We start from the raw sequence: 101007 nt of genomic DNA on the forward strand, positions 1-101007 counted from the left end.
GAGACACCTTTTTAAAGGCCATCAGTTGAGACTGAATCAGCTGATAATTTGCACTGACAAGGGGCAGGATTGCTTTCTAATTACTAGAGATGCACTAATACCATTTTTTTTTTAACACAGAGTATGAGTACTGATACTTTTTTTTTTTAAGTACTCGCCAATGGGGTGGTGGGGGATAGCAGATAAGTGAGGGCAGGGTAGGGAGGAGGGGTGGGGGGGAGTAGTGGGGTCAGTGAGGACAGGATGGGGGGCAGGGTGGGGGACACCGCACACATGTCTCCACAGATCCTTCACCTGACTACACACAGACATTGCACCCACACTTTTTACTATTTGTCACAAGAACCTCATCTTGCCCTCCCTGAAGATGGACATTTTCCCTGGTCCCTCTGCAGATAGTACAGGAGGACAACATGTCACAGCTGAGTGTACACTAGCCACTTACCCAGCACTGCTCAGGGTACACAGCAGCAGGTGGAGGAGCATTTTGAAAACAGCACGCGGGAAGCCTGAAAGAAGTGCACAGCCTGCCAGCCGTAGCAACGGTCCTCCGTCTGCCCCTTCCAGCAAATTGGGTACACCCCCCAATGTCAAACTCCAATTGTGACAGTGGCTGGAGGAAGGGCACCGCTCTGCCCACCTCCTGTGAATTCTAGGTATGGGGGTAGCAGTCGTTGGTCAAAAAAATTGTACTTGATACATACTAATTTTCAATGTGTGGTGCCGAGTGAGTGGAGCGGTACCCGTCAGTACACCCAGCGCTCCAGAGGATGCGTGGCCTCGGCCAGTCCTGGGGACAGTTGGCGGGAGGGAAGGAGCCGCCTTGGAGGGAAATCTGACATGTAAAGGATGCGGCGGCCTTACTCCTTAACCAATAATTGCCAACATTCCATTCTTTACATTTCAGCTGTTAGCGGGCAAATCCCACTGACAGCTGAAAAAAAACGAGCCAGAAGGTATCGGTTTTGGGTATCGGTGCATTTTCACGAGTACCGATACCGTAAAAAAGGAATGATACCGGCATCGGTGCAACTCTACTAAATACTGATAGATTTAAGCTGGTGTCTTGGCTTTCCATGCCTTTTTGCACCTCCCTTTCTTCATGTGTGAACTACTTTTTCCCTTTGTCATTTTATTACACATAACTTCATTTCTGAACTTATTTGTTTTGGTTTCTTTGTATGCATGGATTGCATGGGTTGTTACCAATATGTGATGACAATTTCATGTCAATAACACCTTTAGAAATATATTTACCTAGAAAAATGGTGATGTGTTCAATACTTATTATACCCGCTGTGCGTACACTATGGAGCTTCACCCCGCTCTCCTCTCATAGAGAAGTTGTCAGGAGGCGCAGGTCGCCTCCGTCCGCCGGGCTTCAGGGCGCATGCGCAGTGGACTCGCGCTACGCCGTACACTCGTTCATGGCCCGATGGTGCGGCGGTCCCCGTGTGCGCGCCGTGGCCCGTGCGGGTGCCCGGTAGCGCGTCACGCTGACGCGCTCGCCGGAGGGCTACATCTGACGGCTCCAGCACCCAGTCGGGTTGCTGGTTTGTCATCAGCTGTGTCCTGTCCCCTGTACCTCTGCAATTTCTGTAAAATCATGTTAACCCTGTGCTGAACCTCTGCCTGTACCACAGATTACTCTGCCTGCCTGATACCCCTGACCTCTGCTTGATTAACGGACTCTGCTCTGCCTGATACCCCGATTCTGACCTCTGCTCGATTAAACGGACTCTGCCCTGCCTGATACCCCGGTTCTGACCTAACTTCTTGTCTTTTTCAGTTCTTCAGTACCAAACGGCAATCCGGACTTCCATCAGGCCTTCCAGGAATCCTGCTACTACCGGAAGCCCGTGCCTCCGTGTGCCCCCAACTCCCTGTATCACTTCCAGGGGTTCGAGTGCGCGTTGTCGTAAGAGCGAGCCGCTCTCAGCATCTTGGCCTCGGTGAGTATAGTCGTGACAGAAGTACACTATGGAGCTTTATCCTACTCTATGTAGTATGAGCTCGTGGATGAGCGTTGTGGACTCTTCTCCAGGGGACAAATGATCTATGGTCGACGTTGGGGATCTCTATGGGGGCGTCCGTATGCTGGTACCCCCCCCCCCCTCCTTTTTTCCTACGCCCTCTATGCCAGTAACCTCTGGCTTCTATTTTTACTTATTTATACACAATTATCTTTTTACCTTGCAGAGTTTATCTGCTGCTTTCAGTTTTTGGCTGGGCAAACATCCCAGGAGGCTGTATCAGGCTGTGATCGGATGCTTTATTCCTCTTGTAAGTCCCTAAAATTTCTAATTACACCACATGACAAGGCCAGTCATCTGTCTGCACGACCGTCATCTGTCATCTGTCTGCACGACCGTCCAACTCATCAGGATTACCCCCCTTCTTTCCCCTGGAGTTCTGGAATATTCCTATCCCTGGTATTGTTGTTTTTTAGGCGAGTTACTCTGCTCCCTGGTATACCCCATATCCATTTTTGCATCTCAGTCCCTCGGCTCCTCCTATTTCTCTTCCCCCCCTCTCCACCTTTTCCTTCCCTTTCAAACCCCCCCCCATCCTTCCTTTTATCCCCCCTCTCCCTCCCCCCTTTTCTTGTTTTCTTCGCCTTTTTCTCCCCTCTCCCTTTTTTCCCCACCCTTCTTCAACCCCTGCCTTTCCCTTTCTCTTAACCCCCCCTTATTGGTTGTTCTTTTTCTATTTATTTTGTTTCCACCTTCTTCTGTCCCCCCCCTCCTTTTTTCCCCTCCCTTCCTCCTTACCTTTTTCTCCCCCTTTTGTCCTTCACTCTACTCCTTTCCTTTCCTTTTTTCCCCACTGATTGTGGAGTGACTATGTATGAGATGCCCTTTTACTATCATTATTCCTTCCTATTTAGAACCTTTCTCGCACACATCCCCCTTGTCCACTGCGGGGGGGGGGCTCTGTCCATTCAGAGACAACGACACTGCGCCTGGCTGCCCCCTCCCCTCCATTCAGAGACAACGACACTGCGCCTGGCTGCCCCCTCCCCTCCATTCAGAGACAACGACACTGCGCCTGGCTGCCCCCTCCCCTCCATTCAGAGACAAAGACACTGCGCCTGGCTGCCCCCTCCCCTCCATTCAGAGACAAAGACACTGCGCCTGGCTGCCCCCTCCCCTCCATTCAGAGACAAAGACACTGCGCCTGGCTGCCCCCTCCCCTCCATTCAGAGACAACGACACTGCGCCTGGCTGCCCCCTCCCCTCCATTCAGAGACAACAACACTGCGCCTGGCTGCCCCCTCCCCTCCATTCAGAGACAACGACACTGCGCCTGGCTGCCCCCTCCCCTCCATTCAGAGACAAAGACACTGCGCCTGGCTGCCCCCTCCCCTCCATTCAGAGACAAAGACACTGCGCCTGGCTGCCCCCTCCCCTCCATTCAGAGACAACGACACTGCGCCTGGCTGCCCCCTCCCCTCCATTCAGAGACAACAACACTGCGCCTGGCTGCCCCCTCCCCTCCATTCAGAGACAACAACACTGCGCCTGGCTGCCCCCTCCCCTCCATTCAGAGACAACGACACTGCGCCTGGCTGCCCCCTCCCCTCCATTCAGAGACAACGACACTGCGCCTGGCTGCCCCCTCCCCTCCATTCAGAGACAACGACACTGCGCCTGGCTGCCCCCTCCCCTCCATTCAGAGACAAAGACACTGCGCCTGGCTGCCCCCTCCCCTCCATTCAGAGACAAAGACACTGCGCCTGGCTGCCCCCTCCCCTCCATTCAGAGACAACGACACTGCGCCTGGCTGCCCCCTCCCCTCCATTCAGAGACAACAACACTGCGCCTGGCTGCCCCCTCCCCTCCATTCAGAGACAACAACACTGCGCCTGGCTGCCCCCTCCCCTCCATTCAGAGACAACAACACTGCGCCTGGCTGCCCCCTCCCCTCCATTCAGAGACAACAACACTGCGCCTGGCTGCCCCCTCCCCTCCATTCAGAGACAAAGACACTGCGCCTGGCTGCCCCCTCCCCTCCATTCAGAGACGACACTGCGCCTGGCTGCCCCCTCCCCTCCATTCAGAGACAATGACACTGCGCCTGGCTGCCCCCTCCCCTCCATTCAGAGACAACAACACTGCGCCTGGCTGCCCCCTCCCCTCCATTCAGAGACAACGACACTGCGCCTGGCTGCCCCCTCCCCTCCATTCAGAGACGACACTGCGCCTGGCTGCCCCCTCCCCTCCATTCAGTGACAATGACACTGCACCTGGCTGCCCCCTCCCCTCCATTCAGAGACGACACTGCGCCTGGCTGCTCCCTCCCCTCCATTCAGTGACAATGACACTGCACCTGGCTGCCCCCTCCCCTCCATTCAGAGACGACACTGCGCCTGGCTGCTCCCTCCCCTCCATTCAGTGACAATGACACTGCACCTGGCTGCCCCCTCCCCTCCATTCAGTGACAATGACACTGCACCTGGCTGCCCCCTCCCCTCAGTGACAACGACACTGCGCCTGGCTGCCCCCTCCCCTCCATTCAGTGACAATGACACTGCGCCTGGCTGCCCCCTCCCCTCCATTCAGTGACAATGACACTGCACCTGGCTGCCCCCTCCCCTCAGTGACAACGACACTGCGCCTGGCTGCCCCCTCCCCTCCATTCAGAGACAATGACACTGCACCTGGCTGCCCCCTCCCCTCAGTGACAATGACACTGCACCTGGCTGCCCCCTCCCCTCAGTGACAACGACACTGCGCCTGGCTGCCCCCTCCCCTCAGTGACAATGACACTGCACCTGGCTGCCCCCTCCCCTCAGTGACAATGACACTGCACCTGGCTGCCCCCAGTAGGCTCCCTAGTTACCTTGACAGGACTGACAGGTCCAGCCCACACAGGGCCCCCTCACCCCCCGAGCTCTCACCTTTCCACTGGCCGTGCCCCCGCTCACCCCGATCAGGAAGGGCCGCGGGTGTCCGCGCTCCGGAGGATCCAGGTTTCCCGCAGAAGCCATGGCTAGGACAACCTGCAGCAGACCGGACTACATTTCCCAGAAACCTCACGGCGGCCCCATGCCCCACTTCGTATAGTGTATTGCCCCGAAGAATTCTGGGAGGTGTAGTCTTTTGTGAATCTACAGGGAGCATGCGCAGCCTAAGAGTGCATGTGACCTGCGAAGGACAGAGCGCCGGAGGAGGGGGCGGTGCCGGGCAGTTCAGTACATCGCCTGGGGGGTGTTCTGTCTGTTTGTGATAAAAGACGGCGTGCGGACATCCCTTGCATGCCTGTGTGCTCGCTCCTGTGCGCATTCCCGCTCTTCTCAGTAGACACTAAGCGCGTCCTACGCTGGTACCTGAGCAGCAGTCCAGTTAGAAATAAGTTCTTGGGGAGGGGAAGTACTGAAAGGAGGGGCTTAATTCTAAAGGCGGGGCTTCCAGTACCCGCCATAGAGAGTGACAGCACTCCGCAGTCCCTGTTGGGCAGTGATCGGGTCATAGTAGCAACATCTGGAAATGATCAGAAGGGACGTTACAAAGGGAGCGAGAAGAAAATGTGGCGTTAAGTGTGTTATATGGCATGTAGTGTGGCATCCTTGTGTGAGGGGGGTCCTTATCCACCGAGCGGAACTTTCTCAGCAGAACACCGGCCTCTAATGAGGCCATTCCTCCCCCAACGCATTTCGCTACAGCTTCAGAATCTAGTAATGGGTCCCCATAATTAAGCTTTAGGGGTGGAGCAAAATTTGTTTTTCTATGAGAATACAGGACTTGTAGAGATGTGCGGCGCACAGGACATATTCTTCCCCACATACTTATTTCTGGAGCCAGAACAAGGTTCATCCTAGCCGGCACTCACAGCAGTTGCCGGTGGGTGTAGTAATAACCCCTAGCATTGGTGTCTATGGATGTAGTAATAACCCCCAGCATTGGTGTCTATGGATGTAGTAATAACCCCCAGCATTGGTGTCTATGGATGTAGTAATAACCCCCAGCGTTGGATGCAATAATAACCTCTAGCTTTGGGGTCGATGATCGCAATATTAACCCCCAGCATTGGTGTCGATGGAGGCAATATTAAACCCCAGCATTGGCGTCAGTGAACGCAATATTAACCCCTAGCATTGGTGTCGATGGACGCAATAATAACCCCCAGCATTGGTGTCAATGGACATAGTAATAGCCCCCAGCATTAGCATCTAGCTTTGGGGTCGATGGATGCAATATTAACCCCCAGGATTGGTGTCAATGGATGTACTAATAACCCCCAGCGTTGGATGCAATAACCACCTCTAGCTTTGGTGTAGATGGACGCAATATTAACCCCCAGCATTGGTGTCTATAGACGCAATATAAACTCCCAGCATTGTTGTCGATGGACGCAATAATAACCCCCAGCATTGGTGTCGATGGACATAGTAATAGCCCCCAGCATTAGATAAAATAACCTCTAGCTTTGGGGTCGATGGACGCAATATTTACCCCCAACATTGGTGTCAATGGATGTAGTAATAACCCCCAGCATTGGATGCAATAATAACTTCTAGCTTTGGGGTTGATAGATGCAATATTAATCCCCAGCATTGGTGTCAGTGGACGCAATATTAAACCCCAGCATTGGTGTCTGTGGATGTAGTATTAACACCCAGCATTGGACACAATAACCTCTAGCATTGGTGTCGGTGGATGCAGCTACCTGCGCTAGAAACAGAAAATAAACAGCAGCTGTGCACTATAACCCAGACACCAGGCACAATAACAATATAAAAATAAAGTGCAATCTGTGCATTACACAGTGTATGTGGTTAATGAAAAATTATGCAACTGAAAATCACAAATACTAATTAGATTGCAATAAGTGCCATCAATTGTGTATACCAGAAAGGGTATATAGGCTGAAGATGAGTCTCAAGCATATACAATGGTGTATAAAATAAAAAGTGCAGTTCCCTGCAAAAATTCATATAAAATTAAAGTCTATGTGCAAAGTCCATAGAGATAAGTGTGTTGAAATGATGATCAAACACCCAACGGTGCGACACCCATCACCAAAGGGCTGAAATGGAGGCTTACTAGAAAGCCGGCCACCCCCCTTAGTCAGGAAGGTCATACAACGCTGGACTGGATCTATGATAAACTTAAGGGAAGCCCGGATGTTCTCTCCTCTCTTCTGTACTGGAAGGCTCTCAACAGACCATCAATAGACCACAATGCTGGAGTACAGTATATATGGAACAAAACACTGCACATAGCATGATACTAGGGCTGAAACAACTAATCGATTAATCGACAACTAATCGATTATGAAATTAATCGATTACTATTTTCATAATCGATTAATCGGCCAGTGACATAATGGGGTTAAAAAAGCTAAAATTAGCCCTATATAGTACAAAAAGAGCAAATAATCTCTACTGTAAATATTACTTTCTCTGTTGCACAGTAAAAAAACACATTTATTTTATTTTTATTTTTTTTAACTCCATTATGTTACTAAATGTCTCAGGCCTGGTTCCCACCCATGTGTTTTTTGGTGCTTTTTGCAGAAATGCACTACAGTTCAATTAACGTTCACATCTATGCTTTTTTCAGCTGCTGTGTATTTGGAAAGGGTCAAGGACCTTTTTCAATGCAAAACAGTGCTTTTTTGGTTCAATATACTTCAATGGAGAAGCTGCAGAAAAGCATGTAATATTACAGTTCTGTTTGAAAATCTGCAAAACAGTCTAGAATTTTTTTTCTTTAAATAAAAAAAAATTGATCTGAGTCCAGATTCAACCTCTAATAGTATATAGAGTATATCTCTTCTGTCTGTTCTGAGAGTGGATTAAAGATTTTACTCCCTAACCATATAGTTGGTTATTTATATTTACCCCTGCGTATTGATATTTAGGAATAAATTGCCTTTTTTTTAAACTTTACATATTAACTAAATTATACACCACACTTTTTATAAAGGTTATTAACCGATTAACCGATTAATCGATTAATCGAAACAATAATCGGCCAACTAATCGATTATGAAAATAATCGTTAGTTGCAGCCCTACATGATACTGTATCAACTTCCCAATTAATAAAATGTAATGCACTTACATCAAATTAGAAGAAGTCAGGCATGTGAGTAAGCAGAATCCAAACGGATCAGTTGCCTTGTTAAAAATGGGTAAACAGCGATCGCGCATGCGCAGTAGCGTGTGTACATGACTGTCCAGACGATTGTTTCATCATAAATGACATCATCAGGGGTACGTCAACCCCCAGCACTGGTGTCAGTGGATGCAGCGATAACCCCCAGCATTGGTGTCGGTGGACGCATTGATTACCCCCCAGCATTGGTGTCGGTGGACGCAGCGATAACCCCCAGCATTGGTATTGGTGGATGCAGCGATAACCCTCAGCATTGGTGTCAGTGGCTGTAGAGAGTGGGAGTGTTGCTAGTCTAGGGGTGATTAAGATGGGGGGTGGGGTTTGGGGAGTGATGTGGTATGAGCAGGGGTGATAAGGCTGAGGAGTGTGATGGGGCACTATGAGCTGAGGTGAGGGGATCATGGAGGAGTGTGTCTGTGTGCAGAGTGGGCACAGGAAGGATTGAAGAGAACTGACATGAAGGAATGACAGAAAGCTGTCTGCTTAAAGGTTCCTAACTCTCAGGAGGTGGAGCATTGGGTGAACATGTAGGGTTCGAGGTATGTGTCATGGAGTAAGGGTTGCCTGAAGGTACAGTAACAGAGGGGGTGAGTAAGCGGGAGTTTTGGTGATAGAGCATTTGTAGGAGGGTGAAGGAGCAGAGGAGAGTAAAGAACAGCATTGACTCCTTTGACGGTTTGGCTGGTTCTGCAGGCACTCTCCCTGTATATGTCAGAGGGGTGAGAGGTATCAGACAGAGCTAAGATGGGTGGTGAAGCTGGAGCAGGTTAAGGTGTGGGGGCGGGAGCTGTCAGAGGGGTAGCGGAGTCGAGGGAGTATTGTGCTGAAGCAGGGAATGAGTGTAGGACCATATTACACATTACGCCTTAAATATAGGTGTAAAGCCGCGTACACACGAGCAGAATGTCCGACAGAAAAAGTCAGACGGAAGCTTTTCATCTTCTATTCCGATCGTGTGTATGCCTCATCGGACTTTTCTTTTCGAAAATTCTGATGGACCTAGAAATAGAACATGTTCTAAATATTTTCGACGGAACCAATTCCTATTGGGAAAACCTTTCTTCTGTAGGCTTTTCCGACGGACCAAAAACGACACTTGCACTGAAGCAAGTACGAGACGGAAGCTATTGGCTACTGGCTATTGGACTTCGTTTTTTTTGGTCCCGTCGTACGTGCTGTACGCCACCGCGTTCTGGACGGTCGGACTTTGGTTGAACTTTGGGTTGACCGTGTGTAGGCAAGACCGATTGAATGGAATTCCATTGGAGTTCCGTCGGAGAAACCTTCGGAGTTTATTCCGGCGGCAAAACCGGTTGGTGTACGTGGCATTAAGTCTTAAAAGGTGGATTTAGCCATGCACTGGGAACAGAAGGGTAATTACACATGTGCCAAGGACTGGCTACTAAGGGTTGCTGGTGTTTGGCCTACTTCCTGGACAGACTTTAGGTCATAACACAGGAAGGCGTTGGCCATCTGAGGGTGGATGATGCAGGGTGTGTGCTAATGAGACCAGCTGGTCAACTCCTTCCTGTGTCATGACCTAAAGTCTGACCAGGAAGTAAGGCAGAAGTAACAGAGGAGTGTTTTTAAACAGCCATGAAGAGAGTGAGGTAAGTGTGTGTAGAATAAACGGAAAGCTTTATTTTTGCAAAAGTAGTAGATTAATGCTATAGTGGTAAATAGGGGAGCTGGAATAAATAAAAAAAAAGTGAACTTAGCCTTTAAAGCACATACATTTGGGTACCTGTGTGCTGAAGGGTTAACCCAGATGAGCTGTGTAATGATCTACATGCATTCCCCCAGTCAGCTCCTGTCATGTTTTATATCCTCTCAGCAATAAAACCATAAACTTCAATCTTGGCTCACTGGAAACCTTGAGCTACGAGCATTGTCCTAGGAGGCATTAGCTTCATGGGGATGGGGGACAGTGATACAAGCAGGGACCTAAGCAGGGAGCAGATAATAATCATTTGATATTCTGTCTGTAGAAGCAGGTTTCTCCATCAGGATAAAGAAGTGATGTACATATCTGAGAGAGGCCTGGAGGCTGCCATTGCTCACCTCCTTCCCAAAATGCTCACCTCCTGAAAACGCCCAACTCCAGTCTGATTGTTATAATGATCTCCCCCGCTGGTTTTAAAACAAAAGGGGTGGTACTTGCTGCAATACTCATCTTCAAATTGGAGCTGTCCCCTTAGTACTTCTTTTCCACTGCAAGATGTCCTCAGTATTCCAGGTTTGATGATGGAGTCTGGGGTGGAGGGCAGTGTTAAATGTATTGGCAGATTTTGATACACTAACCAATGAAAGTCAAACTCCAGCTTTTTCATAAGTAAATAAAAGCCAATGATTTTAATCACCCCTGTCAGTATTAAGTGGTTTGTCTCATCCATGTAAACTGAAATTCTGCTGGAGAGCTTGTGCTTTTGAAAAACAGATTTGCTGGCTGGATCGCCAAGTGAAAATAGAAGAAAGCAAGCCTAAAAAGGGAAACTAATACAGCCATAACTTCTAAGAACCGGTAAATTGCAATAGAATAAATGTTTGCTTTTGGGTTTAATACTGCTCTAAATTTAATAATAAAAAAATGTCCCTGAGCTCCAGTTCAGCAACTGGAGGCTAAGATAATACCATCAGTCTGCTGCAGGCAGGAGGAAGCATTTCTTAATTTTCCTCTCCCCCAGTGATCAGATTGCAACATTGTAACTTTATGCCATCAAATGCTGCCACTGTGCCATCAAACGCAGCCACTGTGCCATCAAACGCTGCCACTGCGCCATCAAACGCTGCCACTGCGCCATCAAACGCTGCCACTGCGCCATCAAACGCTGCTACTGTGCCATCAAATGCTGCCACTGCCAAATGCTGTCATCAAACACAGCCAATGTGCCCACCAAACATAGCCACTGGCGTCGAGCCCTCAAAGCACAGGCGTAGGTACATAGGTCCTACTTACAAGGGCCAGAAACAGCAACTCAACCAGCTTCCCGCAGAACTCTTTAATGAAAAGGGTCATTCTCCAGCCCAGCTTCGATAGATGGTGTCCTCCAAAAAATTCTCCTTAATCCAGGTTCCTTCAGGCCCTCAGCCAAGCACATGCTGAGGACTAACAGCAACAGCTCTTCGGTAACACAGGCTGCCTCCCAGGGGTAGAGGCCCCAGGAGAAGAACAACTCTGAACGGGCCCTCACAAACATTTATTTTCTCCCCAACCACACCTTTGTTAGGGCCCACTCCCAGGGATTGGCTGAGGTCAAATAAATATTCATAACCCAGTGGCTAACCCTTCTACTCTATTTTTGGAAGCAGAGTACAGCAGAGCCAAAAACAAAATGTATTGAATCTAGGGCAGGGGACTACATTTGTATTGTTATTACAATGCTGATGTTATAAAATTAAAGTGTATAATGTGACCATGGATCTCCTTTAAAGCGGAGTTCCACCAAAATTTTTTTTTTTTTTTTAAAGTGGAGTTCCACCCTCTTTTACAACTCTTCAGCATCCCTCACTAAACTGTGCACTGTAAACAAATTGGATATTTTTAAATTTTTTTTCTCAGTACCTACTGTATATCTGCTGTATTCATTTTTCACTTCCTCCTCCCTGGCCGCGGCCCATCGCATCATTTCCTGTTTGCAATGCCTTCTGGGAAGGGGCGGCAACTTCCTCTGAAACTGCAGTTGCTATGGAAACCTGACCTAAAACCTATTACACTGCTTGTGCTGCACTGAGCATGTGCGAGATCTGCAAGGATGAGATCCAGGAAGAAATACAGTCTGGCTTCAGATGCCCACACTTAAGATGGCCACGGCCTGCTGTAATTTTATAAAATAACAAACTACTGCTATAAACTAACAAAACAGACCTTAGTTTACAGACAAACTTCACTAGAATACATTAAGCTTGTGTATTATAGGGGTATTTTTATTTAAAAAGTATAATTTCGGCTGGAACACCACTTTAAGTCAGCAGCTGCAAATATTGCAGCTGCTGATTTTTTAATATTAGGACACTTACCACTGTCACACTGTCCAGGGCGCCCACAATGTCCTCACCCGAAACCGATCTGTACCTTGGCTCCCGGGTGGAGGCGCCGGCATCTTTAGTAAGGGAATAAGGAAGTGAAGCCTTGCTGCGAATCCTCACTGGTCCCTGCTGTCTTCTGGGACCTGTGTGTCTCCCAGAAGACAGCGAGGGGGGGACGAAGGAGGGGCCGGACATGGTGTAGATCGCCACAGAATCTGCGGCGATCTTCCTTGGAAGTGGGAGCAAATACCTGTATTAGACATGTATCTGCTCCCCCCCCCCCCCCCCGAAAGGTGCCAAATGTGACACCGGAGGGGGGGAGGAACCAGAAAAGCGGAAGTTCCATTTTTGGGTGGCTTTGAATCAACAAGTACTGCACATTTACACGTGGAACACCTGATTGGCCCCAAGTAGTTCCTCTCCCTTGCCCAGCCTGGGTGCTGCTATAGAGGCCATTACTAGAGGCTCAAATGATGTTAAATTCATGCAATCATACTGGTTGAATTTAATATACATTCAATATTTTTTCTAAATGCATGACTTGGTATTTCTATATCTTTCTAAAGCTCGGCACGGGAGGTTATCACTGCTGATCTCCTAGTTGCTTGGCTATTGTGGTGATCCTCTGGCTTCAAAGCTTTAGGATTCACTGACATGTACCAAACATTCAGTAAATTTAGGTCCTCGTCTGAATGCTTGTTGCAAAGTATGGAAGACACTGGATTAACATGACAGAGCAGTCACAAAGGCTCCCCTTTAAGTCATTCTCAATCTTATCAGTACATTCTGTACTAGTCAGAGCTGTGACCTCGGAAGGCACTTTGAGTCCTCTGCTTGGGGTCCGTGGGAAACTGCTCATAGCTGGTATGGAAGGTCAGAGCCACTGTTTCTACAATGCACATTGTCTTGTTTGTGGACAATGCAGGTATTAGCAAACAGGTGTGACATCGACAGCAAGGGGAAATTGTATGTCAAAGCAAAATAAAGAACTGGTGTGTGATACAACATAGATAAGAGAGCCCTGTATGTTGTCCTAAAACAAAGTACTTGTGTGCCGTAGCCTCCCTGGCGGTATGATTATGTCAGATTTTTGCGGCTCAAAGTGGTACAATTATTTTGCATAGAAATTTGGCGTTTTATATTGTAGGTCTGTAATTCTTAGCAATAACACACTTAGAGCTGTCCACCAAGAGTCTAGTAGATATCCCAGGTATGATGAAGTTTGAAACACAAAATCATAAATTATAATATAATAAATATAAATAATTATAAAAAATAATAATATAATAATAATACAATTAATTTCCCCACTATTCACTATCGCTCAATTCTGCAAGTGTTCTAATTTACTATCGCTGTTTTCTAGCTGGTCTAAAACCACTTTTGACGTAAAGGGACACTTTTTGGTTGCTATGGACAATCTCAAGTGTCCAAGCAGAAAGAACAGTGTATATAATATAAAACTGCATGCAGGGCATTGGACAAAGCACTGGGGACAAAGGGATGTGAAATAATTTCATACAGTAATGTAATCTGTAAGATTACAGTGTACTGTATGTGTTATGATTTTTCACTTTTTTGAATTTGCCGCCGGGCTCCGCCCCCATGCGTCGCGACACTCGCAGGGAACAGAGCCTGGCACAGGGAGGCCTTCGGGCGGAGGACAGAGCCCGCGGACACAGCGGGGGGGACATCCAGGATCCTGGGGACAAGGTAAGTACACCGCACCAGGATCCTGCAATGCAATCCCGACTGTGGCTCGGGGTTACCGCTAATGGTGCTGAAATTTAACCCCGAGCCACACTTGGGAACACCGTCAGGGAGGTTAAATAGACCTGTTACCAAACAACACAAACAGGCACCTCCGAACAACTGTTGTATACCCTAAGGTCTAAGGTTTGGGGTCAGCACAACTATGACCATTGAAGGAGAGCAGACTGAGTTCACGGCACAGCTAGAGAACTAACCATGCTGTGCTCTCCTGCTTAGTCTGGTCAGTTTTAAGTAGGAAAGCAGAAAGACTGATAGGAACACCAGGGATTTCACACAAAGGAAGCAATACAATTACCTGCTTTCCTTTCTCCCCTTATTATTTTTCTTCTATTTTTTATATTTTTACTTTTTTTGCTATTAATTTAATTCAAACATGTTCATTTTTGTTGCATTAAAAAAAAAAAACTACACAATGTTTAATTACCAATTATTTTTAAGCAACTTTTGTACCTGAAGTATTCTTTTACTGGCATTATAAATGGGACATAAACTAGAATAAAGTGTAAAGCGGTTGAAAAGGCAGAAGGGTTTTTTACCTTAACCATTTGCCGACTGCCCCATAGCACATTTACTGCTACATATATACGTGATCCTGCACTTCCAGGGATCAGGCGCGAAGGCACGCCGCCAGCGGCTCGCTCCCGCTGTGATTTTACACTGTGGGAGCTGATCAGCGTGACCCGATGTCCTCCGGCACCGGCTGATCGTTCAGTGCACAGGCAGAACGGCAGTCTGCTTACGTAAACAAGGCAGATTGCTGTTCTGTCAGTACATAAGACATGAATCCTGTATTCCTGTAAAGCAGAAACACCGATCCATACCTTCCACTAATAAAAGCACCTCCCCCCACTACACTGAAACACCAGCTAGGCACACATTTAACCCTGGATGTTGACCCCTTCCCTGCCAGTGTTCTTTTTTGTATAATCTTTATTTTATATTTTCAAATTTGCAAAATAACATACATAGAGAAAGACAAGACAAAAACAATAAGTGCCTAGTGGGCACAGAGAGGAACAAGGGGATGCATTGGGTTACAAAAGCAAAGGAACCTTTGATACCGGTATCTAGCTTCATATGACTTCATCAAGTTGTACCCCAACAACAGAGGGGCTCGTGTGCGTTTTAACCAATGTAACAAAACAGAATTGTATTCTCACACATAGAATACAACCCCACGAGCGCTGTATCCATTCTAACCCAAAGGGGGGGGGGGGCGGGCAGAGATTGGCATACCTAAAAACAATGAACAGAACAATCAAGCAGCACAACAGCAATGGGTGTAAATCCGCAACCTTTATAAAGAGCCTAGGAGTCCGTGGCACGCAGATCTCCTGTGCTCTCTGCTTGGGCTGCACTGAAATCCCCAAGCTGTGTTATCAGCTCTGCCCAGTTATATTCTGTAGACTACAGAACACTTCCCATTATGTTATGGTAATAAGAAGAGGGGGATGTGTTCTGTAGTCCTAGCACACTTCCCATCCCGGTAGGACAACACTTCTCCATAGATAAAGTACAGTGTGTGTTGTCACCCTAGGACAGGAAATGTGTTACTGTTAGCATTATCAGATTAAACTAAATGAAAAAAGAAAGCTAATGCAGCCACACATCTAAGGCCTGGTAAGTTACAACAAATATATAATTTTTGTTTTTGGTTTAGATACACTTTAGGCACACTTTAGGTTGCCTTAAGCACTAAATTTAAGCTTGACAACTTTGGGCCAATGCATTTATATAGAGAATGCTCTCTGCTGCAATTTACCTGCACATTTATGTCTATTTGATCAAGTGGACCTATGTGCTGCTGAAACGGATTGTTCTTTGGCACGTTATGCTCATATAAGATTCCTTGATAAATGAGACATGGGTGTCTCTGAAATTTTGATTTTTAATTAGCAACTTATGCTCCTTATTGAGACTAAACAAATGGATTGTAATTTGGCCCCCTGTTTCACCTGAAATACCTGGCTGATCCTGCCTGGTTCTAACCTCACCCTGTAAACTGACCACAGTTTATCGTGGCTGCTGAGCCCTGACACCATGGTCAGTTTACGTGCCTCCATCATCAACAGCCCTGCTCTGTCTTTCTCTGTCCTCCTCTCCCCCCTCCCCCCTCCCCTCCTGCTGTGAAAGAACATTTATTGTTTTACAGTGCCTTGCAAAAGTATTCACCCCCCTTGGCTTTTTACCCATTTTGTTACATTACAGCCTTTAGTTCAATGTTTTTTTTAATTTGAATTATATGTGATGGATCAGAACACGATAGTTTAAGTTGGTGAAGTAAAATTAGAAAAATATATACATAAAACTATTTTTCAGAAATAAAAAAAATGATAATAATTGGCATGTGCGTATGTATTCATCCCCTTTGTTATGAAGCCCATAAAAAGCTCTGGTGCAACCAATTACCTTCAGAAGTCACATAATTAGTGAAATGATGTCCACCTGTGTGCAATCCAAGTGTCACATGATCTGTCATTACATATACACACCTTTCTGAAAGGCCCCAGAGGCTGCAACACCTAAGCAAGAGGCACCACTAACCAAACACTGCCATGAAGACCAAGGAACTCTCCAAACAAGTAAGGGACAATGTTGTTGAGAAGTACAAGTCAGGGTTAGGGTATAAAAAAAAATCAAAATCTTAGATGATCCCTAGGAGCACCATCAAATCTATCATAACCAAATGGAAAGAACATGGCACAACAACAAGCGGCACACCAAAACTCACGGACCGGGCAAGGAGGGCATTAATCAGAAAGGCAGCACAGAGACCTAAGGTAACCCTGGAGGAGCTGCAGAGTTCCACAGCAGAGACTGGAGTATCTGTACATAGGACGACAATAAGCCGTACGCTCCATAGAGTTGGGCTTTATGGCAGAGTGGCCAGAAGAAAGCCATTATTTTCAGCAAAAAACAAAATGGCATGTTTTGAGTTTGCGAAAAGGCATGTGGGAGACTCCCAAAATGTATGGAAGAAGGTGCTCTGGTCTGATGAGACTAAAATTGAACTTTTTGGCCATCAAAGAAAACGCTATGTCTGGCGCAAACCGAACACATCACATCACCCAAAGAACACCATCCCCACAGTGAAACATGGTGGTGGCAGCATCATGCTCTGATAATGTTTTTCAGCAGTCGGGACTGGGAAACTGGTCAGAGTTGAGGGAAAGATGGATGGTGCTAAATACAGGGATATTCTTCCCTTTTTGAGTGATCACATTCCCTCTGTTTTAGAGCTGGGGGGAGGAGAAGCAGCAGCACACTGATCTTCCCAGTGAATGGCTGTGCAGCGGGGGCGTGTCAGGGCAAGTTTGATCAGTAGAGGAGAGCATACTGAGTTCCCAGCACAGCTAGAGAACTGACCGCGAAGAGCACCCCTGCTTAGTGTGGTCAGTTTTTAATAAAAAAGCATGGGGAGTAGCAGGAACACCAGAGAATTCACACAAAGGAAGCAATACAAAGAGAACAGGATACTTTTTCATACAAGTACATGGTACAGCAGGCACATATCAGGAATTTAAATTGTTGGGGTAAACAAACAAACGCTTTAAAGACTAAACCTTTTTCTGACTATTGTTACTTACAAGTTAAAAAGCAACTGCAGTCTGCTCACAGAATTTGTAATAAAAACATCTTTGCCATTCTGAAGCTTCCCTCCAACCACTTTGCATATTATTTCATATATACTGTGATTCTGTACTTGCCAAATATGCTGCAGAAATCTCCCTCCATTAGGTCTGGCTGCAGCCATTTTAACTGTGGGCAGCTAAGGCTGCTGCCTGTTCACTTCCTGGATTTACACAGACACACAGAGTCACACCTCCAGCCCTGCAGCTTTCATTGGCCTTCTTATGGCTCATCCCCCCTCCCTTCCTGGCAAACTCTCACGAGAGTGAGAGAGAGAGAGAGCTGTGCATGATGTCATAAGCCTAGACTAATGACCATACAAGAAACAGGAAGTGGGCTGTATAAGGTATTTACTAGCAGAAAAAAAATGTTTTACTATCCAAAGTTAAAATAACAAGGGCAGATAATTTAATAGATGGAAAGATGAGCCATTTTAAAATCAATATTTTTTGGTAGAAAATTACTTCGAACCCCCAAACATTATATATATTTTTATTATTAATTATTATTTTATATAATAAAATGGCAGTTGTTGCAGTATTTTATGTCACACTGTATTTGCGCAGCGGTCTTTCAAAACGCAATTTTTTTGGGAAAAAATACACTTTAATGAATAAAAAAAAAAAACGAAACAGTAAAGTTAGTCCAATTTTGTTGTATAATGTGAAAGATGAGGTTACGCCGCGAGAATCGTGATTTTTATTCTAAGTAAAAGAAATCGTGATTCTCATTTTAGCCAGAATTGTGCAGCTCTAGAATACACTGATCAAGGTTGCAGTGCTGATCGAAACAACAATTTCCAACAAGTCCATTTGAGAGCAGTTGGTCATTAGATTGACTGCTCTTAAATGGAAATGGCCATAGGTGGATCGAAATTCAGACGGTTCCTGCTGGGTCGGCCAGTCCATCTATGGCCAGCTTGACACAGGCAATGTCACACAATAGCACAATAGACAAAATACTAATGAACTCTAATGAAGAAGAACCTAACTGTGAGTCTCAGTCTCTGGCATTGGGGCCCTTTTTGCTCTACGTAGAGTGCTTAAGACCCCACTATCACAAGCACATGGTAGCAAAGGCAAACTGCCAGCACACAGCAGAGGCCCGTTCCTGGATAGTCACCTCGCGTTCTGAATGGTGGCAGGCTGAAAACAGGCCTTAGATTCTGAGTGAGGTCAAGGATAAGGCAGCCATTCAGGCTTAGGAGCCTAGCCTGCACATCCTTAGAGAGCCTCTTTTTCGTAACACTACCTCCTATTGCTTATCACCAATGTTCTGCTGAGCGGCTTAAAGTGGCTGCCAGCCAGAGCTACATAACAAATAACATTATTTGAAAAACAATGTAAGGACTTGGAAATGTTAGGTTCAACCAGAAAATTCTAATTAAAGTGCATGTATAGGCAATGTTTTTAGTTCTAGATAAGGCAGGCAAGGGTTAAAGTGGTTGTAGGCAGAAGGTCTTTTATCTTAAAGTGGATGTAAACCCAATGTCATCCTTTCTAAACTCCTGCCATAGGGGTTATCTATAAGGATATACTCGCCTCCTACATGTATCTTTACCTGTCAAATGTCTCCCCTCTGTCTGTTATTAGACCCGAAAAACTGCAGATTCTGTGGGCGGGTCTGTTGTCTGGAGCTCGGTGGGTGGAGTCGTGATGTCAGTAGACTCCCCGCCCACCTCTACACTCCCCTTGTCAATATGCATTTTCTCCTGTGTATTTCTTACACTGAACTTCTGCTATGATCTCTAACATCCAGTGAAAAGACAGGAAAGTAACCACATGACTTCATGCTGAGGTGTGGAACAGCCAATCCTTGCAGAGCTGCTGAAGAAAGGAGTGGGAGGGAATTAAAAAATAATGCATGTCTCTTAGGCTAGTGCACAAGATATGTAAATCACCTGTCACTCACAGCAAGGGGGAGTTTTTCTCTGTTTGTCAAGATTTATCTCACTGAACAATAAAAGAGGATTGCTCAGAGCTGTATTAACTCTTTGTGGCAAGACTGGGCTCAAATGATAGGAAATCTTATACTCTACATTATGACATAAAATAAAAAAATTTGGGGGTTTACATCCACTTTAATGAATTCTATGCATTAAGATAAAAAGCTGTGTGCTGCAGCCCCCACAATACTTACCTGAGCCCCATCTCTATCCAGGGATGTCCACGAGTGCTTTGGCTGTCCGAGACTCTCCCTCCTGATTGGCTGAGACACAGCTGTGGCTCCATTGGATCCCACTGCTGTCAAAGTCAGTCAGCCAATCAGGAAAGAGAGGGGGTGGGCCGAACCACGGCTCAGTGTCGGAATGGATACACAAAGCTGCAGCTCAGCTCGGGTGCCCCCCCATAGCAAGCTGCTTGTTGTGGGGGCACTCAACAGGAGGGAGGGCCAGGAGCTCCAGCCAGGGACCCGAGAAGTGGAGGATCTGGGCTGCTCTGTGCAAAACCACTGCACAAAGCAGGTAAGTAGAACATTATTTAAACCAATGTGCCGTGCTCTGCAAACAAAATAATCCTATACAATGTATTTTAGCCAGTGCCTAATATAGATCAAAAAGTGGATAATGCATAATAATAATAATAATAATAATAATAATAATAATAATAATAATAATAATAGTAAAGTGACGCTTTAACAATGCAAATAAAAAAAACCAAAAAAACTTATATATATAGTATGCCCTCCCTCAAGTGTGCTTAAAGTGGATTTAAACACTCACAAACCACTTTTCACTACAGGTAAGTCTAAAATAAGGCTTACCTGTAGCTACCGTGGATATCTCCTAAACCTGCACGGTTTAGGAGATATCCCCTGTATCAGCATGTGCAGACGTCATCGGCACATGCGCACTGAAGCAACGGCTCGTTCGTGCTGTTCCTTCAGCTGACGTGCCGTTACCAGCAGCTCCCGCACGCATACGCGGAGTGACATCATCGCAGCTCTAGCCAATCACAGCGCCAGAGACCGCGATACCCGGACAAAAATCCGGGAAACATGTCGCTTAGCAGAGCAGTGTGCCGGGACCGCTGCGGGGGGTTCGATCTAAGGTGAGTACTTCATAACGAGCTAGTATGATATGCATACTAGCTCATTATGCCTTTGTCTTGCAGGTTTTTTATTCAGTTTATTTTTTTTTTGTGGGTTTACAACCACTTTAAGTGTTCAATAATATAAGTCCATCAATAAATGTACTTAAAGTAATTTCAATTAGGTTGAATCCTTGTGATGGTGCTCCAAACTTATCCAATGTGTCAGCAATCTCGTGCTCCCCCCCTTTGTGATTATCCTCACCTCAGGGCATGTGACAGCACAGTTAAGTTTGGTCTAACAACGCTGTTGAACCACCCCTGGGCTCTGTGATGTATGGGCTCTACAGGAGCTGTTTAGTGGAATTATCCTCGGTGCATATATGAAAGATAAGCTTTATCGTTTAAAAACCAAAAATGTATTCAAAGTAATTTATCCAGGGTACTCACACATTTAAGGTGCTTTTAGCGCACCACTCTGTATCAGGCAGAACTTAATAAAATATAAATTAGGCCGTATGTCCGTATATTCGTCTGCAGCTGCTTGCTGTATGATTAAGCTGCTTCCTACACCGTCCTGTCCCCTCCCCAACGCGTGTCGACACAGGGATGACGTGTCTTCCTCAGGGGGGATTGTGATTGGACGGTTGATTAGATCAGATTAAATAGTGTGTCGTGGCCATTTTTTTTTGTAGTCGAAACTCGCGTGATTTACTTGTAGTCATATATGAAGCTGTATGCTGTAAGTATAACATGTTTGTTATTTTAATAGGAAAAAAAAAAAACAAGACTTTACAATCACTTTAAAACCCCTGCCAGGGGCACAGATGTTTATGTTTACCATATATTAGACTTCAGCGAGTGGTATGAGTCTGACTGAATAGCAACATTCACTCACATGCAACTGTTATGTTTTGGCTGTTATACTTGATGCGTTCATTACAGTCTAAATGCAATGCAAAGTTATCTTTATGTTTGTATCTGTGTCATATCTTTAAATAAAAAATTTAAAGAAAAAATAAAACCCTGCCAGGTTGATTTCTTGCTGTCTGCGTGCCTATGGGAACATTTTCCATCACTTCCTGTCCCAAAGGCACAACAGGAAGTTACACGAAATCTCCCAAAGACAGGGAGATTCCCCTTTTACACAGTTGTCCCCAAAATGGCGGTCACTAATGCAAAATTTCCCCTTACCTCTTGCTCCAGTGAGGACTCTAAAATCTGCATCCAATTTACATCAGTGTGAACCCAGCCTAAAAAAAGGGTTCACTTGGCTTCCACTTCTTTTGTCGGGCCTCTGTAATGTGACAAATGCCCTTTTTGAACCATATTTAAATGTCCCTATACTGATAGATATCATACTAGTGCTCATCATATAGATAGAGTCAAGAAGCTGAATGGCAGCAGAGGGTCATAAAACACCCATTCTGGGTCACATCCAAAGCTATTAAATAAGTCTTAATATTTGCACCGCAAACAAAGGTACAGTGTCAACAAAGTCCTAGAGTGTATAGTAATCCTCAAGGTTTCTACAAAGCATCATTGTATAGATACAAACCTTCACGGTTTAACTAATGCCTTCTTCTAAACAAAACCTCTTTTTTAGTTTTGAATAGACTGTGGAGAAGATAGGACTTCTGATTTTTATTGCTGTTTGTGGTGACATTGGGGAAATTTGCCCTCACGTAGTTTTCCACCGACACTCCTGTGACACAAGGACTAAAAAGTAAATGGCTGGGGTTCACAGCAACAGAGAAAGGCAAAGGCAATGATTATATTCTTTTGCCGTTGTACTACAAAATCTTCTTCCATTGCGCTCTCTGTCCCCTTTGCAATAGATTTTCCATCATTTCTGGTCTCTCTCCCCCTCGGTCACTTGCAGAGGAAGTGGGGGGGGAATTTCCACAATGGTGAAACAGTAAGCAATCAAAATAGATAGGAGGATTAAATTCCTACCCACTCTATAAAAACAAAACAAAAAAAACACAAAAAATGTAAAAAGGTTTTGCCATTTACTCCTATGTGTAACCATATTCATGGAAGTCTCCAGGGGTCCTGAAGAGTATGGCTCTCTGCATAGAAATAAACAGGGCCTGAAACAAGTATAAGAGAGCAGAGTTAAGACTTAAAGAAAACTTTAAATATTTTTCTTTTACTAGCAAAATCATGCCCATTTGTTAAACAAACATAGTGAGAACATGAGAAATCAGAGCACCCTGGATGATAAAAGTTTGTGATATAGTAAAGTGTAACAAGTCAAAAGTGTTAAGTGTTAAGTCAACAAAAGATAATCTTCGCTCAGCAGTCAATAATAAATAATTATATTGCTGCCACCCCCCCTCACCCCACATTGAAAAGTTATAGGAGATCTAAGGTCACACTTTCATTTTATAACATCAGCATTGTAATAATATAAACAATACTTATTTTTTTTTAACATCCCAAAAAGGCTTACTTGAAAAATCTCCTTTCATGTTGTGAGTGCTGCCTGTCTGCTGGCCAGCTCATTCCACAACTTCCTGGATTCCCTGCATGCTTTGCAGCTGTTCCTCAATGTCTAAGGACTACATATCCCATGGTACCACCCTGCTTGCAAGTTGTCAAGCCTAATGACAACACCTCCTGAAACCCCTCCTCTCAGCACTTCTGTCGTTTAGAAGGCAGACTATGTGAAACATGAGACATAACAGTGCCTACTCACAGGGCATGTGTCACGGAATTCAAGGACAAAAATCATTGTAAATGCTAGATTTTCTTTAAAATCAAAATAACAGACAGCCTAATTCTCCTCCTCTCGGGTCCCTTGCCGGCGCTCCTGGCTCCTCCCTCACACCAAGTGCCCCCATAGCAAGTCTATTGCTATAAGGGCACTTGTGCATGCTCGCTCTCTGTGTGTCCATAGGACATTAAGCGTGGCTTGGCCCTGCCCTCCGCTCCCTCCTCACGGGCTGTTATTGACAGCAGCGGGAGTCAATGTCTCCTGCTGCTGTGCCTGAGTCAATAAAGAGGGAGAGTGCTGAGAGAGCCTCTGCTCTCATGCACATCCCTGGATCGAGATCAGGTCAAGGTAAGTATAAGAGGTTTGATGGGGGGGGGGGGGTTGAGCTGCATGCAAAAGTTTTTTTACCTTCAGTGCAGAGAATGCATTAAGGTAAAAAAAAGTTCTGCCTTCACAAAGTATTAGAGCTGCACGATTAATCGTTAAAAATCAAGATCACGATTCTTTCCCCTCGTGATCTTAACAAAGCATTTTCCCGATTCAATGCAGAGTTCTCTACTCAAGCCGACAGCTGTAAAAAAAAAAAAAAAAAAAACAGGCAGTCTGCCAAGTTTCACAACATTCCTCAGCCGCTGAGCTAACTGTAAACATTGTAACGTTTTGTTCTTTAGATCAGTGGTCATCAACCCTGTCCTCAGGGCCCACTAACAGGCCAGGTTTTATGTATTACCTTGGGGAGATGCAGGCTAGAATACTGCAATCACTAAGCAGCAAATTATATCACCAGTGATGTATTTAAGTTATCTTCCAAACCTGGCCTGTTAGTGGGCCCTGAGGACAGGGTTGATGACCACTGCTTTAGGATGAAAGGAATGAACTTTGGTCTAGAAATGAGGGCAGTTTAACCACTTAAAGACTAAACCTTTTTCTGACACTTGTTGGTTTCAAGTTAAAATCATCACTTTTTGCTAGAAAATTACTGAGAACCCCCAAACATTTTATATATATATATATATATATATATATATATATATATATATAAATTTTTAGCAGAGACCCTAGAGAATACAATGGCGGTTGTTGCAATATTTTATGTCACACTGTATTTGTGCAGCGGTCCTTCAAATGCAATTTTTTTTAGGAAAAAATACACTTTAAGGCTACTTTCACACTGAGGCGCTTTACAGGCACTACAGAGCTAAAAATAGCGCCTGTATAACACCTCTCCTGTGTCTCCAGTGTGAAAGCCCTCAGGCTTTCACACTGGAGCAGTGAGCTTGCAGGACGGTCAAAAAAGTCCTGCAAGCCGCATCTTTGCAGCGCTATATTGAAAACATTGAAAACAGCGACGCTTTGCGGGCGGTTTTAACCCTTTTTAGGGCGCTAGCGGGGGTTAAAACCGCCCCACTAGAGGCCGAATAAAACAACAGTAAAACAGCGCTAAATATATCGCCGCTTTACCACTCACGCCCGCCCGGCCCAGTCTGAAAGTAGCCCAATGAATTAAAAAAAAAAACTAAACAGTAAAGTTAGCCCAATTTTTTTTGTATAATGTGAAAAATAAATGTTACGCCACGAGAATCGTGATCTTTATTCTAAGCAAAAACATTGCGATTCTCATTTTTCCCAGAATCAGGCAGCTCTACAAAGTATATTTACAAACTTCAAGATCATTCAGATTAAATAGCAGTAGGCTGGAAATAATTGAAATACAATGTAAGATCATATATTCATTTTTACAATTTGGCCATAGATACACTTTAACGGCTTGTTTTGTTTAGAGGTGAAGGTATGAAAAGAAAAAAATATCTTAGCTCCTGATACAGTGGAGAAATAATTATTTGATCCCCTGCAGATTTTGTAAGTTTGTCCACTTACAAAGAAATGAAGGGTCTATAAGTTTTATCATAGGTGTATTTTAAATGATAGAGACAGAATATCAACCAAAAGTTATAGGAGAAGTCCTTTTAGTTCTCCCATAAAGAGGAGTGTATTTCTCCCATGGTTGAGAAGTGGGCTCTTTCATTCTATGCATAGTGTAGGACCCGTCGATAATGGGGTACTTTGACGCAGTAGTGGGCTTAAGCACTATATAGCCATATGGTGTGACCAAATCCCCATATTTTTGCTTATTTGCTTACTATATGCTCAAGTGCTTTAATCCTTGCAGGATTTAAATGTCATTTTTGAATGTGTGCGCTATCATCTTTTGTTCTGTTTGTATGGTCTTATAGCAGCACCATCTTTAATGTAATGCATCGTTAGGGTATTTCTCCCAAGTATTTGTTTGTCGTTTACCAGGTTTGCACACATCTCAGAAGGGATTTTGGTCCACTCTTCTTTATAGATCTTCTTTAAAGTGATTGTAAAGTCTCGTTTTTTTTTCAATAAAAATAACAAACATGTTATACTTACTGGCTCTGTTGCAGTGGATTTGCACAAAGCAGCCCGGATCCTCCTCTAGGCTCCTGGCCCCTCCCTCCTGTTGAGTGCCCCCACAGCAAGCAGCTTGCTATGGAGGCACCCAAGCCGAACTGCAGCTTTGCGTGTCCATTCAGACACGGAGCTGCAATTCGGCCCCGTCCCCTCTCTCTCTCCTGATTGGCTAACTGACAGCAGCGGGAGCCAATGGCGCCCCTGCTGTGTCTCAGCCAATCAGGCGAGAGATTCCCAGATGGCCAAAACACTCGTGGACATCGCTGGACAGAGATGGGGCTCCAATAAGTATTAGGGGGGCTGCGGAACACAGAAGGCTTTTTATCTTAATGTATAGAGTTAATGCCAAAGAGCCCAATTTTGGTTTCATCTGCTCACAGTACTGTCTCCCAATCCTTCTCTGAATCATCTAGATGTTTACTGGAAAGGTTCAGACGGCCTGTACTTGTGCCTTTTCAGGAAGGGAACCTTGCGGACGGCGTATTGTGTTACCAATAGTTTTTTTGGTGACTGTAGTCCCAACTGCCTTGAGATCATTCCAAGCTCCTCCCCTGTAGTTCTGGGCTGATCCCTCACTTTTCTTATGATCATCCTTACCCCATGAGGCGAAACCTTGCATGGAGCTTCAGACCGAGGAAGATTGATAGTTATTTTGTATTTCTTCCATTTGCGAATAATCACTCCAACAGTTGTCTCCTTCTCACCAAGCTTCTTGCTGATGGTCTTGTAGCCCATTCCATGCGCGTGCAGGTCTACTATCTTGTCCCTGACATTCTTTGACAGCTCTTTGGTCTTGCCCATGATGGTGAGGTTTAAATGGAAGAAAGATTCTGGTGACAGGTGTCTTTTATATACACATAATGAGTTGTCATGAGGAGCACCTTCCTAAATTAACAGGACTAATCTGTGTACCACACGAGCACATACTGTAGCCAGTCTGTGGGAGCCAGAATTATTGTTGGTTGGTAGGGGATCAAATAATTATTTTACTCACTGAACTGCAACTCAATTTATACCATTGGTATCATGTGTTTTTTCTGGACTTTTGATTGATATTCTGGCTCTATCATTTAAAATACACCTACTGTATGATAAAAAAAATTATAGATCCTTCATTTCTTTGTAAATGGGCAAACTTACAAAACCTGCAGGGATTAAATAATTTTCTCCACTGTAAACTCCACCTACGAGGAAACCTTTTCATGTATCACCACCTCCACACAAGATGTATCACTAATGTTCTCTCATCCTCAACAGAACCCCCCCCCCCCACACACCCACACACCCACACACACACACACACACACACACACACACACCTTCCTTTCACCACATTTAACAGGGCATTTGTGGTGCACCCCCAGCTATCATCATAATGTGTATCACTGATTATGCTATGATACATATGTCTATTCTGAGTTCAAAAGTTTCATTTAATTCTGCCTCTTTTTAAATGTGTCATAAACATAAACCATAACCTAGACACACACACCGTGTATATATAAACACACAAAAAAAACACATTCACAGAATGTAAAAAATTAGAACAGTCTAAAAGAAAAAAAACAAAGAAACAAATTTTAAAAAGTGTCTTTCATATAATAGAAGTCTAATTAAGTGATTGTGTCACTCAGAACCCACACGCCAGTGAGCATCAAATATTTTTCTCCTTCTTGGTGTAGCAATTACGTCCAATCCAGTGACCACCATTCCAATATCACACCCTTGCTTCACCACTAGTGTGCAAACGGTGCCCTCCCTATCCGGATATAACCCACATCATATAGGTCTTAAGTGCCTGAGAGCATTTCCAGTGGTACCAGATAACCCTGGTCTCGATTTCTCGCCACAAATGCATGTGTGCATAAATTTAAAAGGTGGGGGTCCCACTAAGTGAACTCCAAACCTCAAATTGGGATGGGTAAAACAACCCAATAGTGTAGCAATCAATGTATTCAATAACATTTATTAAGAATGCACTCACATACAGTGCCTTGAAAAAGTATTCATACCCCTTGAAATTTTCCATATTTTGTCATGTTACAACCAAAAAGGTAAATTTATTTTATTGGGATTTTATGTGATAGACCAACACAAAGTGGCACATAATTGTGAAGTGGAAGGAAAATGATAAATGATTTTCAAAATTTTTTACAAATAAATATGTGAAAAGTGTGAGGTGTATTTGTATTCAGCCCCCCTGAGTCAATACTGTGTAGAACCACCTTTCACTGCAATTACAGCTGCAATTCTTTTTGGGGATGTCTCTACCAGCTTTGCACATCCAGAGTGTGACATTTTTTGCCCATTCTTTTTTACAAAATAGCCCAAGCTCTGTCAATTTGGATGGAGAGCGTCTGTGAATAGCAATTTAAGTCTTGCCACAGATTCTCAATTGGATTTAGGTCCATTCTAACACATGAATATGATTTGATCTAAACTATTCCATTGTAGCTCTGGCTGTATGTTTATGGCCGTTGTCCTGCTGGAAGGTGAATTTCGATTGACTATGTGTAATAGGTTAAGGACTCTGGTAGTATTATCTCTGGCCTCTCTAGTTGGGATAAAACCCACTTGATCCTAGTGGATCAGGGATGGAAGAAATTGTTGGAGCCTATTGGCCAGAATTTTCGTAAAAATTTTTAGATCTATGTTAAGGAGAGAGATTGGCCTGTAGCTCCCGCAGGCAGTGGCATCCTTCCCCTCCTTGTGTATCACTGCAATGTGAGCCGATAAAGTATACCAGGGGATGTTCCCTCCCGAACCCAGAGAGTTGAAAAATTTGTAGAGGTGTACACCGACGTATGGCAACATGGTCTTGTAGTATTGGGCTGTGTAGCCGTCTGGACCCGGTGCCTTCCCTAATTTAATAGCGCTAATCACTGAAGTTATTTCTTCTACGGATATGGGTTCTTCTAGCAAGGTACTGGCTTCATCAGGTAATTTGGGTAGTCCTGACTTACACAGGTATGTCTCTATTTGGGAACGTGAGGTGGCTGGCTTTTGTAGGTTGTAAAGGGAGGCATAGAAATCTTTAAATTCCCTAGCTATTTTTCGGGGGAGTGTGGTTTTCTGACCTGAATGCGACATAATGTGCGGAATGTAGCTTGCTAGTTTCTGTTCTTTCAGGGAGTTGGCTAGAAGTCTGCCACACTTATTCCCTGATTCATAGGACATTCGCCTGCAAATCTGTATCGCCGCTTTAGCTCGGAACTGCAGTATATCATTAATTTTGGCACGTAAGAGCAGTAGTTCTGCTTCTCCCTCAGGGGTCTGGGCGTGTTTATGTCTTGCTTCTGCTTTCTGTAAATCATCAAGAAGCATTGACAGTTGAATCGAACGCTGTCTTTTAATACATGCTCCATGTTTGATTAGTACCCCACGTATCACCGCCTTGTGGGCTTCCCATACCATCCCGGGGTTACTGTCAGGAATGTCATTTGTCCTAAAGTAATTCTCCATCTCTTTTACTACATCTTTAAGAGTCACTTCGTCTTGTAAGAGGCTTTCGTTTAGTCTCCAAGTCCGTTCCCTGGCACCGAGGCAGTCAGTAAGGCCATAAGCGAGAAGGATCGGAGCGTGGTCAGACCACGTAATAGAACCGATCGAGGCACTTCGTACAGCATGTAGTTGGGCATGGGGAATTAAAAAGAAATCAATTCTAGAATACTGTCTGTGTGGGATCGAGTAAAAAGTATAGTCACGTTCCGTAGGATGTAGGAGCCTCCATACGTCAGTCAGTTGTGAGTTATGTAGTGAGCGAGCTATTCGTTTCCTAACTGTCGGTGTAATTGAGGAAGTTCCAGATGAGGTGTCTTCTGAAGGGATCAGTGAAACATTAAAGTCTCCTCCAATAATCAGCTGACTCTTGGTGAAGCTACTCAGAATGTCTAATGTCTTGGCTATAAATTGCTCTTGTTGGGAGCATATAAGTTTGCTAGTGTCACCTCTACCCCTCCAATGTCTCCTCTGAGGAACAGATATCGTCCCTCTGTATCAGTTTTTGGAAGGTGAATTTCAACCCCAGTCTCAAGTCTTTTGCAGACTCTAACAGGTGTTCTTCTAAGATTGCCCTGTATATGGCTTCATCCATCTTCCCATCAACTCTGACCAGCTTCTCTGTCCCTGATGAGGAAAAGCATACCCACAACATGATGCTGCCACCACCATGTTTCACGGTGGGGATGGTGTGTTCAGGGTGATGTGCAGTTCAGCACCTTCTTCCACATGTTTGTGTCCCCCCACATGGCTTCTCGCAAACTGCAAACAGGACTTCTTATGGTTTTCTTTCAACAATAGCTTTCCTCCTGCCACTCTTCCATAAAGGCCAGATTTGTGGAGTGCACGACTAATAGTTGTCCTGTGGACAGATTCTCCCACCTGAGCTGTTGATCTCTGCAACTCCTCCAGAGTTACCATGGGCCTCTTGGCTGCTTCTCTGATTAATGCTCTCCTTGCCCAGCCTGTCAGTTTAGGTGGACATGGCCATGGTCTTGGTAGGTTTGCAGTTGTGCCATACTCTTTCTATTTTCGGATGATGGATTGAACAGTGACCCGTGAGATGTTCAAAGCTTGGGATATTTTTTTATAACCTAACCCTGCTTTAAACTTCTCCACAACTTTATCCCTGACCTGCCTGGTGTGTTCCTTGGCCTTCATGATGTGGTTTGTTCACTAAGGTTCTCCAACAAACCTTTGAGGGCTTCACAGAACAGCTGTATTTATACTGAGATTAAATTACACACAGGTGGACTCTATTTACTAATTAGGTGACATCTGAAGGCAATTGGTTCCACTAAATCTTAGTTAGGGGTATCAGGGTAAAGGGGGCTGAATACAAATGCACGCCTTTTCAGATATTTGTAAACAATTTTGAAAAACATTTATCATTTTCCTTCCACTTCACAATTATGTACCACTTTGTGCTGGTCTATCACATAAAATCCCAATAAAATACAGTTATGATTTTGGTTGTAACATGACAAAATGTGGAAAATGTAAAGAGGTATGAATACTTTTTCAAGGCACTGTACATAAAAACAAAATTGCTTTTCTCACAATCAAGGATCAGGCTAAAGCAAAATGGCGGCATCCCGACTTCTGGTCAGGGTGCGGGATGACCTCACCAGGCTCCACCTTACAACCCTGTGACTTGTTCAAGGGATCTGAAGCTAATTGGCAGGAACCCATGCTGGTTCTCCTGCACATAATCCCTAATGGCCCCATTCACAAGCGTGGGGCCTTAGGGCAGAGTGACAGATTAACTTAATAGCATCCCCTCCACTGCCCCACCACTCTACCTAACTGATGGAGCCTTGTGTAAGCTACTATTCAGTTTGACTAGAAATTACTTTGGTCAAAGTATTGCCTCCATGGGGCTGTTCAGGCATCCAGCACTGCATCGCAGGAGCAAGGCAAAAATGCACCTGCTCCTCTAACTACACGCAGAATCAGGCCCCCAATCATTACAACCATGGCACATTGATGACACTAGAAATTTCAGGAGACATAGATGTGCTCTTCAGTGACTATGGCGTAAAACCAAATCACCCCCAGGACTTTACCTAATTCAAATCTGCCCTCTTAAAATACAATTCCTGCCTTCATGGTTCCAAGCAAATCTACTTTGTCACTTACCTTTTCATTCAGTCCTTATCAGCTTTTCTCTACATTTAACTCTCTGCTTTGTCCCCCACTCCCTCTACCCACGGGATTGCCAATCACTACAAAAACAAAATTTATGCAATACTGAGGATACCTCCACTGTACAGATATCTTCCCCACTTAACATACCCTGTCTAAAAAAAAAAAAAAAAAAAAAAAAAAAAAAAAAAAAAAAGTCAACATTTTCCTCTTATGAACCGGACACTTTTTCTTAGATTCCCCCTAACCAATTGTTTCCAGGAACCTGTTCCTTCGCAACTACTACAGTCACCCTCTTATCTATCCTATGCGCTCTCACTCGCATCTTCAATCTCCCCCTATCTACTGGCACCTTCCCCTCCCCTATAAAGCATGCGCAGATCATCCCCAAACTTCAAAAAACCCTCACTGGACCCCACCAACCTGAACAACTTAAGACCTATCTCCTTGCTCCCATTAACCTCTAAACTGTTAGAATGCTTAGTCTACAACCATCTGAACTCCTACGTCACTGAAAACAACCTTCTTAACCCTTTAAAGTCTGGCTTTCGCTTGCAGCACTCCACAGAAACTGCCCTACTAAAACTCACAAAAGATTCACTAACTGCTAAAACCAATGGCCAGTACTCCATACTCTTACTGCTAGACCTCTCTGCTGCCTTTGATACTGTTGACCACCTGCTCCTTTCCCTTGGCCTCCAAGATTTTGCTCTTTCCTGGTTCTCCTCCGATCAGAGCGCTCCATCATTGTTACCTACAATATAACTCTGTCTCCTCCTCGACACTTCCTCTTTCTGTAGGGGTCCCCCAAGGCTCTGTTCTCTGTTGACCACTTCTCTTCTCTATCTACACCTCCTCTCTTGATCACTTGATAACTCCCCATGGCTTCCCGTACCATTTCTATGCCGATGACACACCCAATTTCTCTACTCCTCAACTCACTCCTCAGTCTTCTCTAGCATTACTTAGTTACTCTCTCTAAAACTGAGCTGATAATATCCCCCCCCCCGTGCCCTCCTCCATGGCTTTTCCATCAAGATCAATAATACAACCATCAGTCCATCCCCTCACGCCAGGGTACTAGGTGTAATCCTAAACTCTAATCTGTCCTTTCGGTCCCAAATCCAATCGCTGTCAAAAGCTTTTAGACTTCACCTCTGTAACATCTCTAAAGTTCACCTTTTTTAACTAATGAAACCATTAACCTACTCATTTGCTCTCTTGTTATCTCTCGCTCTGACTATTGCAACTCCTTTCCCACAGGTCTAAGTCTCCATAGGCTATCCCCTCTTCAGTCTAACATGAATGCAACTGCCAGACTCAGCAACCTTACCAATCGCTCATTATCTGCCACCCCTCTCTGTCAATCCCTCCACTGGCTGCCAATTGCCCAGTGAATTAAATTAAAAAAACTAACAGAAACATACAAAGCCATTCACAACTCTGAATCGAGCTACATCACCAATCTTGTCTCCACATCACCCAAACAATCCTCCTTGCTCCTCACAAGACCTCCTGCTCTCAAGCTTTCATCTCCTCCTCCCATGCTCATCTCCAGGACTTCTCCAGAGCTTCTCCCATCCTCTTTATTTACTTCAATATGTCCGGCTATCCCCTACTCTGGCTGCCTTTGGGCAATCCCTGAAAAATAAGCTCTTCAGGGAAGCCTATCACGCCTCCAACTAACTGAACTTTTTACCATTTCCATCAGCTCATCTCCCATAGTTAGAAAATTTTGTACCACTTGCCCCACCTTATTAGATTGTAAGCTCTTATGATCTGGCATTTGGGGAAAGGTACAGTCGGGGGAGTGTGAGCAGTTGAAGAAGGTGGGCCATTAACTTAGCCTGCTAATTTGCCTTGAATGGATCACAGACTCAAGCCTGCCTGTGAATGGACAATGTTGAAGAAGCAGCACTCCCCCCCTCTTTTCACGAGGCTCACTGTACATCCAACAGCAATAATATTTTAATTAATTACACACACACACAGTATCTCAGAAAAGTGACTACACCCCTCACATTTTTGTAAATATTTTATTATATCTATTCATGTGACAACACTGAAGAAATTACACTTTGCTACAATATAAAGTAATGAGTGTACAGCTTGTATTAGGCCCCTTTCACACGTGTGGACCGTACAGATCCACCTGTCAGTTTTTTCAGGCGGATCTGAACAGGCGCTCCATGCACCTCTATGGAGCGTCGGATGTCATCGGTGACATGTCTGCTGACATCCGATCCGATAAATCCAGACGGATGCAAACCCTAATTTCCATACGTTTGGCGGATCGGATCGGAAGAAAACGGACAGGCGGTCCGTAATCATCCAATCCCCCATAGGGGAGAGCGGAGCTCTGACAGGTCAGTCTCTGCACAGAGTGCAGAGGCAGACTTGTCATCCGCCGGCTCAGCGGGGGATCAACGGATTGATTCCCGCTGCGCAAGCGGAGGAATAAAAACGGATCCGCACGTGTGAAAGGGGCCTAACAGTGTAAATTTGCTGTCCCTTCAAAATAACTCAACACACAGCCATTAATGTCTAAACCACTGGAAACAAAAGTGAGTATACCCCTAAGTGAAAATGTCCAAAGTAGGCCCAATTAGTCATTTTCCCTCCCCGGTGTCATGTGACTCGTTAGGGTTACAAGGTCTCAGGTGTGAATGGGGAGCAGGTGTGTTAAATTTGGTGTTATTGCTCTCACTCTCTCATACTGGTCACTGGAAGTTCAACATGGCACCTCATGGCAAAGAACTCTGAGGATCTGAAAAAAAGATGCTCTACATAAAGATGGCCTAGGCTATAAGAAGATTGCCAAAACCCTGAAACTGAGCTGCAGCACGGTGGACAAGACCATACAGTGGTTCAACAGGACAGGTCCGACTCAGAACAGGCCTCGCCATGGTCGACCAAATAAGTTGAGTGCACATGCTCAGTGTCATATCCAGAGGTTGTCTTTGGGAAAAAGACGTATGAGTGCTGCCAGCATTGCTGCAGAGGTTGAAGGGGTGAAGGGTCAGCCTGTCAGTGCTCAGACCATACACCGCACACTGCATCAAATTGGTCTGCATGGCTGTCGTCCCAGAAGGAAGCCTCTTGTAAAGATGATGCACAAGAAAGCCCGCAAACAGTTTACTGAAGACAAGCAGACTAAGGACATGGATTCTTCTCATTAGTTTAGGGACATGGATTCTTACTAGAACCCTGTCCTGTGGTCTGAGACCAAGATAAACTTATGGTGTCAAGCCTATGTGGCGGCAACCAGGTGAAGAGTACAAAGATAAGTGTCTCTTGCCTACAGTCAAGCATGGTGGTGAGAGTATCTGGGGCTGCATAAGTGCTGGGAGCTACAGTTCATTGAGGAAACCATGAATGGCAACATGTACCGTGACATACTGAAGCAGTGCATGATCCCCTCCCTTTGGACACTGGGCTGCAGGGCAGTATTCCAACATGATAACGACCCCAAGGCAACCACTGCCTTGCTAAAGAACCTGAGGGTAAAGGTGATGGAGTGGCCAAGCATATCTCCAGACATAAACCCTACTGAGCATCTGTGAGGCATCCTCAAACAGAAGGTGGAGGAGTGCAAGGTCTCTAACATCCACCAGCTCCGTGATGTTGTCTTGGAGGAGAGGAAGAGGACTCCAGTGAAGCTCTGGTGAACATGTCCAAGAGGGTTAAGGCAGTGCTGGAAAATAATGGTGGCCATACAAAATATTGACCCTTAGGGCCCAATGTGGACTTTCACTTTAGACATTAATGGATGTGTGGTGAGATATTTTGAGGGGACAGCAAATTTACAATGTTATACAGGCTGTACACTCACTACTTTACATTGTAGCAAAGTGTCATCTCTTAAGTGTTGTCACATGAAAAGATATAATAAAGTATTTACAAAAATGTGAGCGGTGTACTCACTTTTGTGAGATACTGTGTGTAATATATATATATATATATATATATATATATATATATATATATATATATATATATATATATATATATATATATATTCTGCTTTTACTCATTTGTCCCAGGTTAGTAGCTTGTAAGGTAATGTGTCTAGAATCAAGGGACCCTAGTACCTGCATTTTAATTTTGTTTTAAAGCCTCCCAGGTCCTGTATTTTTTGCTTATTACAGGTTCACCTTAAACTCAATTGAGGCCACAGATTATGATCAGAAGGGGTGATCCTATCATGGTAACATGCAGTTTTGGGTTAAGCTGCTAAAGTTTTTAATGTCTGGGCACAAAAGAAAAATACTATTGTAACCTCTGAATTCTAAGAGGATTTTATTATAAAATAGCAGTTCTACTTCCCTTCTCCAACTGTCATAACTGCAGGCATGATAAAAATGTTTTTCATGGATCAGCTCAAAGGTGGAATACCCCTTTAAATAACAAACTGAAACTTAGTACTTTCCATTTCCACTCAGCAGCTAAATGAAATGAAGCTTTTGCAGAGTAGTAATGAAAATTGATCGTAAATGGTTGTCGCGGGTTAGTGGACACTGTTAATCTTGCCTCGTTCTATTAAAAAAAAGTTTTTTTTTAAGGAAGCCATACATTTTTTTGACACTGCAAGCCAAAGAATTGGCATTGGTTAGTGATTAATCCAGCCCCTGCACAAATATGGGGAGAGGGTGACTTCACCCCATAGTTCACTGCTATCTCACTTCTCTGCACCCTTTGTACCATCATGGCATTGAGCAAAATGGTACTGCCAGCCTTCCCTGTGAAATCAGCACCGGGAGCTCAGCTCCTATTTGCACAGCCTTCCGCAAACAGTTTTGTCAATTATTAATTAGGCAGCTGAGAGCCAGGAAACTGAGACCAGAGGGAGGGAGAGGGAGAGAGGGGAGGGAAGTAGGAGTCAGGATAAGTAAGGTGTGAGGAGGAGAAGACACAAGGAGAGTACTACCAAGGTGAAGACAGTACAAGTTTAGAGGAGATGATGGAGGGCGACAAGTGACGTTTCTACTGGACTGTAGACATTGATTGATGACCAGCAAAGGGTAAAGGCACAAGAAGACCTGTCTTGTCCTGTGGGGGGTTCCAAGACTGAGAACCTGGACTGACGACATACAGCCGTCATGGCTACAGGTAAGCGTACCTAGAGACTAAGGCTTGAACACTTTAATTGGCAGATAAAATCACCAGAATGCTTCTGTGCCTAAACAATTACTGCCCCCCCCCCCCCTCGCATTCAAATGCAAACACTTGTTCACTGTGTATTAACAGATAAGACAGGAAAGGATGGCTGCTTGACACCACTTGAATATTACAAACCAGGAATGTGGTTAAAGCTTGGACAGCGGAAGAGAGTCCCAGCAACTGACAAACTTACATCTAATATAAAAGGATCCCCACATTCCAGAGGGCCCTTGTGCAGCTGCTTATTCTGCACAGTTTATCCACTTATGCCCACCTTATCTAGTGTACATCAACATCACATATTGAAGACACAGGGCTTGTTGGAGGGTCATCTAAAAATAAAAAAAAGTCCCTAAACCGTGCGCTACAATAACATAAAAGCGTCAACCTTTATGAATTTTCAGAGCCGAGCCAAACACTGTGCAGTGCCTACTGTGTGGATGTCAGATCCCTATGATCTCCGTTCTGTTAGGTCTCTTGAGCAGAAAGTGTACCATTTAGACACAGATAGATGTATCTAGATCCAGCAAGAGAATAATTCATACAACTTTCAATAAAATGAATACACAGTTCAGGCCCCTTTGTTAGACATTACTATCTACTTAGTAAGATGGAGATATAAGATGGAGGTTGGATTGTCCAGGATCCAAACGAAGCCCCTGGCTTCTTATATGCTTTGGATCTTTCAACAGTAAGACTCCCCTGCCTTTATTCCCAACCTAGGTGTCCAAGGAGTTTGGGGGTCCCCCCCTAAGGACTCATTTGTTCAATGTCTATTCAGCTGCTTTGATCTGCGTTGATCAACACGGGCTCAACGCAAGGTCTCATAGAAGGCAACTGTTTTCTATGTGCTTTGTTCTCAAAGTACAGGTCCATTGCATAAAAAATGCAGCATGTCTGCATTTTTACGCAATACACAAAAGTGAGTGTCAACACACATCATTGAGCATGCATTTTGTGTGCTTTATGCATGTTATGAACAAGCCCTCACCGTCTTTACACTGTCCCCAATTTCCTCCTTGGTCCAGCACTGGAGTTCCTCTTCAGGACAGAGTGCCATTCTGACCATTTTCTGTGAGCCCAGCCTGTTATTTACATGCCCCGTTCAGGGGCACAGCATCACGTAGGCTCGGCTCACAGTACTACAGGACTGACTGGCAATCGCACATCATTACATGAGTGACACTCAGTCCTAGAATAATGCACATCCCTACCACTGCCAGAAAAAAAGCAGAAGTCCTAGTGACATCATCATATCATCAAGAAGACTAGGGTAGGAGAACTTCGGATTGGCTACTAAAAACTAAAATATCAATTTTGGGTGGCCTTTTATATACCATTTTCTCTCATTACACAATGGAGTTCAGAGTGTTTTATCTACAAAAAGTTTACAGAAGATGAACAGATAAAAAATGAAATGTGATGCAAAAATGTGGCGGGGGTATAGAAAAGCAAGTGAAAACAATAAAAGCAAAGATGTTATTTTAGGTTGACAGCATTTATTCTTGGTATAGAACAAGATTCTAATAAGTTATGAGTTGAAAAAGATGTAGAAGATTATAAAAGGTTATGAGATTAATAAAATGGACATTTCCAGGGTGATATCTCTAAATGCTATTTTCTGTTATGCTTTAAATAAAAAAAAAAACTAGAAGTCTTTAATTCAGGAAGTATTCAGACATACAGATACAAATAGGCTGCAAAGATGCTAATGTAATGTGTAACTGTATGTATGTATGTATGGTGAGCCACTTGTAGACGCCATCTGAAGCCTGTGTGACCACATAGAAGTGAGAGATAGAGCTGTCACCCCTATAACAGGGAGTGTCTGAAAAAGGGCTTTCATAGCAAGGACCACTGGAAATTTTTAATGAATGCTGCAAATGTAAAAATAATGAAAATGATTTGCGAAATCCCATTAATACACTAAAATTTATATGAGGTCCTACAGTAGTGACAGGATTTACACATGCTTGACTGACTTGCCCACCATTTTCTTACAGCCCTGTTGCCTTTACATGGGAGTCATGCATGCCCTATTAGAGGTTTTTTTTTTTTGTAATTTGTGTTACAGACAACAGAGCAGTAGGAGGAAGGCCTCATGCACATGAGACGCTGTTAAACGCGCATTCAGAGGCAGTTGGACACTTTTTTTCAACTGCCCCTGAACTAATTCAATGTTATCCTATGTGTCCATGTACACAGTCTCATTTTTTGGCGTTTTTAGGCAGTTGTGTTTAACCTTGTTTTTCCAGAAGCAAAAAAATGGTTTCAGACGCAAAAGTTTTCCACGTTTCAGAAGCCAAACGTGGCTAAACGCATCTAAACACTGGTACCGCGTTTAGCTGCGTTTATAAGCGTTTTTAAAAGGAACCCTATTTTTTGCACCAGAAAACACAGACATATGATGGTAAACTACAGCAGAGAATGACATTTTGCGACCCGACTTTGGGGCCCCATATCTTGGGGCAACTTAGTGTTAGGAGCCCCAAATTTGGTATGCAAACACAGTGGAACTGGCACTATAACATATCCATGTGGGGTTCCTAGCATCAAGTGGCCCTGAGATACGGGGCCCCAAAGTTGGGTCGCAAAATGTCATTCTCTGATTTTGGGGTCCCATATCTCAGGGCCACTTAGTGCTAGGAACCCCAAATTTGGTGTTTGGTGTGGAACCAACACTACAACATATCCAAATTTGGGGTTGCTAGCACCAAGTGTCCCCTAGATAGGGGGCCCTAAAGTCGGGTCGCAAAATGTCATTCTCTGCTCTGCAGACGCTTCTAGACACAAACGCGGCTAAACGTGGCATGCAAATGCGGCAAAACGGGCATTTCTAAATGCCGGTTTCAGCTTTTAAAAACTTGTGTTCAGCAGAGTTTGCACCGGCGTCTCGTGTGCATGAAGCCTAATGCCGCGTACACACGGTCGGACTTTTCGTCTACAAAAGTCCGACAGCCTGTCCGACAGACTTCCGGCGGACTTGCAGCAGACTTTCTAACGAACGGACTTGCCTACACACGACCACACAAAAGTCCGACGGATTCGTACGTGATGACGTACACCGGACTAAAATAAGGAAGTTCATAGCCAGTAGCCAATAGCTGCCCTAGCATGGGTTTTTGTCCGTCGGACTAGCACACAGACGAGCGGATTTCGGGGTCCGTCGTAGTTACGACGTAAAGATTTGAAGCATGTTTCAAATCTAAAGTCCGTCGGATTTGAGGCTGAAAAAGTCTGCTGAAAGTCCGGAGAAGCCCACACACGATCGGATTACCAGCCAGCTTTAGTCCGTCGGCGTCCGTTGGACTTTTGTAGACGAAAAGTCCGACCGTGTGTACGCGGCATAAGACTTCCACTGCTATACCAACCAATATGAGACACCATTGCAACAAGGGGCAGACTTGGAAATGGTTGTAGGGAGATCATGTAGCTGAGGTTCCCAAGAGATAGGAAACCAGTGATTCGTTCTACCAGTTACTGGCCATAACAGCTTTGGGTGGAATATTTAGGAATGTTAATTGTCGCACATGACATCCTGACATTTTGTCAATTGTTTATCCAATTGCATGTCAATTATACTATTATGTCACAGTGCATATAATTTATTGGGTGCAAAGTAAAATGTGTAACTGTCACCAAGGATTTACAAGACACCAAGGACTTATTATTTATTATTATTATACAGGATTTATATAGCGCCAGCAGTTTGCGCAGCACTTTACAACATGAGGTCAGACAGTACAGTTACAATACAATTCAATACAGGAGGAATCAGAGGGCCCTGCTCGTTAGAGCTTACAATCTAGAAGACTTACTAGTGGTTTTTGGTGCTCTATATTATGTAATTGTGGCATTTTTCATTTAGCTGTTTTTTTTGGACGGTTCGGATTGTCTCAACATTTGTGTCAGACAAGCAAACACACTATAGTTTAAAATGTGCCTTGAAAGTAATCCAATCAGGGCTATCATTGATAGCAACACATTTAAAAAAGAAATTCTGTCCATGTCTTCTTGTTTCTACAAATTTGGGTAAAGTAATAATCACTTCCAATATCAAAACATCTTCTGAAGGCTTCATTCACATACCTCCCAACTCTGTAGGTAAAGGACCCCTGATGCCCTCAGTTATGTGAACCACAAAGAACTAATTGTAAAATAAAAAAGATTAGTTAAACCAACAAGTTATTTTTAAAAGCGAATGCAGGTGGTGAAAAAAAAAAGAACAATGTTAATATAGAGGTTGGATGAACGTTTTAGTACAGTATAGCATATTTGGTAGTTGAACACTGTAGTACATTTTTCTAAAGAGATCCATATATAAGACCAAAAAAGAACCAATTGAGCAGGAACATTGGTCAGAGGGATTTGGTTCTAAATAGGACAGTTGGAAGCGATGCCATCAGTATTTTGTTTCCCACACCATTGCACAAGATGTGTAGCAGGTTTACTTAACTGGATAGACCAGCCTTTCCCAATCAAGGTTCTGTGGAACCTTAGCATTCTTCTAGACATCGCTAATGAGTCCTTGAACAAGGGGCAGTGGCGACTGATCTGCTTGATGGTATCTGCATTTACAGCACCAATGCCACCCTGCAGAACCAGTGGCATAGGACCAGTGGAGCTTTTCCTCTTGCATATCAGTTAAGTAACCAATGACAACAATCATAATGTCAGCTGTCTGTAAGTGGAACGTCTTCCCACTGACCACTAATGGAAGAAGAATTTTTCCCACTGTCCCCCAAAGTATGGGGGTCCTGTGCTAACCACCACTGTAATAGGCATTATTCTCACTTATTACCAGTGTGACAGGGCAGATTTTCTATTGGCTACAAGAGTAAGGGGGGGGGGGGGTCCTTCTCTCATGGACCATCAATGTGTTGTGGCTAATGTACTGTGACCTGCACATATGATAATTTTTTTCAAGGCTTCCTCCATTGTAAAAAGATTGAGACAGGCTGGTTTAGACCTGTAAAGTGAACCTGTGTTTTGGCAATGCAGCAGGTTCACTTCCCTACCCTCAGTGTTGCTTATACTCACCTTGCACCTTTTCCCTCACCTAAAAAAAAAAAAAAAAAAAAAAAAGGAATTATCTATCACTTTTTTCTATGTGGAAGCATGTGATTTTCTGAAAAAAATGCAATTTAGAAGTTCAGATAGAGGTAATTTCGGAGGACACCCGAGATCATCTCTAGCTTTCAGCAGGTCCAACTGAATCTTACAGAGGGCTTCTAATCTCCAATCACAAGTGGGAGAGTGAAGGGAGGTAGTAGAAACCATGGGAGGACAGCAACTAAGTGACCCTGTTTTTTGCCCTGTATAGGAAAAAGCACAGCTTCAGTTTAAAAAAAAATGTACGCATAACAAGTACAGATAACTAAGCAGTAGTAGTGAAAATTATGTTCATTTTTTTTTTCAAAATTAGGGTTTAGGGGTGTGATGCACTTGCTGGCAGGATTGTGGACATTGTATATGTGTCACTAGGTTTCTCACTTACACATGATGAGGGACTCCAGGAGTTGTGTCTGTTACAGAGAAAACACTTAGATCTTAAGAAGTTCTGTTCTGGGCCCTGGAGCCAGGAGACTTAGTGGAGCTTTGGGGTGAATAATATAGCCTTCTTTCCTAGGTCCGCATCTTAGGTGGTAGCTAGATCTCATTATTAGTCTCACTTGTGTTCAGATGAGCTAACTGATGCACAGGGGAGCCTTTAATGCGGAAGCCTGCTTCTGGGTGAAAAGGCTGATTGTTGACAGGCTACTGTTTGTTTGGGGGACCCATTAGGGAGAATTCTGGTAATCAAGAACTGACTTAAAGTGTAAAGTCATTTTTTCAACTTTCCATCTATGCCCTTGTTGTTTTAACTTTGGACAGTAAAACATTTTTTTTCTGCCAGTAAATACCTTATACAGCCCACTTCCTGTTTCTTGTCTGGTAAAAAGCATAGGCTTATGACATCATGCACAGCTCTCTCTCTGCCCACAGTTAAAAGGTTTCAGCCAGACTCAGTGGAGGGAGATTTCTGCAGCATATTTGGCAAGTACAGAGTCACGGTATATATAAAATAATATGCAAAGTGGTAGGAGTAAAGCTTCAGAATGGCAAAGATGTTTTTATTACAAATTATGTGAGCAGACTGCAGTTCCTCTTTAAGTGGCACAGATGGGCAGATGTCTTGTTTGTTTCATGTTATTGACTCGCAAAGCCCTCACAACTTATTACTGGCTTGCCAAATAAAAGTGCAGAACAAACCAGCTTGGACTGTTCCTTGGTGTCTCTGTCTCATACATGGTTTAAAGTTGCCAATACCAGTGGAGCCTGTCCCCCTTAAAGGGGTTACCTTGAATTGAGGCGATAGAGGGAATCCTCCTTTAGAAACCATGATTAGGGCCCAGGGCCATCTTAAGAGCATTATAGGCCCCTGGGCAATACAGTGCAATGGGGCCCTGTCTACACAATCACGCACGAGAATAAAAATGCAAATTATCAATAAGGCTATATTTATTGGTACTTCCAACAAAATCAGTGTTTAAACATTAACACAACGTTTAGACAATATAACATTAGTTTGATGGGCACAGTGGCAGCGTTTGATGGGCACAGTGGCTACGTTTGACGGGCACAGTGGTTGTGTTTGACGGGAACAGTGGCTGCGTTTGATGGGCACAGTGGCTGCGTTTGATGGGCACAGTGGCTGCGTTTGATGGGCACAGTGGCTGCGTTTGATGGGCACAGTGGCTGCGTTTGACGGGCACAGTGGTTGTGTTTGATGGGAACAGTGGCTGCGTTTGATGGGCACAGTGGCTGCGTTTGATGGGCACAGTGGCTGCGTTTGATGGGCACAGTGGCTGCGTTTGATGGGCACAGTGGCAGCTTCTGAGAGGCACAGTGGCAGCTTCTGAGAGGCACAGTGGCAGCTTCTGAGAGGCACAGTGGCAGCTTCTGAGAGGCACAGTGGCTGTGTTTGATGGCCACAGTGGCAGCTTTTGAGGGGCACTGACAGTGGCTGTGTTTGATGCACAACTTGAACTTACTTAGGTGTTAGACTTACTTGAGGCTGCTGGCCTGGTGCAGTACAGTGTGTCACGCACAGCAGAGCAAGGCAGCGCCAGCTATCAAGGGCCGTCTTTCCGCTCCGCTCCCTCTCCACGCTGTCTGAAGAACAAGGCAGAGGTGGGCGGAGCTTGTTCACTAGCCAATGGGGTGGCCATGGCGCGCTATGAATGCTGGGGAGGCCATGGCGCGCTATGAATGCTGGGGCGGCCGCAGCCTCTGACTGACGTCACTGGTTGCTAGCTAGACGCCGGGCGGCCAGCGATTCCAGCAAGTGAGCAACCAGTGCAGTTAGTCAACTTAAGCAGCAGATTGCAGCGCTGAGGAACGGCCCCGGATGGGGCCCTCCAGGCAAGTGGGGCCCCCGGGCAACTGCCCAGCCTGCCCAGTGGAAAAAACAGCCCTGTTAGGGCCCAAGGGGGGTTAAGGCCCAGTATTGCACCGGTCTTTTCACCTCCTTTGAGCCAAGGGTGTCAAAAGCCCACTCAATGGGCTTCACAGAAAAAATTTGGAAGGCAGGGGTGACCAATGAAGGGGATCATTGGTCACCCCCAAATCTTTTATCCAACCTCTATATAACGGTTGCTGCCTTGACTTCAAAAAGCCTACGTAGCACTGTGTGTAGGGGATGGGCTCTTGGGAAATATAGTTTTGGGGGCTTATGTTGACCTTCCATCAGTTGACCCTGCAAAAGTTTTACAGGCCTGGTGACAATGCCTCAGGGAGTAATAAAAGCTGTTTCTCACTACATTACAGAAAAATGTAAAAGAACAAAAATAATGCAGGACTATGGTGGGGGAGAGTAAGTTTTGGGTTCATTTGGGTAATACCTGGGCATGCACTTTACATAGTACACTTGCACCTGGAGATATGCTAGAAGCTGCCATGGCAGCGCAGGCAAGACACAGGCCTCATAAACCAGATAGGATTCCAGAGATAACCATATCAGCTAATTAGTGATAGTGATTTGCAATAAGAGAGATAAGCTATTGAGGGTGAAAGGGAATGGCCTCCACCAACAGTGGAATTTAGCACATATTCTCCCATCTCTACCCCTAGAGCAGGGGTCTCCAAACTTTCTAAACAAAGGGCTAGTTTACTGTCTTTCAAACTTTGCGGGGGCCGGACTGGGGCCATTAGAAGTAGAAAATGTCCCGGCATCAGTAGGAGTAAACAAATTCCCTGTCTTTGGTCTCAGTGAGAGGAATTGTACCCCATCATTGGTGTAATTGGGTGCAAAGAATCATGCCCCATCATTGGTGTCACTGGAAGGAACTGTGCGCCATCGTTTGTGTCATTGTGTCATTGGGAGGAATTGTTCCCCTTGATTGGTGTCAGTGGAGGGGGGGGGATTATGCCCAATTGTTGGTGTCAGAGAATGCAATATTGCCTCAAGGACCAGATAAAAGCAAGCAAAGGGTCGCATTCAGCCCCCAGGCTGCTGTTTGGAGATCACTGCCCTAGAGGAACCGTCATCTGATAAATTGGCTGAGAGTGCTGATCAGATGCAGATCAGGAGACTTTTCTCAGTCATGCCCTCTTGACAGAAGCCGGAAGGTTCGATTGGCTTCTGGCGGACCGCCTACCGTACACATGGGCCAAATGTCAGCCAGTTTCTATTGAACCCGATATTCGGCCCATGTGTATGGGGCTTTAGTCTTACAGAGACATTATTATTGAATTGTTTGCAAAGTCCATAGCTGATATTTTTATAAAAGCCATCATCACCAAAATCAGGAAAATAATGTAGACACACAACTGTGCACAAGTTTTAGGCAGGTATGAAAAAAATGCTGTAAATTAAGAATGTTTTCAGAAATAGAAGAAGTGTTAATAGTTTATTTTTATCAATTAAAAAAATGCAAAGTGAATGAACAGAAAAGAAATCCAAATTAAATCAATATTTGGTGTGACCACCCTTCAAAACAGCAGCAATTCTTCTAGATACACTTGCACACAGTTTTTGAAGGAACTAAACAGTTAGATTGTTCCAAACATCTTGAAAAACGAACCACAGATGTTTTAGGCTGCCTCAAATTCTTCTGTCTCTACATGTAATCCCAGACAGACTTGATGATGTTGGGATTGGGGCTCTGTGGGGGCCAAAGCATCACTTCCAGATCTCCTTGTTGTTCTTTAATGAGATTGGTTGTATGTTTGGGGTCGTTGTCCTGCTGCAGAATAAATTTGGGGCCAATCACACGCCTCCCTGATGGTATAGTATCTGCCTGTATTTCTCAGCATTGAGGACACTATTGATCTTGACTAAATCTGCAACTCCATTTGCAGAAATGCAGCCCCAAACTTGCAAGGAACCTCCACCATGCTTCACTGTTGCCTGCAGACACTCAATATTGCACCACTCCCCAGCACTACAGCAAACAAACTACCTCCTTCAAATTTTGACTCATCAATCCAGAGCACCTGCTGCCATTTTTTGCACCCCAGTTCTCATGTTTTCATTCATAGTTAAGTCGCTTAGCCTTATTTCCAGATACTCCCACCAAAGACCACTTCTAGCCAAACATCTATGAATAATAGATGGCTGGACCTGGGTCCCCTGCTGGTTTCCAGCAGTTCTGAGGTGATGGCACTGTTGGACATCTTCCAAAGTCGAAGGGAAATAATGCAGCAGATGCAAGACACATCATGCTTAAGTTTCCTTGGTCGACCACTGCGTCTACGGTCCTCAACATTGCCTGTTTCTCTGTGCGTCTTCATAAAAGCTTGAACAGCATATCTTGAAACCCCAGTCCGCTTTGAAATCGTTGCCTGGGAGAGACCTTGCTGATGCAGTATAATTACCTTCTGCCTTGTTGATGTGCTCAGTTTTGCCATAGTGTATGACCTGTGACATGAAACAGTCTTCCACAATGGCCAGCTTCTGTTGGACAGACTGACATACACACGGGCAGAGTGTGGACTGCTTTTTTTTTTTTAACTGGAAAATGTCTCCCAACACTCTGCCCGTGTGTACGTGGCACACACACTTCCCATTTCATGCTGTCAGCAATGGCACCACATGGAAGAGAAATGTCACAAGGCCTGAGCAAGAAAATAATTTCTTTACACAAGAAAGGTGAAGGCTACAAGAAGATCAGCAAAACTTTAATTATCAGTCAGAAGACTGTAGCAAAAGTGATACAAAGATGGAACTGCAACCATCTCACAGAGATGTCCAGGCCGTCCACAGAAGTTAACACCTCGAAAGGTGTCTTTTGATGAGAAGGGTTGAAGAAAATCGCTATGCAAGTTCACTGCAGTTAGCTAAAGAAGTAGAAAGCCAAACTAGGGTGGTTGTTTCCCATGACACAATGCGGCATACACTGCAGAGGAATGGCATGCATGGGTGTCGTCCATGAAGGAAGCCTCTCCTAAAGCCCATGCACAAAAAAGCCCACCTAGAATTTGCCCATGCTGAAAAAGAAGAATACTGGGGTTCTGTACTATGGGGTGATGAGACCAAGATGAATGTTTTTGGAACTGATGGCTTCAAAATCGTATGGCATTGCGAAGGTGAGGAGTACAAAGAATAATGCATGGTGCCCACAGTGAAACATGGTGGTGGCACAGATGTGCTGCTCTATATGGAAAGAGAAGATGCTACCATGCCCTTGGTCGTTGTGCACTTTTCCAACATGACAATGATCCAAAACACACATCTAAGGCTTGGGTTTTATTTGAGGGTATGTACATCCAAATCGGAGGAATGGTTTATGAATTACAGCTCCTAAGAATAGCCAACCCCCCCCTTTTCAAGGGACCAAAAGTAATTGGACAATTGAATCAAAAGCTGTTTCATGGCCAGGTGTGGGCTACTCCTTCATTATTTCTTCATCAATTAAGCAGGTAAAAGGTCTGGAGGTAATTCTAAAGCCTCATACACGCGGTACGAAAATCAGAAGGGAAAAGTCTGAAGACGAGCTGTCTGCGGATTTTCGAATCGTTAGTATGGTGCATTCGACAGACAATTTGACTTTTACATCAGACAAAAGCTTGATGTGCAAGCTATAAAATTTTTGTCTGATGTGAACTCAACGTCTGATTTTTGGATGGTCAGTACAGAAATCCGTCACACAAAAGTCAAAAAGTACAAACACGCATGCTCGGATCTAGGAACGACTGGAAAGAGTTCGGTCTTGTAAACTACCGCTCGTAATCTAGAATTAACATTCGTGACGCGGCAATTGATGAAATGTTAAAATTCTCATCTTCTTTAGTGGGATAATAATGAAGCTGCTTTGGATGTAGTTATGCCAAACGTATTTTAAAAGGCATTTGTTTTATACAATCTGAAAATCGCAAATCAACGCTCACCAAACTTCTACTAACATGAAATTAGCAGAAGGGGCCCAAAGGGTGGTGCTTGATAAATGACCCTCCATGTTTGTGAAATGACAATTTGCAGATAGTACGCTAGACAAAATTCTGCACACGCCCTTTTGACAAAAATCAGACGCTCGGTCGGCCAACAATCAGACCGTGTGTACGAGGCTTAAAGCAGCGTTCCACCCAAAAATGGAACTTCTGCTTTTTCCGGTTTCTCCCCCCCTCCGGTGTCACATTTGGCACCTTTCAGGGGGGAGCAGATAGCTGTCTAATACAGGCATTTTGCTCGCACTTCCGGGCATAGATACCCACCCACTCTGCCCGCCCACCCCCCCCCGGAGACACATGGGTCCCAGAAAACAGCAGGGACCAGTGGGATAGCGCAGTCGCACATGCGCAGTAGGGAACCAGGAAGTGAAGCCGCAAGGCTTCACTTCCTGATTTCCATACCGAGGATGGCGGCGGCAGCACCCGACAGCCGAGGGATAGATCGACTTTGAGTGCTGACATCATCCATATTTTAAAAGTCAGCAGCTGCAGTATTTGTAGCTGCTGACTTTTAAAAAAATAAAAACAGAGGAACTCCGCTTTAAGTGTGGTATTTGCATTTGGAATCTATTGCTGTGAACCTACATCATACGTTTACCGGAGCTGTCCATGCACATGAAATAGGCCATTGTAAGACTTCAAAAACAAAACAAATCCATCAGAGAGATCACAGCAACGTTAGGAGTGGCCAAATCAACAGTTACATTCTGAGGAAAGAAGAATGCACTGGTGAGCTTAGCAACATAAAAAGGCCTGGACGTCCACAGAAGACAACAGTGGTGGATGATCGCAGGATCCTCTCTATGATAAAGAAAAATCCATTCACAACATCCAGACAAGTGAAGGACACTCTCCAGGACGTGGGCATATCATTGTCAAAGTCTACAATCAAGAGAAGACTTTCTGAGAGCAAATACAGAGGGTCCACCACAAAGGTGCAAACCATTCATAAGCCTGAAGAATAGAAAAGTCACATAAGACTTTGCCAAAAAACATCTAAAAAAGCCAGACCAGTTCTGGAAAAGCATTCTTTGGACAGATAAAAATAAGATTAATCTGTACCAGAATGACAGGAAGAAAAAAAGTGTGGCGAAGGCTTGAAACAGCTTATGATCCAAAGCACACACCATCATCTGTAAAACATGGTGGAGGCCGTGTGATGGCATGGGCATGCATGCATGCATTCAGCCAAATGCAGCCAAAGTTGATTGAACGGCGCTTCACAGTACAGATGGACAATGATCCAAAACACACTGCAAAAGCAACCCAGGAGCTTTTGAAGGAAAAGACGTGGAATATTCTGCAATGGCCGAGCCAATCACCTTTTCTCAACCCAATTGAGCATGCATTTCACTTGCTGAAGGCAAAACTAAAGGCAGAAAGACCCACAAACAAAGAACAACTGAAGACCGCTTCAGTTAGAGCCTGGCAAAGCATCAGAAAGGAGGAAACCCAGTTTTCGGTAAGGTCCATGGGTGAGTGTACAGCTTGTATAACAGTGTACATTTTGCTGTCAACACACAGCCATTAATGTCTAAACTGTTGTCAACAAAAGTGAGTACACCCCTAAGTGAAAATGTCCAAATTGGGCTCAAAGTGACAATATTTTGCATGGCCACCATTATTTCCCAGCACTACCTTAACACTCTTCGGCATGGAGTTCACCAGAGCTTCACAGGTTGCCACTGGAGTCCTCTTCCACTTCTCCATGACGACATCACAGAGCTGGTAGATGTTAGAGACTTTGCGCTCCTCTACCTTCCGTTTGAGGATGCCCCACAAATGCTCAATAGGGTTTAGGTCTGGAGACATGCTTGGCCAGTCCATCACCTTCACCCTCAGCTTCTTTAGCAAGACAGTGGTCGTCTTGGAGGTGTGTTTGGGGTCATCATCATGTTGGAATATTGCCCTGTGGCCCAGTCTCCGAAGGGAGGGGATCATGCTCTGCTTCAGTATGTCACAGTACATGTTGGCATTCATGGTTCCCTCATTGAACTGTAGCTCCCCAGTACCGGCAGCACTCATGCAGCCCCAGACCATGACACTCCCACCATCATGCTTGACTGTAGGCAAGATACACTTGTCTTTGTACTCCTCACCTGGTTGCCGAAACACACGCTTGACACCATTTGAACCAAATAAGTTTATCTTGGTTTCATCAGACCACAGGACATGGTTCCATTAATCCACGTTCTTAGTCTGCTTGTCTTCAGCAAACTGCGGGCTTTCTTATGCATTATCTTTAAAAGAGGCTTCCTTCTGTGACGACAGCCATGCAGACCAATTTGATGCAATGTGCGGCGTATGGTCTGAGCACTCACAGGCTGACCCCCACCCTTCAACCTCTGCAGCAACGCTGGCAGCACTCATACGTCTATTTCCCAAAGCCAACCTCTGGATATGATGCTGAGCACGTGCATTCGACCTTTGGTAGACCATGGCGAGGCCTGTTCTGAGTGGAACCTGTCCTGTTAAACTACTGTATGGTCTTGGCCACCATGCTGCAGCTCAGTTTCAGGGTCTTGGCAATCTTCTTATAGCCTAGGCCATCTTTATGTAGAGCAACAATTTTTTCTTTTTAGATCCTCAGAGAGTTCTTTGCCATGAGGTGCCACGTTGAACTTCCAGTGACCAGTATGGCTGCTTTCACACTGGGGTGGCGGGTCCATTAGCAGTAAAGTGCCGCTAGTTTAAGTGCTTTACCGCTGTTTAAGTGGCGCTTTCTGGCCGCTATCAGGGCACTTTTAACCACAGCTAGCGGCCGAAGGAGTTAAAAGTGACCGTGTTTTGTCGCTTCTGAAGCACTTTTCAGGCGCTTCCGAAGCGCTGCATATTCATTCCAATGGGCAGGGGTGGTGTAGGAGTGCTGTATACAGCGCTCCTACACCGCCCCAAAGATGATGCTTGCAGGACTTTTTTTCCTGTCCCGCAAGTGCACCACCCCAGTGTGAAAGCACTCAGGCTTTCACACTGGGGAGGCATGAGAGGTAGTTTTCAGGTGCAATTTTTAGCGCTAAAATGCTTAAAAACTGCCTCAGAATGAAAGGGGTCTATGCGAGAGTGAGAGCAATGACACCAAATTTAACACACCTGCTCCCCATTCACACCTGAGACCTTGTAACACTAACGAGTCACATGACATCGGGGAGGAAAATGGCTAATTGGGCCCATTTTGGACATTTTCATTTAGGGGTGTACTCACTTTTGTTGCCAGCGGTTTACACATTAATGGCTGTGTGTTGAGTTATTTTGATGGGAAAGCAAATTTACACTGTTATACAAGCTGTACACTCACTACTGTACATTGTAGCAAAGTGTCATTTCTTCAGAGCCGGTTCACACTAGAAGCGGCACGACTTGCACACGACTGCCACGGCAACTTGCAAGACGACTTCTGTATAGAAGTCTATGCAAGTCGCCCCCAAAGTAGTACAGGAACCTTTCTTCTAAGTCGGAGCGACGTTCCATTGTACAGAACAGGAGGCGACTTGTCAGGCGGCTAGGTCACCTGACAAGTCGCCCCCGTGTGAACCGGCACTCAGTGTTGTCACATGAAAAGATATAATAAATTATTTACAAAAATGTGAGGGGTGTACTCACTTTTGTGAGATACTGTATATATGCACACATTCTTAACAGCATTTCTTCACACCTGCCCAAAACTTTTGCACAGTACTGTATACTCATAATTCTGGTGACCTTTTTCTGAAGTCTGTTGCTACCACAAACTTGTATGGTATCAAATAAAGGACCACCGCCTGCATTGTACTGCGAATGGGAGGCTCCTAGAGGCACAGCAACCCCCCAATCCCACCCCACCCCCGCCGACTTCCGCTGTGATTTGAGACACAGGAGGGGAATTTGTCAGCAGGTCCCAGCCAATGATTAATGGTTAGTATCGGCTGTGTCCAATCACAGCCCAGAGCCCTGTGTTGACAAAAAACAGGGTGGTACCACCAACAAAAATGATAAGAATTTTGTTTGGGTACAGATACCTAACGGATAAAGTAGCGCAGTGCTGAATAGCAAAAAATGGCCTGGTCATGGAGGGAATAAACCTTCCAGACCTAAAGTGGGTTAAATGAAGATTCCTTTCCCCCATAGTAAAGGAGTTGTGCCAAATAAAAATTGGCATTGAAAAAAAAAAAGTTAGTGTTAGTTTTGGGGTTATAGAGGAGGATTAGTGTTACGGTTATTGATAGGGTATGGTTATGGTTACAGAAAGTTTTAAAGTTGGGGTTACAGGTAAGGTTTTTACAAGGGGTACAAAAAGTATTCGTGGGGGTTCATTTATATCTGACATCACAAACAGTTCCTTGTTGCACTGCACTTTGGCACTGCGGTTCATCCCGTTCATAAAAATCAGGTTGGGATATACATCTGGCCAAGCCCCAAAGAGTTCTCGTTTTTCAGCTAAACCACTGTTTTTTTTAAGAAAGGAGAATGAAGCTGTGCCCCCTGGACATTTACAGGCCCTAGGCTCCTGCCCAGATTGCCCTATAGATGATTCAGCTCTGGGAACAGTATATCTTTATATATTCAATAAAAGCACATACACTCCCTTCTCATTTCAGTAAGACAAATATGATCATCTATTTTCTGTATTTGCTGGGTTGCCCTTTATGAGGAACCAGATTGCTGTTGAGCAAAGTTCAGTCAATTCTGAAGATAACAGTGAAATAAACATAACATGCCGATTTCTTCTCTTTAAGGTGTCAGGGAGAGATTAATCTCTTGGACATCCTGATCGCTTTATGATATACAATATAGATTGTGTTTACAGAAATCCAGCACAATTTTACAGAAGAGTTCCAAAAATTGGGCGTTTTAAAGAAAAACGTTTTATTTCAAGGAAATGTATAGTCTTTTCATTTTTTAACTATACACGTAAAACAGATTGGCTTGATGTAAATCTTACCATTGTGTTATGTTAACTACTTCAATACTGGGCACTTACACACCCTTCCTGCACAAACCAATTTTCAGCGCTGTCGATGTTTAACCACTTGAGCCCCCCGGACCATTATGCTGCCTAAGGACCAGAGGTCTTTTTCCAATTTGGCACTGCGTCGCTTTAACTGCTAATTGCGCGGTCATGCAATGCTGTACCCAAACGAAATTTGCGTCCTTTTCTTCCCACAAATAGAGCTTTCTTTTGATGGTATTTGATCACCTCTGCAGCTTTTATTTTTTGCGCTATAAACGGAAAAAGACTGAAAATTTTGAAAAAAAATGATATTTTCTACTTTTTGTTATAAAAAAAATCCAATATACTAAATTTTAGTCATACATTTAGGCCAAAATGTATTCGGCCACATGTCTTTTGTAAAAAAAATGTCAATAAGCGTATATTTATTGGTTTGCGCAAAAGTTATAGCGTCTACAAACTAGGGTACATTTTCTGTAATTTACACAGCTTTTAGTTTATGACTGCCTATGTCATTTCTTGAGGTGCTAAAATGGCAGGGCAGTACAACCCCCCCCCCCCCCCCCAAATGACCCCATTTTGGAAAGTAGACACCCCAAGGAAATTGCTGAGAGGCATGTTGAACCCATTGAATATTTATTTTTTTTGTCCCAAGTGATTGAATAATGACAAAAAAAAAAAATATTTACAAAAAGTTGTCACTAAATGATATATTGCTCACACAGGCCATGGGCCTATGTGGAATTGCACCCCAAAATACATTTAGCTGCTTCTCCTGAGTATGGGGATACCACATGTGTGGGACTTTTTGGGAGCTTAGCAGCATACGGGGCCCCGAAAACCAATCACTGCCTTCAGGATTTCTAAGGGTGTAAATTTTTGATTTCACTCTTCACTGCCTATCACAGTTTCGGAGGCCATGGAATGCCCAGGTGGCACAACCCCCCCCCAAATGACCCCATTTTGGAAAGTAGACACCCCAAGCTATTTGCTGAGAGGCATGGTGAGTATTTTGCAGCTCTCATTTGTTTTTGAAAATGAAGAAAGGCAAGAAAAAACTTTTTTTTTTTTCTTTTTTCAATTTTCAAAACTTTGTGACAAAAAGTGATGTCTGCAAAATACTCACTATACCTCTCAGCAAATAGCTTTGGGTGTCTACTTTCCAAAATGGGGTCATTTGGGGGGGTTTTGTGCCACCTGGGCTTTCCATGGCCTCCGAAACTGTGATAGGCAGTGAAGAGTGAAATCAAAAATTCACGCCCTTAGAAAGCCTGAAGGCGGTGCTTGGTTTTCGGGGTCCCGTACGCAGCTAGGCTCCCAAAAAGTCTCACACATGTGGTATCCCCTTACTCAGGAGAAGCAACAGAATGTATTTTGGGGTGTAATTTCACATATTCCAATGGCATGTTTGAGCAATATATCATTTAGTGACAACTTTGTGCAAAAAAAAAAAAAAAATTGTCTCTTTCCCGCAACTTGTGTCGCAATATAAAATATTCCATGGACTCGACATGCCTCTCAGCAAATAGCTTGGGGTGTCTACTTTCCAAAATGGGGTCATTTGGGGGGGTTTTGAACTGTCCTGGCATTTTATGCACAACATTTAGAAGCTTATGTCACACATCACCCACTCTTCTAACCACTTGAAGACAAAGCCCTTTCTGACACTCATTGTTTACATGAAAAAGTTATTTTTTTTTGCAAAAAAATTACTTTGAACCCCCAAACATTATATATTTTTTTAAAGCAAATGCCCTACAGATTAAAATGGTGGGTGTTTCATTTTTTTTTTTTCACACAGTATTTGCGCAGCGATTTTTCAAACGCATTTTTTGGGGAAAAAACACACTTTTTTAAATTTTAATGCACTAAAACACACTATATTGCCCAAATGTTTGATGAAATAAAAAAGATGATCTTAGGCCGAGTACATGGATACTAAACATGACATGCTTTAAAATTGCGCACAAACGTGCAGTGGCAACAAAATAAATACATTTTTAAAAGCCTTTAAAAGCCTTTACAGGTTACCACTTTAGATTTACAGAGGAGGTCTACTGCAAAAATTACTGCCCTCGATCTGACCTTCGCGGCGATACCTCACATGCATGGTGAAATTGCTGTTTACGTTTGACGACAGACCGCCGCTTGCATTTGCCTTAGCGCGAGAGCAGGGGGCGACAGGGGTGCTTTTTTTTTTTTTTTTTTTTTTTTCTTTATTATTTTTTTGCTTTTTTATCTTATTTTTAAACTGTTCCTTTCATTTTTTTTTTTTTTAATCATTTTTATTGTTATCTCGGGGAATGTAAATAACCCCTATGATAGCAATAGGTAGTGACAGGTACTCTTTTTTGAAAAAATTGGGGTCTATTAGACCCTAGATCTCTCCTCTGCCCTCAAAGCATCTGACGACACCAAGATCGGTGTGATAAAATGCTTCCCCAATTTCCCAATGGCGCTATTTACATCCGGCGAAATCTAAGTCATAAAATGATCGTAGCTTCCGGTTTCTTAGGCCATAGAGATGTTTGGAGCCACTCTGGTCTCTGATCAGCTCTATGGTCAGCTGGCTGAATCACCGGCTGCATTCTCAGGTACCCTGTTGAGACAGGAGAGCCAGAGAAAAACACGGAAGACGGTGGGGGGGGGGGGGCATTCCTTCCCACGGCTTGTAAAAGCAGTCTAAAGGCTATTTAGCCGCTAGGATTGCTTTTACATGAAAGCCGACCGCTGGCTGAAAAGAATGATACCAAGATGATACCTAAACCTGCAGGCATCATTCTGGTATAACCATTCAAAGTCGTGAATGGCGTACCTGAAGACAAAAAAATGGTTAACAATAAAGCACAGTAAACGGTAAAGTATAAAAAATTGCATACCTGAAAAGCAAACATGATAAAACATAATAACAATAAAACATTGCAGAATAGAATACAGTAAAAAAGAGCAGAACAATAGAGAGAGAATATAGAGAGAGAGAACAATGAAACGACAACTATTTTTTTTATTTTATATATATATATATTTTTTTTTTTTACACTTTTTTTTTGTAACTAACTTTTATAACGGTAACCGGTTCCAGGTTCGGGTCTCTCAAAATGCGATGGCATCTTGGGAGACCCTGTGAAAGTGCGCCTAGTCTGTGCAATGCTGTACCCTACGCTAATACTGAACTAGTGAATGGTAGCGTTCAAAACATTCACCAATGCAAAGACCAGGATTGTCAGGACAGGAGGGACAATAATAGCGGGTGTCACGCCTATATCCGCGCTTGCTGCAGACACAACATCTTTTTTGGGGGTTCGTTGGGTAGGGGTACTCGGGAGGACATAAAGAAAATGCCTCTCATGCAGCCGACTGCACTTGGTTGGGGATGTGAATGGGGGAAGTACGGGCGCTGCAGAAGCGGTGGGTTCCCAATTAGGATTGGCGAATGCAGCAGGAAGGGCATTATGGGCACGACGGGTCTGTGTTTGTCTTTTTGGTGGCAGCGGGACACTACTTGTGCTTGCCACCTCACCAGCTTGAACTGCACTTATGGGACTCGCCACGTCACAAAGTGTTACTGCAGTGCTGGTTTGACTACGACCGGGGTGTACTAGGCCGCTGGCGCTTGCCAGTTCAATAAAAAGCTACCAAAAAAACTGTTAGCGATCGCAGGGATCAGGCCTGACTCTGCGAATGCTGCAGTTATGCGTTAAGTGTTTTGTAAGTGACAGTGATCGATCGATACTGCACTTGGGTGGGCTGGGCCGGGCAGAGGGGCAAAATGCAGGTGCTGGCAGGTATCTGGGCTGATCCCGCTAACACTGCGTTTTTGGGAACCCTAAACTGCTGGGGACGCTAGTATAGATCTGATCGGACCAGATATTGATCCGTTCAGATACTATACCACTAAGGGAGCTGTACGGTGCGTGCGTGGGTGTTAGCGCTACTGGCGCTAACCTGACGCTGCCTGGGGCTGGTGCTTGCCAGTTCACCAAAATGCTACCAAAAAAACTGTTAGCGATCGCAGGGATCAGGCCTGACTCTGCGAACGCTGCAGTTATGCGTTTAGTGTTTTGTAAGTGACAGTGATCGATCGATACTGCACTTGGGTGGGCTGGGCGGAGGGGCAAAACGCAGGTGCTAGCAGGTATCTGGGCTGATCCCGTTAACACTGCATTTTTGGGAACCCTAAACTGCTGGGGACGCTAGTATAGATCTGATCGGATCAGATATTGATCCGATCAGATACTATACCACTAAGGGAGGCGTATGCTGCGTGCGTGGGTGTTAGCGGTACTGGCGCTAATCTGACGCTGCCTGGGGCGACGCATATCACCGCCGGGCGATCAGGGGGCTAAACCTTTATTCGGTAATAAACGGCGGGTGCCCTGACACTATAAAAAATAAACAAACTAACCAGCGTCACCCGTAACAGTTATACGGTGATCAGTGGTGAAAGGGTTAACTAGGGGGCCATCAAGGAGTTAAAACATTTATTAGGTAGTATATGGGGGTCCCTGTCGCTATAAAACGCTGACGGCGAACCTAAATATTTAGGTCCCTAACTAGCGTCACCAGCGACACTAATACAGCGATCAGAAAAATGATCGCTTAGCGACACTGGTGACAGGGGGTGATCAAGGGGTTAAAACTTTATTAGGGGGGGTTAGGGGGGTATCCTAGACCTACAGGGGGCTAATACTAACTGTCCCAACACTGTAACTGTCACAAACTGACACCAATGCAGTAATCAGAAAAAAAAAAAAAAAAAACTGCTGGTGTCAGTTTGTGACGGGGGGGGGGGGGTGATTGGGGGGGGATAGGGGGGCGATCGGGGGGGGGGAGGGGGTCGGGGTGTTTTGTGTGCCTGGCATGTTCTACTGTGTGTGTAGTGTTGTGCACTCACATACCTGTCTTCTCTCCTCGGGCCGGAATGGAAATTACCGAGCCGAGGAGAGATGACATCATTTCCTTTGCTGCTGTTTAGCATACAGCAGCAAAGGAATGATTCCATTGGCCGGCGGCGATCGCGAGGGGGATGGCCTCCCCCTCACCTCGGATTGCCGTGGGACAAAAGACGACCGCCTCGGGCCCCCCACCCGCGGAAGGCAAATCACGTACATGTACGTGATTTTGCCTGTCCGTGCCACCTTGCCGACGTACATCGGCGTGAGGCGGTCGTCAAGTGGTTAAATGACAATTGCGCAGTCATACTACACTGTACCCACACAAAATTTTTATCATTTTCTTCCCACAAATAGAGCTTTCTTTTGGTGGTATTTGATCACCTGCGTTTTTTATTTTTTGCTAAACAAATAAAAAGATACCTAAAATTTTGAAAAAAAAAGAAAGATTTTCTTTTGTTTCTGTTATAAAATTTTGTAAATCAATAAGTTTTCTCCTTCACTGATAAGGCGGCACTGACAGGCACTGATAGGGCAGCACAGATGAGGTGGCACCAATGAGGTGGCACTGATAGGCACCGACGATGGGCACTGATAGGTGGCACTAGTAGGTGGCACTGATATGCAGCATTGATGGGCAGATGGGCATTGATAGGCAGCACTGATGGGCACTCATGGGTGGCACTGTTGGGCACTGATAGGCGACACTGGGTACTTATGGGTGGCACTGCTGGGCTCTGATATGTGGCACTGTTAGGCATCACTGATGGCACTGGCAGGCATTGGGGATGGGCACTGATTGGCAGCTGCCTGGGCACCGATTGGCATTTCTCTGGTGGTCTAGGGTGGCATACCTGGTGGTCCAGTGTGGTGGCCATCCCTGGTGATCTGGCGGCATCCTGGTGGTCCTGGGTGGGCATCCACTATCAGCACGGACCCCCCTGTCAGGAGAGCAACCGATTGGCTCTCCTCTACCTGTCAGGTGCGAGTGAGGAAAAGCCGATCAACGGCTCTTTCTGTTTACATCGTGATCAGCCGTGATTGGACATGGCTGATCACATGGTAAAGAGCCTCCGTCAGAGGCTCTTTACCGAGATCGGTGTAGCGGAGTGTCAGACTAACACAGCGCACCACCGATCGCAGCGATCCGCGCCCCCACAGGCGTGCAAGAGCGGTTGTTCTGGAGGGCTGTCATATGACATCCACCCAGCCATCATTTGGCAGCCGGCGGGCGGGAAGTGGTTAATGTGTTTCTAAACCTATAATGAAAAGCTATAATATACTGCAGTTTAGCAATCCAAAAATGTGGTGGTTGCATTTATTTTCACCTGGTGATCTGGGCAGTAAGTCTGGTATTTTTTAGCTTTAGCAGACCAAGCTGTCTAGCAGAAATAGTAGTACTGACAGGAGTGCCTACAATGGTTAGCTTTTATTAAAGTATGTATAACAGAATACAAAGATGTAACAGAATACATTTTGGCCTAAATTTATGAAGAAATTTGATTTTATTGGATATGTCTTATAACAGAAAGTAGAAAATATAGTTTTTTTCCCCCAAAATGTCAGTATTTTTTCCTTTATATAATTGATAAAAAAAACAAAACAGTGGTGAATACCACCAAATGAAAGCTCTTTTTGTGTGAAAAAGAAATGATATAAATTTCATTTGCGTGCAGTGTTGTGTGACTGAGCAATTACCAGTTCCAACCCACATTGGGAAAAAAAAAAAAAAAAGACCTGCAAGACAAAGGCATAATGAGCTAGCATGCTAGCCCCTTATGTAATACTCACCTGAGATCGAAGCCCCCGCTGCGGTGCCCATACACAGCACCAGCCGGTGACATTGCTCCCGGAGTTACTTCCGGGTATCACGGCTCGCGCTGTCATTGGCCGGAGCCGCGGTGACGTCACTCCCGGTAACGGCACACTCACTGAAGCAAACGGCATGTACGTGCCATTGCTTCAGTGTGCATGTGCCGATGACATTGGCGCATGCAGATACAGGGGATATCTCCTAAACCGTGCAGGTTTAGGAGATATCCGGGGTAGCCTATTAAGCCTATTAAGGCTTACCTGTAGCAAAAAGTGGATTGTTAAGGTTTATAACCACTTTAAAGCAGCACAGTGCTGAATAGCAAAAAATGGCCTGGTCATGAAGGGAGTAAAACCTTTTGGAGGTCAAGTGGTTAAAGTGTTTGTAAACTAATTCCCCTATTAGCTTCCTTTTGGTCTGTTAAACATACCGCTAAAAGTGTTTTGTTAGATCCGCCTACTAACTGCAAAAAAAGAAACCTGTTGAAATCTTGTCTGTTTATAACTTCCTGTTTGAGGAAAGAGAGTGTGAGTACAGATCAGGAAGACAGCATCTGTAATATGAAGCGAAGATCAAGAACACGGGGACATGACCTCAAACTGGAAGGAAAGTCCAAAATTTTATATTGTAAAGCGCTGCGTAAACTGTTGGCACTATATAAATCCTGAATAATAATAATAATAATAATCTTATTTTACTAAAAGAGTAGTTGATGCTTGGAATAGACTCCCAGCAGCTGTAGTAGGCCAGTTAAAAGTAAGTGGATGCAAACATGCTTCAGATAACGTTTTATTGCTGAGTATAGATCTAACACACTAGAGGGTGGAAAGGCCTAGTGCATTACCTGATAACAAAAGTTTATCAAAATCAAGACAACACCAAGACAACACCAAGACAATGCCAAATGCATGCTCACAGAGAGCCATAGGCAGAGAGCGCTAAAAGCAGAACTTAGGTGACAGAGGGGTCAAAATTGGATGGGTATCATTGAGACCTAGACATCTCTTAGAGCAGGGGTCAGCAACCTTTTTACACTTAAGGGTCGGATTCAATGTATGTGAATGCATGGAGGGTCGCATTCACCTCCTAGTGAATGAAAATAATAATCCGGACCCCTTTGCATTACACAGTCCCGCACCTCTGGACCCCTTTACATTACACAGCCCTGCACCTCTGGAGACCTTTGCATTACACAGCCCTGAACCTCTGGACCCCTTTACATTACACAGCCCTGCACCTCTGGAGACCTTTGCATTACACAGCCCCCGCACCTCTGGACCCCTTTACATTACACAGCCCTGCACCTCTGGACCCCTTTACATTACACAGCCCTGCACCTCTGGAGACCTTTGCATTACACAGCCCCCGCACCTCTGGACCCCTTTACATTACACAGCCCCGCACCTCTGGACCCCTTTGCATTACACAGCCCCGCACCTCTGGACCCCTTTGCATTACACAGCCCCCGCACCTCTGGATCCCTTTACATTACACAGCCCCGCACCTCTGGACCCCTTTGCATTACACAGCCCCCGCACCTCTGGACTCTTTTGCATTACACAGCCCCCGCACCTCTGGACCCCTTTACATTACACAGCCCCTTCTGCATAATACACCGTCCCCCCATGTCATGCTTTAAGATTGCACACACTCGTTGAATGGCGACAAACTACGGTACTTAAAAATCTCCATAGGCGACGCTTTAAAAATTTCTACAGGTTACCATTTTAGAGTTACAGAGGAGATCTAGGGCTAGAATTATGGCTCTCGCTCTAACGATTGCGGAGATACCTCACATGTGTGGTTTGAACATGGTTTACATTTGCGGTCACGACCGCATGCATTTGCTTCTGCGCGCGAGCTCGAACAGATGGGGCGCTTTAAAAAAAAAAAAATCTTGTTTTATTTTTTTTTTTTTTTTTTTTTTTACACTGTCCCTTTGAAAAAAAAAAATCTCATCACTTTTATTCAAGTTTGTGGTATACTCCGCGCTCAGGACGGTACCGGGTTGCAGCCCCCCTTTATTCAGTTCCCAAGGGAACTTACAGTGAATGGAAGTAAAGAGATGGGGTGAGTGGCGCTACACTATTAAAACCGAATGAGTATAGGGAGAATGATAGGTAAGTGAACCTACCTTTAAACAAAGAAGGAGGGGTACCTTTCCGATTGGATTAGATGTGTGTGTATGTATCCATCAATATTGGATATAGAAATGTGGTATAGCAAAGAATGTGCTTAATCAAATAATCAATACTTTTGTGACAGAAACACATAAGTGTAAGTGATGATACAAAACTTAACAGACATAATTATGCATATAGTGTGATAAGATGAATGTATGTCAGACCAATAGGCCAGTAATGAAAACCTAAAAACCATACATATATATATTCAACATAGCCATACGGATAATTTAAAAATAACATAAAATAAAAGGAGGGTTTTTCAGTTGCAAAAATAAATCTCAAACAGATGTGTGTGAAAACTATATAAGTGTAGTCCCACACAAAATGTGTGTTAAGATAAAGAATTAAAATTTAAGTCCCAAGAGGTATTGCGTATATAACATGAGAATAATTCCAGAGTAGCCAGATATACAGCTCATTCGGGTGACTTTGGTGCTCAGGAAATCAGGTGACTCATTGTGCTTCCCCTGTTGGGTCCCCACTCACCAAATGTTGTTACCCCTACAGGGGTGATAGGCATGTGTGGGTAACCGTAAATGGACTTCCTCCTGAGCTCTCCCAGTGTCCCGTCTGTTGGTCTATCGGGCTCCTGCAGCTGTCTTCACAAAGTCAGGGGTTATAAACACCGGTCAGGACCTGCCCAAAACTCACTCCATAGCTTCTCAAGGCTAGGTCCTCATAGGAAGGAAAAAAAGGGCTCCCATGGTGTAGTATTTAAAATAAATTTTATTAAAAGTAAATTAAAATCAATGGCTTCCCATGAACAGTGTGGAAAAGCTCAAAAAAATACTACAACATGCTCTTTCTTATGCCTGATTTTTACCTTTTAAATGTGAGTACTACTATTACTATATTAGACATAATAAAGCTCTTTATGCGGTTTTACACTATGGACATTCCTCCTTCCTTTTACATGTAAACGGCACAACATATTAAGTACGGATCGGGGGACATCCAGGGATGCTACACAGTGGCAAATACTGTGACTACCTGCACCCCTGCAGGGGGAAGTTTATCTGGTGAGTGCAAACAGAATAAGAGCACGCCGCAGAGGTGACACTAACCAGCTAACACCTAGACAAGAAGCTTCCCATATCAATTTGTCTCCCACAGAGGGGTCTTCCCTCAGAGCCACTCCAAAAAGAACTCTTTATATAATCAATGGAAATGTTCTTATCCAACAAAACTGGTTTTATGCACACAAGTCACTTTATTGTATAATCTAGCACAAGTCACTTTTAGCACCTTTGATGCACAGAATTGCAAGTTGGTATTTTTGTTTAATTTTCTTATTTATATTTGGTTTATTATTAAGTGAAGACTGAAGTATTATATATAGGTTTTCCTTATATCACATTGTAGTTTGAAATCAAATCACGCACACAAACACGAGAGATCAGTGATCATTCCTTTTAGGTACACAGGGATTTCCATTTCCCGTTAAGATTTTTATTACCCTTTAAGAGTTTCAACACAAATACCACTCAAAATTTGCGGTATATATAAGAGTTATCAATCAAAAGAGAAAACAAAAAATCACCTTATTTTCTGTTTCCTATTTTTTCCGGGTTTTTTTCTTTTTTTCCCGTAAGGGCAGCGCCATACCTACTTCTGCTTTTCACACCAATCTTAATACACTCCACTTAGGTGGATTTGTATATGTAGGGGCAGCAGCTCTAATATCTAGGGAAGATCTAACCATTGCGCGGATTCACCCTTCACACACCAAAGGGTAAAAAGCGTCCACAAAGCGCAGCTGCCAAAAGCGCTTTGCAGGCACTTCCCATTGATTTTCAATGGGAAGGGGCGCTTTAGGAGTGGTGTATTCACCGCTCCTAAAGCGCTGCAAAGAAGCTGCTTTGCAGGACTTTTTTTGACGCCCTGCCAGCACAGCTCCCCAGTGTGAAAGCACTCGGGCTTTCACATTGGGATTGCAGATGAGGCTTCTTTCAGGCGCTTTACAGGTGCTTTTTTAACGCTAAAGTGCCTGAAAAATGCCCAGTGTGAAAGGGGTCTTAGGAGTTTGGGACACAAGAACAGGTTTTTCTTAGATTTAGAGTTCTATATACACACAGACATTTTTCTGGAGGCTGCAAGTGGAGTTCATATTGAAGTATAGAGCTGGTGTTAGCACTTTGATACACTACAGGCACAATTCCAGAAGGTTCAGTGATTTGTGGTAACAATGCGCAGTCAGCACTACAGGAAGTGAAGGGGCAGTGTACATGACTAACCTGCACTGTGTGTTCCAAACAAGCCGAAGTGAGGGGAAAAGGAGAGGTTCTGGAGCTAAAGGAAAGTGTTACCAGAATGTGTAAAAACACAATAACAATTTCATGAAATATACAGAAACAGGGCCATTCGGTGGTTTTTATATCTTTTTTTTTTTTTTTTTCATTTTTGGAGAATAAGGGTACAGTTTAGTGTCACTGGAGGTTGATGGTGGACAACACCCACAATCTCATCAATGCCAGTCTCTATAAAGGATCCCTATGATTTATAAAAGTTGTATTGTGACATCCCATCACATAGACCCGTCATTCACCCTACAGATTGGGATATTGTGTTTTTATCTGCTGAAAGGGAATCACTTTTTTATTTGTTCTTCTCTCCAGGCAGTACAGTCTGAACATAAGCTAGCTTGTTAGAAGTTAATTTATGTTTACAATAATGATTTAGGATATATTCCAAAGGCAGTAAACTGCTGAGCTCTGTAGGCTGAGTTTATCAGAGGTAACTGCTGAATTATCCATCAACATTTAATGGGCTATTAACCCTGTGCAGACACCAGTGATGCCTCCTTCACATGAGTGTATTCATCTGTATACCCATACAAAGGGCAGTCTTTGCCCACATAGGGTGCACTTGGTCCCCTTTGCATCCCTGTGCAGGAAGTCCCATTCATATCTGTTGGGACACAGTAGCTGCATGGACACAGCCCCTGGTCCCCATTTGCTGAGTGCCTGTTCCAGAACACAGACAGCGTTAAAAAAAAATAGAAATTTTTACATTTTTGTTTTTAGTTTTAACTTTTTCATCTGAATATGATACTCTGAGGAAAAAGGTCGGTCCCCCGAAACGCGTCAGCATGTACCTCTAAGACAGGGGTCAGCAACCTATGGCCCGCTGCCACTAAATGTCTGGCCCGTGCACATGATGAATTCACGTGCTCCCGGCCCGCGGACATTTTAACCCCTTCCGGCGGTAGGGTTTCCTGGGATAACAACCGATGCGGCTAAGAAGCCACTCGACTGATATCCTAAGCAGTGGGAGCGGACGTCCCGCCACCTTCCATGGCACGCTTAGGCTCTCCCGTCCCACTGGGAGGCCCGATCGACCAGCCGGCACGAGTGCGCTGGCTGGCCGGAGACCCGAACAAAGCCGGAATCGGCTTGGATCAGGTTTCGGCTCTAGTAACCGGGAAGCAATATCATGACATCACTTCCGGTTTACAGAAAAACTAAAGGTGCCAAATTTTAAAAAAATGTCAGTATTCAAAACAGCCAAACTTGGTGTTTTGAATGCTTTTAAGTTCTAAGGAGGAATTTGGGGTCTTATAGACCCCAGATTCCTCCATAAAGAGTACTTGTCAGAAGGGATGTTTACATTCCTTCTGACAGCAATAAAAGTGATCAGAAGTAAAGAGATGGGGTGAGTGGCGCAACCCTATTAAAACTGAATGAGTATAGGGAGAATGATAGGTAAGTGAACCTACCTTTAAACAAAGAAGGAGGCATACCTTTCCTATTGGACTAGCCCCAGTAGAAGTCTGATGACGAAACGCGTGTAGGGCGGGACATACGGACGTCTTGTAGCACCTTTAGACAAGCTGTCAACACGCTCTTTCTTATGCTTGATTTTTACCTTGTAAATGTGAGTACTACTATTTACTAGACATAATAAAGCTCTTTATGCGGTTTTACACTATGGACATTCCTCCTTCCTTTCACATGTAAACGGCACAACATATTAAGTACGGATCAGGGGACATCCAGGGATGCTACACTGTGGCAAATACTGTGACTGCCTGCACCCCTGCAGGGGGAAGTTTATCTGGTGAGTGCAAACAGAATAAGAGCACGCTGCAGAGGCGACACTAACCAGCTAACACCTAGACAAGAAGCTTCCCATATCAATTTGTCTCCCACAGAGGGGTCTTCCCTCAGAGCCACTCCAAAAAGAACTCTTTATATAATCAATGGAAATGTTCTTATCCAACAAAACTGGTTTTATGCACACAAGTCACTTTATTGTATAGACAAAATAAGAATTGCGCTAATACCTATATATCATACCATAAGAATCTACCATGAAAGAAGATAGTGATGGTAAGTATAAATGAAGTGAATCTAAAAAACATGTGATAATGATCAAAAAAAATCCCATTGAATGAAAAGTCAATACAACATCCTAAGTATAAATGAAGTGAATCTAAAAAACATGTGATAATGATCAAAAAAGTCCCATTGAATGAAAAGTCAATACAACATCCTAGTGGCTGCAAAACAGCAGCGTGAATATAAAACAAGTCCACGTGATAGTAAGTGTTAATCCGTGACAGCAAGGGAGGGTCCACCACCGGGAATGGAAGGGGTTACTCCTTACCAGATGGCCGTGACCCCCCACTACAGAGGATCACAGCAAGCAGATAACTTTGTGAGCCGGAGAGTGGAAACTGTTAGCGGCATCCACTAGAGGTCATCTCATCGTCAGCCATACCAGCGAAACCCAGGCCAAGGAACCGGACTTCAGGCTTTTTGATCTACTATGTTTGTAAGTGTGCACTCTGTGTTTTTTAACTTTAAGCTCCACCACTACTCGGTAGCACCATCTAGTGGATATATCCAAAAGCGCTACAGACACTTGCGTAGCGGACAAAACCATCGAGATGTTTCCATCTAGTGTGAATCAACTTCAATGGATGTCGAAGAGATCGCAAGACATAAAACACCTAAAGTATAAAAGTTACGCAAAAATTGAATAAAATTTAAAGAGTAAAACTTAAAGGGGTTGTAAAGGTAAAAATTTTTTCACCTTAATGCATTCTATGCATTAAGGTGAAAAAACTTTTGACAGTACCGCCGCCCCCAGCCCCCCCGTTTTACTTACCTGACGCCTCGAATCTTCGCTCCTCGTCCTCGTCAGCTTCATTGCAGCTCAGCCTGGTCGCTGATTGGCTGCAGTGGATGGATTGAAAGCAGCGCAGCCATTGGCTCGCGCTGCTGTCAATCACATCCGATGACGCGGCGCGCCGGGGGGCGGGGCCGAGTGATACAGCGAGCGGCTATAGCCGCCGGCTGTATCACGGGAGCGCGCCCGCAAGCACTCACCACCGTGCGAGGGAGCTCGCATGAAGGTGGTAAATGCTTGCGGGGAGGAGCTGAAACAGCCGCCGAGGGACCCCAGAAGACCAGGTTCGGGGCCACTCTGTGCAGAACGAGCTGCACAGTGAAGGTAAGTATGACATGTTTGTTATTTTAAAAAAAAAAAACAAAACATCTTTACAACCCCTTTAAAAATCAATTGCTAAAAATAGGAATTGGGGACAATATGGTATGGAAAATGGGGAAAGAAGAGCCAGTCAGAACCAGTCGTGCCCCTGGAAGACGTGATGTCACGAAATGCGTAGGGCGGAGCCAGACGACGCGCTGACATCACCCCCAAGCTAATCGCATTCCAGTAGGACGGGTTTGTCCGTGCTCCTGTGGCCAAGGAACCGGACTTCAGGCTTTTTGATCTACTATGTTTGTAAGTGTGCACTCTGTGTTTTTTAACTTTGAATAAATTTGTCAGTTTTACACTATGTGAGTTTCCTCCATATATTTTATGGTACCCTTGCCCTGGGTTTCGCTGGTATGGCTGACGATGAGATGACCTCTAGTGGATGCCGCTAACAGTTTCCACTCTCCGGCTCACAAAGTTATCTGCTTGCTGTGATCCTCTGTAGTGGGGGGTCACGGCCATCTGGTAAGGAGTAACCCCTTCCATTCCCGATGGTGGACCCTCCCTTGCTGTCACGGATTAACACTTACTATCACGTGGACTTGTTTTATATTCACGCTGCTGTTTTGCAGCCACTAGGATGTTGTATTGACTTTTCATTCAATGGGATTTTTTTTGATCATTATCACATGTTTTTTAGATTCACTTCATTTATACTTACCATCACTATCTTCTTTCATGGTAGATTCTTATGGTATGCTATATAGGTATTAGCGCAATTCTTATTTTGTCTATGCTTTATTTACAATTAATGTTTATTGTCGGATTTGCAGCTTTTCAAATGATTTAATTATTCACTTGGTTTTTAGCGCAGTTTTTTTCAATTTTTTCACTTTATTGTATAATCTAGCACAAGTCACTTTTAGCACCTTTGATGCACAGAATTGCAAGTTGGTATTTTTGTTTAATTTTCTTATTTATATTTGGTTTATTATTAAGTGAAGACTGAAGTATTATATATAGGTTTTCCTTATATCACATTGTAGTTTGAAATCAAATCACGCACACAAACACGAGAGATCAATGCTCATTCCTTTTAGGTACACAGGGATTTCCATTTCCCGCTAAGATTTTTATTACCCTTTAAGAGTTTCAACACAAATACCACTCAAAATTTGCAGTATATATAAGAGTTATCAACCAAAAGAGCATCATACTTGATTTGTTGTAGCCGTATTAGTGCAATTGTGACAGAGAAAATTGAGTACTGTCCGTGATACTTTTTTTATTTGCACTAACATACAATTTTTCAGGACAAGCTTTCGGGGTATGTCCCCTTCTTCAAGGTCCAAGCAGTACTGATTCACACATTTTTAAGCAGAATGTTAAAGAAAACGACCACTCTGTGATTAGTATTTTCCCCCCCTTGCATTCCCTCCTAGCTCTCCCTCTGTCTTATCTCACTAACTCTGCTGCTATCTTTATTACCATTGATTTGTATGTGTTTTGTTTTCTTTTTTTTTTTTTTTTTTTTTTCCTTTTTTTCTTTAACATTCTGCTTAAAAATGTGTGAATCAGTACTGCTTGGACCTTGAAGAAGGGGACATACCCCGAAAGCTTGTCCTGAAAAATTGTATGTTAGTGCAAATAAAAAAAGTATCACGGACAGTACTCAATTTTCTCAACCAAAAGAGAAAACAAAAAATCCCCTTTACCAGCGTTTTTCGGGCGCTGGCAGTGTGAAAGGGCCATAAGATAAATGTAGCCAGCATGATATACCAGAGATCTTATGAGCACGGGTTCACACTTGTGCAAACACAGATATCGCATGCGATGTCTGTGCAATGCGAGTTCAGCCATACAGTTGTATGGCAGAACTCACATTGGATTCGCAGGAAAATAGTGCGGGGACTTTTTTGCCCCCACACTGGAATGGGATCGCATGGGTGTTCTCACCTATGCGATCTGATTCCTGTGCGAGTTCACAGTTTGCACTGAGATATGTGAACCGATCTGAGGGTGTCATTAACATTGTATTGACACCCGCAGTGGCTCGCAGAGGGCAGTGTGAACTACCTGCGGGAGAGATGCGATGTGAGAACTGGCGCTGGAATTGCACCGGTTCCCACATCACATATGTGTGAACCTGGGCTAAAGTAAAACACAACAGTGTGGCACTACAAAACATCATAAAAGTAAGGCAGTCCATACATGCTTGAATTTTTTTTCTCTTTCAACCAGTGGGTTGAACCAAAAAAAAAAATTGACCTGCTTTCTCCACCCACCCACTCGATGTGGATGGAGGATTCACTCTCATTGAGCTTATGTATTCTGACCCCAGAGAGACTTCCCCTCCGTCAGAATACATTGATCAGTGCTGGCAGTATTGATCGATCGATGAAAACCCAGACAGGCTGGTTGTACTGACGTCAATTGGTAGATTGAACCAGACGAATTCTGATCCATGTATGGCCAGCTTAACCACTTGCCTATTGGGCACTGGTAGGCAGCACTGATAGGTGACACTGATGGGAACTGATTGGCAGCACCGCTGTGCACTGGTGGACACCGATAGACATAACTGGTGGGCACTGTTGGGACTGCACTGATAATCAGATGTCCCTTTTACACAAGCCAGGTATCGGCTCTCCTCTCCTTACCCTGTCAGCATGAGGAAAAGAATGCCGATAATTGTCTTGTGTTTACATTGGACACAGCTGACCACATGGTAAAGAGCCGCTGATTGGCTCTTTACCCTGATCTGTGATCAGCTGTGCCCCCCGAGGACACAGCAATCAGAGCGCGCCGCAGCGGGCACAATCATGGTTGGACATCATATAACACCCTCCCAGAACTAGCCATCATTCCTCTATAGCGTGGTCAGCAAGTGGTTAAAGAGAATACGTGCTTTACCCATGCATGGCAAAGAAAAAGGTTAATTTTAATGTGTCTTTCACATCCCACCTTCCATTCGCAGTTCCATGCTCCAGCACTGGGGGAAGAAAAAGTAACCTGGCATTAGATGTAAGAAAAAGTGTCCTAAATCATGCAGCATATGGCGTGAGTCAGATATAAGGATGAGCTCTGGCGTGTTCGTACAACCCACATGCAGAGCCCGCCAGGAAGTCGGCGCTGAGCTGCGCTAATCACAGGCAATGAGACATTTCCCAATCTCTGCAGCCGTGCATCGGGACAATGTCTCACTGCCTGTGATTAGTGCAGCGCAGTGCCGACTTCCTGGCGGGCTCTGCATGTGGGCTGTACGAACACGCCAGAGCTCATCCTTAGTCAGATACTCTTCTATACCTGCAAATATGAGGCATTTCCTCCCCTTCCAGCCGCTGAATGGGTAGGGGAGTGAAGGTGTAACTCTTCACTTTAATCTCCCACCAAGTATATGATGCTGGGGGTTGGGGGTTTAAAGCAAACCTGTTGCTTTGCCCTGAATAGATACATGTTTGCATTAGGTTGCCAAAAGCATTCAGCAAGCTAGTTAGATATGGAGGTTTCAGTCACCATGAGGTACAGATCTGGTTTACTTTGTGTCTAAACAGAACAGCTCAGCTTAGCATTGCATCATATATTGCTTTGATCACAGACCAGGATATAATTCTTAATTCAAAAATCATCAAATACATCACAGTGCAACCCCCTGGAGGTGGGAAGCAGAAAGTGCAGGGTCTAGAGGAGGACTGCAGTCAGTTGCCAGAGTCTGCTGAATGCTGAGACCAGGGTAGGTGGAGACAAGAGGGTACTGTGGCTGCACAGGGAGGTGCAGGACATATAGGAGGAGTTTTGTCCTCTCTGCAACTGAGATGGGGGGGAGGCAGAGATGAGCCTCTCCATGGCTGTGTGGAGAAGCGCAGGATCTGGCGGAGGAATTCGGTTGTCCTCTGCTGCCGACTATTGAGACAAGTTGGGGGCAGAGACAAGGGGGTGCCGCATCTGCAAGAGAGGTGCAAGGGCCACATGGTATGGTCTGGTGGGCCGGATTTGGCCCGCGGGCATTGTGTTAGACATGTGCTGTAGCGCAGTGGTTCTCAACCCTGTCCTCAAGTACTCCCCAACAGGCCGTGTTTTTGGAATTTCTCTTAGATAAAATAGCTGTCCAAAATACCAAGCCATTGACTCTGATTTAAAGCACCTGTGCAAGATAAAGGAAAACCTGCAAATATGGCCTGTTGGGTACTTGAGGAAAGGGTTGAGAACAACTGCTGTAGAGCATCCCCCCACTTTAGAAAGAGGGACATTTAGAGTGCACCTGTGCCCAGACCAGAGACTTTTCAATTTTAACATATTCATAACCAGCAGTAAAAGTGATTTAAAACAAGCCCATACTGACTTCTCTAGCTGCTTGTACTGTGAAGTAATTCATTATCAAAGATTTAAAAAATGATACTCTAAAGTCAGATTTCTGTAGGTTTTTTTTGCAGCCTACAGCACAGGCAGGACTGCTGCAAGGATTTTTGACACCCTAGGAGAAACCTCATTTTGCCACCCCCCTCGGGTGCTCCACCCCTGACTCCACTCCCTTTGTCCTGCCCATATATGCGCCACCTTTTTAATGAAGCGCCCATCAAATTTAGCCCACCAGCACCCATCAAATGTAGCCTACCAGCACCCACCCAATGCAGCATCACCAATGCCCATCAAATGCAGCCTCACCAGTGCCCAGCACATGCAGCCTCACCAGTGCCCAGCACATGCAGCCTCACCAGTGCCCAGCAAATGCAGCATCACCAGGGCCCAGCAAATGCAGCATCACCAGGGCCCAGCAAATGCAGCATCACCAGGGCCCAGCAAATGCAGCATCACCAGGGCCCAGCAAATGCAGCCTCACCAGGGCCCAGCAATGCAGCCTCACCAGGGCCCAGCAATGCAGCCTCACCAGGGCCCAGCAATGCAGCCTCACCAGGGCCCAGCAATGCAGCCTCACCAGGGCCCAGCAATGCAGCCTCACCAGGGCCCAGCAATGCATCCTCACCAGCGCCCATCAATGCAGTCTCACCAGCGCCCATCAATGCAGCCTCACCAGTGCCCATCAATGCAGCCTCACCAGCGCCCATCAATGCAGCCTCACCAGCGCCCATCAATGCAGCCTACCAGTGCCCATCAATGAATGTTTGCTTGCTTCCATTCATTCAGGAATCGGAACAGACACAGTCCTCCACCGCCGCTGTGCCTCTGACATTAAGTGTGAATGGAGCGGTGGCTGCCTGCTGATGCTGAGACTTAGTTGCTTGACACAGAGAGAAGAGAGTAGTAACACCAGTGGGGGCGCCCTAGGCAGCAGTGCGCCCTAGGTGGCTACCTAGTTTGCCTAGTGGTAGCACCGGCCCTTTTATTAGAAGATTGTTAGACTGCCAATATTTTGCTTCCACAGAAGGTAGGGGAAAAAACTGTGCCTCTGTGGTGAGTTTTAAAGATGAATGTGTCCACAATGCTTAAAGCTACAGAGGTGAATTGAGGCTTGTTTTACAGCACTTTTACTGCTTTAACAGAATATATAAATACCTTATATTTTATAGTCTGGGAACAGGTTCTCAGAGAAGATATGTAGCTACTTTAAGCTGGGGTGAAGAATAATCCATCATTAGTGGTTTTAAGGAGAAAGAATGCCCCTATTGATGAGAGAAAAATTTGCACCAATGCTGGTGGTCAGTGGGAGGAGGAAACCCAACCATTAGTAGTCAGTGGTACTTCAAGTATGGAAATTGCAAGACAGCTTTCCCTGCACAAGGATAGCTTGGCTGGGTTGACAATTGTGCAGAACAGGTCTTGGACTTGCAGGACCCTGGGATTCTGTTTAAACTAGGGTTGCACAGATACCGATACTAGTATCAATAGTACTTGTACTCGTGCAAATGCTCCGATGCTTGACCCGATACTTGGACAGTCAGGGACGATTGGTGCAGCGGTGGGGGGAGTTACAATCACCGATCTCCCTGCATGGCTTTCATTAAAGCATCCGACAGCTGCTTCTCCTCCTCTCCCCCCCACGGGTTTCAGCTGCTTTATTGAAAGCCACACAGGAAAAGCGGTGATTGTAACTCCCCCCATCGTCGCACCGATCATTTCAGACTGTCCACTGTGTCCTCCGGTCCCCCTCTGTATCCTCCGGTTACCCCCCCCCCGTGTGTCCCCCCAGATCTTTCAGGATGGAGAGCGGAGTAAGGAGTCGAGATTTTTATATATATATATATATATATATATATACATATATATACATACACATATACACACACACACACACACAGTTGTGCTCATAAGTTTACATACCCTAGCAGAATTTATGATTTCTTGCCCGTTTTTCAGAGGATATGAACGATAACACAAAAACTTTTCTTCCACTCACGGTTAGTGTTTGGCTGAAGCCATTTTTTATCAATCAACTGTGTTTACTCTTTTTAAATCATAATTACAACAGAAACTACCCAAATGACCCTGATCAAAAGTTTACTTACTCCAGTTCTTAATACCGTGTATTGCCCCCTTTAACATCGATGACAGCATGAAATCTTTTGTAGTAGGGTTGCCACCTCATCCTTTTAAACCCGAACACATATGAATTACACGGGTTCTGAGGCAAATTTAATGCAGATACGGCACCAAGTGAGTTTAATTACCACCTTAATCAGCCACAGAATCTGTGTAATTAATATGTGTTCAGGTTGATGTGCCGGTTCACACAGGGGCGACTTGTCAGGCGACCTAGCCGCCTGACAAGTCGCCTCCCCTTCTGTACAATGGAACCGTTCTAATAGGAGCGACGCGAGTCGCTCCGACTTAGAAAAAGGTTCCTGTACTACTTTGGGGGCGACTTGAGGCGACTTGCATAGACTTCTATACAGAAGTCGTTTGAGGCGACCTGCAAGTCGTGCCGCCCCTGTGTGAACCAGGGCTAAAGGGATGAGGTGGCAACCCTAATTTGTGGAGGAGGCCCTTTATCTTCTCAGATGGTAAAGCTGCCCATTCCTCTTGGCAAAAAGCCTCCAGTTTCTGTAAATTCCTGGGCTGTCTTGCATGAACTGCACGTCTGAGATCTCCCCAGAATGGCTCAATGATATTGAGGTGAGAAGACTGAGATGGCTACTCCAGAACCTTCACTTTATTCTGCTGTAGCCAATGATAGGTCGACTTGTCCTTGTGTTTTGGATCATTGTCATGTTGGAATGTCCAAGTATGTTCCATGCGCAGCTTCCTGGCTGATGAATGCAAATGTTCCTCCAGTATTTTTTGATAACATAATGCATTCATCTTGCCATCAATTTTGAACAAATTTTCTGTCCTTTGTAGCTCACACATCCCCAAAACAGCGATCCACCTCCGTGTTTCACAGTGGGAATGGTGTACCTTTCATCATAGGTCTTGTTGACTCCTCTCCAAATGTAGTGTTTATGGTTGTGGCCAAAAAGCTCAATTTTGGTCTCACCACTCCAAATGACTTTGTGCCAGAAGGTTTGAGGCTTGTCTCTGTGCTGTTTGGCATATTGTAAGCGGGATACTTTGTGGCATTTGCGTAGTAATGGCTTTCTTCTGGCAACTCGACCATGCAGCCCTTCTTTCTTCAAGTGCCTCCTTATTGTGCAGTTTGAAACAGCCACACCACATGTTTTCAGAGAGTCCTGTATTTCACGTGAAGTTATTTGTGGGTTTTTCTTTGCATCCCAAACAATTTTCCTGGCAGTTGTGGTTGAAATTTCAGTTGGTCTACCTGACCGTGGAACCCCACTTCTTGATTAGAGTTTGAACACTGCTGATTGGCATTCTCAACTCCTTGGATATCTTTTTATATCCTTTTCCTGTTTTATACAGTTCAACTACTTTTTCCCGCAGATCCTTTGACAATTCTTTTGCTTTCCCCATGACTCAGAATCCAGAAACGTCAGTTCAGCACTGGATGAAAGATGCAAGGGTCTGTCAGGGGTCCAGAAACTCATTGACCTTTTATACACACACACTAAATTACAAGCAAACAGATCACAGGTAAGGATGGTTACCTTTAATAGCCATGCAAACCCCTTTGTGTCAACCTGTGCATGTTATCAGGCCAAAATCACCAGGGTATGTAAACTTTTGATCAGGGTCATTTGGGTAGTTTCTGTTGTGATTATGATTTAAAAAAGAGTAAATACAGTTGACTGATAATAAATGGCTTCAGCCAAATACCATGAGTAAAAGAAATGTTTTTGTGTTACCATTCATATTCTCTGAAAAATGGCCAAGAAATCATAAATTCTGCCAGGGTATGTAAACTTATGAGCACAACTGTATAGCTATATATAGATATAGATATCTATGTCATTTACTGGCTCCTTCCTTTTCTGAATGGACAGAGTCAGTGATCACTGACTCTGTCCATTCATAACTGAGCATCTCAAACTGTGTTTATGATGCTTTAGTTTATGAATGGAGAGGAGCCTCTGTCTTCTCTCCATTCATCTTCAGTGAAGCTGAGGCTGCAGAGAAAGGGGCTGGGGAATCTGTGTCCTCAGTTCCTATCCGTGTCTCAAAGGGAAGATGTCAGGGGTCCTGTTTATACCCCTGACATCTCACCAAAAGCATCCCCCCCCCCCACAGGGTTGATTAAAAAAAAAAAAAAAAAAAAAAAAAAAAAGGAAACATTGTAATAAATATTTAAAAGTAAAATTGTGAAAACATTTAAAAAAAAAAATACAAAAAATTTATTGTAAAAAATAAAATTGTAAAAATTAAAATTAAAGAAAACTACTGACAGTCCACACCTCATCAGTGCCACATATTAGTGCCACTGTCAAATGACATTAAAAAAAAAAACGTATTGGTATTGGCAAGTAAAAAAAAAATATCGGTACTTGTACTTGGTCTTAAAAAAGTGGTATCGGTGCAACCCTAGTTTATACCCTTGGACAGATCCGCTGGATTTGGGCAGTATGGGGTACCTGGGAAGGCCTGCTAAGAGGATGTGCAGCAAAGCATAACAACCTAACAGAAAGCCTGAAATGCTGTTGGTTAGATTTTTACACTTGTATATCAGTGTGACATTTCCATTTTCTATTGAATAAGCCTGTTGGTGTCACTCATCAAATTGTTGGGAATATGAATTGTCTCAGAGCAAACATTAATCAAAACCTGAACTGAAAAAGGACAGCTGGAGAATGAATGTTTAAATCTAGTTGCCACGTACATACCCAGACACATACTTCCTTAGAGCACATACTTTGATAAATTAGCCTCAAATATATTAGAGGGAGTGGTGTGTACATTAGACTAACAGATTTTATGTTCTTTTGACAGAAATGGAAGTTCGGATCCAACAAGAAGAAGAAAGGAACGAAGCAGCTGTGGAAATGGGCCAAAGAGCTAACACTCCAAGTACAGAACTCGTCCAACCACCGCAGCAGCCCAAACCTACCTCAGAGGAGCCTAAAGGCATAGAGAACACTGCATTTGTTGGGGACCCTCCACCGTATTCTCCCCCGGACCCCAAGATTGCACATCTGCTGTACCCCAATTATCAAAATAACTTCTCTGGCTCGATGGCTGTCATGTACCAGTCTGGCCCGACGTTGCAGAATGTCTACGCACATCAGAACCTGCCGCCAGGGTCATATCCCTATATCATAGTAAGAAAAAAAACTCTCTACATGCCAAACTACTTCATGCGAAAGCTGTGTTTAACTACTTCAGCCCCAGAAGGTTTACCCCACTTCATGACCAGGCCATTTTTTTTTCGATACAGCACTGCGTTACTTTAGCTGACAATTGCGTGGTCGTGCGACGTTGTACCCAAATAAATTTGATGTCCTTTTTCTTCCCACAAATAGAGCTTTCTTTTGGTGGAATTTGATCACCTCTGCAGTTTTTATTTTTTGCGCCATAAACAAAAATAGACCGACAATTAAAAAAAAAAAACTATATTTTTTACTTTATGCTATAAAACATCCAATAAGAAAATGTAAAAAATCTAATTTATTCATCAATTTGGGAGAATATGTATTCTGCTACATATTTTTGGTAACAAAAAATCCCAATAAGCGTATATTGATTGGTTTGCCAAAAGTTATAGAGTTTACAAACTATGGGATAGATTTATGGAATGTGTTTTATTTTTATCTTTTAGTGGTAATGGCGGTGATCAATTTTTAGCGGGACTGCGACATTGTGGCGGACACATCTAACACTAAGTTACACTTTTTGGGGACCAGTGCTAAAAAAAAAAAAAAAAAAAATACACCGTCACTGTTCTAATGACACTGACAGGGAAGGGGTTAACATTGGGGGCGATCAAAGGGTTAAATGTGTTCCTAGGTAGTGTTTTCTAACTGTGGGGGAAGACAGAGATCTGTGTTCCTGCTTAGCAGAAACACAAGATCTTCATCTTCACCTTTAACAGTACGGCGGTCTGCCCTGTTTACACAGGCAGATCGCCCTTCTGCTTCTCCTGAGAACGATCGCAGGGTGCCGGCGAACATCAGGTCCGCCGGACCCGCTGATTGGCTCCTGCTGTGTCCAATCACAGCGGGAGCGGGTCCACCAGCAGTGGCGCTCGCGCGCCCCAGAACCAGTGCACTAAATCACGTACAGGTATGTGATTTTGCTCAGGAGAGCCGCCCTGCCGCAGTATAGCTGCGTAAGGCGGTCCAGAAGAGGTTAAAGTGGACTTGTTAGAAACCAATAGAATCACATTAACACTATTCCTCAGCAGACATCACAAGCTCAAATATATGTACTGTATATATCTGCATGAAATTGCCCTCATATAATTATTTAACACATAATAATAATTTAGAACAGTATATATAGTCCTATAAGTGTCGCCAAACATTTTCATTCTGTTTCACAGAACCTGCAGACTAAAGGCCCATACACACAATATGAAAAATCTCTCCAAAATGACAAAATAGGCATCAGGTTCATCAGAGCTGGTGTCCCCTTTAAAAGATTTTCCCTCTATTTCTGTTCTGGTGGCAACCCAAAATTTAGAATGATCTTTCACTGTTGATGATAATGACAAACAGGACAAATAGAGAGGGTGAATCTCCCTAACGGGGGCACAGACGAAAACCTGACAGGAGTTATTACCCCTCTTCACTCTATCCAAAACTAAAAAAAAAAACTATTAGCTATTCTTTAAAGCATAACTGAAGCTGGGTACACACTATGAGTTTTTTTTTTGTTTAACCAACAGGCTTAACGAGGAAAAAAAAAAAAACTCAAAAGGTTTGATTTACTAAAACTGGAGAGTGCAAAGTCGGGTGCAGCTGTGCATAGAAACCAATTGGCTTCTAACTTCAGCTTGTTCAGTTAAGCTTTGACAAAAAACCTGGAAGCTAATTGGTTTCTATGAAGAGCTGCACCAGATTTTGCACTCTCTAGTTTTAGTAAATCAACCCCACAGATTCCTCCATCTACACAAGTGAGGTGGATGCAGGAATCTCCCCCGCGCTGTGCTATTGTATATCTGACAGCAGGGACTCCTCCCATGGAGGACTCCGTTGCAGCCATTGGCTGCAGTGGCTGATTGAATTTTGGTTTTCCAGCAGAACAGAAGACGGTCAGCGATCGGCTTCTACAGAGAGGGAGGGCTACACACAGATCAAAATTTGTTAGGTTCCTGCTGAACTGTTCGAATTTCGATCTGTGTGTAGCCAGCTTAGGTCACCATACTTGCCTCCTCATTCCTTTAAACCCGAACACATATGAATTATACAGGTTCTGAGACTAATTTAGTGCACATAAGGCACCAAGTGAGTTTAATTACCTTAATCAGCCTCAGAACCTGTGTAATCAATATGTGTTCGGGTTTAAAGGGATGAGGTGGCAACTCTACTCCTCCCCAACAATTCAATGTCTCCCTGGCTTCTCCTGGGTGCCGGTCTTCAGCCCTCCTAATTTATACCTGCACAGGGGAACGTCACCCTGGCACACCGAGACGCGCATGCACAGCTCTTTGTGCATGGCACTTAAGACTGCGAGTAGGTTTATTTTATTACAGAATAAATATTGCCTGTCTCTTCTGCACTTAATAGCCTGACTACTTGTATGTTTAGTTCTGCTTGAATGAAAGCAGTGGCGTCACCCGGTGTGGAAAAAATTGGTGTCACCCCCCTCCACCAACTATAGTCCCCCCTCAGCACAGACCCCCCCCCCCCAGTATAGACACCCCCCTTCAGTGCAGACCCCACCATCAGTATAGACACTCCCCTTCAGTGCAAACCCCCCATCAGTATAGACACCCCCTTCAGTGCAGCCCCCCCATTGAGTATAGACGCCCACCTTCAGTGCAGACCCCCCCATCAGTATAGACACTCCCCTCAGTGCAGACCCCCCATCAGTATAGACACTCCCCTAAGTGCAGACCCCCATCAGTATAGACACCCCCCCAGTGCAGACCCCCCATCAGTATAGACACCCCCATCAGTATAGACACCTCCCCTCAGTTTAGGCCCCCCATCAGTATAGACACTCCCCTCACTGCAGACCCCCCCATCAGTATAGACACCCCCTTCAGTGCAGACCCCCATCAGTATAGACACCCCCCTCAGTGCAGACCCCCCCATTGAGTATAGACGCCCACCTTCAGTGCAGACCCCCCCATCAGTATAGACACTCCCCTCAGTGCAGACCCCCCCCATCAGTATAGACACTCCCCCCAGTGCAGACCCCCATCAGTATAGACACCCCGCAGTGCAGACCCCCCATCAGTATAGACACCTCCCCTCAGTGCAGACCCCCCATCAGTATAGACACCCCCATCAGTGCAGAACCCCCCCCCCCCATCAGTATAGACACCTCCCCTCAGTGCAGACCCCCCCCATCAGTATAGACACTCCCCTCAGTGCAAACCCCCCCATCAGTATCTCCCCTCAGTGCAGACCTCCCCCATCAGTATAGACACCCCCTTCAGTGCAGACCCCCCCATCAGTATAGACACTCCCCTCAGTGCAAACCCCCCATCAGTATAGACACTCCCCTCAGTGCAAACCCCCCATCAGTATAGACACTCCCCTCAGTGCAAACCCCCCATCAGTATAGACACTCCCCTCACTGCAGACCCCCCATCAGTATAGACACCCCCTTCAGTGCAGACCCCTATCAGTATAGACACCCCCCCTCAGTATAGACACCCCCCATCAGTATAGACACCCCCCATCAGTGCAGACCCCCCCATTGAGTATAGACACCCCCTTCAGTGCAGACCCCCCGAGCAGTATAGACACTCCCCTCAGTGCAGACCCCCCCATCAGTATAGACACTCCCCTCAGTGCAGACCCCCCCATCAGTATAGACACTCTCCTCAGTGCAGACCCCCTTCAGTATAGACACTCCCCTCAGTGCAGACCCCCTTCAGTATAGACACCTCCCCTCAGTGCAGACCCCCCCATCAGTATAGACACCCCCCCTCAGTGCAGACCACCCCATCAGTATAGACACCCCCCATCAATATAGACATCCCCCATCAGTGCAGACCCCCCCCCATCAGTATAAACACCCCCTCCTCAGTGCAGATCCCCCATCAGTATAGACACCCCCCATCAGTATAGACACCCCCCTCCTCAGTGCAGACCCCCCATAAGTATAGATACCCCCTCTCCTCAGTGCAGACCCCCCATCAGTATAGACACCCCCCCTGCCAATGTCCATCTACATACTCTATAGTAAAGTGTACAGACCCCAGAACAGTGCGGACGGATATGCTGTACACAGTGGTGTGTGTCCCTCGGGCTCCTGTGTGGATTTAAACAGAGGAGGGGAAGCGGCTTCGGTCCGCTCCGCTGAGGGAGATAGCCGGCGAGACCCGAGAGTGTAGGCAGCCTGCAGTGTTAGCGAGGCTGCTACCCACGGGTGTCACCCCTCTAGTGGGTGTCACCCGGGTGCGGCCCGCACCCCCCTAGAAATGCCACTGAATGAAAGAGAAGTGTAGCAATAATACTACACTGACAATTCAGTGTTTATTCTGCCTGTAGTATTATTGAGACAGTGTTCCATGGTAAGTGTCATGTCCGATTGTAGTCAATTGTAAATGTGCAGCTCAGAAAGATTACCTTTTACCTCTTGTAAACGGAGGAGAAATTGCCCCTTAGTTGTCACCAGAACAGGTGTCTCCATTGAAAAATTTCTTCTCACCTCCTGTTCATGTGACAACGCTAAAATTTCAAATTTCCCATCAACCCTGACAGAGGTTCCAACATTGGTTTGCTCTATCTGAAACATTTTCAATAAACCATAACCACATATTCAAGTGAATGGGCCTGTGCAGTAATCGTATGCCATGCACAGTTGTGTGGCCTTTTAGGGGTTAAAACAGACATTGAGGAGGCGACATAACACTTCCTGACCTGTAAACGCCCTCTGAAACGCGATCCACTGCAGATCGCTCTGGGGCAAAACTACTGTAAACTAGCCCTTAGAGGGCATTTCCATACATTGGAAAGACGTGTTTTCACTTCCTGTGAGGTTTATAGGACAGAAAGTGTCTCCCTGGGACACAGAAGTAAAAAATAAAATTAAAACACTGACAGCGGTTTTACCGCCCCCCCAACACTCTATCCAAAATGAACAATAGGTTTACAGGACGTCTAGGATCTAGAAGCTCCTGCAAATAATTTCCCATTTGTTTGGGGGATGTCCCAGAATTATACCAATCCTGACCAGTCCTGGGAGGCTCAGGACTACTACCCCCTCTAAACCCAACTTTTTATGTTAAATGTGATGGGCAACGGTCCAATATAAGCTCACTTGAAAAATCTCTTTTTTGTTCTAAGTTCTGCCTGTCTGTTGGCCATCTCTTTTCACAATTTCCTGGATTCCCTGCATGCTTTTCAGGTCTCGGCTGATGACTTTCCATTTTTAAGGACTACATGGTACCTTGCTACCTGCAAGCAGTGATTCCTGTACTGACTCCGCCTCCTGAAGCTCCTCCTCTTATCACCTCTGTAGATCAGAAGGCAGGCTCTGTGATATGTGTGACACGGCAGTGCTACTCACAGGGTGACTACGTGTCACACAATTCAAGACAGTAAATCTGTGGGGGTCTTCACACTGTAAGTTTACAAACTTCAATATCATTCAGATTAATAGGCGCAGGCTAGAAATAAATGTAATAAAATGTGTGATTTTACCCAAAGATACATGTTAAGTGCACAGAAAGGCCGGATATCTGCTGCTTAACATGTCTTCTTACCTGTCAGAAGCCACTGAACATGTTGCTAGGAATCCTTCTTGGTTTTATAGGAAACAGGAAGACAGAGACAGGAAATGACCTCATAACCATGAACTACCTGAGAGATCACCTCTTTACACTGCCACCTAGTGGTAAAAATAGTAATTGTAGTATAATATATGAGAATTGTATCTGCATAAACAGCTTTCTAACAGCTTGCAGCGGTTCTAAGGCTTAGTTCACACTAGTGCGGGCTGTACGTTCCAGTTGCAGGTGCGGGAATCGCATCGATTCCTGCATCCACAGCCGAATCGCATTGATTCCTGCACCCGCAGTCGAATCGCACTGCTCTTGCGGAATGCTCAGGGCTGCCATTCATTCTGAATGGCACGCCCACGCGTTTCGGCCTGCAGCGCGATCGCAGAAACCACAGGGAAACCGTATGGTTTTTAAAAAGGTGCATTCACCTTTTTTATGCAGTTCACGTGGCACAGCAGCCTATTCAAATGAATGGGTTGCCGTGTCCGAGCACATGCAGGACGCACGACCCGCACTAGTGTGAACCGAGCCTGGAGCCTGAAGGTTTTTTTACCTTATTGCATCCTCTGCATTAAAGCTGAACTTCAGGCAATGTTTGTTTTCCCATGTCTTGGGGCTGTGCCCGCACTGCATGGGTTAGCCGTTTGTTTTTGTCTAGGGGTCAGGAAAGCCCAGATATATTCACCTAATCCTCCGATCCTCCCAGCGCAAGACCGTTCTTTGTGGTGTTTGTCCCACCATGCGGTGAGTGGTGAAGTGTTCCTGATGTCATCACGCCCATAGACCGGCTCTGGATGTGAGGAAGCACTGTTTTCCGGAGGATTGGGTGAGTATAGGCTCTGTATTCACCCATAGACAAAATGAGCAGTTAACCCATGCAGTGCGGGTGCAGCCCCATTAAATGGGATTTTTTTTAAACTAATTTTGGGCTTTAGGGTAAAAAAATCTTCAGTATGTAGCTTCTGCCCACCAGCCCCCCCCCCCCCCCAAATACTTACCTGAGTCCCATCTCAGTTCAGGAATGTGCACAAGAGCAGTGAGTCTCTTGGCTCTCTCTCTTCTCATTGGTTCAGACACAGCAGTGGGAGCCATTGGCTCCTGCTGCTGTCAATCACAGCCAATGAGGAGGGATCAGGGGGTGGAGTCAACATGCACTCTGTGTGTCTTATATGTATACACACAGAGCTGGCTCAAAGTGAGCATGCACAAGTACCCCCATAGCAAGCATAGGAAACAAACATTTACAATCACAATGCCTCGTTCATACTACTGTCTTTTGTTTTGCGTCTGCTGTTGCACTGTAATGCACAACAATGGAAATCACATTATTTTCTGTGGTGCCTGTTCACATCAATGCAGCATGGTGCAATGTGATTTTTGAAAAAAGTACATATGTTTCTTTTGGTGCAGCGAATGCTTTTTTGTTTTTTTTAACCCCCATAGACTTCAGTAGGAGAGCATGAAAACACATGTACATGCATTTTTGGTGGAGTTTTGTGCTTAACGTCAAGTATCCTCCTACCCAAAAAAATGCATGAAGCATAAAAATGCATGAATCTAGGTTTAGAGCTTGTTTACACCAGCAGTCGCATCGTAATAAGGTCGCTGGTTTACTGATTACAGTTTACTTTTTTCAGCTTTTTTTGGAATGTTACAAAACAACATTCCATTCATGTGTAATCCCTGCAGCAAATTGCAGTGTGCTGTAGTACATTGCAACATTATACAGTGAAAAAAAGCGCATTGCCTTATTTCAGTGCACACCAATGCAACACAATGGTGTGCACTTTGCCTTCTTCATGTGCTGGGACTGAGCAAGAGAGACTAGCACAGCCCAATGCATCTGGTGTGAATAGGCCCTAAAAATGGAACTAAACCCCCCTATCCTTGACAGCCAAGAAAGCTGCTATCTTAGCCCCTGTTTGATCTGCAGTTGCCATGATGCTGCACATGTGATCAGTTGACACCAGCCATTTGATGGCTTGACAGTTCAGTTGAGAGCACAAAGCAACTATTCACATTTATCATGAGACCCCTTTCACACTGGGGCGGTTTTCAGGCGCTTTAGCACTGGAAATAGCCTCTGCTAAGTGCCTGAAAACCGCCTCCCATTCATTCAAGTGTAACTTTTTACACTCGGGCGGTGCACTTGCATACCTCCCAACTGTCCCTGATTTCGAGGGACTGTCCCTGATTTGGGGCAATGTCCCTCTGTCCCTCATTCCTCCTCATTTGTCCCTCATTTTGGTCTGATCTATATAGTTGTATAAAAAATGCACTTTTTATCTTTCAAAAAGTGTTTTGCAGTGCTAAGCCTTTCATCCGATTTCTAAATTGCTGCATTTGTAAATTCCAAAAACCAATATAAAGGAATATTAGTGGTAAAAAGCACTGGTGGGTTTAACCAATCTTGTGTTTTTGTACAATTCTCCTTTAAGGGGGCGTGGCAAGGGGTGTGTCCTATGCCTGCATACTTTTGCTGATAGATGTCCCTCATTCCCATCTCAAAAAATTGGGAGGTATGCACTTGCAGAACGTTCAGAAAAGTCCTACAAGAAGCATCTTTGGGGCGGTTTGGGAGCGCTGTATTTAGCGCTCCCAAAACGCCCTGCCCAACACAGGAGTTTTTAACCCCTTAAAAGTGCCCCGCTAGCGGACAAAAAGAGCTGCTGAAACAGCGCTTAAGCCCCGGTAAAATGAGTGGCGCTTTAGCGCTTACGTGGCTGCGGCCCCAGTGTGAAGGGGGTCTTATGGCATGCCTTGAAAATAACTATTTCAGAAAACAGTTAAAGAGGAACTAAACTCTCCTATCATTTTAAACCAAGGAAGCTGCCATCTTTGCTATGATGTTGCACATGTGATCAGTTATGACACCAGCCAGTTAATGGTTTGACAGTTTGGTTAAGAGCACAAGCAAATGGGACAGTTACATTGACAGTTACACGCGTGTGGCGTAATATAACTGTTTTTTAAAACTTAAATCAATGGGTTTACAGTAGTTAATTTTAAATTAATAAGTTTAGTTCCCCTTTAAAGGATCAGTAAACCAAAGACAAAAGTTATTTGTAATGGGATAAAAAAGGGTAATTGTTGGGCAAATACAGCTTGTTTTCAGGTACATTCAGCTTGCAATTGAAATCATTTTGAGATGCTTCAGAGATCATTCTCATTTGATGAGCTGTGAAGTTGGCCTTGTTCTAACCCACAGTAAACCTTCCTCTAAGCTTCATCAACCTGCCTTGAACTGTTTTTACATTCCCATTGACTTTTATGGGGAGTGAAGCGGTTCAGACACAAACAGTCCTGAAAGCTGTCCATGGAATTGAGATGCCAGGCTTTGGGGCAGGCATGACTCATTAGGGTTGCCACCTGTCCGGGATTCACCCGGACAGCCTGGTCCTTACATCCTCTTCCCAGGTTTCTCACTGCCTGACACCTGGACACCAGTCACCAGGGCACCCCCTAAAACTCTTCCAACACCCCCATAGCAACCCCATAAAAGCTTAATTAGAATCTTGCTTCCATAACATGTATCCAGTGTCCTCAGTTAACTTGGAAAGCTGGTGTGTTCCTGTAATGGAGCGAGGAGGGACCGGTACCAGAGAAAATGTGACTGCAGGCTGTTTGTCAGGAAGGGAAAACTGCAATCAGGAAAGCATGACTGTATTTTCTGACCTCGGGACACCCTCATGGGCCTTCCTTGGATATGGGACCACTTTGCACCCCTGCTCCCAATAAAAAGATGTAAAGAAGATGCCTATGTAATGTAGGAAAACATGCAAAAAAACGTTTTCTCTGGTGAGGGCTCTCCTGTTCTGTTTGCTATCATTTCTATTTGAGGGCTCATACAGAAATACAATGATAAATAAATAGCAACCATCCAGCACTCAATCCAAAGAACTCCCCAAAAAAGGAATATGGCAGGCAATAGTTTTAACAATGCAGCCCTCATCAGATTGGGCGGTCTTCTGAATACTGTAAAAACATACACAAGAGAGCGCAAACACCTAGTGCATTACCACCAAAACCATTTATTAAAAACACACAACAGTGTTATAGTCACAAAATTGGAAAAAAATCCAGGCATTTCCTTCCGCCGAAACACGTAAGCTTTTCCACCATGTGGCATCAGATGAGAAACCCATGTCACCAGCTGGAGCTGTTTGCCTGATAAGCTGGATTTTATTCCAATTTTGTGAGTATAACACTGTTGTGTGTTTTTAATAAATGGTTTTGGTAATGCACTAGGAGTTTGCACCTTCTTGTGTTATTTTTTACAGACATACAATGATCCCTGTACTTTTACCTGTAGAAGCAGCTCAATGATATTCTATGTGTCCATGCACATTAAGTTCAGTGTTTAGAGGCAGAAAAAAACCTTCCTGGTTTGCATTTTTGAGAGCAGTTTTCTGGCAGAAAAAAAAATGCAAAAAGCTCCCAAACTCCTGTACAAAAATGACAAAAGCACATGTTGTTTTTTAAAGCCCTTTGTTCAAGGAGCCTAAAGATGAACGTCAGGGAAACAGCTGCATACACAGATAAATGAAGGCACATACAGTATCTGTTTTACCTGCCAAAGGGTTTGCATTTCTGTCCATCCATTCCTGAGATTTACACAACTCTGACACACGGCACAGTCGGATGGATAACCCCACTTACAGTTATGGAATACAGCGTCCTTTCTCCAACCACAGCCTGCTGACTGGACAATTAAAGAGCAGCAGACTGATAAGGTCATTCCTCTCCTCACACTGCTCTGTCCCTCTATCAGCACATTTGCCTGCAACACACCTGGCAGTCCTCGTCCCTCCCTCTCCCAGTCTGAGTGCTGCGCTATAAGAGATTGCAAGAAGCTGATACCAAGTCAAATTGGGCTACTTACAATAGCTGCAGTCACAAAATAAATTTAATAATGAATAGAAAGCTGATATGATTGTTATCTTTTTTTATCTGTCCGGCATTATTATCAATATCTTATTATTAATACTTTTAAGTTGGCCATAGAAGGTTCAAATCTCCAGCTGAGATTCGAACCATGTATGGGCAGGCTGAATGTACCCAATTTGAAGGATCAATCAACTTTGGTACAATCAGCCTGCCATATTTTACATTGGATTATTGCTAACGGCTGTTACAGTTGCTAGCAATAATCACTGTGTCCTCCCGGCAGGGATAGCTTCCCCCACCAGGGAGAACACAATGGTTCAGCGGGAGAGACTCCCCTGTCAACACTAACTGGATTGATGGGGAAATCGAGAGGTTTGCAGGAAAGACATTCACTTTGTCTATGACCGGCCTTAGTATTACACATGATATATATAGTACCAACAGTTTGTGCAGCACTTTACAGAATAAAGGGAGACAGCACAGTTATAGTACAATACAAGACAAAAGGGTTAGGAGGGCCATGCTCATGAAAGTGTACGGTCCAAATGGGAGGAGCAAGTGATACAAAAGACAATAACTGGGGGATGAGTTGATGGAGAAGGTAAAAGTTCAGTTTTTAGGTAGAAGTGGGATAGGCTTTACAGAAAAGATTTGCAGGGAACGCCTAAAGGCGGACAGTATAGGACAGTGATGTTGGACCTTGGCACCCCAGATGTTTTGGAACTACATTTCCCATGATACTCATGCACTCTGCAGTGTAGTTGAGCATCATGGGAAATGTAGTTCCAAAACATCTGGGGTGCCAAAGTTTTCCTTCACTGGTGTAGGAGATAAGTGGACAGATTTGAGTAGGGTGTTTTGGAGGATCAGACAGGTTCTGGAGAACAGCATGGGAGGAGGTGACAACGTAGCTAGAGAGCAGGAAGTCTTGGGAGGTGCGAAGAGGGTGAATTGGGTGGTATTTTGAGGCTGGTAATATATCTTAGGACAGATGTGGATGGTGTTGAATGTTGTTGGTATTTTGAATTTTATCCATTGGCTGCTGGCTGAGCAGAAACCAGTGGAGGGATTGGCAGAGAGGGGCATTGGAAACTGAGTGGTTGGTAAGGTGTATGAGTCTGGTAGCAGCCTTCATGAAAGACTGTAGGGGGAAAAGCCTGTGTAGAGGTAGGCCAGCGAGTTGCAATAATATTAATAAAGATTATTTTTGTGGTGTCATTGGTTGAGATGGAGTGTATTTTGGAAATATTATAGAGGTGATGGTGTCAAGATTTTTGACAGTGATTGTTTGAACGAGGGGAAGAAATTATACTTTTTCATTGATCTTGGGAGGTTTACATGGTAATTTCAATCAGAAAATTAAACATTTCACATCAATGCAATATCTATATTTATGAATTGGACATTTTGACACAAAAATGATCACATGATTAATATTTATATTTTATGTTTGAAAAAATTATTATTTTTTTTTTTTTAACTACAGCTTTGTGATGTGACACTTACCATTAGAATCCACAATAAGCTAATTTCAGAAAGCCATCTGGACTGAGTTCTTTGCTCATACTTTCTTCATCATGATGTATCATGGTGGAGTTTGTCCTCTACATGTCCTGTGAGGAATGACAAGGAAATTAGATATTTGGAAGACTGTTGTTGCAGCTCTTTCTTCCAGAAAGGCAGTGAATTATTCATGCCTAAATGAAGCAGTACTGGAGGGTCTGGCTGGTGAACCGTGCTGAGCTCAGCAGTATCTGCTGCATTTTCCATAGTGTCTGTATTAACTATAGTTGGGACTGCAGAGATATTGCTGAATCCCTCACCAATAAATAAAAGAATCAGAGGGGTGCTTCACCCAGTAGTGCCAAACAAATTAAATATGCCCTTTCAGTTAAACTATATATATATAAAAAAAAACTCAATTTGTGTAAAAAATGAAAAATAAACATAACCATCACACAAGCCACAGTATAATAAAACTTTTAAAAAATATTATGTTTTAAAAGTCACAAAGAATGTTCAACTCTATCAATTGTATGAAATTAAAGTATATCTAATGCCAAACCTTTTTTTTTTAAGTTTTAAATGAGCAGGAAAGAGTTGAAGTACTTTTTTTTTTTTTTTTTTTGCTGTGTCCTACTAGGGAGATCTCTCTTCACTTCCTGTCCTGAAGATACAACAGGAAGAGGAAATCTCTTCAAAGTGAAGAAAAATTCCTGTCACTAGTTTTGGTGACCATAACATTTTGGATTCGCCATTACACTCTGTGATGGTGACCACCAAGACAGGCAGAGAGGGTAAATCTCTCTTATCAGAATACAATGTAGTATGTAGTAAAGACATTGATGGCATTCATACAGTTCTATAATTCCACAAGGTTGCACTCTGTGCCAGGGTCATTGTGTAATTATACCCCGTTGACTGATACTCTGATCTTTGCAGAATGATGGATCGATGGGCATGCCGCAACCTCCCCAGCCAGAAGTGAGGACCAAAGATTACATGGTGGAGTCTGTGCTGGTCATGTTCTTCTGCTGCTTCCTAACAGGCATCATTGCCGTGGTCTACTCTCATGAGGTGAGACATAGGGCAGGGGCAAATGAGAAGAGCTCAGAAAAAGTCAGCATGCTGGCTTTGTGTCGTTTAGACAACTGGGCCCATTCAGCTTAATGCTTAGCATATTTCTTCCACAGTGGCAGCCCAGGTGCAGTGTACAAACTGTCATTGACATGAACGGCTGCGTGCCGCTGTACAGAAAATGTTCAATTTTATGCATACGCCAAAACGCTGTACTCATTTTTACTATAGCACCACACCATATACACAAGTACAGCAGCACACAACCATTTATGTCATTGACAGACTGTACGTTCAACTGGGGCTGCCCGGGTGTTGGAAATATGCCAAGCACTTCAGCCATAACATTTGAATGCTCTGAATAGAGCGGGTTGGAACTGTGGTTCTCATCCTGGGATATTCATATCCTGTGGGGTACCTTAGGGGCTGCTTTCAATACGGAGGATCAATCAACTTCCCAGGTTGTGAAATCAGTAACTGGTACAAGGGTCATAATGTGATGGGTGGCTTTTAGTCTCCAAAATACATCATATTATGGGCATAAAATATTGGGATTGCAAAACATATTATTACTCAGTTTTGGAAGAACGTTTGGAGGGGAAAGATGAATGAATTGGATACATTTTTTCAAATTTTTATTCTGATTTAGGACAGAGAATAGAAAGTTTATCAGGCACTAAATAAAACCACAAAATGTTTTTTTATTTTCCCTGAGCACTTGGCAGCAGAAGGGGTGAACATTTTGTACATTTATTTCATCATTCCAAGTAAACAGGCCAACGTGCTTTGTACATTCAAGGGTGCCCATCCACCAGACCTTAAAGTAGAAATAAAGGCGAAACTTTTTTTTCTTCAAATCATTTTGTATAGGGTATTACATGACATTGGGGACATTTACCTTGGCTTCCTGTCCAACAGGCAAAACAGAGAGGAAATCCCTCCAAACACTTTCTGCTTCGGTGATAATGGTAAACAGGGGAAATAGAGACGTAAATCTCCCAAATAAAGGTGCAGGTAGCAATAAAAACCTGACTGGGGCTCTAATCCTTCTCAACTCGATCCAAAGCTAAAATAAAGGAATCTTGACTAACATGTAAGTTCCATATCGTGTAGTATAGTACAGGACACTGGAAGGGTTTTCCTAAACCCTGAGTTATAGGCTCATACCTTCAGGTGATTGGACACTGGCAAAGTTTTGAAGCACACATCCCCTGGACACTTCCCCTCTAATAGGGCGTACACACGGTCGGACTTTGTTCGGACATTCCGACAACAAAATCCTAGGATTTTTTCCGACGGATGTTGGCTCAAACTTGTTTTGCCTACACACGGTCGCACAAAGTTGTCGGAATTTCCGATCGACAACCACGCGGTCACGTACACCACGTACGATGAGACTAGAAAAGGCCGGTTCAGAATCAAGCGCGGCACCCTTTGGGCTCCTTTTGCTAATCTCGTGTTAGTAAAAGTTTGGTGAGAGACGATTCGCGCTTTTTCAGACTCGTGGCTTTCAGATCGTTTTCTGCTGTTCAGTTTGTGCTTGTGGGTTTGTATCTGCTCTTCAGTGCGTGCAGTCAGTTCGTATCGGAGTTTTCTGTGTGATCTTGCCTGCTCGTTGCTGTTTTTCAGGTCGCTCTTCACAGGCCTTGCTGTTCTTCAGTGCGTTCTGTTACTTCGTTCTGAGCAGCCGACCGTTTTCTAGCCATGTTTCGTATGCGTACTCCTCGTAGAGTTCGTGCTGTGCGGGGGCTTGGTGTTGGGGTCCTGACCTTGACACAAGTCCAGTCCATGAACAGGGTGGGGAGGAGTTCATGGACCAAGAATTGTTTGCTTCAGCGTGACCAGTTCTGTCATATGCCTTTGCTCCGTGAGATCCGTGAGAATAATCCTGATGATTTCAGGAACTTTCTCAGGATGACGGACCCCGTATTTCACCGTTTGTTGGCTTTGCTGACCCCTTATATTAGCAGGCAGGATACCTGCATGAGGCAAGCCATCACTGCGGAGCAGAGGTTGGTCGCTACCCTGTGGTATTTGGCCACAGGGAGAAGTCTGCAGGAAGTCAAGTTCTCGACAGGCATCTCCCCCCAGGCTCTTCTTTGTGGACATTTACTGCTTGTGTTTGTTTGAGCTGACCCTGACAGAAATGTGTTGAGTGCAGAAAATGTCGTGATTGTGTAACCTTATACAAAGCACTGTTGGCTGTTATTTACTAAATGCAAAGACACTTTGCACTACCAGTGCACTTGCAACTGCACTGAAACTGCACTTGTAGTGCAAAGAGGATTTGCCCTTAGGAAATAACCCCCATTTTCTCATAAAACAACAATTACATCACCCAAAAGTGTTGTAGTGTTGAGACAATAATCCACACATTCTTGATGAACAATCTTTTTAATACCTGCACAATCACATGTGCATTTACCAAAGGTTTTTCTGACAAACCAACATGTTTGTTGTATAACAATTTTTGTGGTGTCATTATCCAAAATCAAAATGTGCATTTTATAGAAAACAGGCCTGTGTAAAACCAACAAGAAAGACACAAATCTTGATCTTACAAAGTTCACATTTGGTAGAACTTGAAGGCAATATCAGACATGAGTATTTAGGAACTGTGTTTGATATAGCGTTCAGATGGGGGGAAATCACCCCTGGAAAAGCCAAATTTGGAAGATGCACACAAATTTCACAATGTCAACATGTGCTATCTGCCATCACGGGGGATCAAGGGACGTGTTTTGGGGGAGAAAGCCCTTCCTCACCGCTACTTTATTATTGAGGAAGGGTTTGCACCCCCAAAACGCGTCCATTGATCTCCCGTGATGGCAGATAGCACATGTTGGCACACTGTGTGCATCCTCCAAATCTGGCTTTGGGAAAAATCACAAAAACATTTAGCACATTGTAGCACACAAAAGAAGTAAGTGATTTGGAGGGGTTTTAAACTCGCCCCAAAACATCAATGATGTTTTTATATTTTGGAATAACATCATTGATGTTTTGCTTGATGTTTTCCAATTGTAAATTACACCCCATGATCTCCCCGATCAGGATCTGGGCACTTTCGGATGTGAAAGGATCTTCATCCACAACCTCACGATCACCTAAAAAGAGAGGAAACCCAAAATAAATTAGGTTTGCAAAAAAATGCCGCCATCCATCTCTTATCTGAGCCTGTGGTTGCAGACACTCACCTGTTGTGGTGACTAGTTCCACCACGTCTTCTTCCTCCTGCTCATCTTGTGTTGGTGGGATCTCCCCTTCTTCCAGGGGGGGGGGCTCTGGTCTCCTGGGATGAGGGGTGTCCTCCGAGTCTTTTCTCCGCTATGTAAAACAAAAATGGTATAATTAGCACACAGATATTTGATGGCAGAACTAGAAAGATGAAACATTGCTTGGAAGTGGGGTACAATTATCTATTTTAGCAGAGTTCCAAGATGTAGCTTTTTTAGTGTCCTTTGTCAAGCTGCAATACTTTACCTGTTTTGTACAAGCTTCACAGATGTAGCCCCCCCTATAGTATACACTGGAGCACCTGTGTGGCCCCCCTACTAAAAATGGTGTTCTGGGGTCCCACACTAGTGCTCCAGTGTCCAGATGTGAAAACAGCTGCTCAGTGTCCTCTCCTTACACAGAATCTAGTTTGCATTTCATTCTAGTAACAAAGCCATCTACACAACCAAATTCTTTGAAGCCAAGTATAGGGCGTCAAAATGGTGGCCAAGTGCATATGGCCTAAACAATGGTATTTTATCGTCCGAAATAAAAATGTGTGATTCGAACGAATAATGTGCCCATGAACATGAAAGTTGCCATTTTAAACTGTACAACAGTTCCTAAAAGCACATGGAGCAGCACGAACGTAATAAAACACAAAAAAAATAGGAACACAGCACAAATACTTACTTTTTTGCAGCACTCTCCGGATCTTTCTGTACTGCTCATGTTCTCGTAATTTCAGGTCCGACCACCGCTTCCTGAGCTGATCTTTCGATCATCGTACCCCGAATTTCCGGTGCAGACTCCTGACCACTTTCGCCATGATCTTGGCCTTTCGGACAATGTGGTTGGGGTAAGGCCCATACTTTCCATCATAGTCGGCCTTCTTCAGGATGTCCACCATCTCCAACATCTCCCCAAAGGACATATTTGAGTCCTTTAATCTCCTTCTGGATCGGGTCGTTTCAGGCTCCGGCCTTTCCTCCTCCTCCTCCTCGTTGCTGTAATTAGCACGATCCTGCTGTCTATCTGCCATGTGCTCTTCCTCCACTGCGCCGAACGAAAAGGGGCGGGGAATAGACTAGAAAGAACGTCAGGGGTGGGCGGAGTTATACGCATGCGCAGTGTGTATAAATCGTAACGCGCGCGTCTTTCGTACGATCTGTGAGCGGAGGAAGGAGCATCGGAGACGCCGATCGTGCTAACGAAGGTAGGATCTAAACTTGGGCCTATACTGCTTCGAAATGGAAGCCTATATTGTAACAAGATTAGGGGAGTTTGGCCTGACATTAGGGTTTGTCTTGTGTTGTGTCTTGCAGAGAAAATGGATGGGTTCAACGACCACAATTTCCTGCCCCTGTTCATTGACAAGTACAGGGAGCTGCCCTGTCTGTGGCAAGTGAGACACCCCCACTATAATCACAAACAGAAGAGGCAGGCAGCGCTGGAGAAACTGCTGGAGTTGGTGAAGCTGGTGGTCCCCACAGCAACCATCCCTTATTTAAAAGCAAAAATTGGTGGCCTGAGGAGCACTTATCTTAGGGAGCGCAAGAAAGTCACAGATTTCCAGAGATCCGGAGCAGCAGCAGATGACGTTTATGTCCCCAGACTGTGGTACTATGAGAGACTGCGATTTCTGTCAGACCACACTGAAGTCAGGGAATCCCTCTCCACTCTTCCTTCCACTCTTCCTCCCACCCCAGCTGAGGCTTCCGATGTCCAAACTGGGCCTTCCAGCCAGGAAGAAGTGGAGGAGCCCAGCTGGAGCCAGGTATAGCATTCTTCTACTGATTTCTGGGCAATAAATAAATGATGTTTACTAGATGTTAGTATTGATCACTAATTGCTGATTAAAAAAAGTGTTTTACATATCAATAGACAGTAGTGGGCACCCAAAATTGGGACAAGAATGCAAAATGCTGGGCTCAGAATGATAGTCTGTTATATTTGTTAACATTCAATTTGCAGCAGTCAGGAGGTGAAAATCGTGTGTGATTGATGTAAAAAATACTGAAACTATGTCCCTTTTTCATACACAGGAAGACCTCAGCCAGGAGGAGGCTGTGGAATGTGGCAGCCAGGAGGAGGCGGGGATTAGTGGCAGCCAGGAGGAGGCAGGGATTAGTGGCAGCCAGAAGGAGGCGGGGATTAGTGGCAGCCAGGAGGAGGCGGGGCTAAGTGGCAGCCAAGAGAAGCCTGGGACAAATCGCAGCCTGACTGAGTCTCAGGTTCCTCCCCTCCGCCTGCCACATAAACGAGCCAGGAAGATGACTCCCAGTCCTGTGCAGGATTCAGCATACAGGCTGATCCAGGAGGCTTCGGCGTCCCTCAGAGCCTTCCCCAGTCCTGAAGAGGCCTTTGCCTGCATGGCTGCCACCAAATTGCTGGGCATGCAGGAGGGCCAACGCAAGATCTCTGAGGACCTGATTTATAAAGTCCTACGTAAGGGGGAGAGTGGGGAACTGACACACAAGACGGATGTCATTGAGATCGACGATCCTCCTCCTCCTCCTGCTGCCACAACTCCACCACCACAGCCAAAGCCTGGAAGGAAGCGTGGAAGGAAGACCAAAGAGTGATTGCCCTGGGTTCAGTCTGGTCTGACAAAAGCTGCAGTCTCTCGTATGACCACAGCCTGGGGACACAAATGTCATCTGCTGCTTTCCGGATCTCTGGGACTTCTGGACCACACTGCCCTCCCTTAGATATGGACTCCTCAGGCCACCAATTTTGCTTTTAAATAATTGATGTCTGCCTTGGGGGTCCAAGGCTTCGCCAATTTCTGCAGTTTCTCCAACGTTGCCTCCCTCTTTGTTTTTTTATAGTTGTGACCCCTTAATAAAATTTTTTCGGTAAATTCTACTCTCCTGTGTGTGTTTTCATCCAAAAAGGACAGTTTGTTGGTGACGATTCAGGTACATTTCTAAAAACATAAAATGTGAAATTAACAAGGGACAACAACACCAAACAATCTCCTACAGATTAAATAGAACAACATATCAATGGTGTTGTGGGAACTTGTCACAAAAAATACACAAACATTTTCGGGAGTACAGATCAAAATCACCAAAAAAAAAAAATTAAAAAAGAGAAACACAAAAAAAGAATCTACATTAAAGTCAAAAAAAAAAATATGTTGTCAGATGTGAGAAATCAAAATATATTGAGGGAATCCCGATAAATAGTAACGAAAGAAGTTTGTGAGAAGTGTGTGTGAATATGAACATCAAAACTACTTAATTCTTGTCACATTATAAAGAAGAAGAGAGTGCGCTGTATTAAACCATTTTGAACATTGCAGCGTGACGAAAGTGCTGTATCCATTGCGAACGCTAAGTTTACCAGAACGAGCTGTCCCGTGTCGGAATTTCTTCTGAGCATGCGTGGCACTTTGTGCGTCGGAACAGGCCACACACGGTCGGAATTGACGCGATCGGATTTTGTTGTCGGAAAATTTTATCTCCTGCTGTCCAACTTTGTGTGTCGGAAAATCCGATGGAAAATGTCCGATGGCGCCCACACACGGTCGGAATTTCCGACAACACGCTCCGATCGGACATTGTGCATCGGAAAATCCGACCGTGTGTACGGGGCATAACACTACACCACACCATGAGCCTTCAGTTTTGTAGCAAGCAATGCAGAGTACCAAGGAATGGAGGGGAGGGGAGCCTGGGTCCTGTACTGCACTCCAAGATATGGAATTTTTACTGGTAAGTCAAATTACTCTTATCTTAATTGTACAGTACAAGACACAGGCAAAGTATTCATAGATCCTGGGCTGCCCCCAAGCAATGAAAACAAACACCAAAGTAAACCAAACACACAAAAGAGTGCAAAAGGGTGTGTCAAGTGGTCCCCTCCTGAAGAGGAAGGGGCGCAAGACTCCTGATGGGGGTAAGGCACAATCAGGTCCACCTAGTCAAAAAGTCTGACAGACCCTGCTCCTCATGGTCAGCCAAATTAGTACTGGGTGGCAGGCTCTCCCAAAGAGAGATAAGAACGGATACTACACTTGATCTGCATTTGTGTGAGGTGCTTTTCACAGGGAACTTTAGCTGTCCAGGCTTTTGGCCATAAGATTGTGTGCATATGAATGGAGGTAAAAGCCATTCTTGAAATCTCAACTCATGACACGTTCTAGGGCAGTGGTCATCAACCCTGTCCTCAGGGCCCACTAACAGGCCAGGTTTGCAAGATAACTGAAGTACATCACAGGTGATATAATTTGCTACTTAGTGATTGAAGTATTCTAGTCTGCATCTCCCCAAGGTAATACATAAAACCTGGCCTGTTAGTGGGCCCTGAGGACAGGGTTGATGACCACTGTTCTAGGGCATCCATGTAAAGGAGCAGAGCTGAAGGTATTTGCTGTACTTTCTCTGTTAAAGCACGATCCTGCAAAACAGGGTTATGTTGGTTGTTCACTGCCCTAGTCAATTTATCTGCAGTTTGACATACTGAAATTGCAACAAAAGCAGGTTGAGGGGCTGGGCCTGCAAATGATAAGAGAACCTTTAAGAGCGTCTCAAACTTTTAATATGCAGAATCATTGGAACATCTTCAATTGGTACAGAGAGATGTTTGTTTAAGACTGAGATGGCAGGATCAACCACAGTAAGAGACTACTTATTTGGAACCCTTTTACTACTGGATAGAGTTTGGCAGAGATTTTGGGAGGAGTAAAAATCCTTTCTGGAGTGACCCAATTGTCTCGCACATTCTATTTGTTTATGTACAGGGAAAGTTTTGAAAGCTTTTGCAGGTCTCTTTGTACCCAAAGGGGCATGGTACAACAAAGAATCAAGCTGCACAATGCCAAGGCTTTTGTGGATGGCATTAGTAGTACTTCCTTGTTAGCAAGCATGCGTGAAGCTCTCGTATTATTATAGTGGCAACCCGGGGGAAGAAATATCTTCCACAGCTTACTCCAATATTGCCTCAATGTCCTCTTCCTTCCTTTCTGTGTCTGCTTAGACTAGGGCAGGAATAGTAGGATTTGACTCTGGCAGAGAAATGGGAGTGGGAGAAGAAGCATGGCATTCTGAGCCCTGGGCTCAAAAATGGCTGTATTGGCTGTATTAGGCTGTTTGAGGAATTGTGACAGATGCAGAAAATTAGGCTTTTGTCATATAGGCCACTTGTTGCATGCCTGAAATAGCTCTAGAATCAGATTCAGCAACCATTGTTAGAGCTGGCTCCTGTTCTAGTGTAAGGGGTGTATCTTAACTACAGAGTGAGCATTATGGGGGCCTTCAGCAGAGCAAATGTTTGCATGTGGTTTTGCAATGGCTCCCTTTTGCATGATCTCCTCCATAGCTACATGTGAGATTTCATTATTAGGTATAAACTAGATGTGCACATGGATAGTACACTTAAACTGTCCACACTGCACATTGCAAACTATTCTGCACAATAGACACTGCCTAAAGAGTTCTGCAGTATGTATAAACCTGCTCCAAAGAATCTACTAGAAAGGTAAGCAATATTACAAGGAAAAAAACAAAAACAAACCTTAAGCTCTGACAAAGAGGGCACTACAGCCCATGAAATACATTGGCTTGCTTACTCTGACTACTATGATAAAATAAGTACTTTTGGACTCAAAACTATTGGTGTGACATTTCTTTTGCTCTTATACCCTTAGCAAAGAAAAAAATGACAGGGGTTCTAACCCGTTACAAATAAGTTAAAGCTTAAAGCAGAGCTCCACCTTAAAAGGGAAGCTCCACTTGTCTGCCTCTCCCCCCCCCCCCCCCCTCCGCTGCCACATTTGGCATCTTTTGGGGGGACCAGTTACCTAGTTATGCCATAGTGAACTGAACCGGAAGTTATGCCCCCCTCCTTCCTCTGCAGGCGGCCCATTTACAAAGCGTGCATGCGCAGTAATAAAACGGCTTCACTGCCAGATTCCTTTAGTCAATTGAAAAATCGGCTCGGGTGAGGACACTGCTGGATTCCTGGACAGGTAAGTGCCCTAATAATAAAAGTCAATTTTTCTGTCTGGAGCTCCTGTTTAAGTATATTTTGAATACCTTCCTGAACATAAAATGAAACTTTAAATTGCAAAGGAAGGTAGAATATGTATTCTATAACATATTTCTCGGTTACGATTGAGCACAACAGTTTACCCTTACAGGAAACCGTTAGTATGATGCGCATATGAGCTTTCAACAAGCAGTACAATCTTAAAAGCAAAAGCTTTTAGAATCTTAAAAGTAAAAGCAGTAAAAAAGCAATCTGTTCTCCCCCCGACCATCAAAGCTGAACCCCATTGAACTACCATTTTCTGAAATTATGAAAAAGTAATGTTTTTTTTTTTTTTTTTTTTACAAAAGTCATTTGTGTGAATCACTGGCCTAATCCCGGGTGCAAAGCATGTAACAGCTGGAATTTGATTGGTCACTGTAAACACCTTCACTTTCTAAGAAGCACAATGAATTTTAGAAGCTTGGAGGTACTTATAATTTCTTGTTTTGTTTTCTTTCAGACCCGAACTGCTCTGAGCAGAGGAGACGTCCTGCAGGCCCAGGAAGCCTCCCGGAAGGCCAGATCCCTTGTCCTCTTTAGTCTTCTCTTTGGAGTCTTTGTTTCAGTCAGCTGGATTATATATGTAGTGGTCGCTATCTTCTTATGAAAGGGGAATGAAGTCGCATGTAAGTCCAGGAAGCCCACACATGTGGTTTCTAATATACTTCCATCAGAAACCTTTCAACATTGGACTCAGCAGTTGAACTAACACCCATCTAAACCCAATCATATGTATGGGATCTCTCAGCACTATATAAGACATTGCCTGGACGTGATTGTGCTGATACAGAAATGTGTATATGTACAGAAAACATTTAAATAAAAATATACATTTTCTTTTTTATTTCTTTCTCTTTTTTCCCATTTGATGTAATTTATGATACACCAACCAGTTGTCAGTCCCATGAATAAAAAGTAAGTCTGGAAGTTGCCTGCTGCCCATGGCTAACAGATTTTACCTTTCATGTTCAGGTATGTTCAGCATGGTCTTTTGCCAGCATACAGTAGTCTATTGCAGAGGTAGACTTGCAATATTTGTTCTACAAAAAAATAAACGTACCTGCCTGTTCACAATGTTCGGCAGAATGTACACTGAGCTAAACCTACAATTTGGGCAGGGTGCCAGTACGAATGACTCCTGTGCATGTGCAGGAGTGACACCATCCTGTTCTGGCCACTCAAGGCGGCCAAAGACCAGAACTTGGAGAATATGTTGGCACCAGCATGGGGCCTTGCAGGTGTTGGACCGTTGGAGCAGAGAGATTAAGGATTCTTTCTTTGGTCTCACAAAGTATATGTCAGATGCAGACATAACAGTGAACAGTTGACAGCTGCAGCCAGCTCAAAGCCATGACTGTGATGACACCTTCCTTTCCTCTTCTTTTCCTCACTCCCCTGCACAGACATCTCCCATGAGAATAATGGTTCACTGCAGATGGCCCTTTGCTCTCCTTTCTGGTAACAAAATAGGTCTAAGTGGCAATGTTATTAGGAAAGATCTGTATTCTTTCCCAAGGAAAGGTGGCAACCACAGGCAGAAATAATTGGCAAAATATGTTCAGAAAGGGTCACCCATGGCTCCAAACATGACTGAGAATGCTGATTTAAAGTGGTTGTAAACTGCAAAAAAAAAAAAGGGCCCTGCAGGATAATAATGTCATAACGTACTAGTATGCGCCACATACTAGCACATTACAGGCATACCCCACTTTTAAGTACACAATGGGACCAAAGCATGTATGTAAAATGTAAAACGAAAATGTACTTAAAGTGAAGCAATACCTTTTTTCACTTCTGTGGTGTCAGGGGCTGTAGAGGGGGGTCAGGGAGTGTTTCCAAGTAGCGGGTAATTTGAACTATCTGTGCATGGATTACTCAG

The 101007-nt window shown here is 44.3% G+C and overlaps 2 protein-coding genes across 2 annotated transcripts in view; one reads left to right on the forward strand and one right to left on the reverse strand.

The window, feature by feature from the left end:
• Positions 1–5370, reverse strand: part of UCK1 (uridine-cytidine kinase 1) — a gene marked incomplete in the record, with an annotated part of 20924 nt that extends 15554 nt beyond the window's left edge. Inside the window, 1 exon segment of the mRNA XM_073600511.1 lies at positions 4901–5370. Within this exon segment, the coding sequence (XP_073456612.1) occupies positions 4901–4990 (90 nt within the window).
• A 30849-nt stretch (positions 5371–36219) lies between these two features.
• PRRT1B (proline rich transmembrane protein 1B) lies at positions 36220–99972 on the forward strand. Its single transcript, XM_073600512.1, has 4 exons — positions 36220–36487; positions 76505–76833; positions 89742–89876; positions 99589–99972. The coding sequence occupies exons 1-4, from the start codon at positions 36478–36480 to the stop codon at positions 99733–99735; spliced, it is 621 nt and encodes a 206-aa protein (XP_073456613.1). The 5' UTR covers positions 36220–36477; the 3' UTR covers positions 99736–99972.
• The last annotated feature ends 1035 nt before the right edge of the window (positions 99973–101007 follow it).

The sequence above is a fragment of the Aquarana catesbeiana genome, linkage group LG09 (assembly GCF_042186555.1).
Source record: "Aquarana catesbeiana isolate 2022-GZ linkage group LG09, ASM4218655v1, whole genome shotgun sequence".
NCBI classification, from domain to species: Eukaryota; Metazoa; Chordata; class Amphibia; order Anura; family Ranidae; genus Aquarana; species Aquarana catesbeiana.

Coding starts and splice junctions, on each gene's coding strand:
- PRRT1B (XM_073600512.1), top strand. Junction 76,834..89,741: donor GGTCATATCCCTATATCATA/GTAAGAAAAAAA, acceptor TGATCTTTGCAG/AATGATGGATCGATGGGCAT. Junction 89,877..99,588: donor CCGTGGTCTACTCTCATGAG/GTGAGACATAGG, acceptor GTTTTCTTTCAG/ACCCGAACTGCTCTGAGCAG.